Source organism: Chelonia mydas, chromosome 1, assembly GCF_015237465.2.
Source record: "Chelonia mydas isolate rCheMyd1 chromosome 1, rCheMyd1.pri.v2, whole genome shotgun sequence".
In the NCBI taxonomy this organism is placed as follows: Eukaryota; Metazoa; Chordata; order Testudines; family Cheloniidae; genus Chelonia; species Chelonia mydas.
Window position 1 is genome coordinate 254,115,851 of NC_057849.1, and position 142,712 is coordinate 254,258,562.

A 142,712-nucleotide genomic window follows, 5' to 3' on the forward strand; every position below is an offset into this window, starting at 1 on the left:
CCAAGTTCCTGGTGCGTGTGTTAATTCCCGGGATGGATGGGTGCTGCAGGCACGGTGAGGAGGTTTGCAGGATTTACATATTCGAAGGAAGCAGGGAGGGGTGGGCAGATGGCTGCAATGGTGTGGTGGGACGAGTGTGTGTATGAGTGGGAGACTGTAGGCCTGATTCTCCTCTCATGCTCACCAGTGTAAACCAGGACTAACGGAGTTATCTGGGGTCAAACCAGCAGGAGAGGAGAATCAGGCCCAGTGTGTGTATGAGCAGGAAGAGGAGAGCATGTATATAGGAGTTCAAGGGCCTCACTGCCTTGCACCTGTTTTAGTCACTGCCCTGGGGCAGAATGAGTGTAAAACACTACCACAGGGGCAAGCGAATGGGGACCTCTGATCTGGTAGCACTTTGCACCCGCCCTGCTGGGTGTAAACGACTACGCAAGGGCAAGGCAGTGGAGAATCAGGCCTTGTACGTGACGAGGTCTGTCCAAGACTTGGGGCCCAATCCGATGCCCATTGAGGTCAATGGACAGACTCTCGCTGGTTTCAGCGGGAGTGGGGTCAGGCTCTTGGTGATGAGGCAAAACTGACATTTGAAGGTATATACAGCAGTAGGCATCCCATGTCTGCCTACCCCAGGGAGCATCCACTGCATGAATGATGGGAGTGCGCGTGTGAGTGCTCGTCTCCTTATTAGCATATAGTCCTTATGCTGTCTGCCACCCATCCCCCCAGTAGCAGCATCTTCCTCTCTTCAGGGAGAGATGTGTGTCTAGCACAAAGCCCTGTGGCCAGCGGGGAGCCTCTCCCCTCCTGCCAGCTGGGTGAGCTCGGCCTCTCAGTGATTTTCATTTTGTTAAAAGGATTCAATTTCCGTTTTCTCTTTACAAGGCCCCCCACCCCGCTAATTTGCATTTCCCTCCCTCCCTCCCCCCAACTCCCACGTTTTCACAGTTTAAAGCTGGAGAAAACAAAAATGAAAAGAAAAATACTATCTGGTTTTCTTCCAAGTAAATCCACTTACTGTATTTACATTTATTTATAGTTGGTTTTGTTTTATTAAAAAATTGCCACTTATTTTTTAGAAACTTTTTTTTTTTTTGCAATGTTGCTGTTAACCACAGGATCACCAGGGACTAGTGGGTCCAGGTTGGTCACCATTAACTCCCTGGGAGCCCTGGGGACCAGGGAATCAGCATTAACCCCTGGGATTCCCAAGGACAGGAAAGTCAATGTTAACCCTTCAAGGGCCCACAAGAGACACATGAATCACCTTTGATCCCAGGGTCTTGGAAAGTCTGAGCAGGTCACAAGTAACCCCAAGATCTCCAGGGTCATCATGAGCCTCTAGAACTCCCACAGATACACTCATCACTGCTAGTCCACCCCCCTCACCCGCCACCCCCGGAGCCTGTGAGTCCACATCGGGTTAAAACTGAACAGAAAACAAACCAAAAAATGAAAGAATGAAACCTGAAAAAATCCAAAGAGCTGCCTCCTCCTCCCACTTAATTTTTTGTTGTTTTTTTTGTTGTTTCTTGGTTCCCTTTTTTAAATTTGTTTTTATTAAATGTTAAAATAATGGTACATGGGAAATCATGCATTTTCTTTTAAATTTATTTTCTATTTTTTTTAAATCTCTCTTGATTTTTAAAGTTTTTTCTTTTTTTTCCTTTTTCTTATTTTTTTATACTTTTTTTGTCATTGTTGTTTCTTTTCTTTTGTTTCTTTTCTTGTTGATGTTGTTTTGTTTTTTGCTTTTGGAAGGTTTCCCCCATGGTTGCTTTCTCTTCTCCCTCCCCTGCCCTCCCTGTTGCCCCTGCTCCTCCTCTTCCGTTTTCTCCCCACCTCCCGCCTGCTCCTTCCCCATTTTCAGCTCCTGGTGTCGGCTTCATACCGGGGTGGTCCGGCGGTTGGCTGTGTTAGTGTGGATAGAGTCCTTGTTCTCTTTCTGGATACAGTTGTGAACCTGGAGGAAACTGTTATCCCTGTCGGAATTGTAGGTAGCGGTGGGGGTGGTAGCAGCCTTCAGGGGGTCCCTGGTCAGGGTATACATCGAGATCTCCGTTGATGGGAGGGTATTGAACCCTTTGATCCCAACGGGCGAGGCATCCCTGGAGTGTGAAGGCTCAGTGGAACGGGAGCTGGAGCGACTGCGTCTCTGATAGCGGTAGCGGTAGCTGGGGATGCGGGTGATGGCGGAGGACTGGAGGTAGTCCGTGGCACGAGCGTTGGCACGCAGCTGTTTGTGCCGGTCAATAAACATGTGGACGGCCAGCACTCCCACCATCTCAGCTATAATGAAGGACAGGGCCCCAAAGTAGAAGGACCAACCATAGGAATAACTGTTCTTCTTGGAGTCGCTCTTTGAGGGGTCTCCAGCGTTGGCTGATATGTACACAATGATGCCAATTATATTACTCAGACCTGCGGGCGAGAATAAGAGAGAGAGAGGAAAATATTAGAGTATCCTAGAGGGAAAGGACGGCAGGAGGTGCAAGGTTAAAGCCTAGGGTCCCACCTGTCTTCCCAAGAGAAGTCCAGTGCTGGTGAGGGCCCGGCTGCCTGTCTGCTCACAGCTCCCCAGACAAGCCTCCAAACCTGCCCTGCTTGGAGCCCTCTTTAGGGATTCTCAGGTGAGAGAACAATTCATTCTACATGTTCACTGAACCCTAAACTTCACCCCACTACTGGCACCCCAGTCAGTCCTGCCTGTCTCCGTGAGACCCGCTCCCCCAACAGATGTAGAGAGGAGCTCAGTTTCCATGTACATCCAATTCTGAGATCCTGCCTTCCCAGCCCTGCACCCCAACAGCGCTCTAACCCCAGGCTGGAGAAATTTATTTCCTATATTTCTTTCACCCAAGGTGGTTGCACCCTGTTGAGAAGTCATCAGGGACTCCATGGCTTCATCTGTCTGATGTCAGAGTCTGTCCAGTAGTGGAGGTAGCCATGTAACTGAAGGGAGCTGGGGCCATTGTGTTTTGTTTACTGCGTTTGTACATGTAGAGGAATCTCTCTGCAGGGAGCAGCTGCCATTTTGTGTGTCAGTTCAGATGCAGAATGTCAGAGTGAGTCACTGTGTGCTCTCTCTCACACACACAGAGAGACTTTATATTTACTCTTCCTGGTTGAATGTTTTCATTCATCTGAAATAAAGCTCATCTAGACTGAAAAATACATGTTGCCCTTTTTGCCTGTGCAGACATACCACCTCCTTTCCCTTCTGCCCTGGCTGCTCCATCATCTGGACAGCCTGTCACTGAGGTATCTTCCTCGCTATTGCTCTTAGTCTTCCATCCCCCCAGCCCATTTGTCCCTCGTCCCTTTACCTGCAGACACGAAGAAGATGCCGGCACTAAGGATGATGTTGTGTCGGGTTTTGTAGAACTCGCTGGCTGCAATGCAGAGTCCACCCATGAAAAGCAGAATCACACTCAGGATCGGGAAAATACTAGAGGCCCTTACAGCCCCTGTGAAAAAGAGAGGGAGAGGGGGAGAAAGAACAGCACAGGTAGGAGACAGAGGAAAGGGAGAAGAGAAAACAATACAGGAGACAAAGAGAAGGGGCAGGGAGGGAACAGATACAGAGGGAAAACAATAGCATGTATTTTGCGGGGGAGAAGGAGAGGAAACAGAGAAGGGAGAGAAACATGGAGAGGGCAGAGTGATTCAGGAAGGAATACAGAGAAAGAAGGGGAGGGCGAGAGGAGACAGAAGGAGAGAGTGGTCACAAATGGATCACCCATGTGTTGGATTGTCATTGAGACGATCAGAAGCCAGTGGCATACTCAGGGGGCCTGGTGGCAGAAGTTTACCTGGGAGTCAGGACTCTTTCATAACCTGAACGCCCTGAAAGCCTCTTACTCCCGCTTTTGTTCACACCATGTGCCTGAGTAGGGCCCTTCAGCTATTATTCCCACCTATAATGCAATGTGGTGCCAGCGTCCCAAACGTTTCACCCAAAAAGTCAGTCAATTGCACATCATTTGGAAAGTGAACTCGCCTCCTAAGGAGAGGTTTGTAGAGAGTTGGAAAGCAGCTACCGAGGCAGGGTGACAGTCTGTGGCTATAAGCAGAGGCTGCAGCCCTCCCTGGCACTGGGAAATAAAACTCACAACCTAATCCTCCAGAAGCACAGGACTCCCAATGGCAAGCTAAAGGTGCATCTCCACAACCTCATGCATATTCCATCCAGCAGAGAACAGTGCACACACGTGTGCAAACACTCCCCCTCCCCCCCCCCGGGAGGAGCTCTCATTTATTTCAGCCAACAGACGGCGGTGGTGTGCGTTTGTGCACCCCTCGCCCCTCCCCACCATATTCTGTCCAGCAGAGAGCAGTGCGGTGGACTGGCACATGCTGCACGATACATCACAGCAGGTACAGTCAGTATTTTTATGAGAGGTCGCTCCTCTCTTCCCAGCAGAAAGAAGAGGCTACAGTGTGAAACAAACACATGGCTGAGAAAGAACATGCCTCAATGCAAGAACAGCCCAATGCAAATCTTTCAGCGCAAAGGTGGGAGAATCAACCTGAATAAAGCAAACAAAGACAGCAGGGACAGTCAGTTCACAGGCCCTGGGGGAGAATCTACCCCTCGTATCAGGCACAGGCACTGAATTCTTGCTGGTGCCGACTCCAGCACAATCCCTCCATGCTATAAACCCAAAGGGGTGTGAGGAACCTCTTGGCTGTTCTCCAGTCCTACCTAGCTCTACTTCAGGGAATGGGATGGGAATAACCGTGCTAATGGTTTGGGGAAAGTAGGGGAAGATTGAACAGTGGGGAACCAGGCGACAGCAAGCAAATGCCAAGTGGATGCCTACTGTATGGAGGGGCCTTGTGGAGATTCTTAGCATCACATGCTGGGGAGAACACAAGGTCACAATGTGAAATTGGGAGCAGAGGACACGGCAAGAGGTGAAACCAGGATTCTCTGTCCTTAATCTCAGCTCAGTTGCCTTACTCACTTCAGAAGTTCCACAGAGTCAAATGACCATGGAAGAGAGGGGCTGTCACTGAACCCACCATACCAACCGTTCCAGAGTCCAGTGCAGATCCCGCTGTCTGAAGGGGAGGAGAGCTGGTAATGTGTTCGGAATGGCTTCTACCCAGCCTCAGAGTCTTGTGGCAAAGAAACACACTGACATTCCCCCCGTTCCTCCTGACATCGGCTATTTGATTGCAAGGAACCCGAGCCATCTTATCTGAACGGTCAGCAAAACCAAACTGAGTCCTAATCAGGCTCCCTGCCATTCCAATCTCCTGCCCACTCTGACCCAGGCGACAACCTAATCTAAAGATCAGAAACAACATCCTAGACAGTCATGCCAACACTACCAGGCCCAGCTCAGGTGAAGCCTCAACAAGCTCCAATTTGGCAGAAGTCCTGGGAAGAACCTGTCCAAGTCAGGCCATCTCCAGTCAGGCCAAGCTCAGCATGAGGCTCCTTCTACCAGACATGACTCAGCAAGTACCTCATTAAGTCTGACCAAACCCCAATATCCTGCTTCAGGTCACTGAACACTGCTCTGTTCTAAGGGATTCCGCCTTGGGGATTTGATTTGAAGGAGACATTGTCAAGGATTTGACCTACACTTGTCTCCTCTTGGAGGAGACAGTGATCTGGAGCCCTGTGTGGGCTCTTTCCCCAAAACAAATGCTCCAAAGCTCTGTTTGCTAAAAAGAGTCCAATGCCAGCAAACAATTCTTCACTAGCAAACCTGTGCTCAGAGGTAACTCTACAGCAACAAACCAGCGTGCCCATCCCTCTGCTGATGAGTGTCACCCGCATTTGCAGTCCTGGCACTCAAGCTGTTTGGCAAGCAATGCAACAGAAATACATTTTAAGGAAACCTTCTCCATGGGATTATTTAAAACCACAGCAGGTGGGCAAATATTTTAGAATTGATGATTAAGTCCTATCACAGTGTCCCTGTTTCATCCACATAAATGATCTTGAAAGAATCCCAAATCTTCCTAACTCCATTGTGCTGCTGGGCCTCCAGCATGCTCCAAACACACACGAGTCATAGCTGGTGACTCCTGGAGATCCCCAGCCCCAGCAGATCCCTGGTGCTTAGCCCACACAATTAAAAGCCGCTTCTTTTGGACTCCTTTAGAGCAAAGATCTCCTCTCTTGACGTCAACAGGAACTGTGCTCAGGGAGGGACAGCAGGATATAGAGGTGGAGATTAGCTGCGGGGACCTGTGCATCTGTTGTAAAGGAAGACCGAGCCTCTGCTTTTGCACTGAACAAAAGTGGTCTCTTTTCATCAGTGAAGGTTTTACGGACCACACAGAACCGCACAGCTTTCCAGGCCGGCTCCATCTACCCGTACATGGGAGTTGTGAACTCTGCCCTCATGCCCCAAGTTGGGCTCTGATCTCTGCTGTCTCTGCTTTCCACTTGTGTGCTCCTTCCAGAGACACACCATGCTCTAAGTGCAGCAAGTGGCCTTGGTACATGCTCTTCAGTCTTTTCTGTGCTCCAGAGAGAAGTGTTAGCTCCAGCAGGCTCTGTTCTTACCATGCAGTTCCCTGTGCCATCCGCTCTCCAGCTGTTATTCACAGCCCACTGAAGTGAATGTTCTGTCAGCAAAAGGTGTGTCTGATCAACAGCTCTGTTGACAGAAGCAGGAGCTCCTCAGAGCTTGCCCATCTAAGCACTGACCAGCACAAACCTACTCAGGTTTTGAAATCGGATATGATCACAGTATAAGAATTCAATATATGAACCCCTACCAAGAGGGACAGCAGAAGCAGAAGTGGTGTAAGCTTTCGTGCCACTCTCCCCCAAGCGCACACACACACACATGCACACACACGTGCGTGCGCACTATCCCAGCTTCCCCACTAGTGTGTCTTCCACCCCTCATGGAGGGGCTACTACATCTAAAAGAGGTCAGTCTTTATGGCCCATTCAATCCTCTGTTGCTCTGCTGAGACTGCAACCAAGGCTGCTAATTAGGGTCTCTCATGGTGATGGTTTCTGTGAGGTGACTACTTGCTCCAGAAATAGACTAAGACCACTAACTCATTTTATGTGGATTGACAATTATCAGAGGGTAATGACTCCTGGTCACAAATGACCTGGCATGCATTAGATTCAGTGACTCAGAAGTGAAAGGCTTGCGACCCCATACCCAAACCCTCTAATCTCCTTGCCTAGGGACCAGATGGAACAAGTGACTTGCAGTTTATGTACAAGTCTCTAATACCTACCCTCAATCCACAGGGTTACTCAGTCCCTCCCACCTGAGAGATGGTTGCAACTGGTGACACAGTCAGTGCTTCTGTCGTTTCCCCTTCTCCTTAGAGTCATTTTCATTGGAAGCCAATTATCTGTTTTGCTTTCCAAGCTAACGGGACGCTCTCTTTGCATCTTGGAAATGCTTCCTTCTCCTTGTCAATATTTTTCTAATGTATTTAGAATTGGGGGTGAGGCTGAGGGGCTACAGAATTTTATCATAATTAAATACCTTTAATTAAAAAAACCTTTAATTGCCAGTGCAAGTTTGACTCTAGCAGGATCCGGTAGATTTGTTCTTGTGGAGGTGGGAGTGGATTCGTTAGTGGAAGGCAGGGGACCCACTGAGACAGATATTCAGAAGCTCTTAGGGATGCCCCCCAGTCAATTCTTCCAGATTTTGCCTCATCTGGCATGTTAATCCTCAAGGGAACCAGACTTTGAACAGTGTCATCTACAGGAAGCAAAGGGCACCCAGCGCTTGCACCCACAATCAGTTCCAAGGAAAAGAGCCTGCAGACTTACGGAGGAAATATTCTGCTGTGTCAGCTTCATAATCTGTATCCTCAGGGAAGTGATCGATTTGCTTACACAGACCTTTAAAATTCCCTGCAAAACAAGAGAAGAAAGAACAAATGAGAACATCAGAAACCAGCCGCGGCAAACAACTCCCCACGGGGTCATTTTTTCTGCCCTCTCTGCCTCCTTCACAGGCAACACACACACTCACACCTACCCTCACATTAAGCTCTCGAGCATTGTCTCCTGTTCTACACAGAACCCCGCCCCCTTCACATCCCCATAGGAATATGGGAACATAGGAATTGCTGTGTCAGACCTAAGAGCCATCTAGCTCAGTAGCCTGTCTCAGGCAGTGGCCAGCACCAGATGCTTCAGAGGAAAGGGTCAGAACTACAAAGTAGGCAGGTGTGGGATAATTCCCCCCATGTTAGGTCTCATCCTGGTCCCTTACAGAGACTCGCTGAAATCTTGAAGCATGCGGTTTGAGACCCCTTCCATTTTTTTTTATTAGTAGTAACTTTGCTAACTCTGGATATTCTTAGAATCATATAAAACGTCCACACCCTTTCTGAATCTTGCTAAATTCTGGCCTCAACGACTTCCTGTGGCAGTGAGTTCCACAGTCTATGTACACATTGTGTGAAAAAGTATTTCCTGTTATCAGTTTTGAGTTTGCCATTTCATGTCCCCTTGTTCTTGTGTTACAAGACAGGGAGAACAGACGCTCCGGATCCACCTTCTCTAGATCATACATTATTTAATGTATTTCTATCATGTCTGCTCCCATTTGTCCCCTTTCTAAGGTGAACGATCCCAGTCTTTTCAATCTCTTCCTATAGGAGAGTTTTTCCAGGCCTTTAGTCATTCTTGTCAATCTTCTCCGACCCCCCTCTAATTCTTCAATAGCACCTCAATTCCACATAAATGGTAAGGAATCTGGGAGCTACATCCAAATCTAATGGGCACTGGTTAAACTGCACACATGCAGTTTTGGGGTGTACAGCATGTGACCTTCAGCTTCAAAAACCTCAGGGTTTTAGCATTTGAGCTAAAGGAGAACCACCCTTAACTGTCAATAATAGTAGGGCTCTTACCCTTGCTAGGCCAGCCATGAAGCAGCAGTGGTACAAGTAAGCCCTGGCCAATACATTACAACATGCACATGCACACACAGCTATCAACATGTCCCCATACTTCCAACCCCACACTCTACATTTCGGTGGGTGGTGGTGGCAGTCCAGCTCCCTGATCCCTGCTGACACCTTGGAACAGAGTGGAAGCTGGGACAGACTAGAAGAACCGTGGTTACACAGCACTGGGATCACTCAGCCCCTGCCTCCTGGTATCAAGACATTCACCCTATTGCAAAACAAGACCATGCAGAAGACCATCTCATTAATCTCCATGGGTTCCCTGCTCCCCCAGTGCAGTGCCCGCTCCTTTCTCGGGATTTACCCATACAGTGGTATCATCCATGTAAAACTAATGGCCCTTGACTAGCCAAGAAGGGAAGTTGCTGTGTCTGCACAGTGCCTGAGGCAATTGGGCTTGGGGACACCTGTCCCTTGGGCTCCAGAGCAGGAGTTCAGCCAGTGCAGAGGCATTTGTGCAGGAGACCTGGGCCCAGATTCTTTGACTTTATGGATTAGCTGCTCTAGGGGGTTACGCTCCTGGCATTGGCACCCCCAAATTGGGATGGGCTGAAGGGAGGAGAGCTTTCACAGCGATTATGGAGAGTGAAGAATCCTGGGAGAAGCTGGGGAACCACATTGCCTTACAAGGAACCATCCTAACAGTGCCCAGAATACTGACTGGAAGCTTCAGGAATGGAGGATGCGGGGTCCCTACAGCCACCGGCAGTCCTAGCTGTTGCACAGAGCGAATGGTGTTGGTTGTGAGGCGCACCCAGTGTACGCCAGCCCCAGACTTTTCCAGCAGGAGGCCATGCAAGGAACAATGCAGGTGTCCTGGTTAGAAGAATGTCCTGGGAAGATTCTCTCATATTCCTGGACAGGACTTTGGGACATTTGAAGAAGAGACCAAGCACAAAGAATCCAGCCCAGGTTTTACTCTGAGCCCAGACTCTGCAGGCGCAGAACTTCGGGCCTTTAATGCAAGTCCTTACCATGTAACTGTCCATGCGGTACTGATAGTTATACTCCTCACTATCACATCTCCCTGCTTTGACCCTATCTATCCGATCTGCTGATCTTCGGTATTTTTTAAGGCACCATGGTATCTAACAACCAATTCAAGGAGCTCCCATTAAGGAGCTGGGACACAGCAGCGGTTAGTCTAAGACCTGAGTATATTAGGAGGTAGGAACACAATATCTTTGGGTGCCGCCGAAGTTTTCGATCCTCACTAATTCATACTCAGAGCAGTTGATTCCCTTCTGCCCCACCTCTTCCTGTGGCTGCAGGGGGGAGCCACTAAGCCCCTCTCAGCACACTAAGCCCCACATTCAGGAAGTACCTGCTCTGCAGCCATGGTTCTCCTAGAAAGAATGCCTCACAGCCATGCAAATCAGCTGCACCTCCCTCCCCACTGCACACACACCTGCATGGAAGGCAGGTAAAGCTTGAGGCACTTGAGATGCCTTTGCCCAGGTGTATCACAAACCCTTCCCTCTGGTTTTTATGGATGCCTGGACATAGTCCGTGAATGGCCAGGTTCCGCTGACTCACTCTTTACTTCTCTCCATGTGACGTGCTCCCCTTTGCCATGGGAAGGGCGTCCTTTCCTCTCCTTGCTCCTGACTGCTTGTGATGGCCAGCTGTCTGTGAAAGAGGAGCACCTCTGGCCTAGCACCTGTCTGCTGGGTCCCTGGCTGGGGCTGACTGGTCGACAACCCCGATCTTCTGTTTTCCCAGACTCCAGAAAAGCAACTCTCACCCACCACAAGTGGCATAATTTTGCCCACAGAATTGCAGGGGACCAAGACTATGTTGTCCCCACTATAGTTATGTCTCTAGCCCTTTCCCTTTTCCTTGGTCTTAAATTGCCCACCTTCCACCTTTAGAGCTTGCAGCTCTAAACCCTTTAACATGGCCACGCTCAGTGGCACCTCAGCTGGCCGTCCTCTTTCACTTGGCGGCACCAGAAAAGCCTCCAGCCGTAGCTTTCACATTTCCCACCCAGGATGGAACCGCCTCCTCGACAGGGAATGCCCCCTCCCACCACATGCAGAGTCAGTGCCCCAGCAAATGAGGAATAACAGATGGCGAGGAATGAGCCCGAGACACTGTGTGCGTGTGTGTGTGTGTGTGTGTGTGTGGCGCGCAGAGAGAACCCTATGCTTCCTGGCACACTTAGGCAGCTATGATTCCCTGCCCCTCCTTCCCACCCAGTAACTCCTTGCTATCTTTCAGCTTGGTTAATCCCTGTGTGAAAATTAGGCTGCTTATGAATGATGCTGCATCTTGTGCATGACAGTTTTCATACGGCCTCCTTTGGGTACCCTACAGAGATTCTGGGCACTCAGAGTCTGTCTACACACTACAATTAGACACCTGCGGCTGGCCCACGCCAGCTGGCTCGGGCTTGCGGGGCTCAGGCTAAGGGGCTGTTTAATTGTGGTGTAGATGTTCGGGCTCCAGCTGCAGCCTGAGCTCTGGGACCCTCCCACCTTGCAGGGTCCTAGAGGCTGGGCTCCAGCCCGAGCCCGAACATCTACATCTCAATTAAACAGGCCCTTAGCCTGAGCCCCCGAGCCAGAGTCAGCCATAGGTTTTTAATTGCAGTGTAGACATACCCTCAGACAACAAGGGCAAACTTCAGTGCACCCTATGGGGCAGTGCTTATTCTTTGAAAATCCACTTCCAGTAATGGGTGCCCAAGGGGTCTGGGTGCTCAGGGTCAGCAAGTGCCCAGCCACTGGGATTTTCAAACCCTCCCTGCTGGATGACACTATGCCCCCTCCAGGCACTGCTGTTCACGCTGTGTCTGTACCAAGCTTTAGTCTGAAAAATGCCTATGACTGCTGCCATTGGTCTAGCTCCACCAGTGGCAGCAAAGCTGGGTTTGCTCATGCACACAGGGCTCCAGGTGTCTGCTGTCGTTTTAACCACTGTGCTGTCTAAACCTGCTCAGAGCATATCGACATGCTAAGGTGGTAAGGATGCTGCTGGCCGTCAGAGCTTTGTCTCCACCAGCACCCCAGCTGCTAACACATCTGGAGCCCAGCCAGATGAGAGGAAGGATATTGCAGTGGTCAGGGCACAAACCTGGAGTCAAAAGACCGAGGTTCTATTTCCTGCTCTGCTACAGACTTCCTGTGTGACCAAGTCACTCAGAGGTTGTCTACACTGCAATAAAGCCCCTGCGGCTGTCCTGGGTCAGCTGGCTTGGGCTGTGGGGCTATAAAATTTAAGTGTAGACATTCAGGCTTGGGCTGGAGCCTGGGCTGTGGGACCCTCACCCCTTGCGGAGGGCCACACCCCTAGGGTATGTCTATAATGCAATGTAAACCCAGGATTTGAACTCAGGCTCAAGCCTAATCCCCCTTCTATCTACAAACAAACTGTGCTAACCTAGAGCTTGAATTCAGGGTCTCAGAACCCCACAAGGGTGGAGGGGACACACCTGAGTCGAACTGGAATCCAGGGTTCCTGCCATATTGCTTTGCAGTGTAGATGCAACCTCACTGGACTCATGCTCCAGGAGTCCACCAAAAATATTCCAACAATCCCATGGGCCAACTTTCTTAGTTCTCTGGACTGTCAAGTTTGGTGGACAGTCAAGTTTTTCTACAATGCACTACAAAGAGCTAAAGCAGCTACATTTTGGGAGGGTGCTAGGAAGTGTGGGAGATGGGTGGTTGGATTCAGGCCTGCATAATGAAGTGTAGATGCTGGAGCCCCAGGTTGGGACCCGGGGTTCAATAATGCCTAACATGAGGTTGCAAATGAGTGTAGATGCTCAAGCCCTAGGTAACAAACCCAGGGTTTGCTAACTCGAGTTCTACTAACTCTGTGCTTATATTGCAGTTTACACTGCAGTTTACACCGCCCACTAAGCCCAGCTCTGACTCAGGTTTGAGTCCAAGCTCCCCTTCTGTCCACACACAAATCAGTCTGACTTGGGTCAGCAAGCACTCAGGACCCGAGTCCTAGGACCCTGCTAGGGGGTTGATCAGAGCCCAGTCCTGCTGTGACTCGAGTCCAAGCCCTGTCATTTTGCAATGTGGATACACACAGCTCAAGCCACAGACCTGAGTCAGAAGGTCTGCGTAGCGCAGTATGGATGTGTTAGCATGGCTGTGAGATTTGGATTCAGCAATTGTAAGCCCAGGTTTACAATCCAGTGCGGATGCTCAAGCATGGGCTTGGAAACAGCCATGACGCAAGCCAGGTCCCACAGACCTGGCTTTACAATGCAGTACAGACATACCCTTGGGGTGAGATTCACAAAGACACGTAAGTGCCTAACTCCCATTGGTTTCACTAAGAGCGAGGTGCCGACATATCTGCGCAAATCCCACCCTTAGTCCCTCTGTGCCTCAGGTCCCATTGGTAAAATGGGGACCAGAGCTCTGCCCTCTCTGACAGGGGCATTGCAAGGATCAGCACATTACAGACTGTGAGGTGCTCAGGACGATTCGAATGGGGACCAGATCGGTGCCTGAGATGGACTAGCAATGGTGTGAAATCTTTCAGAAAAAGCCTGGTGTCGAGAAGGCCTATATGTCCCCTCCATTGCTCCAAGGTCACTCAGTGATTCTCTAATGGGGCACCTGTAGCCTACTGAGACAGGAGAACGACCTCCCCTGCACCTGCATTGATAGCAAAGCCTCCAGGACACGTGGGGTGGGGGAGGGAATTGGTCACCTGTCTTCCCGAGTGCTGTTCAAACAGCCTTCCCCAGTCTGCACTCAGGAGCTGCAGGACTGGGATGCGAAGCAGTGAAGGGGCCATTTCTATACCCTGTGGCCAACACTTTCAGAAGGTGCTAATAGCCATTTGGGTGCCCATCTATAGGCCCACGACCTGGTTAGAAGGACAAGGGCAACTTCTCCTCTGAGCCTGGCATGCCCTTGCCTACCACCTCCCTTCCCTGAGTTGTTTAATGAGAAGCAACCCTAAAGTGGGCCGGTTCTGTGCTGTCTTCCTGTTCCCCAGCCCCTCAGTGACCTGCCCCTTCTGAAGCCCTGCTGTGTGAGCCACAACACTTTCCACACCTCCCCCACACATTTCCTATTGGTCCTGTCCCAATCCTGCCTCTGCTCTTCCTTTCTAATGTGAATTCTCTACACCGTCAATATATCCTGTCTGTCTCCCTTCTTCCAGCCAAGGTCTTGTCCCTAAGAGGTAAGCGTGGGGATCTTTACTCTGCACTGCCGGCCTTCAGGCACAGCCAATGAGGGGCTCCTTCAACACCTCAACCCGCCCATTCTGGGCTAGTCATACTTCTGATTTGACTTACTCTGAAGCCCCTGGAGCAGGCCTTGGCTGCTCCTGGGCCCTTCTGGAAACGATCCGTGGCCCATACAATGCCCCCATCCCTGTCCCCACTCTGCCCCCTTGCAGGGTTCAAGTCACTGGGCTCTCATACAGCTTGGGCACAATCAAACACCAGCTTGGAATATCCCCTGGGTTCCCACAGCTGCGCAAATGGCTACTTTGCGCCTGCTCAAGGTTCTGAAAATGGTGGCCTGAAGAACTAAGACTAGCACTCCAGGACACCCCCAAAACACATGGACCAAAGGGATAGTATTTTCCAGTTGGGACAGGCAGGGTAGAGATAGTACATTAGGCTGAGATTTGCAATGCTGCCTAAGGGTTTTGGGCGGCCAATTCACATTAAAATTAATGGGAACTGGGCAGCCAACCCCCCCGCCCCGCAAATGGTTTTAAATATTCTACCCTTACTATATGGTTAGCACATAGTTTGGGTGCATATAGGGCTCAGCTGGTGTAAATCAGCATAGCGCCACTGAAATCAATGGAGCTACACTGGTTTACACTAGCTGAGAAGCTGGCTCTATGTTGTTAATAACACAGTTTACTTCCATATCACTTTGTATGGCCATGTATGTTTAAAAGTCCTCCGTGTCTGCGGGAGGAGATCTGTTGAATAACAGTGAGTTCCTGCGAAAGAGACACCCCTTTCCTGCAGGGTAGGAGGAATTTTGAGTGGCCAGGACTGTACATCTGATGAGAGAGAGCCTGAGGTAGAGGGAAAGACATCCGAGAGCAACAAGCAGACAGAGGTGGAGCCAGGGACGAAAAGCCTCCTTTCCCAGAATGCTTTTGGATATTTCTTTCTTAGCACAGGTTTTGGGGAAGAGGGCTTCTGGGGAGATGTACAAAGGGAGCTGGATGAGATTGCTTTCTTCACCAGAGGGGAAGGATGGATGCAGTAGTTAGAGTGCCAGTCATGGTTCATTTCCCTGCTCTGCAACAGATGCTCTGTGTGACGTTGGGCAAGTCATTTACTCTGTGTGCCTCAGTTCCTTATCTGTAAAATGGAGATAATAGTCCTGTCCTACCTCACAGGGGTGTTGTGAAGATAAATACATTGTAAGAATCTCAGATACTATGGTAGCAGAGGACATAAGAAGCTAAATAAATAAAACCAACCAGGTTTAGACTTCCTGTTTTATTAGTAATCCCGATCTCTGATGAAACTGGTATTTAATATTTACCCACGAGAAAGCTGCCAGAAACAAAGTGTGAAAGGGGTAGGTAAATCATGTTGTGAAAGAGAGAGACATACACATTTCTGTCTGTTCCAAGTCCCCATTTCAGAGCTGAGTCTGTTTGGGACCAGCTGGCGAAGCGAGGCTCGGAGCCAAAGTCTGTGCACAGATGAAAAATAGCAGAGAGCACCATGGGAAACTAAGTGTGGAGTTCACATTTATACATATCGGTAGAGACCTTCAAAAATTGGAGACGTCCATTACCCATCACTATCGACAGGGACTCGTGAGTTTGGGTGTCCCCTTTTTGACTGCATAGCCCGAGACCCCTGATTGTCAGGAAGTCCTGAGCACCCTGCTTTCTGAAAATCAGGCCCCTTTAAGGCATCTCAAATTGGGCAGCCCAGAATGAGGCACTGAAAGCTGCTAGTCACTTTTGAAAATCTTGGCTTCAGTTCCTAAATTAATATTCAGTCACCTAAATGCGTGGCTGGATTTTCAAGTGCTGACTGTCCATTAGCTCTCATTGACCTTTATGGGAGCTGTTGGGTGCTCTGCACTTTTGAAAATTAGGCCACTTATTTAGCTGTTTAGCGATATGGATTAAAAAGCCAAACTTTAGGGTCCTATTTTGGAAAGTCTTGGCCATGGTGCTAGAGGGGGCTGGGCTGCAAGAAGTAACGCTGGGGATTCAGCAGCTGCTGCTCGAATGCTGAGTGAGAAACAATGTCCCAGCACGGTGCAAAGGGTTGGTTGCTACACTAGTGGAGGTACCACCGTTTAGGTGAAAGGTAGGTGACGTGCTACCCGTGTTCTCCACAGCTCTGCTCCTCAGGCACAATGGAACTTTCTGTCATAAGGGAAAGCTCGGCTGGACAGGAGACAAAGCTTGGGGGCGGGGGAGGGTGAAGAGGGCGCTGAGCCAAGACTGAGAAACAAGCTCTGACAGGAACCAAGGCCTGCCACAAATTTCACCCCCTTCCACTTCCAGGGCAAGGTGCACTTCTTCAACCTGGCCTTCTCTAACATAAACACATAGCAGTGTGTACATTCAAAAGAAAACTAAACCCTACCAAACCAGGCAATATAACCAGGCACAAAACAATTCTCCCTCCAGGGATAGGATGAAAGAAGGAATGAACCAAACGTGACAGCTGTTAGTCACATCACTAAATGCCATCCTGGAAGGGGCTCACATGCAACAGTGGTTAGTGCGATATAAAAGGCTATATAGGATAGAAATAGAACTTGTGATTATTAAGTGCCCCCCATCCTCGATAGGACCATTAGCCTGATTCTCCTTGCCACATTACAGTTGGACTGATAACATTCTGCCAGCCTAAAATTCAGTCATTCATTGGATATGGTATTCTTCTTTACTTCCTATCCTAAACTGTAGAGTAATGTTGCTGTGAGTTGTTAAATAGGTGATGCATTCTACCTCAGAACTGGCTACAGTTATTTCTGTATGTACGAGTATAATATCCCTGGTAGCAAAACCTATCATTAACATATAGATGGAAATTTTCATATAAAAACACCCTCTTTCATAGGGTCATAACTTTCTAAAACAAAAACGCCTTTGCTTGAAATTTCCCATCATTTGTCTCAGCCAACAGATGGATTTGTCTAGAAAAGTTGAGCAAAATCTGTACACCCATTTCTGAGATTTTAACTATAAAAATAATTTAACTCAGAAATGTTTGAACTTTACAATTGCTAGTCTTCAGTCTGATTTAAAATGTTAACAAGTAGCATGACCATAGAAGCAAGAGAAATATCCATGTTACACATGCACAGGACAAACTTTCGGCTCTGTGTAGGGTTGTGACACTCTTTTCTGAACTACAGCATAATGCATCAAGCCTGGAGATGAATCGCATTTGAAAAAGCAGTGTGGAACCAAAAGGAGGAGTACGTTCACCAAAAGAAATGTGGGACTGTTGCCCTTCATTCTGTACTTGGTGCATTGACACAACGGTGCTGGGCATACTGGAATTAGAGCTAGATTTCAAAGGAGAGAAGAGATATTAGTTAGGTAGGTCTGGTTTTCTGCTGCTATTTCATTATGGAATTCCAAAGTTGTAACTATGCAATTGTGGAGGTACTCAGAAAAAAATCAGCAGAGAGCTTAGTTATTATTTCTACAGCATTATAATGTTCTCGGCTTTTTACAGACATAAAAGGGAAGGCCCTGGAGTGGTTTGTGAGAAGGCGAGAGAAACAGACATCAAGGTGTGTTTTGAAAAGATAGGGTACACAGGAGAAAACACAGGCAACTAGAGAGGAAATATAAGCAAGGGCAAAGCTATGCAAGGCCTTGAAGGTGAGACGAACCAGGTCAAGTATTCAAGAAGTGGGATGGCATAGCTAGATGGCGTGTAAGGAGGATGATTTTAGCAGCAGCATGTTGAATAGACTCCAGGGAAACAACATGAGAGTTGGGGAGGCCAGGGAGCAGCTTGCAGTACTTAAGGCAAAAGATGACCAGGGCCTGGGGAAAAGTTTCAGCAGTATAGATAGAGTAAAAGAAGAATTTCAGAGCTATTACAGAGGAAGTACATGCAAGAGTTAGCAACAGCCTTCGGATGTGTGGGAGGGGAATCAAATGTGACACCAAAACTGTGAGGCTAGTAACTGGAAGGGTGGTGTAATTATCTGTAGTGAGAGAAATGAAGTGGGTAGGGTGTGGGGAGGAGATAAGCAGTGCTATTTCCACCATGTGTAGTTTGAGCTGGTGGCTGGACTTTCCAGGAGCAGATATCTGGGAGGGGCAGAGGGGAGATGCAAACGGCAGACTGGAGCGCAAGAGTTAGTATTGAAATGCTTTTCTTTTTCTTCTTTTTTAATTAAAAATAATAATACAATTAAGGAAACCATATTCATGTAACCATGTTAAGGTTACAATATTCAACCCTCAAAAGTTAGGAAATGCAAAAATTCTTATATGGTTATTATTAAGGCTCTGTGACTGTTGCAGCAGCCGGTGCTGGCTCAGGGGCTGCCCGAGCCAGGCATTCCCTGGGCCAACAGCAGCAGCTGCAGTTTGGGTGTGTGGGAGGGGGCTTAGGGCTAGGGGCAGGGGGTTGGGGTGCAGGGCGGCACTTACCTCAGGATGGGAGGCTTCCTGGCTCCCACCGGCATATCCCTGCAGCTCCTAGGCGGAGGGGCCAGGTGGCTCTGCCCGCTGCCCGTGCCATAGGCCCCACCCCTGCAGCTCCCTTTGGCTGCGGTTCCTGGCCAATGGGAGCTGTGGAGCCGGCGCTTGTGGTGGGAGCAGCACATGGAGAGCCCCATGGCGCCCCTCCCCCAGGAGCTGCAGGGACACGCGGAGCCGGGTAGGGAGCTTGCCAGGTCCACCAACCCTTCCTCCCCAGCAGCAGTGGGGATCCCGGGCCACACACCACCACCCGACCCCACTCCCAGCACCAGCAGGGATCCCGGGCTGCACGCCACCCACCTCTCCTCCAGCAGCAGCAGGGTCTCTGGCCACACCCCAGCACCTGCGGCGCCCCCACACCCCCCCCCTCCAGAGTGCCATGGCCCCCCGCCCAAATTTCAGTTATGGATATATAGTACAAGTCATGGATAGGTCACGGGTGGTGAATTTTTGTTTACTGCCCATGACCTGTCCATGACTTTTACTAAAAATACCTGTGACTAAAACGCAGTCTTAGTTATTATTCATCCATACTGTGATAGTTCTCAAAAGCGCCAATGAACAGAGCTGTGCTAGGCTCTGGAAAAATGCAAGTTAGAGACCCCAAAGAGTTTATACCTTAACTCACCATATTGGACTAAATTTTCTCCTCAGATCTATCTGTGCAATTCATCTGGGGGTGTAGATATATATTTGAGGGCAGAATTGGACCCACTCTATGTAACAGGGAGTATTTGGAGGACTTCATGTCACTATGGGTGACTGAAGGTTGCTGTGAGAACTTTAGCTTTTCTGTTTCCCATCTTTTGAGGGTTTAAATTTCCAACCCTAACATTATGGTCTTGTCACTTTTCATATGAAATCTCCTTGATTGTTTTTTAAATTAGACAAGGAAAAGGAGATTCAAATGCTCATCTCCTCCATCCAGTCCACATCTGCATCTCTCTCTCTCTCTCTCTGACATATCCTTTTGGGTCTAGAGAGAGAGATTCTGGCCTCAGTTATACTGGCATCATTCTGGTGTAACTTCAGTGACGTCTGTGGAGTTTCTTTACATTTACATCCGGGTAACCCAGAGCAGAATTGGGCCCATAGTAATTAGTTTATAAATTATGTAAAGTGCTTTGGGGTCCTTCAGAATGGAAGGTGCTATATTAAAGTTATTTGTTATTAATAATTAAAAAAACCCCTAGAGCCCATGGGAAATAATCCAGAGAGTGTAGCAAGCCAATTATACAAGCATCGTTCAATCCAGTCCTCCCGTCCTCTTCTGAGCCACTTTACTGCTCCTCCCTCTATCCAGCCATCGTAGGAAGAGATCCTGCTCAGTGGTGTCCACTGATCTTGGGTGCACAATCTAGGATTACGCAGGACCGTCAGCATGATGGTGGGGTCGGCACAATTTGGGAACATCAGGCCATTTGAATTCCTAATCCCCCGCCCCACAAGACGACCCTTCTCACATCAGATGCTGGCCCCTTTCATCTCATTGCCCTTGCGTCCTGGGGAAAAGGACAAAGCAGCTAGGGACTGCCTGGCTGCTCTAATGTTTTCTGGGTGGGTGTCATGGGAGTGGATGCAGGTAAGGAGCAGAGTGAGATGAGGTGGCTCTCCTCACAGAGACTCCGAAGCTGGTCTTGCTATTCCATACAGCACGTCTGTGTCTGGATTTTATTTGGGGAAGAATCAGAGTTGGGATTCCTTGAGCACTTTTCATACCCCAGGGAACTCAAAGCCCTTCATGCTACACTAAGAAAGGTCCCCTGGTGCAGCAACTCCACAGATGAACATGGCAGCCATCATGTGTTCAGTGATCATGCACGCACCCTCCCTCTGAGAACAGACCCAGGTTTACAGGGACAGGGAATATTGGTTATCCCTTACTCTGTTCAAAAAGCGCTCTGGGACCTTTGACATCCCCCTTGGCAGTCCACCAGAGATGGTCAGAAGGGAACTTGGTTTAGTATTTCTTTGACAGGATGCTCTGCCAACAGTGCAGCATTGCAGATGAGCACAACTCCTCGGGTGGAATATTAATCCACAGCGCACTGGCCCAGAGACAAGAGTGTGGCTTGCTAAACCGCTCTCTCTTAGTGCCCACTGCATACCTGAGCTGGGCCACATGGAGTGGAATATGCACAATAACATTATTTAAAATGCAGCGGTATGGATTTATTTCTTTAATTTTGCAGTTACATCTAGCAACTCCTGACAAGTCTCATTCCGTGCCATGGCCAGTACTCAGCAAGAACACTACACGAAACCAGCACTCCAGAGCTAGATTATATTAACACACCAAACAAGCTCAGGACTCCTGAAAGTCCCTACACTAATGTCAGCATGCAACACTGGTCCTCAGGAGAGACCCTAGAATAACAAACTGCAGGTACAGACCCACTGTTCAGCACTTCAGGGTGTCCAGCCCCAGCAACTGGACTGCAGTAAGCTTTTGCCAACAGCCCGGGACCAAAGGATAATAACCAGTGTACTCCCTGGATGGAACTGTATTGCTAAGGTAACAGCTGTTCCAGATGGGAGCCTTTGGGTTTGTGGATGGTGCCTACAAGAAAAGCCAGGTCGAGGTCAGTGATGGAAGGCTGGCCAAAAGGAATGAGATTTGGAGGACAGAGTTGAAGGTGAAGTCTGAGGTTTCCTGGTGCACAGGAGGAGGAAGGATATTACTTGGAATAGAGGGGAGGCTGATTACTGCAGTTGGGTAATAATAACCCCTTGGAAGTTTGATTTTAAAATATTTTAACTTTCCAGTATTTTTTCCATCCATTGAGCACATTGGTTTGATACTATAGAGTTGATGTTGCACTGTGTGGAAAAGCTAATCACAACAGCGTTGTTTGCTGCTCTATGCACAGGTTTGTTACTGTAGGGTCACTCATGGGGATGAGGCTGCACATACTGGGGTGAAGTTTACATGAGACACTAGACTAGGGCATAGTTTTCCTCACGTGGCTTGATCCATCGTCTTCTAGGCCTGCCAGCACAGCTGTGGCTGCTAAGCACACAGCTGGCCAGCTGCTCCTCAGGGACTTCTTCGCTCAGCTCTCTCAGCTGTTGTTGCTCCTCTGTCTGTTTTTTCAGAATGGAACTTATAGAATCACTGCACCCGTAAGTCTGGACCTCAGGGGTCTCTTGGTTAACAGCCTTGACCATTGCTGGGTCTGATTCTGGAAAGCCAAAACTAGACACAGTCTCCAACCAAACCTCCAGATTCAATCAGCCCTATCTTTGGGGAGGTTGGAATCCAGCACCAAACTTTACATCTTGGGTCAATCTCTAGTAAAAACCCCATGTGAAGTTTGGCCAAACTAGAACCAAAACCACCCTTGGCTTTGTTCACCTCTCCTCCCACCTGCCATAACAGATACATGGTGCAAATGAGTCTTCAGGGCTGGCTCGTGCCCCTAATGAAGTGCTCCTGTTTCAGTGAAATGCCATAACAGTCTCCAGCAGCACAGAGGCAAACACCTCAGCTGAACAATGAGAGACTTTGCTTAAGCCACAGGGATTCTGTAACAAACCCAGCACTGGAAGATCTCCTGCAGGAGGCAGAGGAGAGAGCGTTGGTTGCTTCGTTGGGAGTGCTGTGTGGGACAGGCAGAGAGAGACAGAGAGCAGAGACTGGATACAGTCCAAAGTGCCAAAGCAAAACTGAGCCGCACTGTGGAGGATGCTAAATTTTAACAATGGGAGAGAGGCAGATACACAAAGGGAGAGTAGGAGGGGAGAGTGGGAGAGACTTTCCCTGCTAATGCTGTATTCTCAGAAAGTTAAGTATTATTATGCATTTCTACAATGACAGGTGTGTGCATGGCACTTTAAAGGCAGTTACAAAGACAGGAGCTTGCCATAGGGCTCTTACAATATTAGGACCCCAAATTGTGAGGTGCTGAGTACTTGAAACTCAGTAGGAATTGAGGGTGTTTTGCATTTCGCATGAGGCACTCAGCCACTTGCAGAATCAGGCCCTTAGTTAGTCACAGAACTGAAAATGATGAGAAACAGAAGTTTGGATCCTGCTGCTATTAAAGTCAGTGGGAAAACACCAATTAACTTTAAGAGGAGCAGGATTGGGACCAAGAGGTTGGGGGCCAGGGTAAGGAACGGATAGAGGTTGTGACGGAAAAGCATCTTGAGATGAGCTATTGTATGTTCACATCTTGTTTGTTCCTGGTTTGAGTTGTGTATATTTTCTGGCATTTTCCTCCTTTGGTATTCTACTGTTAATTTAATTGTCTCATTAGCACTGACCCCCCCACTTGGTAAGGCAACTCCCATCTTTTCATGTGCTATAATATATATTCTGCTTACCATATTTTTCACTCCATGCATCTGATGAAGTGAGTTTTAGCCCACGAAAGCTTATGCACAAATAAATTGGTTAGTCTCTAAGGTGCCACAAGGATTCCTTGTTGTTTTTGCTGATACAGATTACCACTCTGAAACTTTTCTGGCATGGTTTCTCATTCTAAAAATACAAGATATTAAATTCACTGAAGGAGCAAAGTCTGTCAAGAGCAGAGGCGTGGCGGAAGAACATTAGGGTAGGAAAGCCAGCTGAAATATGTGAGTCCTGAAGGGGGTCTGAAAGAAGAGAACGAGGTTGCATGGTGCACCAGGAGGCCATTCCAGAGAGAGGGTGGCAGGGGAGATGGTGCAGAGTCATGGCTGGAGGGAGAAGGAGCTCAGGGAAGTGCTGAGGCACGCTAAGTTAGCACAGTAAAGGAGGAGCTGTAGGGACTAACAGAGCAGTGCAGGGCCTTCAAGATGAAAATGAGGAGTTGGACATTGATGTGGAAAGAGATCGGAAGCCAGTGCAGGGATTCAAGGAGAGATGATGACACAAGTGGAAGAGCAGGCACGGAAGATAATTTAGCTGCAGCGTGTCAGATATATTCATGCGAGCATTAAGCATACTCCAGAGTCCCAATGGGGTTCTCTATTGCTGAGCATTGCTTGTGTGATCTAGTCTATACTGCAATAAATCAATAACACATGAGGAGACCTAATTTTATACAACTGGGCCCTGCCCCAGGGAGCGGCCCACCTTACCAATCAGTGACTGCAGTACAGGTTCCATTGTCACAGGTACAGGAACTCCACACTGAGGGGGTGACGGCTTCTTACTGTCCCCGACACAGGCGCTCTGTCACAGATCCTCCCTATACGAGCGGCAAATGGTGGTGGAGCGTCTGCTGTCCCAGCGCCTCCCCACAAAGGCAGTAAGGAAGGGTTCTCATTGTCACAGACACAGGCTGTCCTCCACACTCTGCAGATTCTTGAGCAGATTATGCTACTATCTGTAGGGTTACTGGGGCTACATCCTTCCAAAGGAACCCTCCGTCAGCCTGGGGCTAGTGCTGGCTGCCAAGCTGAGAAAGAAACCCATCTAGCTCGGTGATCTATTCCCCACAAGGACTCCCTTCATCCTTCCTCACCCTCTGCCACTGGGAGAAAGCTCTAGACCTGCTGCATGGATAAGCAGCACTGAACAACTCACAGCTCTTTTTAGATATGGAAAGAGACGAAATTACAGCTCTAATGCCTGAACCAACAGAGAGCCTCTCCCTGGTGCAGAGAAGGTGACAGCCAGCTGCAGGAGTGGCTCCAGGGAAGGCAGGAATGGAGATTATAGTCACATGAGATCAGTGCAGGGGAAGAGCCTGACTTGGACATATATGTTTGCAATTTAGTTCTATGCGCAATTATCTCATTGTGTAAGGGAGGTCATTTTCTCAAGATGACATTAGAACCCTTAGGATATGAAACAAGATGGACCCAGATACTGGAATTGTGACTGGATCCTTCTTTTAAATTCTCTTCTCTTTCCTTGGAGTACATCTGAATCTCTCCTCCTTCACCTTCCCTATTCTGTTAGTCTTTTGCAGTCTGTGGTATTTTGCTACTTCAAGTATGACTCTCCCCTGATTAATCTCTTCTCCTTTGACTTCACTGTGCACCTTGATGTCCTCCTTAACTTTGTCTCCTTTAACTTCCTTGACTCCTCTAATGCTGTCTAATGTTCCCCCTTTCTCATCCTTACCCACGGCTACACCACTTGATTTTAGAATCCCCCTTTCCTGTTTCCCATTCTTCTCATGATCTCACCTCCACTGACCATTCTTTGGTTGTATTAACATTCTCTCCATTGCCCCATCTATGATACTCGCAATGCTGTCTTACTCTCCACTCGTAGCCAACTTCCTATATTCTCCCACATGAAAATCTACCCTATTTCCATCATTTCAAGATTTTCTTATATACAGACCAGCTATAGATCCTCAGTCACACAGGTCAGCATTTCATCAGCACTTCAGAAAACAGTGGTGCACGTCCCATCTCCATGTCCACTATGAGATCTAGGAAGCTATTCAGATACTCTTACCGAAGTACTCTTATTTCTACTCCTCCCTCATTTCGAAAGGTCCTAGTAATCTTTGCTCCCTCTTTCCATACCATTAATTCTCTTCCAGCTCACCCAGATTGTCTTTGCCTTCTGGTCTTTCTCCAGACAAGCATGAGAAATTTGCTTCCTTTTTTCAATGTAAAATGGACCCAATATGTGATAATAGTTTGTGTAGGCTCAACACCTCCCTCCACTGATCCTTTCTCATATCTCTCTTCCCACTCACTTTAAGACCCTTGAAAGCTTCTGACATAAGTCTCCTCTCAAGACTTCTCTCTCACACACCGGGTGGATTGATTTAAATTGAAGCAATATAAAAAATGATTTTAATCATGATTTAACTAATCAAACACAGAAACCCTTGATTTAAATAATCAATTTTGATCAAGGTTTGCATTTGTACCTTTTAGTTATTTATCTAAAAATAAGTTGATTCTCATTGGTTGGTAATCATTAAAACATATTGATTTGCAACTAAATACAGCCTTTACACTAAATTTAATGCTTCTTTGTGCTAACCAAGAAAATACAGTGTATCTATACACATTTATTTAAGCAATTATATAGCTTAACTTAAATTTGTTCAGATTCTTAATTTTTACATTTTTAAAATGTTTTAGAAAATGGTGATGGATGCATTTATTTACTAAATGATTAATGTTTTACTTGTGATTTCTGTCAAATTCCATTTGGATAGAAATTCAAATTCAATTTAAAATGCACAAACCAAGCATTTTTAAAATTAAGTAAAACTACCTTGAATGTGTTGGAAAGTACAAGGAAAAAAAGTGTATCAAAACAGGTTTTGCACTTGAAACTGATTTATTGAACAAAGGAAGTATTATCTGTAGTTAGTGAAGTGAACTGATTATTTCTGGTGACCATATCCTTCAAGATTAAACTAGTAGATCTCATCCTCTAGTTTTTATTCAGAGATTGGAAGAGGAAAACAAAAGCTATCCTGCTTTTACAGTTTCCAGCTGGTTTTTTAATTTTGAATGAAGTATTGATTGAACTGTACTAGTAGAATAAACTGAATTGAAAAAAAAAAAGTTTCTCTCCACCTGTAGAAGAGGCTACTGCTATCAAAAACTGGTTTAGCACATCAACCAACTTTGGTTCCAGGTGCTTAACCAGTGACTTCCACCAGTTCAGTTGTCTGACTTTCTTTAAAATTTTGGTAGCAAATATGTACTACTTAATATTTTTTTTGTATTTAAGTGAAATGACTTTGATAGCTTATAATAAGTTAAGGCCTTGACATAGGTTGTCAATTTCAAATGGGTTTATTTTTTTAAAATAAACGTGTATTTAATGAACATAAAAAACTACAATTTCAAAAAAACCCAATTTTTAAAGTCATCCATTTTTATCCAGGCTGCTCACAAATGTTATCTTTGCCCCTTTTGAGTCTTCACCGTGACCATAGCACTGAAATCTCATAATCTCCTTCTATGAAGCCCCCCTACATTCTCCTGGGCTTCATGATGGAAGCCTTTGACACAGTGGATGTGGCCCATTCCATCCTTCTGGGGTGTATCAATAGTTATGAAGGTATCTCTGGTTTCTTAACAACCTTTCACCTGTCTAACAGTTCTCATGGTGGAGACTCCTCCTCTGTGCCAAGAGCCCATCTCCATGTAGTAAAGGTCTTTTTGACTTTTTCCAATAAAAATAATAATCACACATAGTACTTATATGGTACTTTTCATCCACAGAGCTCAGAGCATCTTACAGGAGTGGGTAAGTATTATTATCCCCATTGCATGGATGGGAAAACTGAGTCACAGGGAGATTAAGGTCAGCATTTTCAGAATGTTCACTAATTTTGTGTGCCTCCATTTTTGGGTGCCGAACCTGAGGGGCTTGATTTTCAGTGTGCCTTCAGTTGGGTCTTCAGCACCCTTGCAAGTCAGATGCAAGGTGTCTCAAGTTGGACACCTAACAATGAAGCCACACAAAGCTAGTGAGCACTTCTGAAAATTTGGCTGTATGTGACTTGCCCAAGGCTGGTCATAGTGAGTCAGTACCATAACTGGGAACAGAATCAAGTCCTGCTCATGCTTAGTCCACTAAACCACACGTGTCCCCTCATCCACATCTTCTTCCTACCTTAAACCTTAGCTACCACCTTTATGTCGATAATCCTCAAGTGTAAATATTTTTAACACCTTTATTGGCTCTTCCCTGTTCACCTTCTGTCTCTCTTGCCCACGTAAATTTGTGGCTTTGTCTCAACTTTATTCAGTTGGATGCTTCAAAGGCATTCTTAATCAAATATATCTCTATCCCTTCTGTGTCCCTCTCCAACAAAGATCTCTTTTGCCTCCTCTATCGGTAACCTGAACATCATCCTTGACTGTACATTTTCCTTCTCTTCCGTCATCTCCTGTGACTCCAAATCTGCCTATCACCGCTTCTGCACAATTGCCTATGAATGTAACTGTTTTGACGTTCCCCCTGCTGAACTCCTCGTCCCTCCCTTTCTTTCCTCTTACCTTGACCTTTGCCACTTCCTTTTATAGCCTCCCAAATCCCAGATCGCCAGGCTCACATGATGTCCATCTTCTCACACATACAACAAAACATGACAATATCACCCACTCCACCTCCATTCTCAGACACCTCTCCTGGCTTCCCAAGGTCAAGTTTCAAATTCCCCTCTTTCATTTTTTAAACCTTACATGAACTTGTTCCAGCCTGAATTACAGACCTTACTTCAGCTCATAGCTCAGATAGTCCAACTTTCACCAGTCTCCTTACTCCGCCTTCTCATAACATTGCTACAGGTGGCAAGAGATCCTTCTCCACTGCAGCTTCCCAGGCTCAGAATAATTTTCCTGTAATTCTCTGCTTCTTTGATTCCCCATATCTGTTCAAATCTTATCTGAAAACATCCGCTATGCCAATCAATGCCCCTTAATTTATCTCAACTGCTATCTTTTTATTTAAAATTGTGACTTTGTTCCTGCACTGTTTTCTCTGTTGTGTTTTGAGCTACATGTTGCATTAGAACTTCGATACTAAATACAGTTGTATTGTATTTTCTGTCAGTCCAACCTGGGTTCTCCAAATAGAGATGCATCAAATACCCCAGACAAGAGATTACAGGAATTAAAATGACAGGTTTCAGAGTAGCAGCCGTGTTAGTCTGTATTCGCAAAAAGAACAGGAGGACTTGTGGCACCTGAGAGACTAACACGTTGATTTGAGCATAAGCTTTCGTGAGCTACAGAAATATACTTTTGAGTAAGATCAACAGAAAATAAAACTTTCTGGATACTTTCAGCTAGAGATGAGGGAATTGTCCACCATAAGGAATTTATTCGCCATATTTAACCCTGATTCCCTTCTGTTTTCAAACTGTCTACAAAGAAAAATCGCAATCTCCGCACATTGGTTGAAATTGTTCTAAGAATGTTTTATGCAAACACAGTTGAGCATATGAATTGTTTTCAAACCTTCTGCTGCCAGTATTGCTTTAAGTGTTTGAGACTTGACCTTCAGTTCCGATTTGATTGGACACATGGGTCAGACGGTATTGGAACTGGAGCTGGTCAGAAAAATGTTTATCTTTACATAGAAAATGTTGCCATTTTGTTGAAAAAAATTCTGAAAACCATGTTTTTCTATTTTCAGCAGCTGAAAACTGAAAATGTTCAGTTTCCTGGAACAGTTTGATCTTCCGATGAAATTCTGAAAATATTTGAGGAAACCTTTCCACAGACATTTTCAATATTTTAAAAAACTAATTTTTCATCGAGAAAACAAGTTTTGAAAATTTTCAGTCCGCTCTAATCATAACTGTTCATATCAGATTTCCCAAGGAAATATCTTGTAATTATTAATTCACCCTCAGCTCTCTGCAAATATAGACACTGTAAATCTTCTGTTTCAGTGAAAATTCCAGCTAGGAGGTTTGTTTGCTAGAATATTCACAAAAAGCAAACAGAAACATGGTGTGAATACAACTGAAGTAAATTTGTTGAAAAGTTAGACTGAATGCTCATGAGTATTTGATGTCATATTTTCTGGAGTTTTCCCCCTTGCACATTCGATAACAGCTCACTTTTCCCACACAGCCTGATACCGCATCCTGACATCCCATCCATCTCAGTGGAACCCCACTCTTCAAATGGGAAGGATGGGGTTTAACATGTCAAGTGTGCAGGGTGACTGGCCTAGTGGATGGGGGGAAGCAGTAGATGTGATATATCTTGATTTTAATAAGGCTTTTGACCAGAGGTGAAAGTAAGCCGGTATGCCCCGGTACGGCATACGGCAAGAGCCGGTGCGCCGTACCAGGGTGGATCGGCTTCCCCAGGTGCAATTTAAAGGGCCTGCGGCTCCCAGCAGCGGCTGGAGCCCCCGGCCCTTTAAATTGCTGCCAGAGCCCCGCTGCCGGAGCCCTGGGGTAGCAGCGGTGGGGCTGGGGCTGGGGCTCCGGCTGCCGCTACCGCCCAGGGCCCTTTAAACTGCTGCCAGAGCTCCTGGCTGCTGCTGTTACCCCGGGGAGGGGGAAGGAGGCACTTGCTGGTACAGGGTGGGCTGGGGCTGGCTCTGACCTCCCCCAGGCCTGCCCCTTCCGCCCGAGGCCCCCCCCTTCCGGGGGCCAGAGCCGGCCCCAGCCAAGCCCCGTACCAGTAAGTCCCTAGACTTACTTTCACCCTTGCTTTTGACACAGTCCCACATGATTCTCTCATCAGCAAACTGGGTAAATGTGGTCTAAATGAAATTATTACAAAGTGGTGTACAAATGGTTGAAAAACCAAACTCAAAGAGTAGTGATCAATGATTTGCTGTCAAACTGGGAGGATGTTTCTAGTGGGGTCCTGCAGGGGTTATTCCTGGATCTGGTACTATTCTATATTTTCATTAATGACTTGGATAATGAGGTGGAGATTAGACATAAAATTTGCTGATGACACCAAGCTGGGAGGGGTTGCAAATACTTTGGAGGGCAGGATTAGAATTCAAAGGGACCATGATAAATTGGAGAACTGGTCTGAAATCCACAAAATGAAATTAAATTAAGACAAGTGCAAAGTACTTCACTTAGGAAGGAAAAAAAAATCAAATGCACAGATACAAAGTGGAGAATAACTGGCTAGGCGGTATTACTGCTGAAAAGAAGCTGACGTTATAGTGGGACACAAATTGAATATGAGTCAACAATACGATGCAGTTGCTAAAAAGGCAAATGTTCTTCTGGAGTGTATTGACAGGAGTGTTGTATGTAAGACATTGGAGGTAATTGTCCCACTCTACTCCACACTGGTGAGGCCTCAGCTGCGGTACTGTGTCCAGTTTCGTGCACCACACTTTGAGAAAGACGTGGACAAGTTGTAGAGAATCCAGAGGAGAGCAACAAAAGTGATAAAAAGTTTAAAAAACTCAACCTATGAAGAATAAACATCTCTGCATCTAGAACCTGGGGTGGGGTGTGTCCTGGGCTACCAATGCCTCTACATCACCACTGGGGAATGAGCACCCAACAACTACTGAAGTGTTAGGCATCACAGGAAGTATCACTTGAAGAGGCCAGAGTGGCAGAACCATATGCCAACCATTTGTACTGATAGTTGATCATAGAATATCAGGGTTGGAAGGGACCTCAGGAGGTCATCTAGTTCAACCCCCTGCTCAAAGCAGGACCAATCCCCAATTTTTGCCCCAGATCCCTAAATGACCCCCTTGGGGATTGATCTCACAACCCTGGGTTTAGCAGGCCAATGCACAAACCACTGAGCTATCACTCTCCCCCACCAGGAAGCTACCCCAGGAGCCTCTGAGCAACAATGCTGACTCTGGCTTGTGCCCTGCCTTGCTCCAGATTCTTGCCTTTGACCCTGGCCTGGCTTGACCTTGCTCCCCGTTTTCTGACTCAGCTTGCTAACTAGTCTCGACTACTGCCTTTGACCCCCGGCACAGCAGACACTACTGGTTTGGCTGCTTATACCCTGGTCAATACAGGAGGAAAGATTTTACAAAATGGGCATGTTTAGTTTTGAGAAAAAAAGACTAAGGGGGACCTGATAGTCTTCAAATATCATAGAATCATAGGACTGGAAGGGACCTTGAGAGGTCATCTAGTCCAGTACCCTGCTCAGGGCTGTAATAAAGAGGAGGGCAATCAATTGTTCTCCGTAGCCATTAAAGGTAGGACAAGAAATAATCAGCTTAATCTTCAGCAAGGAAGATTTAGGTTAGATATCAGAAAAAAACTTTAACTATAAGGGAGGTTGTGAAATCCTCATCATGGGAGGTTTTTAAGAACAGGCTGGACAAACACTTATTGGGGTGGTCTAGGTTTAGTTGGTCCTGCCACACTGCAGGGGCTGAACAATATGACCTCTTGAGGTCCCTTCCAGCCCTACATTTCTATGATGCTATGATTAAAGAAGTTGTCTTTGGAACTACTCCAAAATTCAACCCTGACACATTTCACTCCAAAAAAGGTGCAGAAATTCTCCCCTAGTTTGATCGCAACCACAGAATGTTCCCCTGATGAAGCAACCCTTTCAAACTAGAAAATAAGTGTCTGGAGAATCATTACGTCAGGATAACGGGGTACAGGGTGTGAATTGCTGCCCTCTCTTGAAGGGAATATATCAGCTCTGGCTCACTTCTCAGTTTGTGTGTCTGACTTTCCTCTCCTGGCTGATCGAGGCATGTTACACTTTTAGGTGTGGGATGGTCCTGTGTGTGTGGTGTATCTGAGCATGTGCACCACTATCCTCTACAGGATAACATGGACCAGATTCAGATGGGCGTTTAAGTGCACCTTTGATGTGAATTGCATGCTGACAGAATAGAGAAAGGTGCAAATGACACTTAGACTCACCTCCTAATTCAGCCTGATATGTAAGACCTATTGGTATTAACATCAAATATAAAGTTCTCTCTTTCCTGTCAGAGCCAGTGAAGCTGCTCTTTTATCTCCTCAGCTAAAGGCCTGGGTTTCAAGAGGAGAAGATGCTGAAGTATGATTCCCTGATGACATGTGTGTGATGAACATGACCACTGTGCAGAGGCATGACCGGGGCTTATTGCAATGGTAACGAAGCCTGTCTTGCAAACTTCCGGGAGAACCCTTTACCAGAAAGAGAAGACACTGTCATCACAACTAGCTACAGATCAATCAAACTACCCTATGCAATGAAATAATTAGTACATAGATCGGAAACCAGCCATGAAACGGGGAAAACCCTGAGAGCCAATAACGGACCCCTAGGATCCTACACACACTTAAAATCATATTTAATCCATAAATGTTATATACTCTGCCACATGTAATAAAGCAACTATGTTCTGCCTGAGGGCATAATAGAGACTATGAGAGTATTGCTTAGCCTGCCCAGTGTGCATTGCATTGGGTATGGTTCAGGCAACTTTGGGGCCATCTGCAAAGCCATTTGATTGGGCTCCCGGCTGCAAAGCTCAAGCTTGGGAGTACAGTATTACCCTCCTTCTGCATGCCAGAAATTCCTATGCCATGCCAGCTGGAACAGGTACTCAGCTGCATCAGAGCAGAACAAGTTAACAGAGAACTGGTGTATGTTTTTGAAGGGAGTATAGGGAACAGTGATGTGCCCAGGCAGGGCTGCAATAAAGGGGGAGAAATCTTGAGCCTACAGGAAGCCCTAGCTACCACCAAAGAGCTCGGTTAGCATGAAGCCATTTGCACTCCACAACACATGGCTCTGGAGCATCAGCTCTGAAGCTCACACCAGAAGTTCAGCCTGTCCCTGGAGAAGGGGGGAACCAATGACCCAGAGGCATCCTGCAGCGGCAGGTTTTGGCAGCACTGTCTGAACTGGCCCTAAGAGGCTGGCCTGAGCCGTTTTTATCTAACACAAGCCTCTGTGGGAGATAGTACTTTATGAAATATTTATTTTATATAATTACACCCTTAGATTACCCAACACAATCCAATTGGTTGATATAGGGTCATGGGACCTCAAATCCTTTAGTACTATTGCTATTGCCCCGCTAGCTGGCCAACAGACTATTGACCTGCTTTGGCTGAGACTGCCACATGTCCCTGTGACTTCCAGCAACAGATCCTCAGCACATGGTAACTCTGATGCCATAGCACAGTTAGGGCAAAAAGACCCTTTTAACTGAGCTATCTAAGCATGTTGCTCTCCAGTGACACAGAGCATTCATTTCTACTTCTGAAGGGACAGATCAGACCTCACTAGCACAGCATTCTGTTGTTCCTCTTGTTTCTTTCCCAACATCAACTTCTCTGTTTCAGTTTGAGCACAACTGGAGCTAGAAGGCAATACTCTGCCCTCAGAAAGCATAGAAAGCTAACTTGAAAAGTATATACCATGATGATGGGCAGACCAGAAATACCACCAGCGATAGTTATAAAACAAGCAACTTTGCAAATTCAGGAGACATCAGCTGCCAAATTTATGTTGCAGCTAAAATGAAAAAAGGAACGATAGTAATCAGAATGAGATAAATCTAAGGGCAAATATCTCGTGACTTTCCACAGCTAGAGATTGGTTGCTGGAGCATTACAAATGCTTTCCTTACCAATAAAGAAAATCATCCAGATTAGCCCAAATGCTCATGTAATAGGGTGGCATAACTTTGGTATTGATCCACCCCAGAGGCAGAGGATAGAACCTTGCATAAAGCTCGGAGCTTTTGCTGCCATGCTATGGCAGCAGTAGCTCATTATCATGGAGGGGAGGTGGTTTTCTGGGGAGAGAGGACTGGAGAGCCAAGACGGAAGCTCTTGGAGGGAAACCCCAGGGACAGCCAATCTTGGCCGGAAGTTTATGAAGAGTTACTGTTTTTGAGTTACCAACAGAGCCATATTACAGGAAGGGGGTGAGTTTGAGCACTAACTCAGGGTCTGTGTGCTTTTTGAAGACGCGGGGTGGGGGGGACTCTGGCTGGTTCCAGAAGCCAGATTTTTCAGTAACCTCTGACAAAGGAGGAAAATGGAATTCCTGACAAGGCTGGTGGAACAATATTTACAGCACAGCAGACTGCCATTCTCCAGCAGCAGCAAGCAGGCAAGGCTTTAACCCACTAGACCTTGCAGCAATTTAGAAAGAAGAAGCAAGCCCTACTTGCAGTTCAACAGGCTTGGCAGCAACAATTCAAAAACCAGCTGATTCAGAAACTTACTAAACTGGTAGCACTTCCTAGGCTGCCAGTAAGTCCCAGCCCTTCCCTGTCCATGCTGTGATCAGAAGCTGCCCCATAAGCAGGTAGCTCCTGCAGATCAGTGGGTCTGGCTTATCGGTTTGGTACCTTTTCTGATAGCAGAGGCACAAACTGCGTTCCAGTCCCTCAGTGAGGATGTTGCTACAGGCCATGAAAGTAGCTATCTTGGACCAGCTGAGGGTGTTGGGGGAAGTATTCCAGTGGTGGTTTGGAGGTCAGCCCTTGGCACCCTGGAATGTGGCTGCACACCTTCACCCTTGATTTGCTAGATAACTTGTCTCAAATGCAAGACTGTCACAGGAGGGGAACTAATGGCCTTCATAATATTGGAGCAGTACACAGAACGTCTCCCTGGGAGGGTGCAAACTGGGGTGCACTGGCACTGTCCTGCCACACTGGTGGAGGCTGTACAGCAAAGGGAGGAATATCTGGTGATGGAGCCACTGACGATGTCATCCTGGCCATAGCTGCATTCTAAATCGGAGGGACACTCCATTAGACAGGCAGAGGAGTGATTAAAAAACAATAATGTACAAGAGAAGAAGCCAAAAATAGACCCTGGTCCCAAATTCATGGAGAACTCACCAGTTAGGTGATTTTGTGTCTTTCTTGTGTGGGGAGACTGAGGTGCAACAAGAAATTTGCTCTAATAATAATTGTGACTAAGGAGAGACATGGGTCTGGTTGAAGACTCAGAGACCAAGAAGTGTACTGTGCCCAGACAGCTAGAAAGTGGAGACTGTGTCCAGCTTAGTAGGCTTGGGACACACCCACATGTTAGTATGGGAATGTTAAGTTAGAGATGAGCTGCTACAGATGCCAAAACTTATTCTGGTAACCTATGTCCGTGAGGCTTCCTGGACTTATCCCCAGGCTGCAATCTTCCAGTGAGCAAGGGGAAATGTATGCCAACTCCAGATGGGGGGTGGGGGGTCCGGCTCATTACCTGTTGAGGGACGAGACTTAGAGCACTTCCCACCATCCTAGATTCCAAAGTTTGGTCATGGACCTAACCCTGTGCTGTAGCCTTGGAAAATCTGTAGGCAGCAAGGAGACCAGGTCTCCTAGGAGCTATATGATACTTTAGGAGCTGAGGCCCAGACCCACTGAATCCCAAATGGGTTGCACAGGGCACAAAACAGGTAGGTGTTGGTTGGTGGGGAGGAAAAGGGATGTACCAGGATCTCCAGCTGACACCTGCCACTGCCAGTAGGTGTTAGAATCCTGCATACAGCTGCGGAAGCACTGCTGACTCGTGGCAGGGGCACCTTGTTAACTTGACCCTGGATATAAGGGAGATGGGAATGCTCCCCCCCGGGTAAGGGAAACTAGAGAAGAGACATACAGAAGGTCTTGGAGGGACACTCTAGGAATAGCCAAGATCAGGGAGGGGGCTTAGGCTGAGATTTACACTGTCATAGTTTTGAGCTGCCAAAAAAGCCAAACCCCAGGAAGGGCCTGGGTTTGAGCATTAGCCAAAAGTCTGTGTGCTCTGGGGAGGATGCAGTAGGGACCCAGCTTATTTATATAACTGAAAAGGTTAAATTAAATAAAATGGATTCACTTGGTTCCCCCCAACCCCGCGTAAGGTCTCTAAATCAACCACCTCTGAAGCCAGCCTCCCTCATCCGTGCGGTCTGTGATGAGGAGACACTGTGCCCTACATAATCATTAGGAAATATCACAAATGGAGCTGGCGGGGAGAGCACAAAGGAGCTGTGGCGGCCTTTCATCCAAACCAGAGCAGCGAAGAAAGCTAATCCCCGTTCAGGACACAGTGACAGCTTCAGAATTAGACAGACAGAAGAAGATGGGATGGACTGAGTGATTGCTCATTTGCTCACTGCAACTGAATGGGACTGATCCTGGGGAATATACCCTCCTGAACCAAAATGACAGTCCCTGCTCTGTGCTTGACAGGAAAGTAAAAAGCCCCAAGGTCCTTGTCCAAATGTCTCAGGGTGAACAGATTCTTTCTCAAACTTAAAGCCGGGGGTCAGTTCCACCCCATGCCTGTGAGCAAGCATCGAAGTGGTGAAGTAAAGCTGTCATCAGAAGGAGTGAGAAAAGGCTCAGGGATTGACCTTCTCATCAGATCTCTCAGGGAGAAGATCTCGGGGAAAACCAACTGTATTAATAAAAACCAGCTGGAGCCTGATAGGAAAGTAACTCTTCTCTCTTCATCATGGTTTGGAACGCAGGGACTTATGGAAATACTCCATCTGTGTAAGCACGTCTAGGGGCATTGGGCTCTCTCCTATGAGCTGTGACATGCACACACCTTTTGAGGGTTCAGGCTTCTCTCAGGGCCCAGAGTGCACTTGCCTTCTCAGATTGCTGAAGGCTGTTACTGGAAGACCTGCAAGCCCTGGAATCTGCTGTGTACTGGACAAGAACAAAAGAACACTGACACAGATCTTGTCCTCAGGCAGCAAGGGAGCCAGAGAAGTGGAAGGGAAATTCAGGTCACTAGCACTAATCACATGCACCTATTCTAACCAAGTCACCAGCGTGCTACAGAGCATGGGGGAGGATGGACATGGAAATTCTCACAATGGGATAAACTGCCTATTCCAGAGGATGGCATCAAGACAATCCTGGGGAAAGTCTTTCCCAAATCATTAACACAGGCCGCACTAAATAAACAGCACCCTAGAGTATAATAATCTCCATTACACAGGGCCTACTCCTCTACCCTGGGGCACAGCAGTCTAACCCTCTTTTTAAATTATACACTGCATGCCCCCTGTTCCCCTGCAGGGCAGAAAAATGGCGCACTGTCAGAGCTGGGTAGGTGCTCTGGAACTGGGAGAGTAGGGAGCTCTATGCCGACCCTACATTTTTTTCAGCTGAAACTTTTTTTCCCTCCAAAAAATGCAGATGTGGGTTGACTGAAACATTTTGTGGATTGGTGATGATTTGGGCAAATGTGTTTCAGTGTTAAAAAAAAAAAAAAAAGAAAGTGGAAAAATGCAAACAACCCTTTTTGATATTTCCAGAATGTCTTCTTTTGCTTTTTTTGGGATAAATTCACACCCGAAAACAGGGAGGAGGTGGCTGTGCCCCCCCTCATAACATTTAACTGCTTGGTTAGTGCACTCACACGGGATGTGGGAAACCACGTTTGAATCCCTGCCCAAGGACTATTCAAGTATTCCACACAAAGCGGAACTGCTTCAATGGAAGGGATTGAGAGGGGCCCATCCTGGAATACCTAATAGCCTTGGGGTTAGGGCATTTGCCTTGAAAGGGGGCGGGGGGAGAGACCTGCACGCCAGTGCCTGCTCTAGAGCAGCGATATGAACTGGTCGGTCTCCCACATCTCAGGGGAGCGCCCAACCACGGGGCCACAGGGCAAACTGGCAGCTTCTCTTTCTCCTCCGTTTTGCCACTCTAGCCCTTCACTCCATTTGCTTTTATTAAAAAATAGCTGAAACAAAATGTTTCCAACTTTTCCAACATAATGAAAATTCTGAACAAGGTGGGTTTCAGTATTTAAAAGCAAAAAGAGGGCAAAGCCCAGCAGTAGGGGAGGATACAGGTATCAGAAACTAAGCAAATGAGGAAAGAGCTGAGGAAAGAGCAGCTATAGCATGTGGGTGTCCATCTGTTCCTCATTAGCCAGATGTCTTCCACCCACCCCAGGAAGTTCCATTGACTGGGCACTGTCCTGACAAGAAAAGGGGGGAGGGAAATGCCACTATGCAGCAGACATCCATCTAGCAACAGAAGTCCTGCCACACTGCTTTCCCTCCATATTCCTTCCAAACTGAACCACGCTCCCTTCTCCTAAGCAGATTTTAAATAGTTACATCTTCACAGAGTTTCTTGCTTTATAATCACCATGTGCTTGACTCAGCTCTGTAAATGACATATCATTACAGCCTTACGGACCACAGTGCAGTGTTTACTTCCTGTTAGTGTGCCATCACTTCCTTCAACAACCCAATGTTTAACCAGGGGAGCTTGAATTTTTGGTTCAGAGTTATTTTTCACTTGCTAAACATCACCATATTAAGAGCCAGAGCGTTCTTGGATTCATACCACCACCCCAAGAGCCGAGGGGAGGACTTTTCAGAGAATTCAACCCATGCAAGGTTATTCAGAAGGGCAGGAAAAGTGACACATTTTTTGCTCGCCATTGAGAGCCAAAGATTGTTTATAATAAAACCACACCCAAACTGTCCACCTGCCAAGAATGTATTTCATGTAGGGTGACCAGATGTCCCGATTTTATAGGGACAGTCCCGATATATGGGCCTTTTTCTTATATAGGCTCCTATTACCCCCCACCCCCTGTCCCGATTTTTCACACTTGCTGTCTGGTCACCCTAATTTCATGTGCATGTTTGTGAGGTGGAGTTTTGTCTAGTAGCTTAAACTTGACACCAGAAACCTCCCCCTGCCTCCTAGGTCTCTGATAGACCCCCAGCCCTCTATTCTCCAGCATATATGTCAAGCTTTCACAGTGCCTCAGAAACTGGAATAAGTGAATGGAACATTAACTAAGCCACAACATCTGCTGACAGTATAGTCTTCATATTTCCTTTCTTTAAATGTGCGTGTTACACGGTCCTCCAGGATCCTATTCCCCCCTTGTTTCTTTGCCTGTTTGCCAGAGTAGAATCCAGTCCATGTCTCCTCCCCACTCCTCACGCCACTCCGAAAGAGTTGGAGCTGGTAGAAGAATTTCAGGCAGACAAGTGCTGGCCTCTAAAAGTAGTATAAGTTCCAGTGGGCAATGCTCGCCAAGTAGCCAACAACTACTAGTGTAGAAACGGGGCTACAGATCACTTCCCTGGGCACTATAGCGTTTAGACCTACACTGTGACTAGAAGTGCTTGGACTGGCATGGTGCCATAGGCTAGTCCTATATGGCTCTTATCCAGGTGTGGAGCTTTTGATCACTTGGTCCTGACCCTGCTCAGTCATATTCTGTTCAGTCATATTCAGTAGGTGCCTTTTTAGCTCTACAGCTGACAATAGAAACGATCTGGGATATGCTTGGGAACTAAAGGCACCCACAGTGCATGAATTAGTAGAAAGAGAAGACATGCAGACGGAGAGAGAAATTACATAGACAAGGGACCTGGTGGGTTGTTGGTTCAGTGTGTGGGAGAGAGAGAGCGGTGATCGGAGATGCCAAATCCCATCTTCACCTAAGCTGTGCAATCCACCTAGAGCCAGACCTTTGTGGCAGGATAATCTTGATGCACTTTTGTGTCTTGCTGGTGCAGCGGAAGATCACACGTGGCAGCCTCTTCATAAAGTTCACCACTCCTGTGGAAAATTGGGCCTAGCATTTCATGCAAAGGAACACCTCTGGTAACTGTTCTTACCAGACACAGCAGAAATGAGTCAAGCTGAGTCACCGAAGAGTGGTGTAGTTTTGTGTTGCCAGTCAAGCCAACCCCCGCAATTCACCCTGGCACTGTCACCCATCTATCCTGGCAATACCTGCAAGCCAAATCCTGCTCACATCACAAAGGCCAAACAAGAGCTACTGGATCAGACCCTCAACTGGTGTAAACAGGAGTAGCTCCAGTAAAGTCCACAGCGTTACACTCATTTATGCTAGCTGAGGATCTGACCCATTCTGTCAATTGCAGACTTAACTTCTCTGCTCGTGCTAGAAACCCCAACTACCCTAGACTTCAAGAGAAAGGATTCTCTCTCTTTCTTTTCTTTTTGGCTTCTTCTAAAGTGAAGTGTTTGGTGTTTTTATTACAAGACATAAAATCTTTTTCCAGCCCCAAATATGTCTGAATTTGCAGGAAGAACAATACCCCAGTGTCCTCTCTTCCCCCTTTGGTTCTAGCAACCTCTGAGTATCAAACAGTCTTTGCTTTGGAGAGTAAAAAGATAATGAATGACTTAAAATAGCTCTGCTGAAGAAAATGTGGGTTTGATTTGAATTGCAGAGGGAATAACTTCTTTCTGGCTGTTTCCTAGAGAAGGCCAGCAGTAACTGCTGCGGCTCCTACAGAGTCCTTCTATGTTCAGACAATCTAGGCACTTGCAAGAAGTACCGTAAAACCCAAATGAGATCTAATATGCAAATGATTGTGATCCATGACATTCCTGTAGCACGTTATAGATTATCTATATACATCTCATATATCATACTGATAGGCAGGCAACACACTGATAAACTGCAGAACCAGGAGACATAATGCAGTATAGGATGTTAGGAAGGCTGGTGCACTGGTCAGGGTGTTAGCTTGAGACTTGGCAACCTGGGGTCAAGTCTTTGTTCTATCACCAGTTTCCTGTGTGGCCCTGTGCAAGCCCCTTATTCTCTCTGCGACACGTCTATAAGATGAGGATGATAAAACTTCCCTACTTCAGAGAAGTAAATAACTAAAAATGGTGAGGTGCGCAGATACCATGGTAAGGAGGGCCATATAAGAAGATTGCTTTATGGGCATGAGTGGCAGACAGCTGCAGTATTCACAGAGATAATTAGCTAAAGCATTTTCAATGAAATTTGTGATGCCAAATGGACCATTTATTTCAGTCTTTGTTTTCCCTTGTTCTGACCAGGTGCATTAGAGGGATCATCCTGATTGGTGCCAGTGAAACCTTTATATCCCTCCTTGTCATTCTCTAGTCTGTAGATGCCACATGCGTTTTGCAGAAAAAAACCCGGTTTTATCAGAGTTTTAAGAATGTTATTGGAACTCTTTTTTATCCCTCCAACAGTAAAACTAGGTAGCTTAGTTCCTCTGAATCCAACCATACAGGCTTCAGAGGAAGCCATAAATACCTCTAAAAGTGACGTAACCTCGCTTTCATATACATACAAATGTCACAGTTTTAAATTCTATCATCTTAAGTGGGTGCTGGGTCCTATGAGGAAGCTGGGAACCTCCAGCCTCTCAATGCTATAAAGCACCTGGTCCTAATTGTCAGGTCTGGCTGAGCTGTACTTGGAACAGGACAGATGGTGTGGTGGTTTAAAGGTAGCTTTATGCTGCCTTTGTGTTTTTCTGATCATTGGGAAAGCAGGGGCTGGTTTGGTCCGTGGTGCAACTTAGAGTGACCATAGGGCTGCTCTAAATTGTGCCAGGCTACTCATGACCCGAACAAGCTGTTGCAGCAGCCAGGGATTGTTGTAGAACCATGACAGTCTGGCAACACTCTTCCCTTGCTCATGTCTCCTAAACTAGGGGAAGCCAGGTGGGTGTGGTTATGCCACCCAGGAATTCTCCTACACCAGGGCAATCTCCAGGTAGCCAGCTGAACCATCAATGTACAGAAGCCTTATCAGGGGACAGATTCTGGGCCTCTGTTTTTAACTCTGTGGAGTTACATGGCAATATAATGAACTTTAAACTCATGCCCTTTTTAGTTATAAGAAAGTCACTGGCCCAGGAATGTATTTTACCCATCCTGGGTCTTGGGCAAGTTTAATTTGCAGGGGTGGGGGAGGGACAAATTTACTCTTTGAAGAGGAAGGAGCAAATATCTCTTTGGCTGGATGATGTTTTTTTAAAAAATGGTGGCTATTTGACGTTGCCCAGGGATTTAGAGTGTTCGAATGAGAGACGTAGTGAGTGAGAGGGCAGAGGCCAGATAAGACAGTCAAAGGTGCATGATAACTTCATTTATCACATTGCTGTTCCGTCAGCGTACAGCTACATAATTTGTCACATGGATATCATCTTCACGTGTGCGATGCACACACAGCGGATGCCCTTAGGACCATGCTGTTTCCTACATTTACCGTTATTTAGAGTACCGATAGGATTCACTATATGTAGAATGGAGAATTACCACAAAAACTGCAGCAGCTATTTAAACAACTAAATGAGGTAAATGCACATTTTTAAGGGTACGCAACATACAGAGATCCACAGGTCCCTGAAAAGCTACCGCATGTGGGGTAGGAAGCAGCAACCGGTTTGCGCTAGACATGCTACACAACATACCATTATCATTATCCCCTTGAGATAGTCCAACAAAATTCCTGACATTTTCAGTTCAGCCCTGAAGAAGTAGTATCTCAGGGGAAAATGCATAGACCATCTAGATAACATAGCATGACCAAATGACCCAGCAAAAACCAAGACATGACACAACAGTACCTGATATAATCAGGGCAAAATTACCAGTAAAACCCAGCATGACCCATTAGAATGACCCTGTGACAACGATTATTGCCTATGATACAGAGTTAATCATTCTCACCAAAGGATGCTGAATGACGCAGCAGAGTGTTGCTCACTATAGCTTTATTGAATTGCCCCTCTGTGATTGGCTTCTAGAAGACACCCATTAAGTGATTCAGCCAATTAGAGAGCAGCTAATCCACCAAAGTGTAATTAAATAATCTCTATTTTATTGTGGCATTTTCTGTCAATCCATTTACATTTTTCCGCTGCACTTATCACCCTGGTGTATGAGCACATCATTCTCGGTAGATTGGCTGCTCTTTGGTGGGCTGCAGCTTTTTCCTAGCTTCCTTGATTTTTTTTATCAGGATATAAATGTTCTATCCTCCAATAACTGGACTGGCTGAGTACAGGTTGGGTGTTCTCAGTTATAATTTAAGTTGACACTTTTAAGAGAGCTGTCTGATAACACAACGATTGTAACAGTATAGTGTGAGGTTATAGGGACCATCTTTGTAATGTTCTGCAGAACATAGGACAGACATGCCCCACACAAAAAATTGTCATGAGACAATTTGGCAACCCCCCTCCCATTAGAATCCCACAGATATTAATACAAACCAGCTGATACTCAAATTTAGTGCCAAATCCTCTGGTTCACTCCAGTTGCTCTGGGCCACTTGGTGGCACAAAGCAGCCATAAAACTGGTTTAACTGGACACCCGAGGATTCCTCCAGTATGAAGGAACCCCTAAATGGCATAAGCCAGCCTAGCAGCTCCCTGTGGCACCCCCTACTGCAGAGGAGGTGGTCAAGGAAAAGGGAAAAACAATGATTCCCTGGTGACCAGAATGGTCCCTTGGTGCCCACAGGCAGCTAGGTTACTCCCCAGCCAACTTCAGGATCAGAGGAATGTAAAGGTAGCTTAAAACTATTTCTGCTCCACCTTTTTGGTCTGGATCAAGTGCAACTCGGCTAGACCAGAGTCCATACGGTGAAGGGAATCAGAAAATGAACGGGATCTGTTGTGAACAAACCTATCTCAACACCACAATTCTAACCCGTACACCTGATCTACATATTCCTCCTCCAGCCACTCCCGACACTCCCTTTCCAAATTCCTCTACCTTCCCTTCCATGCCCCAATACTCTGCTCATCCATCCTCTCACATATAACCTAAATCGCCCTTTATCCCCATGGCCTTGCCCATTTTCTCCCCTTGTGCTTTCTTTAACCCAATCCTAATCCCCCATCATTCCTGCTCCGATGTGCTCTAATCCTAGTTTCTCCATCATCCTCTCCCTGCCACACACCTGAACTAACTCCCACCCTCCTTCTCATACACCCCCCCACAGATCTGAACTAACTCCTCTCTGATCTCGCCCTCTTCTCCTATATACCCAACCCAGTTCTTAAGACCGAGTTTAGTGTGGCCTCAGCCAGTAGCTCATGAAAAGTTGGGGAATGACTCAGTCACTGCAAATCAGTAGTTGGGAAAAGGAGTTATTACAATATTCTTAAATTAGGTCCTGAAAAGTACAGGAGGTCCCATCCTGCTAACAAGTGGAAGATCAAGGGTCGCTCCAGGGAGTGCTGGCAGATAGCAAAAGTCACAACATTGAAAGCAAAGTTCCCTGTTGATCACCTATCAAGTGTTTATCACTATCCCAATGATTACCAACTGCGACATTGTCACTTTATAAAACACAAACCGTAGTTCATAAAACACAAGCAGTGCCTTGCGCTGTTCCTTCCATATGGCTGACCTGATGCTCCATTGTGGCCTATTCTTAGTATTTCTGATGAGTATGTTATTTGGGAAAAGATACTGCCGTGAAGGCCAAGTTCCTCACACCAAGTCCAGCGGAAGAGCAGGGCTGGAACCCACTGCCCATTCTCTGGATGAGTGCAGCACCCTCCCTGATGGAACGATGTGGTGGCAACTCCGTGAGGGGTTCGCCCTGGGGATTTCCTCTCCTTGAGCCCCTTCCCATGGATTTCTCACTGGAGAGGGGCCAGCTGGCTCATGAGTCTAGTTCCACCCTTTCTTCAAGGAAACAATTATGTCAATGCCTGCATCAAGAGCCACAGAAGATCCAGCATGCTCAGTGAGAATGAGCAAGGAGACCCAGAATAACCAACGCCGTGAACAGCTGAATAGGCGGCTATGTCCAGCTCAGCTTTTTGTTTCTTTTCACAGAAAAGCATTGCTTTGCCAGGAACTCCTGCACTGTTTAGTTTTCATAAATGGAGTGAGTTGACACTGGTCAGTCGTGCTGTATGGACAACCCTGGAGACTGCAGCTCTCTGTTTATCCCCAGAGCAGCAACAGCCTGGGCAGCAGCACCTGCCTCTCCAGTGAGCTTCAGCCCTGGCCTGGAGGGACAATGTCTAGAGGCGATATGGGAGCCTGGGCTCTAAGGCTCATTCAGTGCTTGGCCTCTCTCTGCTGAGACGGCAAAGGAGAGATCCAGTTGTGATGGTGGATTCACATCCCATGGGGCCCAATTTTCCAGGTGCTCAGCACTCAGAAGTGGGGACAGATTTTGAAAAGCGCTCGGCTCCCTTTTAGGCTCCTAACTAAGAGACCTGTCCATTAGGCACTAAAGTGAGATCAGTCAATTCATTTCACACAGGGCGCCAACCAGCTGTCAAATGGGAACAACTGTCAACACAATCAATCTTGGGAAAGGGATCAGAGGCTAACTAGTGACCTATTATTATTTGTTCAGATTTAAGGTAGGAAAAGACTCTGCATCCCATTCTCCACTACCCCACAGGAGGAGGAGTAGTCAGTTGTAGTTGAAACACTCTTTTTATTGATGTAGAAAACAATGTATATAAATATGTATATAGTGTCTATCAGAGTTGTACATATGTTGGTTGTATCCTGCTTTGGCACCCGGGGTATGGTGCTTGTCATCTTAGATTGTAACTTCTTTGGGGTAGGGTCCATGTCTCCCTGTATGTTTGTACAACACCTAGTACAAAGGTGTGCCGACCGCGTCTGGGGCATGATGGCACTGCTGCAATAGAGATACAAGTAGCAATAATAATGATACTATATTCATAATAATGAGCCCTCTGGTCCTTAACGAGCAGCACATGAAGGGGAGCATCAAGCTTTGCTTCCCCTGTTTAATTGACACTGCATGATCAAAGTCCTAAGTAGCTGTCACTGAAGTTACATCCTAGTCTCCCAGCATAAAACTCTACTGAATTATACCAGAACGAATCCGGGGAGAGTGCAGGCAAGAGGTGGCTGTGTTCGTATGAAGTTTGCTTACATGGACATGTATGCAAAAGGAATGATTTGGGGGCAGTTCTATGGCCTGCGTTATACAGGAAGTCAGACTAAATGATCTAAGGGGTCCCTTTCGGCCTTGGAATCTCTGAATCCTGCAGATGTCCCTGTCCCCCATTTCCCTGTCTGCTCCACTCTGATCTCCTCTCTTTCCTCTCCCTTCACACTCTCCTGCCCCACTTAGATATTTCTCCTTTACAAAAGGGAAGGAATGAGAAATAAAGAGTTTGCTGCTTTATACTCCAGGTTCTGAGGCTGGGGATGTGTCTGGTAAATGTCCTCTAGGAAAAAAGTAGGACCTAAATATTTTAATTTTAACTCCTGTGATTTACTTTTCCTTCCCCCCTGCCCCCTAGTCCTTCCTGTTCTTGTAATAGGCACCTAGGGGCAATGACAGTCCCACCCACTAGAGCACGGTCTCCAAAATCCCCTTGCCCATGGCAGACTCCAGGAAGGAGGTAGATCCTGCTGCCTTGGGCATGAGGTGCCTCTCCTCTCCCCCACAGTGAACTGGACCTGAGGCACAGCCCCCTTCCCATCGTTTCTCTCTGATCATGGTGTCTTCCAGTCCCATCATGCCACCTGCCTCCTAAAGGGAACATCACTCTGCCAAGGTTTCCCTCCTGTTGTTTCAGCCAATCCAGGTCTAGAAAAGTCTGATCTACTCAGTGTGCGGGGACGGGGGGAAACTCTCTCCACCTCTGGGCTTGCTTCTCCATACACACAGTGTTCTCTGAAGTTTTGGTTCTCTTGTAACTTTCTCCCCTTGCTGTCCTTGTCATGTGCGCCTACTTATAATCACGCTGCACAAAGAAACACACCTGCCCTGTGATCTCACTCCAGCCCCTGAGATTAACTCCTAGAAAACCATTTCTGTCCTTCCACAATCACATATTCCTGTTGCTACAGGAACAAAGTGGCAGTTCATACAGTAGAATGGAGAGGGTGCAATGGTCAGGGCATGAGGCTATGACTTAGAAGCCCTGAGTTTAAGCCCCTGCTCCACCACAGACTTCCCGGGTGACCTTGGACAAGTCATTCAGTCTCCCTGTGCCTCAGTTCCCCATCTGTAAAATGGGGCTAATAGCACGGCCCTACCTCACAGGGCTGTTGTGAGGAGAAATCCATTAAAGACTGTGAGGTGGTCAGATACTACAGAAATGGAGGCCATAACAATGCCCCAGGCAGATAGAACAAATGGTCCTTCTTTCAGCTTCTCTAATCTTCAAATCCCACACAGGTTTATTACATGACCCCGAGCCCTTGCTCTCCCAGACACACACCCTCGCTGTCTTTGCCTTCCCTCAGTTTAATCACAGTCTCTATTCTGAACGCTCACTGGTCCGGCCTGTGAAATTCCTCTTCATTTAAAGGGATAAATGCCTCCCTCTCCGGAAGACACTGGCGGAGCGAGAGGGGGACTTGGGGCACAGGGATGATGTTAAACCCCGTCGTGTCTGGCAGACATGCAGGTGGCTGGCTCTAGTAGGTTCCTGGGGGAAGAGGTACATCTCTCCATCTCTGACAGTCTAGGGGCCAACTTCACAAGTGCCCGAAGCCTGGCCCCCTTGGGCTAATTGTGCGGATACAGCAGGGCCACTGGACAGACACAGCACTGGTGCAGGGGGCTTCTATGCCAAGCTGTGCTATCTCCCCAGAAGCACTAGGGTCTCCTGCGGCTGGCTGGAATAGGCTGGGGTGCGACAAAGACAGGAGGAGACGTGGCTGGACGGTCCTGTGACCAGAGCCCCTTAGTCTCTCCTGAATTTCCCCCTTTCTCAGGCTGTGTTTCCATGGCAGGGTTTTTTTTGGGGGGCTGTGTGTCTTTCCCTCACTCAGCTGCCTCCTGTCCACACCCTGTGGGCTGAGCCTCAGGTACAATCCTTGCCCCACACCCCTCACTTAGCTGTTTCTGCTGAGAGCCAAAGTCACTTCCCAAAGGCAAGGGAACTTTCCAGTCCCACCATTGCGTCTGCCTCTTAAGGGGGCCGTCACCTAATGAGGCTTTGCCAGGCTGTTTTAGCCACTTCCTATTACAATATGTCCTCTCTCTAAACCACTCCTCCCATCCCCAGCTTCTTCCAGTTCTGCCGCCCCTTCTTCTTTCCCCCTTTTCTCTCTCTCTTTGCCCCAGGGGACCATTATTTATGCATTCTTTTTGCCTTGGTCCCCTGACCTCCAGCATCCCCATTCCAACATCTGTCTTCGTGCTGGTGCTGGCGACACCTTAAGGGACAGAGGCAGCTGCTCATAGAAGACGTCTGCCTCTCTTTTCTCTGCCACCTTCCCACGCAGCTCTGGCGATGTACGGAACCCTGCTGGACATTTAAAACCATTCATTCACTCTCCCACTCAGAAATAAGCATGGAGAAAAAATGTTTCCCACCCTCTCTCTGCTATTGACCTTCCAAAAGCCATGACAATACTAATGCCCAAATTGTTTCCCCTTGGGCTAAGGGAAAAGGTAATGCTCAGGATCTAAATGAAGCAGCGGTAATTATTTCTGACGGACTTCTTAGAACCCACCCATGCTGGGTGAAGTTCTAGGGGGGAGTGTGCCCTTGGAAATGAGGGCAACCCTTAGCCCCCAAACCCTCCACCTTAATAGCAGGGCTGTCAACTCATTTGTATTTTGGAAGAGGACACCCCCCAAATTCGTGGCGTCACCCACTCATTCAGCTGCATTTGGAGGGTGAACAGGACCCTAGCTCTGACCCCCCTCAAGATGACCAAAGAAATGTTGGGTCAAGAGAACCAAAGTTGGGGGGGGGGGAAGAGGGAGGAGGGTATCAGAGGAGGTGGAGGCGGGGAGAGTGGCACAGAGAGAACAAACAGTTAAATTTAAATTAGATGTGGATTGGTGGTTGTGGTGGTGGGAGTAGAGAAAAGTTGATTCAGAAAAGAAAAAGTTTTAGGCACTTTCTTCTGTCGGAAATAGTCCTGTTTCAACGACTGGTTCTCAGCAGTTGGTTTAGCTACACCAGGACTAGCCGCAATTTATCTCTGAGTGTAGACAATCCATGATCAACAGTGGCTCAGCTAGCTGTGTTTTACCCCTGGTTTAGCTGAACTGGTGCTGTCCAGGGTGCGTCCTTCTCTACACTCACAGCTAAACTGTGATCAATCCCAGGGCGACTAAAGGCATAGCGTAAATAAAGCCTTAGAAAGAGAGACGGTCTCAGAGAAAGAGCAAGTTTAGGAAGAATGAAAATGTGGAGACAAATTGGTAGGAAGGAAACACAGACATTGAAAAAAGGCACCGGGGTACGGAGAGGAGAAAGTGGGGAATGGGAAGAGAAGAATGAAAGGACAAAACCCACCCAGGGGAGATAGCTGGCAAGTGTTATTTTTTTATTTGACAGAGTGTTTGCTTTACACGACATTTTGAATCTTTGATTTATTGGTGTTTTTGCTGCTTCTAGCCAAAACAAACAAATCCCTAGTTTTGGACAGGAAAGACATGACACTATGGGCCCAAATCTGATCCCTTTTAGATACCACACTCCACAGATCATCCTCATTTTGTGTTTTGAAAAGCTGGTGGAGCGTTCATGGTCAGAGACTCAAAGCCAGACTGTTCCATCTGCCATTTTGCATATTCTAAAAATCAAACTGCTGATCTAGTAAAGGAATCCGCACCTGGAAGAAGCCAGTTTGTTCTAGGCTCTTTCCGAATTCTCTAGACAGGGTGATTGGCATGAAAATAGAAGTAGCTCCCCAAAAGTGGTAGTGGGAGTCCAATTTACTGCTGGTATAAGGGGCTGTGCAACTCCATTGACTTTACTGGTGTTGCAGCCACTTACACCTGCACTGAATTTAGCTCTGGGTCCCTAAGGTGTGCTGGAAAGGGAAGGGCACAGAAAGACAGCAGTGGAGATCCCTGTTTCACTCACTAAACACAAGTACTGCATTGTATGGGCCTGATTCTCCTGTCACTTGCATCTGGTGTAAAAAGCAATACAACTCCACTAAGTTCAGTAGAGTTACTCCAGCGTTACATCAGGGTAAGTGAGAGGAGAATCAAGCCCTTCACTGTTGGGTGTGAAAACAGAACGGCATTATACGGCATTGAACGCCAGTTCAGTGATCATTCCCACAGGGGCAAGAGAAAGGAGACCACCTCATTTCTAGTTCAGTCATGATGGCATCAAAGAGGCCCAAAGCCTATTGCTTTCTCTTGCAGCCAGGAGTCTGATAGGAATAATTCTTTGCACGTATCTAGTATCTTCGTTGCTGACTACTCATTTTATTCAGTAGGGTACAAAGGAAAAGACACTCCTTAATTCCATATACCCTCAATTGCCCTCGATCCCTGGATCCTTCCCAGGGAAATATGATAAAAATGACCTAGTCTCACTGTCAGTTTGTGAAATTAGGGCAACCATTGACACTAGCAGAAACACAGGCTACTTCAAAGCCTATGGGTGCAATTGAGCAGGGCTAGCATTTAGAAACATAGGAATTTCCATACTGGAATAGACCTGTGGCCCACCTAGTCTAGTATCCTGTCTCTGACAGTGAGCAGCACCCATTCTTCAGAGGAAGGTGTAAAAATACCACGGCAGGAAATTGTGGCATAATCTCTCTCCATAAAGGTCTCATTCTAGTTTCTAACAGTGAGAGATTGGCTTAAGACTTGAAGCAAGAGGTTTTAGATCCTGTGCAAAATGGTTATCATAATTAATTATCACAATTCTGGATAGTCCTGTTATCCACATAAACGTCCATTCACTCACTGAATCTTACTAGGTTCTTGGCCTCAACAACTTCCTGTGGCAGCGAATTCCACAGTTTAATTACAAACTGAGTGAAAAAGTATTTCCTGTTATCTGTTTTCATTTTGCTACTTTCAATTTCATTGCATGGCCCCTCTGTGTGTCACAACAGGGATTAAAGACGCTCCCGACCTACCTTATCTAGACAAATCATTATTTCATGTAATTTAATCATGTCCCCTCTCATCCATCTCCCTTCTAAGGTGAACAATCCCAATCTTTTCAATCTCTCTTCACATGGGAGGTTTTTTTCATGCCCCTAGTAATTTTTGTCACCCTTCTCTAAATCCCGTCTAGTTCCGCAATAACCTTAGTGAGATGAGGTGACCAGCACTGCACAGTATTCCAGAGAAGGCCGCACCATTGATTTATTTAAAAGCATTATCATTTCCATATTATTCTCCATCCTGTACTTTATGCATCCTAACATTTTGTTTGCTTTTTTTGTCTGCAACTGTGCACTGAGCAGAGGTTTTCACTGATCTATCTGCCATGACTACCCAGTCCCTTTCCTGAGCGGATGCTGTTAATTTAGAACCCTGTAAAGGTGTACGAGTGGTCCCATTTCTTTCCCTCCAAAAGGTGCATTACTTTGCATTTATCCACACTGAATTTCATTTGTCATCACGTTGTCCTTTTATCGAGCTATTCATTTGGGGCTCAAGCAGCAGCCTGCAGGCATTGCCCCAGCCCCCAAATTCTTTAAATGTCAGTGCTCATCTCAGGTTTCATTTCCTTTCTTGCAAAGAAAAACCTCCCCAATATAAACAAATGGCTGGGAATGAATGTTTGCCCTGGCACGTCACCCTGACAGTCACAGATTAGTCACAGCACAACAGTCGCCCAGGGCTGTGGCCACGGCACCCCTCATTTTTTGGTAGGCCCCTGGACTAACTCTTGTCTGAAGGCTGCCGTGAGCTGAGCCCGATCCTCTGCCGAGCTGCCAAGGAGGCCTCCAGTCACCAAGAGCTGGAGGCAACCAAGTGGAGGAACTGGCTCAACTGCAGGCAACTAGCAGAAGGGAGCGGCAGAAGTGGGGGCCCAGGTCTCAGACTGCCCCGGTGGTGGCAGCATTCCCTCTGCGGGAAGAAGAGGAGGCAATGGGGGAAGGAGGGCAGGGAAGTGTGGACTCTGGCTTCCTCTTCACAACAGCAACAGCTGTCAAATTCCTTGGTGGAGGAAGGGAGGATAGCAACAGCTCATGAGGGTGAAAGGAAGAGGGAGGGGAGAGGGGAAAAAGAGACATTTTATAAAGCTGCGGGGAGCTGGGACAATTCAGAAGTGGAAAAGGAGGAACAGATTTCTAAAGGATTGGGATCCTTCAGTGAGGGGAGATAGAGAAGAGACAGAGATGGGAGAGGACCCGGAATAAATAATGGAATAGAGGAGAGGAGAGAGGACAGAAAAAGGAGACTGCAGGAGCAAAGGGACGAAGAACAGAGCAAGGAAAGCAAGAGGACAAGATCATGTAACCAGAGAGGGGGCCAGGGGGATGGACAACAGAGAACCGGGAGTGAAGATGAGAGAAGCAACAAAGGGAAAGAGAGCTGCTTTTGAAAGAAAGAACAGAAGGGAGAGGAAGATGAAAAAGAAAATAAAAAGGGAAAACAATGGAGAGAAATGAGAACAAAATAAAATGGAGATGGCTAGAATGAATCAAAGATGGAGGGAGAGGAAAAAGCTGGGAACAGAGATGTAGAGGTAAGGTCACATACGCAAGGAAAAACCCCTAACTTTGAGGTGAATTTTCTTTAATGTCAGTTCTACGATCCCCCTGACACACCCTAACTCGCTGAACATTTTGGTGAAGGAAAGGGGTGGGCAGCAGCTGAATTCTCGAGCGAAACACACTTTCTTCTGTGAGCCCTTTGGAATGGCAGGACCTCACGTGTGATGTGCGGGAGCACAGTTCCTGTCAACTAGCGCAATCTGGAGGGCAGAAACGGCACAGAATGGAGGAGTGATGGCTTCCCCTGGGGATGGAAAGGGCATGTTCAGTTGGGAACCTGTTCTTAAAACAGGGGCAGTGATCAGAGATTCTGAAGGGTTCCCTGCTCCCAGGCTTACCATTGCTTTTGGATTCTGTTTTTAAATAGGGTGGTGCTGATGTAAAACCTCACCAACACCCCTGCCTACTGCCCTCCACCCCACTGAAGAACTCTGGATTAGACTATACCAAACTGGAATGGGTAAAGGAGTGCACAGAGAAATGCATGGGTTAAAATGGAAACATCAAACAGGAATAGCTCTCTGTATCCCTGGAAAAGAGAACATTTATCTTATCCCCCATGTAATTTCTTTATGCGTTACTGCTGCCACACTACATCTTTGTGTCCCTCCCACTACATTTCCCACCCACTCTCTTCAACAAGGCAATTCCTGGTGTATTTCAGGACAATATTAACTCACTGCTCCCTCTCTCTCAGTAGGAGGATTCATATTTGCTCTTTTAGAGCTATTTAGAAGTCAGTGCCCAGCCATTCACCATTGCAGATGAGCACTAACCTGTCATAGCTCACAAATGGAATGTGTTTGCTGGTCTCAGCCTGTTGGATATTCACCCACATCATAAAAGCTCTGCACAGCTTTCCATGATTTACAGTCAGCTGTGAATTAAGTCTAGAGGAGGACCAAAACCACCAAAGCTTCAGGGCCCCAGAGGCAAACTTCCTGTCTGCTGTCCCTCACCCTAATGAAATGTGATCATTCCCCCACTTTTGAGTCCTTGATCTTTTTCACAATGAAGATGCAGCCAGCCAGCTCAGACCCTCCCTCCCCGTAGCAGGTGGAAAGCCAGCAGCAATCAACTATGCGCTGGGCCATGGCCTGCTGCTCTGGCTCAGGCTCAGCACTGCATCTAGGCCTCCTGTGATCCTGGACCTTGAAGGTACAAGGACCCTGAGTTAATTTGTTGCTGTTTACAGCATGTGCTCAGAGGAGGTCCAGGAGTAGAACAGCAAGGGGTACTACTAGTCAGGGCTGGGGGGCACTGGCAAAGCTGTGTGAGCCACGGACTAGAGTAACAGGCAGTTCTGCAGGGCTGAACTGAGGTGCATTGGCAGAGCCGTGTGAGGGTACTGGGACCAGGACCAGGACAGGAGATAGAGGAGCAGATCATGATCAAGGTACAATGACAAAGCTGCGAGGTGGCCCAGTACTGAAACAACAGGGAGTCTACACAGGTCGAGGATGAGGTACGTTGCCAGAACTGTGTGGAGAAAGCTTACCCAATGTCTGCCTGCACCCTGCTTTATTTTGCTGTCAACCCTTCCTTTTCACGAACACTGAAATTGCACTACACTCCTATGCACTGTTCAGATATAACAAGCTGGAAAGAGAAACAGATCAGCTCATTAATTTTCCTCAGGAAGGGTCTCTAGGCAGGAATTATTTTCTGCACCAACATCCATTCAATTACTTGTCTTCACACCAGTGAGATCTACAGGGATGTCTAACCCTGCGCACATCACTCATGCCTTCTCTCACTGGACTATTTTCTCCCTCTTCTCCAGTATAAAAAGCCTTCAAGAGCTGTTCCTTTTCTAATAATAATGACATGACAGAGCCAATAACAATACAGAAATACAAAATACAGTTCATTTCTATTTAAGAACATAAGAGCTGTCAGACTGGGTCAGACCAGGGTCCATCTTACCCAGTATCTGTACCAGAGCTTCAGGGGAACTGCATAGAACAGGGCAATTATGATCCATCCATCTTCCACTTCTGGCTTCTGATAGTCAGAGGCTTAGGGTCGGTCCGAGCATGGGATTCCATTGCTGACCATCTTGGCAAATGTATTTATCCAGTTCTTTTGTGAACCCAGTTATACTTTTAGCTGTCACAACATCCCATGGCAATGAGTTCCACAGGTGAGTTGTGCATTGTGTGAAAAAGTACTTCCTCTTGTTTGTATTAAACCTGCTGCCTGTTAATTTCATCAGGTGACCCCTGGTTTTTGTATAGTGGGAAAGGGTAAATAACGCTGCTCAATTCACTTTTTCCACGCGACTCAGGATTTTGTGGGCCTCTATCATATCCCCCCATGCCCCAGTTCTCTCTTTTCTAAGCTGAACAATCCTAATTTTTTTAAATCTCTCCTGATGTGGAAGCCATTCCACAGCCCTTAGCTGAAACTGTTCCAGTGCCACTATATCCCTTTTGAGATGGGGCGACCAGACCTGCGCACAGTATTCAAGGTGTGGTTACAGTCTGGATTTATACAGTGGCAGTGTGATATTTCTGTCTTATTTTCTAGCTCTTTCCTAATAGTTCTTAACATACTGCTAGCCTTGATAAGGCCCCAATAAACCACTGTCTTTCTGGTTTTAAGATTCTATAAGAGGAGGATCAAATTAGTCCCTAGGAATAGAAATCTACAGTTAGACCAGAAGTATCATTCATAATAATAAATATACAAAAGGCTCCATGCAAAGAGGGAAATGGTTTGGAGGATCAGTAACTTTCTTAAAGGCAGAAAAGGTGTAGAGTAGCAGATCTATGGGAGTGCAGTGAGTTTGCAGATCTCAGCTGTTTGATGGGTGGGTGAGCAATTAAAAAAGAGTGCGCTTTTTATATTAAAGGAGCCAGTCACTGCCCTTTTAAGAAAAACAGCACAAAAATTCTTGAGTGACATGAGAAATTGCTTAGACAGTGCAGCTCTATGAGAGAGAGGTACCTGGAGGCAGATCAGAAAACATCGCTAGTTTGGTACTTAACTTGAGCAGAGACTACATTTCTCCTCTTACCCTAGTGTAGGACTGGAGCTCATTGGTGGGCTGGAGAAAGAGGGGAAAGGACCCTCTGCAATGAAAGAACATTGAGATTGGAATCCTTATTCACTCCAGCACAGAAGGTCCTCCAGTATAAGGTTGGAAGTCAAGCTACTGTCTGAAAGAAGTGGAACCCTCACACAGAAGGAACAAGGGGCCCAGATTTCCAAAAGGGACTAGTGACTTTGAGTGCTTGAATATTTTGGTGCCTAACTTGAGACACCTTAAAGGGACCTGATTTTCAGAAAGTGCCCCTGAAAAACACGCTCCCTCTTCCCCCAAATAACTAATCACTTTTGGAAATCTTGGCCGAGATACTAAGTTTCCCTCTTACCGCAGGATGAGGACTGGGGAGGTGGATCACTGCAGGGAGCAGAATGGGTGGAGAGAGCCAAAAGCAGAATGAACATGGAGGCTGACAGGATGGTAACTGGGGCCAGATAAGTACCTGAGAGATAGATGGGGCCAGGGAAGGAGAGAGCTCGAGGTGATAACTGAGACTGATTGGTGAAGCAGAAAGACCCTTGAATAGCGGCGTCCATGAGGATGCCCAGCCACACCGGGCCTAAATAAAGGTAAATAACTACAAGAATATTTCTAAAAGAAAAACCCACTTTCAAATGATTACTACAGTACTTATCCACCACTCTCCAGCACCAGCCCAGATTTCACAGAGTCCTTGGAGGACTAAGGCAACCCCACATGCTAGTGGCATGGACAGTGTCCTTCTGCCAGTAGGCCAAGAACAAACATTGCCTACTTCCTCAGTTCTTTTCCAGCAGTATAGCTTCTCACACACCAATGGCCCCACCTCACCTTACAGGCCTGACCCAAAGCCCACTGAAGTTGATGGGAAAACTCCGACCTAATGGTGAGTGTGTCTCGCTACAGTACACCACCACCCTGTAGATGTGGGGGATTCCAGATGGAGGGTCCTCTTTGCCATTTCCACTCATTGTAGACTTCATAGTATCATGAGGTTAGAAGGGACTGCAAGGGTCATCTAGCTGAACCCCCAGGTGAGATCTCAGCCTTCTGTCCTCCCAGGTGCCAGGCCACTGGTGAATTCTGTGGGGAAGGGAGGAACAGGTCCTGGCCCCCAAGCAGCCAGCTTTCAAATATGGTGACTGAGAGAAGTGTTTCTGATTCTCTCTCCAGAAAGGGCAGGGAAGCCAACTGCACTAATAAAAACCCCAGAGAGATGAGAGGCAAACACAAAGTTGCTTTTCATTTGCAACCCTTAGACAGCAGCTTGACAAGGAGATTTGAAATATGGTCAGCTAGGGACGGGGAATGAGAAGAAATCCAACCCCACAGAAATCCCTGCGGGGAAGACCCCTCCTAGGGAAGCATGAGGCACTGCTGACTTGTCCCAGCAGCAAAGGCCAATTCCGCTTAGAGTTAGTGCCCTAAAATCCCCCCCTTTGCACACACCCTTGGCCAGCAAACGGTGCTGCTTCACCAGCCCCCTGTCAAAGTTTTAGTGCAAACTCTACCTGGCCTTGCCGCTCGGGAAAGGCCGATTTTAGCAGCTGGGCTAGTTAATTAGCAACAGAGCAGGAGCTGTGCGCGCCACCCTCCCCCTTTGCCTCCGCATTCCCCCGGAGTGGGATGGGAAGCCTCATCTCCCGCTGAAGGTTCACACAGCTTGGCGGCAGAGCAATTAAACAAAGCGGGGATGGGGAGGCGGGAGCTGATTATTGCCAGGGAGCGGGGCGCTGAGCCCTCCCAGCGCAGGCTGAGGGGGAGAGGGTCCTGCAGGGCCAAGCCAGCTGTCTGTCTGTCTGCATCTCGCAGGGCTGCAATTCCCAACCCTTGGAGCTCATTCACAGAGCGAGGGAGAGAGCCCCAGAGCGTGCTAGCGAGGGAGTGCGCGGGGCTGATGGCTCCTTGGGGGACCGGATGGCAAGTGTGACAAATCGGGACACTTTTCGGGGGGGGGGGGGGAGATAGTTGCCTATAGGACAAAGCCCCTAGTAGCCGCAGGTCGGGTCACGCTAGAGGGGGGCAATTATGACATTTTAATGTAAATAGTCCAGCTCTTGTAATCTAGGGGTGTCCCAGCTCAGGACATGTCAGTCCCTGTGCCTTTAGGGGCCGGTCCAATGTGGGGGAGAAGAAATGCAACCTCTCCGATTTGTCGTGTGTGTGTCCCCCCCCCCGTTGTAGCCATAGCTACGTGCTTGTGGGTGTACACACAATCGGAATGCACAATATTCCCTACATCAATGCCCTTCCCCCCCCCTTATCTCTCGCCTTCATCTCCCAGCTAGATCTCCAAGCCTAGGGACACAGATCACCGAGAGGCTGTTTGCCCCCGAAGCTCCCCCTCTCATTTCGCTTTTCTTTCCTTTGAAGGGCTCTTATATCAATGTTTAATGAAGTAGCTGTCTCTCTCCCCGCTTCGGATGAAAGCTCCCTGAGCGGCTCTTAAGGATGGGGTGGTGGGGGTTTGGGTTTTTGTTTTTGGGAAGGTGTGTGTGTTTAAAACCTCCCCGCTGAATTTACTGCTATTGATTTTCTGGCTTGGAGCTAGCACCGAGTATTCAGCAGAGAGCTCCTCTGCAGAATGTGTGAAAGGCGGCGGTTTGGATAGAGAAAGGGCACCAAATGCAGTATGCGTCAAACAGACCATCGCTCAATGAAGTCACTTAGCTATTCAAAACATGTCCAGCCATCACTCAACCGTTTGCACCAAGAACTGGGGGGGGGGGGGGGGAAGGGGGGCGACCATTCGCGCTTCTTCCCGGACCACAACCGTTTCCAAACAGCCTGCTTTGGTGAGAGACGTTAGGACACAACACAGGTTATTCCCTCCCCGCCTCCACCCCACCCCCAAAGCTCCAGGGCTGGTTTTAGAAAACCAATTCTGCGGTATCCACTTCCCGCTCCTCATCAGAGCGATCAAGGCTAATTCGGTTAAGGTGGACCCATGGAGACATGGACATACGTGCACATTATCTGTGGATGTCCCCACCCCACCCCCAATCGACCCTCCTGCTTAGAGTCTCGTCTGGAACACCGATTTTACGATGCACCGAAATGCTGTGTGTGTGTGTGTCCATAAACCACACATTTGCATCCGTGCCCCTCTCCTTCCAGGACGTGATTTGAAGACCCCCCCCCCCCCATGCACACATACTCCAATAGCAATACGAAACAACATAGATTTAAAAGCAAAGTGCTGGCCTCCTCTCCCCACTCCCCCCCAACGTCTGAGTCCAGAGGCTGGCTGCATCGCTGGTTCTCCAGTGGCCATCAGACATGTCACTGTATGTGGGAGCTGAGTTGCTGCTCAGTTTCACCACATTATACTTAGGCTGGTTTTCTGTTCAAAGACTTATTTATTTTTAGACTTTGCAGTAACCCTTTAAAGAGAACAAACAAACAGGGGGGGGGGGACCCCCGCAAAAACAAAACCCACCCCAGCAGCGTGTGGCTGCTCAGAGACATTACGAAATGCGCTTGAACTCTGCTTGAGCTGACTGGAATCATTCGGATTTTCCAAATAAGGCTGCTTAGACAGAACAAGATTGGGGGTTAGGTGTGTTTATCCCCCCATACAGGGAACTTGATATTTACATATGAGGTGTTTTGCCGTTTTTTCCCAGTTCCCAGACTTATGATCATCAAAGCAATTTGCAACGGAGAGCAATTATTTCACTCTGTTATTATAGCCAACAGTGCACCAGTTATGTAGCATTTCGCTTGCTTTCCCAGGCAATAATGATCCGGAAAAAGGCAGATCACACAATTGCTTTTAACAGGGTCTCTGGATGTTTACACAGTGCATAGATTACTCCAATTAGGAGGGGGTTTTTTGGAAGGGGGAAGAGGAAAGGATAAAGGAACAGAGTAGAGAGCATATTTTACCCCTCTTATTGCCTTTTCTTTCCTCAGCAACTAACCCAACCACCCGTGTTCCACGGTGGAAGTGAGAAAATGGTGGAATGTGGAGAGATTTATTTGGGGAGGGGGGAGGAGATCCGGAATCAAATACCTTCCAGGCAGCAGGTTCTCCATAATCCAGAATGGGTCATGACTTCCTCGTTCTTTTTGCTGGTTTCGTTCTCACTGACACTTTTAGTCTTGCAAACCCCTCTGGAGTAAAGCCAGTAGTCGGTCCCCACAGCTATGGTCATCAGGCTGAAGGCAGCGAAAGCACCAACGGTGGTTAAAAGCATCTGAACACCTCTGTCAAAGAGCCCCATAATTCTTCATTATACAAATACCCAACCGCCTTCTGATTCTTGGGGTGTGTGTGTTAATAAAATAATAATTCCACTACTAATATAATGGGTATATATATATATATAGAGAGAGAGAGATATCAAAAAGGGAGGTAAGAAAGCCCACGGAAAACAGTGTAAATTATAAAGACCACACGGGAAGAGGCTTGCCTTTTAAATCGGAAACGTTCCGGTTGTAATATAAAAAAGAAAGAAAAAGAAAAGAAAAAGAAAAGAACAAAAAAGACTAAAGCGAGAACCCCCCCAAACTGAGATGCCTTAATCCCTTTTCCTAAAATTCTGGTCTCCAGTTTCCATATGTAATGGCTAATTTGGAGATGGCTTCCACAGTGAACAGGGGAGCAGCAGCAGCAGCATCCTCAACACAATCTCTCATTATCTGGACCTAGACAGTTAGAGATTGTAAGAGCAGAGATGCAACCTTCAGGCGTCTTGCTTAGCTCTGCAGCCTGCGCCATGAAAATCCTTTTTCTTCTCAGTTATCTTCCTGGGATTTTTGTGGTTGGCTTTTTGGGGGGTTCAAATTCTTCCTTCCTTTTCGTCCTTTCTTTTTTCCTACCACCAAACCAGACTTCCCAGTATACTGTGAGCCCTTGATTTCAGCGGTACAGGTGCTGAGCTCTTGCCTTCCATGGCTTTCCCCACAGCAGCAGCGGCAGTTGTTGTTGTTGGTAAAGTGGGCAAGAGAGGGGGGGGTTTCTCCCAGAGAAGCGAGACGGATTTCCCTCCTCCTCTTGGCAAAGCTTCTGAAAAGAAGGGAACCGGTGCCTTGCTGCAGGATTCGCTGCCTCTGTCTCTCTTCCCTTGTTAGCTCCTCTCCCACCTACTGCATTACCGTGGTGGTGCTGAAGTGGACAGCTCCCCTGCACCGATTTCCCCGCGGTGCTGAAGAACAGCTCCTGTGCCTCTTGCCCGGGATGCTGATGGGAAACCGGGGGGCAAGCGCTTCCTCTTCCTATATCCTCTTTTCCCCAGCGTCTGCAAATGCGAGTGACCCTGCTCTGCTCGGAGGAGCAGGGAGGGATGGGGAAGGGGTTGATTCGCCTTCCCACTTGTCCTTTCCTGTTTTTACCCCTCTTCTTCCAAACCCTGAAATGATAACTCCCCTAGGATCCAGGAGCTGAGAGAAAGGCGTAGCTGGATCTCGCTCGCTCGCTCTCAGCCCAGCCTCCTTCGCATTCCAGCGATACGTGCCCAGAGCTCCAAATACAACCCTCACATCACAATTAGACCAGCACAGAACTTCAATCAGCCGTTTCTCTTCCCAGGAGACGGGGGAAATGTAACGTGGAAGGGTAATTCAAAATTAAATAAAATGTTTTTTTTTTAAAAGCACTTTTAAAAGCACTCCATTATTCTAGGGCTGGCTATAAGTTACATAGTGGGGTTTTCCCCCTCTCTCCTCTCGTTTCTTTGTCTCTTCCTAACTAATCGTGCATGAATCTCTGGGTGGCTTTCTCTCTCTTTGTAGCTTTCCTTGAAATCCCAAATGCTGCTCCAACAAGCAGACATTTTGAAAAGATTAGTAATGAAAAGGGCTGCTGCAAATTGAAGTGTCTCCTCTCAAAAAATAATGCTCCTTTCCTGCCTCCATTTGAAACCGAGAGGTGCGTTGATTGAGTCCATTCGAATCAAAGTCGGAATAGTTAATTGTATTTTTAGTTTCCTGTGTCAGACATAACTCGTTAGTACCGAATCCGAAAACATGTCTATAACATTGTACAGTGCTGACATCAAAGCATGTCATAATCCTTTCCCCCTTCATTACACTAAGTTAATTACATTATTCACCTCGCTCCTCATTCTATATGTGTAGCTGTTCTTTACTCTAACACCAGTAAAGAGAAAAATGACTTCATCTAATTCCTGATGCTACAGATTTAATTTCTCTCGGATCAGCTTCATAGTTCAGAGAACAAGAGACCAGAAGGGCTGCTTTAGGTTTACTGTTTTTCTGCCAGAGGGGGGATGCAGGGAAGTTGAATCAGTTGGAGCGTTTGAGACACGTTGCAATTTCATAACTCTCTCTCTCTCCCCCCTCTCCCGCCCCCCTCCGCTGAGCTCATGCTTATAAGACAATCTCTCAGAGGTCTGCTGAACGCTAAAGAGTTTGTTAAAAAAAAAAGTGAATTACAAACCAGTTTGCACCGGGTATAAATTAATCTCTAAGCGTCGCCTTCTGCTATCGAATACTGACTGACCTACAATAAAACACCCGCTTCTCAGCTTTGCAAGTAAATCACCAAACTACCTGGGTTTTAGCCTAATTTTCTAGACGAACCATTTCTGCCCACACAGGCAACGACAGGTTTGCTGTAGTGTGAAGATCATACATTCTCTCTTCCTTTGTCTTCTGCTTTCCCCCCTTTTCCCTTTGCTTTCCCTCTTCACCGTGTGGCTCCGTTGCGACGACTTCTGGTTGTCTTCTTTGGCCCAGTGAACACATTTAAACCCAGGACAGTCTACAAACGACGTTCAGCGCATAAAACAGCCCGGCCAAGCAAGGGAAAACAAAGTTTATTGACGGGGCAGCCACGTGGCTACATTGGGGTATGGGTGGGACAAGGAGACTCCCCCTTTCCCTACCAAAAAGCTAGCGTCTCGCAGCCCCGCAAAACCGGTGCAGGGCAAGCTCCTTCGGGCGGGGCAGGAGATCGCCCAAACCCCAGCTGTGCCCAGCCCTACTCCACGAGCCTTTAGGATCCCACCCCGCCCCAATCCTATTTATTCCTGTAAATTGCTAACCCGGCCACAGCAGAGCAGCCTCGCCCCCGAATTCCCCCCTGGCCCTGCCCCTCCTCAGAGCACAGAACTGTAACCCACGACGGAGTAAAATGGCCAACACCCTCAGGAGGTTTTGTTTGTCAACCAATGACTGCTGATGCTGGGCACCATCCGCAACAGGAGCTCTGCTCCGCAGCCGCGTTCCTCCTGGTGGGGACGAGGGGAAGGATCGGAGGACCGAGCGTGGTTTCATGACGACGTTTAGGCCTGTCTGGGGAGATCTCGCCCCCCAGCCCCAGCCTGCCCGGTTCAGTCCCGTGCCTGACACGCGGCATGCGCTGCAGCGGTTCCACGCACAGCTGGGCGCAGCGGGCATCTGTCGGGCACACACGTGCTTGATGTGGGGATGTGCTGGGTTTGTTTGCTGGAGGTTGGGAATGACCCCGTAAAGCCAGGGAGGCGAGCCAGAGAGTTGTCTCTGCTCAGTCCTTAGTCTCGGCGACGGAGCTGGTGACTCTGCTCTCTCCCTACAGTGGGGAGCGGAATTGCGGGTTTCTTTCTGCACAAAAGGGGGTTCCCCTGAGCAAAGGGCGTGTTTTGCTGGCGGCAGGTGGTACCACCCCCCGGCTGCTTTTTCTGCACTGTCTTCAGCAGGGGATGGATGGGGCTGTTCCCCTCCCCCATTGGTGTTCTCTTGTTCTGGTACTAAATAGATACTGGGAAGGCCAATAGCCTCAGAGATCCCTTCCTCCAACCTCGAGTCCAGGAGAGTGACTAGAATCATACAGGAGAGGGACCCCTCCAGAGAGGCTGCGTCTGCCAGAAAGGGATCTTTGGAGAGGGGCTATAATTGTGAGGAAAGTCTTGGGGGGCTTGAAGGTCGGAGACTAAGACTACTTAGGAGCTAGTGGGATTATCAAAGACGTTTTTCCCCTCCCCCAGGGTTCCATAACTGTGACAGGGGGCGGTTCTAGGAGGGGGGTGTCTCTGTCCCTACATTCATTTTTCATTCCTTGCTCCTCCGGGGATCTCGACCCATCATGGAATGTTCTGTTACACCCAGAATCCACAATCGCTCTGTACAGGAGGTAGGAGAGAACAGAGCAGCCAGCTGTACAAAGGGCTCTGAGGCAGGAGCTCTGGTGAAGAAAGATTACTAAAGTTAAAGGTGTAGCTTAACATATAATCCCTCGGGCACTCAGATACCACAGAACATGCTCAGAGGAGAAAGTCCTACACACTTAACACACTTAAACCTGCCTTCACCAAACAAGGACACCTTCTTTGTCCTATAATTGCAGAGGTGTTAATTATCTACTTCATTTTAAGTGGTTTCTTGCAACCCCTTATGCTTAACAATCTGTCCCACCTTGTACTTAGCTATGACAATCTGGCTACCTTTTTCAGATCTGAAGAAGGGCTCAGTGAAGCTTGAAAGCTTGTCTCTTCCACCAAGAGCAGCTGGTCCAATAAGAGACATTACTTCACCCATCTTTTCTCTCTCATATCCTGGGACCAACTTGGTTACAACACTGAAAATCAATGGGGATATGATTCTGGAATATTAGGGAAATTAGGCAAAATTTCAAAAGCACCTAAAATGACTTTGTATTCTATGTCATATTTTCAAAAATGGTAGTCACTTAGGAGCTTTAAATGCCATTGACTTTCAATGAGACTTAAGTGCTTATGTCACTTGGTGCTTTTGAAAATTTTACTTCTGCTCTTTAGAAATGCTGAGCACTTGTAGCTCCAGATGAAGTCAATGGGAGCGGCAGCTGTCAGCACCTCTGCAAATTAGGCCCTCATTACAGAAAGGGGTGGTTTAATGAAGAGCAGGAAAGATAGTGTGGTGCTATGATTGTTTTCCTAGGGCCCAGTTGTACAACCCTTATTCTTTGAATGACTAGCCCTAGCAGCCCTACTCATGAACTAGGATCCCATCATGCTAGATGCTGTACACACAGAACAAAAAGACAGGCCCACCCCAAGGAGCTTAGGCCCAGCTCCTCAAAGGTATTCAGGTACCTAACTTCTACTGATTTCAATGGGATCTGGACCCTGTTCATACAAGTGAGCATTTGACTCGAATGGAACTACTTGGGTAAGTGCTAACCATTGTAAGTGTTGCACAACTGGGACCGCAGTACATAACTAGAGGACCAGAAAAAACAAAAACAAACAAACAAACAAAAAAAACCAGACACCCCCCCCAACCGAATTCAAAGCATAGATTTAAACTGAAACAGAACAATGCAGTTGAAACAACAGATTTATGTTTCTAATTATATTGATATTAGAAGAATCATAGAAGTCAGAGACAGAAGAGACCTACTGGGTCATCTAGGCGATTCCCTACATCAGCAAAGGATTGTTCCCTTCATTGCATTTTCTAGTGCTTTGACCAATATAGTTTCAAATTACACAAGCAATAGGAGATCCTTCCCTTGGGAGACTATTCCACAATGTACTAGAGTGCAATCCTGCAGGATGACAAGCACCTTAAGTTTCCATGGACTGCAATGGGAATTAAGGGGGCTCGGGATCTAATATAGCTTCTCACCAAGTTTTTCCTTTCCCACTATCCTAGTTATATGCCTTTGGACCATTCTGAATAATTTCTCTACCATCTGCAATGACATGACAGAGAAATGGAACCAATTACAGCAAAGAGGCAAAGGAAACAAAATCACATAATCACTCAAAATCTTCAATGTGCATACAGCTGCTGCTGCTCATACTTTGGCGAGATACAGTGTAGAGTTCATCTGTTATACAGAGAATCATTTTAATACAAAAAATGCATTACAGAATAACAACAGTGGCAGATTTTTATAACAGAGCTACACTAAGATACTACTATATGCTTTAAACAGAACTATGCAATACAACTACAGATCAATGGGAGAGACAGTAATAGGCTATGGGAGAAAAAGGAGATCTGAATGCTATTTGAAATGAAATGGAGTGATAAAACAGAAAGATATAGGAAATCTGTCTAAGGTGGCAAAAGCAGAAGACAAGAAGGTTCTTGCACCAGAAGTGATGTGATTTGGGGAGGAGAGAGAAAGGGACCATACTAGGTCAGTGAAGGATGTGGGGAAGGTGTAAAGAAAGAGACCAAGTGCATGAAGTGGGCTGAAGCAAGTTCACGGGAGAGCATTAAAAGCAGAAAGGGCAACTCTGAATTAGATTATGAAAGGGATGAGGAGGTGTCTGAGGACTGGGTGATCCAGTGGAGCTTTTTGGTAGGTGTGAGAAGGCAGACAGTGATATTCTGCATATGCTGGAATCTAAGGATCCAGGGAAGTCATAGAGGGAGGAGTTGCCACAGCCAAAGTTGAGAGGAGATGTAAACATGGAGTAGCGATGGAGCTGAGGCAGTTGTATTCATAGGCAATGTGGAGATGGTAGTAGGCAGCAGCACAGATATAGGAGATGTGGGAAAAGGAGAATTCAGAGTCGTGCATGATGCCAAGTGGACAGTGGAGACAAGAGGGAGATCTGAGTTGTGGAAGGGGGTGAGTCCTTAAGAGGGCTCCTTTTATCCAAAAGTTGCACTTCAGTCTGAGATATTTAGCTGGAGGTTAGGAAAAAAGCCATAAAAGGATATGGGTGAGACAAGCAGAGAGGGTGAACAGAGCAGTCATTAATGGTATCAAAAGCTATCTACAATCCATAAGTAACAACACTTCATCAACGTCTTTCATCTGAAGATCCCACAGTGTTTTACAACCATCAGTCTCACAACATCTAAATGAGGTTGGGACTGTTATACACATTTTACAAATGAGTGAGCTGAGGAAAGAAAAGTTAAGTGTGCTTTTGCCAAGACCACACTGTGAATCACTGATACAGCTGGGAGAACCCAGGAGTCCTGACTCCCAGCCTCCTTGTCTAACCATAAAAGTGACTGAAGTGATTTAAGATTAAACATACGTATAAAAGGCCAAATTTGTCTGTAGTGTAACTCCATGGGCCAATATGACTTGGAGGAAGAAGATGGGTAGGAAAGAGGTCAAGAATTAAAACTTGTAGGACTCCATAGAGGAGTGATATTGGTGCAGAAGAAGAGCTATCTCCAGAGGCAGAGGAAAAGGTAATTTGTTCGGAAGGAGTGGAACCATGACAGAGGCAACTAGGTATCTGAGCAAAGGAAGGTGGAGTAGATAACACACTCTCTCACTAGGTTTCCATATGGCATCCATCACCATAGTATCTAAGTACCCCACACACGTTAATGCATTTATGCTCGTCCCACTCTCACAAAGTATTATTATCCACATTTTGCAGATAGGGGACTGAGGTACAGAGAGATCAGGGGCCTGATGCAAAGCCCATTGAAGTCCATGGGAGTCTTTCCATTGATTTCAGTGGGATTTGGATGAGGTTCTAAGTGACTAGCTCAAGGTCACACAGGAAGTCTGTGGCAGAGCTGGAATTGAAACTAGGAGCATGTCTACACTAGAAATGCTACAGTGGCACAGCTGCAGTGCTGTAGCTGCTCTGTAGTGTAGACAGTGACAGAAAGGGTTCTTCTGTTGCTGTTGTAAATTCATCGGAATTCTTCTGTCAACCTCACAGTGTCTACCCTGGGGCTTAGGTTGACTTAATTACATTGCAGGGCATGAAATTTTTCACAGCTCTGAGCAATGTAGGTAAGACGTGCTAACTTTGTTGTGCAGACCAGCTGTCAATTTCCTGAATCCCAACTTCCATGCTTTAACTCCAAGACCATCCTTGCTCTCCAAAGTTTAAGTGGGGTCTCACTGATCTGTGATTTTAGGATTCTATTCTCTGTTTGTTCTATCAGATCAAAGAACAAAATAAATCTCCAAGGAAAGGATGAGTACTATGGTGCACAAACAGCACCTAGGGCTTCTGGATGGGATAAGGGCTGTATTGTCTTCCTCCCTTTATCTAATCACCTCCTCCCTCTCATCTTTGCCCTCATTTCACCTCCCTTGTCCTCTCCTAGTCATTGTCCCTCTTCTCCATGACCATTACAGCTTGAATTTTTTGCCTCCACCTGATTCTTTCCAGTCAACCCTGCCCTGTCCTGTCCTGTCTTTTCCCAGAGTAAGAGGGGAATTCAGTCTCCAAGTTAAATTAATACTGGCATCCCCCCCAGCACACACACACAAATACATGCAAACACACACATTCCTTTCTTTGGTGGATTCTCCACTTTTCTTGGGATGAGATTTAAAAAAGAACAGTTGGTCTAAATGGTCCCTCGGTCCTGGAATTTCCCGAAGTGCACACACACTGCTCCCCAAATAGACCTTTCTGTGTTGTATTCATTCTAACCCCTTTTTAATCACACGCTGCTAAATGTCACCTTTTGGGCCTTGTGGGTGGATTTCTTCCACCAGGGAAATACTGTCCCTCCTTTGGGTGAGACAGGCAGCAGAGATGGAGAGGGTTTCCATAGCAAATTCTCCACAGAGCTGGCTTTCTGGGATGTGAACTGTTTTACCTCTGTCCCTCTTTCCATGCTGTGGTGGGTTTTGTATGTTCAGCAACTGCCTGATCAATAGGAATAGGAAAGAAATCAATGCATGTAACCCATTAGCTCTAACAGAGGGCAGGCTGCTGCTAAGTCACTCCAGCCAGAATTACTAAAGTATCCTTACCGAGGCTAACACAGATTTATTGGATGGGACTTGCAAAGAAAATTGGGGAGAACACTTTCCTCACTCCCACCAGCACATTTAACCCTTCCCACACTGTTGCACAAACAGAGCACATGCCATGAACCCCACACATATCTAATCCTCCTTATGCTTCCCCTTACTACCCAGCTTTGCACACCTCCCTGCACAACCCCCATCTGCCTACTCTTTCACACCGATACATGTACCTAATCCCTCCACCCACATACAGACCAATAACCCATAGAAATCCACCTGTCATAGCCACTCCTGGCCCCTACCCTTCTGACCAAATCCTCCATAAACACCTGCCCTTCCCCACACATCCACCCACAAGCACACAGACACATGCAACCCTGGAATCAAATTCCAGAACCAGGTGTCATGCCGAACAGCTCGGGGAGGCCGCACACAAGGATGAGCTAATGTCTGAATTGCAAAGCTAGAAACAGCGAAGAAGGAAAAGCCATTTGCCCATTGTCGGCAGAGGGTTTGTGAATGGGATGTGGAATTATTCTGTGGTCAGGAACTGCTTTGAGTAGAAGGCACAAGGATGGGACCTCACTAGGGGAGCAGTGTATATGCGTGTAAGGCTAGAACTGAACAACATTCAGAGACAGAAGGCTTAACCTCATTCCCACTGAAGCCAATGCCAAAACTCCCATTAATTACAATGAGAACATTCTCTAGCCCTGGATTCTTTTCACACTTCAGGAGGAGGGCTGGTCCCTGGTCCCTTCAGGTCAGATTTAGGGTCCACTGGTGAGCTAATGATTTCACAGGAAAAAATCTGTGAAACTGCAGTAGGGAAATATATTGCAGGAGTGGACTGGCTCTTAAGGAAACACGGTCCCTGTTTTCATGCAAATATACCAGTAATCAAGAGGAAGAGAGAAAAACAGAGAATACGAGCGAGGAGAGAGGGAGAGAAATCTAATTGTACCTAAATGGAAGGATTTTGAAAGGCTTCCTGGCAGCATAAGCAGGAAAATGAATGGCAAGGGAAAGTGAGGCCTACAATGGGGATTATTCACTCTGACATTGATCAATATTTATTGGTAGCAGACCTTCTCCCTGTGTACATGGCAGAGAAGAACAGGTTAAAGAATATTTAGATAAGTTAGAGTTATTTAAGTCAGCAGGGCAAGATGAAATTCATACTAGGGTACTTAAGGAACAAGTCATGTCCATTGAAGGTAGTACAAGGAGTAATGGGTTTAATCTGCAGCAAGAGAGATTTAGGCTAGATATTATGAAAAACTTTCTAACTATAAGGGTTGCTAAGCTCTGGAACAGGCTTCCAAGGGAGGTTGTGGAATCCCCACCATTGGAAACTTTTAAAAACAAGCTGGACAAACACCGGTCAGCAATGGTCTAGGTTTACTTGGCCCTGCCACAGTGCAGGGGGCAGGACCAGATGACTTTTCAAGGTCCTTTCCAGCCCTACACTTCTATGATTATATTATAGTAGTGCAGAAAAAGCCCCTGTGCGGCCTCACCCTTTTCACTTTCATCTGCCAAAGCCATAGTCCACTGTTAACACAAGCACCCTCCATTTGATCCTCTACAGAAGCATCATGGAAACTTCGTCAGCTGAATCTCATAAGGAACAGACTTACTTTCCCAGTGCAGCCACTGGAAATGATGCAGGCCTCTCTGCCACAGGCCACCCACATGTTCCTCTCTCCCCTTTAGGCCATCCTCAGCCCTCTTGCCACAAAAGACTGGCTAGTTTAGGGGATCGGCAATGACATACAGATCCTCTCACTTCTCTAACATCCAGCTGTGCGAGTCAGAACTAATGATGAAGACAGGGAATTTTCTAAGAAATGTTATGTGCAAATCAAAAGTTCTGTCATAGTGCAAGATCCAAAGGGGAAAGCAGCTGACCCTCTGGAATTCATTAGTAAGCGCACATCTGACATTGCAGAGGAACAAATCTAGAGAAATATACGACCTAAAGACTATTTAGGAACTTTGTGAGTACAGGAGCTCAGAGGGTCAAACATATAGAAGCTCAAATCATAATGGGTGAAGCCCTGGCTCCTTTGAAATCAATGGGAGTTTTGCCATCTATAGATACACAGCTGCTGTAGGCAACCCTGAAAATATTTCATATGACACAATCCTATATTACAAATTTTAGGAACCACAAAGTGAACCCATATAGAAGAACTTTGCTAAACATGTCAGACTAAGCATGTCAGACACCACAGAGGCACTCAGACACCATGGTGATGGGCATAGTATAAGAACCTGTCATAGACAGAAGTCATAGATAGGCTAGGACTATTATTCTGTTCTTCAGGAATGAAGACCAAGATATTTTTAAAAAAAAAACCTGCTTAATCTCTTAACTTCATATTTAGGCACCTAATAAGTGGACTGATTTTCAAATGCACTGAGCAGACAGCGGCTCCAACTGTCTTTACAGAAAACTACAGAAACTCAGCACCTCTGGAAATCTGGCTACTTATTTAGGTGCCTAAATATTGATTTATGAGCTTAACTTTAAGATCCTATTTTTAAAAAAATCTTAGTAGAAATTAAGCTAGGATTTCAGAGGCTGTGATTTGGGTGTATAATCAAGGGCTATTATTATCTATCATCTACTGTACACTATGATGATGTGTGTTAATGTGGCCCTGTGTAGTATCTGGGAGCTGTCCGGAGGGAGAGAGGCATCTGTTCACACATATTGTGGCAAATCTGTGGCCAGCTAGGTCACTTCACAGTTGTCACTATGCTACACACCATGGCAGCTCAGGATTTCATGGTATCACCAGGGACAGAATTTGGTCCTTCTGCTCCAAAATTCCAGGCTCTTGCCACTTGACCTAAAGGAGAATCTCCACTAGCCGTTTTGGTCTTTGACACACAGTTGGACAGTTCTGATTCCAGCTAGCAAAAGGCAGCTTGAACACACATCCTAGCCATTTCATTGCAATATCAAATATGGGGGGAGGGGGCGTCTTTCTCCTCTGAGTGTCATTAACTAGTTTACTCTGCTTGTGGATTATTTGCTGCCATTTCTTTTGAGACAACCATCAGGCAGCACGGCTGAGGACATTAGGGAGGGGTCTGCCAGCAATGCCTCTGACCTCCATACTCGGAGCACAGGACAAGGAGCTGAACAGAAGAAGCAGGATTAGAACCAGCTGCCTGGAATTTCAGGAAATTCCCATAAACTCTCTGAGCTGGGGAGATGCCTGGGAGAGGAGTAGCCAATTGTGCAGATTCAGAGTCTCATCCCGCTCACTATTAGTTGCATTCTTGGATGATATGGCACTTGCCTGCTCATGTGCACTTGTGTGTCTGATCCATCTGTCATTTGGGTAAAACTCTTCAGTTGCCATCTTTCCAGTATCTAGCCCAAAGTTACAAGCCACTCCTCTTTTACACAGACTACTGGGACTCTTGTCTGCAACTGACCTATATTAGTCTAAAGCTCCATTTGCTCTGGCCTGAACTCCCCTCTCTTCCCCCACCCAGCACACATGCTGCCCCTCCCCCTCAAACACCTTTATACATCCAAGGACATTGCTAAAATAAAATGATCACAACCTGGCCCTCCGGGAACTTCAGTTTTACAGTTTGCCCTGCTCTGATGCTGATAGAATTCACAACCTAGTTCAAGAGAGACAGCCAGAGAGTGAGAGAAAGGAGGCAGACAGCCAGAGACAGAAAGGGATAAAGGGGCTAAGGAGAGAAAACAAGACTTGAAACAGTGTAACCAGAAGAAGTAAGCTGAAGCAAAAAGAGAAAGACCTATCATATGGGAGAGAGAGAGTCTGGAACACAGAGGAGAAGAAGGGACAGGGAAGATGAGAGGCTGAGAGAAATCTAAAAGGTAAGAAAGTCGTAGAGAAAGAAAGAGACTGAAAAAAGAGAGGAAAAAAGAACAGAAAAGAGGCGATGTAGCCAAAAGAACAAAGGGACAGTTGGAGTCAGATGGAGAAAGAGGGGAAAGATGGTGGTTAAAAGACCAGGAAAAAAAGAAAATGAAGATGGTGGCCATGGGCTCAGACCTGGTTGGGAGAAGAGAGGGTGCATGTCCCGCCTGAGAACCCACACTGGAAGAACAGGGTGAGAAAAAACCAACACAACCAAATCGGTTCTGTCATTTTAAACTCATTCAAACAACCCACCAGTAACAACTAGTCAACAGGTTGCAGTGTAATGCTCTAGGGCATCCTGAACCCTAATAAAGGGAAAGGGTTCTGTGCTAATGCCCAGGGAATGTTTACTTTCTCTGCATCCTCAGGACTGGGAACACCTTTCTCTGTGTTGTCAGTTCACCCTAACCTAGCGTGAGTGCTCCTTGCTAGTACCAGGGGGACATTGCCAGTCTCCGAACTCTGCCCTGCAGTCTCCTCTCCCAGTGTGTGGTAAGGGAACCTCAAACCCCCACACATGGAAGAGCTCACACACTATTAGTCTCCCTTGTTTTTATATACGCCTAGGACCAGTAACCCCTCCCCACCACACATCCCCCCACCCCCACTTTCACCCACACAGCCTGTTGAAGATATCATCTGCCATTCAGATGGATGTCTCCTCCTCTCTTGCCACCTCTCTCTCCTCGCTCACTTGCTCCTTCTCACAGCCCCTCTCCCTTCCACTCACACAATCTCTTTGTCACACTGTGTATCCATCTCCATCCATCCAGTCATCTATGGCCTTTCTAACGCACTCATTACTGTAGTCTCTCTCCCCACATTCTCTCCTTCATGCAGTCCATTTCTCTCCCTGCTCACAACTGCCAAATTTGCCTCTCTCCCTCCTCCAGCCAGTCCTTCTCTCTTTCCCACACATAGTGCATCTGTCTGTCTCTCCCTCCATCAGTTAATTTCTCTTCCTCGCTCCCACACACTGCCCATCTGTCTGTCCCTCCTTCACACGGTTCATCTCTCTCACCCTCACACACTGGCCCATCTCTGTCTCTCTCTCCCACCTCCACACAGTCCATCTCTCTGTGTCTCCTATATACCCAGGCCCATGCTCTCTCTCTCCCCTACTGAGAGGAGGCAGCGGCAAAGAATTTGCTGCTGACCGCTGCATTGCTAGGAGGCAAACACATGGCCGGCCTTGTGCAGGCCAGTTTCCGCCTGAGTGCCCCAAGTCACATATCCCCAGCATCATCTCCAGCACTGAGAAAACAGATGGTATAATAAACGAGTGCAGTCTGATGGGGGGGCAAAGGGGTGCCTGCCTGGAACCCCCCCCAGACAGATACACACCAAGCTCAGGCACTGTCCTGATACCAGCCCAGTTTCCTGCCAGACCATAGAGCCAACCAATGCTTGAGCTCTGTGCTGGGCCCCAGGTGAACAGCGGCAGGCATGCATGCCAAGGGATAGGATGTGAAGTGCTTCTTCCGGGCTGTGGCTTTAGACTCCAGAAAGATGGGTGTTAGGCAGGTGCAGGAGGTGCAGCATGGGGGTGCAGGGCACAGGCAGCATGCCAGAGGTATGTTGGGACAGCCTCAGCGGCGCAAAGGTGAGTGGGAATTGTGGGCAATGCTATGGGAGATGTTGGGAGGCAGCTAGATGCTGAGGCGTATATAACTGCCTGATGTCCAGCAGCTTCCTCTTCAGCCACGTGCTCTGCCCCGTCTCTCCTGCAAGCTCCTGTCACTTCTGCTTAGCAGTGTCTCCTATCTCGGTAAATAGTAAAAGCGACACCACTAGGCAGACTCGGGTGACAGGGTCGTCAGCAGTAGCCGTGACTCAATCCTTGCCCAAGAGAAACATCCTGAGGGTTTCAGTGGGTGGGCAGACCACAATGGATGAAAGGGCTTATTTATTCCTCTGAGTTTAGGACTCTTCTGTGAGTCATAGCACCACTCTTTCATCTCCAGCTTTTTACCCCACTCAGCTCCATGCTTATTGCCAGACACAGTTCTCCATCCCAAGTACCTCCACACAGATCTGAGTCCCACCCATGATGCTGGCCACAGTCCCCTGAATTCCACGGGTACCCAGCCCCAAGATCCCCATGCCGACCCATGGCCAACCTTGTTTCAGTCCACACTCCTTCTGTCCCAACAACCCATATATTTTCCTCAAGCCCAGCATAGTCACGCTGACCTCAGCCTGAGTATCTTCATGCGAACATCAGCTATGAAACCCACCATCCCAACACCTCAAGGCTATCTCCTCCAGACCCCATGTTCTGACATCCCCATCAGCTGGCTTTGAGCGTGATGCCCTCCAAACGGCCCCTGAGCCCCATTACTCCCAGCTACAAAATGCTTAGGTTGAAACCCCCCCACCCCCACAAAAACAAGTCCTAGTAACATTGCACCAAGTCCACATGAAACTGATGAGTCAGTGATGCTTTGCTTAGACTTAAAAGACCAAACAACTGAAGCACACACAATAAAATACGTCTTTCACATGAAGAGCTGGGTGAATTATTTATGGTAAGTAATTTGCTCATTTAATTTAGCCATTTTTTCTGTTTGCAGAATGTCTATGTGGAGATTGCAATTTTCTTGAATTTGTCAATATTTGTTGTTGGGTTCTTTTGCTGTATGACTTGATTGTGAACAGTCTTTGCTGAGTATGCAACACAAAATTCAGGATGCTTGGGTTAGTTGTGATTGGTGACGAGTCACGTGGTTTTGTTTCTGCTCTCTGAATGGGTGAACGTAACTTCTATATTCAGGTTGCTGGGGCAAATAATTCACACATGAATTTACAATTTGCTTTCTGCAAGTGTTTGCACGACTGGATCACTGAAATCTTTGGGGAAAGAAAAATACAGTAGGGCTGCAGATGTGGCCAGAGATAACCGATGTTTTAATTCACACAAATATTTGTGGAAAATATTTTTAGGTATCTGTCCAGCTTTATTCAGGGACCTTGTATACTGCGACAATGATTTCAATCCACCTCTCCAACAAAGCTACACTGACTCTCACCACAGTGTCCTCAGCCCCTACCGGTGTACACTTTCCAGCTCCAGGTCCCCAGCATCCTATCATCTATGCTTTGCTCCCTCGATCCTGATACCACTGCCTGTAGCTCCAACTTCCCCATGTTGACCCTACTCTCGTTATCCCCGACCCACATTATTGTTCTTGATATGACTCAGGCCTACACCCTTGAGACTATACGCATCACCTCAGCCCCACATCGCCACCGTAGTCCCAACACCGCCACGCTTATCCTTCACGGCCACCCCTTGCTCTGACATCTTGAGCCCAACTTGTCACTACCATATCCTTTGCAGCTATGACATCCCCAAACAGACCCTGTTCCAGACATCCCAATCTTGAGCGTACCCTTGTTGAGCCTGACTCCAACATCAAAACCCCAAAACCTCTGTCCTGTTTCCTGAAGCTCTCCCTCTTGCCAGGACGGAGGTTGGTCATTCCTTCTTCCATTCTGTTCTCCACAGTAAACTCCATGAACTGGGCAAATATTGGTCTTTCCCCATATCTCCTTCCACTCAATTCCTCTGGTGCCCTCAATGAGGTGGGACAGAGATTCACTCCTTCTTGCATATTCTCCTTCCCCTTTGCTCTTGCAATTCCCCTGGTTGTCTGAGACACAGAAATTGATCTCTCCTCTGCATATTCTCCTCCGCCCACTACCCCTTGCTCCTTCAGTGCCCCTTGCTGGCTGGGACAGGCATTGGGTATTTTTCCAGTACTCATGCAGAGAGATTACAGGCTCCACATTTCTCCAGTTGATGCATGTCTGGCTGGAGGGAACCTCATCAAATTGACCCCATCCCCGACCCCAGCCTGACACGCAAGGTCTGTCACATTTCCCCTATAAACATTGTCAGATTTGGATTTTATCTCAGAGACCAGGGAAAAGAGCAAATCCAGGCTTCACTGACAAATCGCTCTAGGGGAGGAGTTATGTGAGGCTGAGACAGAACGAGAGAAACTCCCCCAAGGGGAAAAAAAACAACAACTCCAAGTCAGAATGAGAAGAGCCAGTGTCTGTGAACGTTACATTGCAGCAACTCCAGCAGAGCCAGGACTAGGCTGCCAGCACTTAGCCAGGGGCCATCCTGCCATGGGAATACACCTTGGACGGAGCTACACCCTTGGGCTTTCAGGGCAGCCTGGCTGGGAATTAGGACTCGATGACCCCCTGAAGAGCATTTATTGGAAAGGACCGGGAAACCTTAACTGCGACGGAGCAGCTTCCCCCCACCCTCTTGTTGTTCTGGGTCAAGAACCATGAGCCAGTGGCCAAGAGGACAGGACTCTCAAGGCAAGATGGCAACAGTAGGAGGAAACAACATTCTGACTGTGGAGGGAAGATGGGCCCTCAGGGTAAAGGGGAGGATGGGCCTGTGAACACAGCCCTTTAACAGCTCCTCCTCAGCCCTCCACCTCAGTTCTGAAAGTTCTGGCACTCCCTAAGTACAAAACAGCACAGCACCAGGACCCTGAGCCTGGTGAGCCTGGAGCGCAGTCCACCAGATGGAAAAACTACTTGATCAGAATCGGCATAGTTGGCAGCTACCCATTAAGAGAGATGGGCAAGGAATCGGATATCTGCTCAGGTTGTGGGAGAGGCGACTGACAGTGCAGGGGGAGCGAAGTCCCCAGGACTGACAGTGGGAAGAATGGAAATGTCTCTCTGCTATCAGTAGGGGACTCATCACAATGGAGGTCCAAGCACAGAGGGACAGGAAGGCAGAATGGCAACTGGAAGCAATTCTCACCTGAACGTTTTAGGTGTGGTGCCGAAAGCAGAGCCCTCAGCCTTCAGCAAAAGACAGAAAGCCAAAGCTGCACAGAGACTAGAAATGCAGTGTTTCTCCCTGTTGTTAGCATCTGCATCAGGCTCAGGGTTTCTCTTGAGAGACAGTTCCTAATTGGGATGGATTATACATTTCTTGCTGGAGCCTGCCCAGCACCCAGTTTAATTCCTATTTTACAGCTTAGCCCTTTTTGTACTCCCCGAACACAGTAACCTCTCCCTTTCCCTATTCCTTTCAACCTCAACAACATTGTGCCTTCTGCCATTCTTGTCTACAGGGTTGATCCTGCCCAAGGTATGAATTGTACAAAGGAACCTTACCCAAAGGAGTCAATGGACATAAAAGACCAAATCCATCCCTTGATGTCAGTGAAGTTATACTAGGATGAATTTGGGCCAAATAGTATATTAATCTGATATAATTTATCTACAAGATGTCCTTTCTGAATGCTTGAGACTCCCAGATTAATTAATGTCTTGAAGAATCTGCTCTGACCTCCCTGTTTCAGGGTGTTCAACCATTTATTACAGAGCAGCAGGGACTGTTCCATTGTTGAGCTTGAAGGCAAACTTCTCATTGTAAGCTCAGTTTTTACATTCCCACTAGCTTCTGCAAGAGAAGCTGATCTTCCTGAAATTTTACATGCTGCAGCTTATTCCAGGGTAGAATGTTTCTGGGAAGTTTGGTGAAAAATCAGGAGTTTTAACATTTTTCAATTTTACTGGAAGCTCACGTTTGAAAATGTGTGCAACCATTTTCGGCTCATCTCTCCAAAATGGTTTGGTCTAAAAACTCCAGATTTTTCTTTCATTAACCTTGCTGAGAAGCAATGCCACTTGGTTTTCTGGGGAAATGACAAAGACAGATGACAAACAACCTGTGATATTTCATACTAAGGTGAGCAGCGAAAGAGCTAACGAGGGGCTCAGTGAAACAGGGTTATGAAAATGAGCCACTGGGAAGCGGAGAGGGGAGATTGAAGAAAAAGAAGAGCTTGTTCAGCCATGCAAGCAGATAGGAAAAAGGAGACTGAAGGATTATGTACCATTGAAGGGAACTTGGTACATTCAGGACTATTTGATTTTTACCCTGAAGAATTTCTAGCTGTCCTGGTTTGGCTGGGACTGTCCTGGGCTTTCACAATCCACTCTGGGAACTGAGTCCTGCACACTTGGAGGAAGCGGTAGAGTTGCAGGGAGACAGCAAGGTTTCTTGCTCAGCAGCATTTCTCTGTCGCCCTGCTCACTGCTCTCCCCTCTGAACGCAAGCCACGGAACTGTGACAGGAGCACAAAACCCATGGGGAAGAGGTGACGGCAGGTCAATCCTCCAAAGGGAGGAATGTAGGTCTGACCATGATCACAGAAGGCGTGAGGAACCCAATATGGGCCCCAGACTCTTTCCTCACACATCCCATGCACCCAGCTGCTCCAGGCTCCCCCCATAGCTCACCTAGCTACCCCAAGCGCCCTCATGCACAGACATACTGAGCATCCACAGCCTCCCTGCCACAACAAACCCTCAAACCACCTAGCTCTCAGGCACCCCTTCTCCACACCAATACCAACCTCCCCAACTGGGCCATGTTTACACTAGGGAAACAAGCTGACATGTTTTAAAATACTAGAGCAGACAGGATATAATGCCTTTGAAGCGCATTAGCTGAATATAGTCAAACCAAAGTTCCTCCCTTTGGAGGTCCATGACGAGCAAACATTTTAAAAGACATTAAATCATGTCTACATGAGTGCTCAAAATGTGTGTTGAAGCAGGTTAGGCACCATGTTTTAAACACAACCTGTTTTCTTCCTCTAGACAGGGCCTGTGGGAAGAGGAAAAGGGGCACCAGATAAATCCCTACAGCTAGCTAGTTAGACTACACATTTGCACTCTCAGGCAATACATCTTTCCCTGAATGGGATACATTTTTCTTCACTAACCTGTAAGAAGCAGCTACCTTATAAATCACCAATCAGCACCGTAAGCATTCTTCTAATTAGATTCTCCAGCTTTTGCTTTCATTCAGTGAAAAACATTCACCCATCTCCATTTTACAGACTGTTTATTAAGAGCTATTTGCAGTGGTGTTGTAGCTGTGTTGGTCCCAGGATATTAGAGAGACAAGGTAAGTGAGGTAATATCTTTTATTGGACCAACTTGTGTTGGTCAGAGAGACAAACTTGTGAGCTTACACAGAGCTCTTCTTCAGTCATTAAGAGCTATGGCAGGTTTTTCAGGGGCAGACAGAAAGTCGTTCCCAGATAAAAATCACATGGGTTTCCCCTTATCTCCCATCCCCAAGGTATTAATCCTCCATAGATCATGCCACAGGTGACAAAGACACACTTGGCAAAATATTTTAAATATGAAAAGATCCATCATGTAACAGAAGCACGTTACCGGTAAAACTGTAGGAGGAGCCATGAAATCAAAGTGAGCCTTTAGTTCTAAAGTTCTTTGACTAACTCAGCACAGTACTAAAAATAATTATATCTTATTCACAGCAGCTGGAGGTGGCTGGCTCCTGCCTCCACATCTCCTACTTAGATGCATTACATCCAACCCACCAAGAGCAGAGATTCCTGGAAAGCTTGTCTCAGAGAAATGACTCAGTGCACACCCCAGAAAAATCAGCACCCCTTAGCCAAGGGAAGATGTTGTGACCTTGGAAGCAGACAAGAATCTCTGCAATTGATCCTCTTCTGGAAGAAAAGAGCTACATCCTACCTTGAATTGCACAGATTGTTTGCCTAACTGCAGTGCATTTCCTTGCACTGGCGATCTGAAAGGGTTCTCACACATGCTGTATCAGTATTATACCAGAGACAAGAATTCTACCTAGAGATGTTGCGCCTCCCCACACCATTGTTAAGGAAAAGTTAACATATGTGACTCCATTTTGGTTTGGGGCCCACCATTGTCTAAAAGCAAGCACATCATGCACCAAGAGGAGTGTTCCTTAGATACTGCATTCCTGTGAAAACCCTCCCCCTTGTTTCCAGCCTGTCTCGACTCCTGGTTTCTGTTCTTTGTCTGTTCCTAACTCCCTGCCTCCTGGCCTTGATGTGAGCCTCCCATCCTGATAAGAAAGGCTACTGATGCATTGCTTTAGGACTATGTAATGTAGTTGAAGTAATGGTCTAGCACAGGGAACGTACCTAGCAGCGATAGATGGTAGATAAGGCAAGGGTTTGTCTATTGGGTAAGGTTTCTGATGCACAAGGGCATCATGCTTTGCTAAAAGGTATATAATCTTTGTATAACCTGCATGCGGGGTCCCCTCCTGATTAGCGGGGGCACCACGCTAGAGCGTAATAAACTTAGTATCTTTGGGAACTCTGCAGTTGTGGACTTTGTTCGTGTGCCTCAGCCTAGACTCGAACTGTGCATGACCTATTGGGTATAATTCGCAGCAGTTCCTGTGCGTGACCTATCGGGTATAATTCGTAACACCAAACCTCAACCTGGACAAGTCGCTTTGCTGACCCTCAATAGTTTAGAGCCAGGCGGCCTCTTTCTCCTCCTATGTCCTGTTTGCACTAGTGATACCAGAACCAAATGATCAGCTAGGAAATTTGAGAATGGATGGTGAAAACTGAACAACAAAATGAGGTTCTCATTTGACCAAGAGACTGGAAAACTGGACCTAGTAAGGAGGTGACACTACTGAAATTACTTAGCAACACCCTCCACATCCCAAACACACAAAACAAAGGCAAGCTTGGGGGGAGTGGGAGAGAGAGCAGGAGAAATTATCTATTTGAAATCCTGGGTACTCCTCCTCGGGATAAAGGGCCATCCCGAGGGAGGTTCGGGGTCCAGGGCGGAAGTGATGGATTCTTCTCTTCCAGGAGTGACCGTGCCAGCCAATCACACCAAGTGCAGGGCCTGGAGTGGTTGCCCTGATTTGCCCTACACAAGGGATGGCTCTGATCTGGGAGGTTGGAAAGGAAGATAGGAGCACAATTCTTGCTCACTACAACACAGTGGCATCTTCTTTGGCACGTTTGTGACCTGAGACCAGCAGAGGGCACTGCATTACCAAGTTATGAGAGGTACAGAGGAAAAGCTCCTGGCAGCCAGACAGCTTCTAAGAGGGAGAGAAAATGAGCCAAGTCAGAGTAAGAACTAGACTCTGAGAAGTCAGAAACATAGATTAGGGTCACAAACTACATCAGCAGGGCAGTGGGCTCCAAGCTGATGAACCTGGGAACGTAAGCCAAGCCCCAGTCTGTAGGCACATCTCAGAATCATTCCTGAGTCAAGAAGAATCCCTGCAGATGTCATACTTCATGCCACAATTGCTGGACACATCTCAACACACTCTGAGCCCAAAGTCTATTCCAGCCCTGCTAGTGAATGTGCTTTCCAGGTGCAAGGCCCTCCTCAGTCCTACCCACTTCACATATACGTCAGTGCTGGGCTGTCCAATGTGAGACATGTCCCATTAGCCTCCCTACTCCTTCCCCATCTCAAAACCCCACCCAATCATCTGATCCGTGTTTCTAGCAGGAAATAGACGGGGCAATCTCAAAGCAGAAGGATGGCAATTTCCATTCTGTAGCTCCCAACTGTCCAACAGATTTTCATGGAGAAGAAAACCAAGTCAGGAGACATGAAAGAAACACCAGGTCTCAACCTCAGAAAGGCTGCCTTTCCCCATATTTATTTCTGGTTTAATCTGAATGGTCAGGAAATGGTCACAAGGGGAAAAAACAACCACCCATCTCTCACTTTCTCTCCATCTTCCAGTCTGTGGGATTCTAGGCATCAGGGTGTTTCCGGACTAAAAGAAACCCCACAGGGGCTAAGCAAGTTGCTATACCCAAGGCCCTCACACTAGTGAGTGAAAGGTTTCCACCTTCTCTCTGTAGAGACGGTGGAATGAGTTTGCCAGTATGTGGAAAGGGGCTTCGATGTTCTCCATCTCCTTCTGTAAAGAGAGAAGAGAGGTTGTGAAAAACGGACGGAGGAAGCATTGAACTATTTCTACTCTTAACTGCTTGATAAAAAAATCCCACATTGATACTGGGAGTGGATTAAATGATAAAGGATTGTAACAGAGCCCCCAAAAGAGAAGACGCCCACTTCCACAGATGGAGAAGAGAGAAGACACTCACCACTGATGTCTCACAGTATTGCAGGCCATGGATCTCAGCCCACTCCTGTGCCCGTTTCTGCTCCACAACTAGTCGACCAATCAGGTCTGTTTTATTCCCCACTAAGACACCTACAAAAAGTGTGAAACAAAGGAAAAGAAAACAGAAATGCTGAATTGTTAGCAATAAATACCAGAAAACCTGATGGGCGAGTTAGAAAACAGGGGAGGAAAAAAATTGGATTGCTAGACTTAAAGAAGGTGCTAGAGAGGACGGCAAGGGAATCACCTGGAATATGCTCTTCCCTGGTCTGTTTTACTCACAGACCGGGTGAGTTGGAGGAAGCCATGCCTGGCTTGGATTTAAGATAATGCTTTATGCCACATCTCAATGGGGAAAAGACGCTGCTACAAAACATGAGAATGGGTGCAAAGAATCTCACCATCTCCTACCTGGAAGGTGCATTCCAAGTGTCCGTGCCCTCAGCTTCTCCAGCCACTTGGCACAGTTGTTGAAAGACTGTTCATTGGTGACATCATACACAATACACAGGGCATTGGGCTGCTCCCACTGTACATCAAGAGAGAGATATTGTCAGCTCTAATTAAACTGATGTGGCCAATTGCCAATACATCCCCAGAGAAGACGTGTCTGTACGGGAAACACATTCCAGGACAGAAATAAAAGGAGTCTGATATAATGGAACCTCACGCTCAAATTAGCTGACCCTATGCATCAAAATTAGATGATACAATGGAAAGGTCCCTAATGTAGGTGGGGACAGGGACACACTTGCTGGAGTTTGAGAAGTCAAGGGAAGTTCTATGTCCCAACAGAAGGCAGAGTCTCTGTGGAACAGAAAGATCAGGCTGAAGGCAAAAATCTGATATACTAGAATTGGCAAAATGGAAGTTCCTCTAAAAACGCCCATAAAAACCCAAAAACATCCACACAGTTATCTCAGTTTAGTATTCCCATTTCTTTTTAAGAGCCAAAGGAGCGTCCTCTGGGATCCCACCTCCTTTCCTTTGGAACAGATTCCCTACAGTATTGTTCCAAGTTTCAAGATGTAAAGGAACAGGGGTCATAGGTAACTGAGAGGAATTTCTCCCACTTCCACTCAGGCCCAGGCTTGTTACATCTCCCAGACTGGGTAGCTCAGATCCTTTTCACAGCAAAAGCCCCTCTTTAGGAACAAGAGGACTACTACATGATACTTGCCAGTTTCTCTATCATCTCAGAAAACAGTTCTTTGCCCGCTGAGTCAAAAAGGAAGAGTTCCTGAAAGCAGAAAGAAGGTTTTTGCATGGAAGACCATGATTTGGGGGTTATATGGATCAGAAACAAAATATGAGCCAGCAGTGTGATGCAGTTGCAAAAAAGGCTAATATCACTCCAGGGTGTATTAACAGGAGTGCTTGTAAGACATAGGAGGTAGCTGTCCCATTCTACTAGGTACGGTGAGGCCTCAGCTGGAGTACTGTGTTCAGAGAAGAGCAACAAAGATGATAACAGGTTTAGAAAACCTGACTATGAGGAAAGGTTAAAGAAACTGGGCATGTTTAGTCTTCAAAAAAGAAGACTGAGCAGGGACCTGATAACAGGCTTCAAATATATTAAGGATTTTTATAAAGCAGACGGTGATCAATTGTTCTCCATGTCCACTGAAGGTAGGACAAGAAACAATGGGCTTAATCTGCAGCAAGGGAGATTTAGGTTAGATATTAGGAAAAACTTGCTTAACTACCCTTGTAGTAAGAAATAGAACAAGTTTCCAAGGGAGGATGTGGAATCCTCATCATTGGAGGTTTTTAAGAACAGGCTGGACAAACGCCTGTCAGGGATGGTCTAGATTAACATGGTCCTGCCACAGCACAGGGGACTGAACTTGATGACCTCTTGAGGTCCCACCCAGTCCTCCATTTCTATGATTCTATTTGGGGAAGGGTTTGGGAGGTGTACACTAGAAGCAGTCACACTTGCTGCTTGTTCAACCACAGCAAAGTAGCCTGATGCCCCAGTGGCTAAGCTCACAGCCTCCACAGTGCACCTAGCCCAGAGAGCAAGTGCAAAGCAGTAGTTGGATTTCCTGCATAAACAGTAAAAAGGTCTTCCCCGCAGTGCATCAGGCCCGGTCTCCATTTCAACCTCCAACTAGATCTGTGGAACAAGAGACTGGGATGCTAACCTGAATATACCTATATCTTAATGGTAGTGCAGAGCATTAACACACAGCAGTCTGGATAGGGCCCAGTCTCCACTGTTCTGGGGAATTGGAATTATACCTGGGTATCCTACATGGCAGTGCAGGGCCCTAAGTGGATTGGTGAGAGCTTCAATTTAAGAAGTCACGTTGCTGCTGAATATATAAACATGTATGTTTTAAAAATAAGTTATCACTGAAAAAAAATCAGCTAGTGTGCTTAATTATTTTAATGTATTATTTGTATTATCTTAGCGCATGATCAGTGTATCAGGTTTCCAACTTAATATCCAAGTAAAGCTCTGGTGAGTCCATCCAAGAGAATAAGACATGTCAGACATCCACGTAATAGATGGACTTTGTGCTCTGAAGATCTCCTTCTGTCCCTATTTGTGACACAGCAGGGCTCACCACACTATCACTTGTCTCTGGAACAGATACAGTCTTCACCAGCAGTTCCACGCCCGTCGTCTGTCAAGCAGAACCAGGAAAACATTGATCAGCAGGGATTGTAGAGGACTGTCCACTTACACACTATGCTCTAGGGTGCAGCAATCATCTTAGATCATCAGAATCCCATCAAACTGAGACCGTGGAGAACCAACTTCACAATAACACTTCCTAAAGTCCTAATGACAAACTTTCTTACATGTTGCAGGCAGTATTTTTCTAGCTATGTCGGTGCTAGGATATTAGACAGACAGGGTGGGTGAGGTAATATCTTCTATTTTGGTGAGACAAACAAGCTTTTGAGCTTATACAGAGCTCTTCTTCAGGACCTTCTCTCTCTAAACTTTCTTACAATCTTACTGTCAACCCCTAGAGACTTGCTTACATGGGGAAAGGCGATGGAAAAGAACCAGCCTCTGGAGATTTACTCATATATCAGGATATTGGTTGAAAACTTCAGATCTAGAGCTGGGTCAAGACTCACTGGTTCCTCTCTGCTTGGTTGCTCCAAAACATCCCTCTGAATCTTCTGCACTGACCATGTGATCCTTCACAGGTGCTTTGCTGTAGCTGGCACATAGGATTCAGGGGTCCTCTTTTTATGCCTGTTCCACTTTCTCTCCCCCTCCCCCAGCCTCTTTTCCTTTTTGTCTCTTCTATTTCTATTATCCAGTTTTCCTTTTGGTCTTTATTTCAATGTATAATACATAGGACAGGACTTATTTTTCATCCTGCTTCTATACACCTATCACCATTAATGTTTTGTATATAGAAGGGCTGAAAACTGCACCCTCTTCCTCTCGGAATGATTTCTTTAGATTTCAATAGCTTGGGGCCATGGCGCATATTTTCATGTTTGTATAGTGAAGAGCATACATTCCACACTCAGATATTCTACTTGGAGTAAGCAGCTTCCTCCTGCAGCAAACCATTTTCCCTTGGAGCTCCCTGAAAATGGGAAATTGTCTAAGACCACACTAGCTTGTGAAGATTCTGATACAGAAGGAAACTATTGCAATTAGTTTACTGTGTGTTAAACTTTGAAACCAACTCCCTAGGTATATGGAAATCTACTATGATGCTAGTCAGCTTCTCTTTACAGCCTGGTGTCTAAGTATTTTGAAAGAAAATCCTGCTAGACACCCCCTTTAATGCATCAGTGTAAAGGCCTGTCAATAGCTAAAACCAGCCCTCAATAATTCATCCTGCCTGGAGTTTCCCATTCTTCACTCATGGAGCTTTAGAGAAGTCACCCGATGGCAGATTGAGCCCGGTGTCCTCCCTCAATCCCTGTCCTGCGTGTATCATCCCACAAAGCTTACCAGTGTGTAGTTTTTCTGGAAATGAGCTCCATCATTGCAGAACATCTGGGACAAGGCACTCTTCCCTACTGCTGAGTCACCTGCATGGCCAAAGCACTTTGTTTAGTCTTGGATGGACAATCTTATTTCCCCTCCCCTCAATCCCATTCCCACCAAATCCTCAAAAGAGCTTTTTGTTACCTGCATTTGCAATTTTACCCATGCCAGTCACTACAGGCAAGAAAGCCAGAAAAATCAATAGGAAAATTGTCTAAGTTGTGAAATGAGAGTTGCTATTGCATGTGCAGAGCTGGCTTTAGGTGTCTGCAATATCCATGGCTGAGAGGCCCATAAACATAAAGGCAGACTTGCCATTTGTTCTGAAATTCACGGGTCAGCCCTGTATCCTTTCTAGCATGGGACAATTAAAGATTCCCAAACCTACTCAGGCATATCTCAATGTGAAGACAAAAACTGTGGAATAGGAGAGGAGAAGGGTCTGGATAGACCTTCCTCTCTCAACATTACAAATCTCCCAAAATCCAAATGTGTTTGTGGGACGATCAGGTCATTCATGCTACTGGAGAATTGCAAGAGGGTGGTAGTGTTCTCCTATGAACCCTCCCCCACTTAGCAGGAGTTGCCCCTGCTGGGAGATGCTAAGCAACTCCTGCTGCAGATGGCTTGTTAGCTCCATCCTGGACATAAGGGAAGTGAGTGTCACTCTCTCGAGTGAAATCCTGATTCATACCCATAAAAGCCGGGTGCAGGGACAGTAGGGAGATGGCTTGTGCTGCCCCTATTTTGGGAATGCCAGGTGCTGGTTTGGCCCCCGAGTGTAGGTTATCCCCCTGGGCTGCCCTAATTTAGGCTCCTGCTGCAACAGTCCCTATGGGCCATAGCAGTGGCACCGAATTGCTGGATCTTAAGACTGCACAGTATACTCCTTGGAATACACTCTACAACAGGACCTCCTGTGAAGCTGGCATAGAGCTATCCTGGTGTTCCCACAGGATATACTCATACTTTCCACCTCCTTTGTGCTGGCCTACCCAGTGCAAAGGGTCTAGAGGTCTAGGCTGAACAGCTCATAAGGAGGGATTCTAGGAAGCAACCAAGCCTGGAATTAATATTGTGTGTTGAGTTACTTTGTTAATAAAGCTGAACCCAGGAAGGGGGTAAATTTTGACCTTTTACCATAGTGTGTACACACTGTGTTTTGAGGCAGAGTGGGAAAGCTACACATATGTCTGGAGCACGAAGAGTATTCTGGGTAGTGACTCTTGCTCAGACTCATAGGCCAAATTTAGGCCTACAGTAAATATATTTCATACTAGTAGCTGAAAGCCTATGCTATTGCATGGGTATACTTCATAGTCATGTGTGTAAAAAAGCTGAAAATGGAGCTCTTGTTTCATGAGCTGTGTTGCAATGAGCAAGGGTGCTATTTGTACATGTTCCCGAAGTTTGCGCTCACACCTGCTCCACCTCCTTGTTACCCCAAGTTGTTGTTACTCCCACTTTCTCTGATTAGCTGTCACATTCGGACTGCCACAGAACCTTTGGACTCCAACTTTCCACCTGGTTCTCACAGGGAACAGTGCTGACTGAACCTGGTGATATCCTGAACAAGAGCTCTCAGCCATGCTTGTAGCTGTTTCCTTTGCTTCACACTGACTCAGCAGACATTCTAGGCTTCAGAGTCACAATCTTGAAATCCTATTATATAGATAGCTGTATCTGCTTATACTAGGGCTGAATTGGGCCCACAAATTAAGATGGAAATGCCCTGTTAGCTCATGGAGTTCACTTCACAACTTCTTAAGAAGGCAGTACATGAAACAATAAAGTTTGGGAACCGCTGATCTAGCTCAGCCTTGACCAATTCAGGATCGTTCCCTACAGTATGTTCTCTAGTGCTTTGACCAGTCTATTGTTTCCCTGGGGAGGCTAATGCATAGTTTAATAGACCATTACCTCCTTTCAGAGTGATAGCCATGTTAGTCTGTATCAGAAAAAGAAAAGAAAAGAAAAGAAAAGAGGAGTACTTGTGGCACCTCAGAGACTAACAAATGTATTTGGGCATAAACTTTCGTGGGCTGAAACCCACTTCATCGGATGCATGCAGTGGAAAATACAGTAGGAAGATATATATACAGAGAGAACATGAAAAAATGGGTGTTGCCATTTTTACCTCCTTGTTTCATGACATGATGCTTCTTTACACCCTGTCCCAAACTGCAGAAAATTATTTTGTTTCCACCTCTCAGTGCAAATTCTTATCTAATTTGGTGTCTTCTTTCAGTTTGATTGCCCCATTAGTGAGACAAGGTAGGTGAGATAATAGCTTTTATTGTACCAGTTTCTGATGGTGAGAGACAAGTTTTCAAGCTTACACAGAAGTCTTCTTCAGGACCTGAAGAAAAGCTCTGTATATGCTCCAAAGCTTGTCTCTCTCACCCTGGGCTCAGCTGACACAGTTCTTAGGAAAAATTAAGCCTGAATTTAATGTAACTGGAAAAGTAAACTATGTACATTGATTTGTTGCTCTGCCCTTTGAATACTAATTCTATTTCATGTATTGAAACAGGATTATTGGATAGTTTAGCAGCAGGGTTGGGAAAATAAATTGTTTTGAGAGGGTACAAAAGGAAAAGAAGCTGGACCAATAAGATATTACCTCACCCATCTTGTCTCGCTAATATCCTGAGACCAACAACAACACTGCATGCCCCATTAGTGACATTCTTCTCTTCCCTTGCTCCATTCTTTTGCTGCACTCCAATCCATCATTATACTTTATTACAGTAATTTAACATTGCCTGCCTTTTTCCTTTAGTTTGGTCCTACCTTTCCACCATTGCTCCCTGTGCTATTCCTAATGTTACTAATTCCTTTGGCCTCCAGTACCTTCCCCATTCTGCTAAAAAAAAAAAATCAAAATACTGTTTACCACCTTCTTTAAATACACTCCCTTCACCCTGTCTAACTACTGCCCTAGCCTTAACCTTCCCCTTTTCTCTGCAATTAGCTTACACAACAATATTCTTGACCATAAATCTTCCCTGGAAATAACAAATGAATAACTATATGATGTCCATCATATAGTTAACCATCTCTTTCTTTCTGCTAATGAACACTCTCTCTTCTCATTCTCCTTGACCACAGTGCAACTCTCAGCCATGTGAGCCACTCTCTCCTCCAGATGAGTAGGTACATGTGAGTTTTTTGTTCCCTCCTCTGATGTTTATGCTCCTACCTAATCGTGTTCTCTTTCCCCCTTTAATCTGTAGTGGCTCCTCTCCTGTGTTAAGACCCTCCTGCTTTGGAGGTTCCTGAAGCCAGAGGGAAGTGAGAATCTTTCCTTTTACCTAGGCCCTTTCATCATGGGCATAAATTGGGGAAACATGGGGGGTGTTGCCCCTCCTCAACCTGCAAGCCTCAGCAGGCATGGAATTTGCCCCCCATGCACAGCCTTGTTGGCCTGGCTGGAGCTGCCCCCCCTCCCCCAAAATAGAAGTGAAACTACACCTATGCCTTTCTTATCTCTACATAAGATGTCTTGCTTCTATTATGCTTGATAGTATTCAACTGTACATACTTCTCAACACTTCCACAGTCTGTCATGGTCAAACAAGCTTGCAGCTTTACCTCAGCTTCTTTCAGATCAACTTGTGCTTCTCTTGAGCAAGAGCAGCCTCCTTGGACACATCTGCCTTTCTTTTATTTGCAACTAGACTAACACCATAATTTTTTTTCTTGTTTGTAATCATCCTTATTCCTGACATAATTTTTTCCTTCAGCACTAATAGAAATGCTCCAGCTTATTTCATGAAGCTGGTCTTGGCTCCCCGCTCTGCTTCTCTTGACCTTCCTGTCACATCATCTTTCCATTGTTGTGAAGAGAACTTTCTCTTTGAGCCTGCATCTTTCTTTTTCACTGGCTCTCCATCATATTTAATATCTCATCTGAAAACATCCTCTTCCTCATCTGTACCTCTTAGTTTGTTACTTTCTGCTTTTTATGCAATTGTATTTAATAACAGTCTAACTGAAGTACAATTGATATGAAGGCTGCTGTACAAAATGAAGCAGTGTTGTTGAGGCACTCTGATCTAGTGGACAGGGCACTGGACAGGGAGTCAGGAAACCTGGGCTCTGTTCACTGCTCTACTAGTGACCTGCCATGTGACCTTGGGCAAATCACTTCCCCTCTCTGTGCCCCACTCCACCTTATGTCTTGTCTATTGCCTTGTCTATTTAGACAGCAAGTTGTTTGGGGCAGGGACTGTCTCTATTTGCATGCACAACACCTAGTGCAATGCAGTCCTTATCTCGCCTAATGGACATTTGGGCTGCTACCATAACACAATTAACAGCTAACAATAACAACATGGCGAGAGATCGGTGTAGGCTTGGCAAACTGGTCAACTGACTGGTCAAATAACATCAATTCACTGGTCAGCTGATTGCCTAGTATTTGGCCACTGTCAACTATTCCAGCAAGAATGCCCTGCTGCAGGTGGTGGTCTAGCTTTTTCATTTGACTACTGGGGCAATTATTTATTGCATTGTTTGGAGTCAAGATAATTCAGCTGAGTAACTTGTTTTTTTCAAGTAGGTCTAAGTATCTAGGGCTCCTGGAGATCACAGAGTCTTGCTGTCTTTCATTATCATTCTCATAAATCAGTGTTTTAAAACATTAGACTATTTTGGCCATTATTCAACCCCTCAGCTGACGCATTATTTTGGGTCAGGTGGAACAGCAAACCCCAGATGGACTCCAGCAATGCTTAATTTGTAATGAAAGAGGTGCTGGAGGTCAAGCAATTATTTTACATTTACAACTGATGTACAATTGGTATGAAGGCTGAACCCAGAGGTGCCGGGGCACAGTCCTGGCACAAATTAAGCACTGGACTCCAGATGACAAGCTCACCTGTCAGGATGCACTTTGCAGCTAGTTTCACCATGCTCCGTGCTGCCACGAGGGGGACCGGGGACCGTTCCCGGGGGGTTACGGTGATGACGGCTGCCTCAGGGGAGGGTGCTGGAGCCTGTGGGGAAAAGAGCCTTAAACAATCACTGAAGGGCTGAGCAGGGGCGAATCAGCAGGAGGGACCAGGGCAAGGTGGGACTTGAAAGCCCCAGATGGGGGGCGGGGGGGAGAGCGGGTCCCAATGGGGCGGGGGGGGTGCAGAGAGGGAGGGCAGGTCTTGGTGTGTGTGTGCCGAGGGAGGGGGTGGAGTGGGGGAAGGCAGGTCCCTGGGGGGTGCAGAGAAGGAGGGTGGGCTCCGAGGAGAGTGGTGTGCAGAAGGGGAGGCAGGTACCTGGGGGGTGCTGAGAGGGGGAGGGCGGCTCCGAGGCGATGGGGTGGAGAAAGGGAGGCGGGGGGTGGAGAGGCGGGAGGCAGGTCCCTAGGGGGTGCAGGGAAGGGGGGCGGGCTCCCAGGGGAGTGGGGTGCAGAGAAGGAGGCCGGAGGTTGAGATGTGGGAGGCAGGTCCCTGGGGGGGAGGGCGGGCTCCGAGGAGAGTGAGGTGCAGGGGGGAAGCGCGGGCCCCACCAGCTAATCGAACTCGGCCAGCGTCGCAGGCTCCGCAGCCCTGGCCCTCCCCCTCCCCACCAGCGCTTCCCTAGCAACGCTCCGCCCTCGCCCAGCCACCGCCCTCCTGGGGGGGGGGCGGCCCCTTCTGTGACACCCGATTGGCTGGCGGCGCTGTCCATCCACCGGCCTCTCGGGCTGCTATTGACTCCCTTTCATCGGGCTCCAGCTTTTGAGAACGCGGAGACCCCGATACTCTGAGGCCATTGGTTCAGGAATATACTTGTCTTTGGGTACGAGTCTGTCAATCAAAAGAAATGCCCCGCCCATTGCGAGGGAAAAGCGGCCTGAGGCAGGCGATGAAGTCATTACCGCTGCAGTTCTTGGTGTGTGCGCGTGCGCGCAAGCTGTTTCTACCTAGCAACTAATAACATTTACAGGACCCTCTTTTTGATTGGACAGATCACGAGGGCCTGTACTATCTAGGCGGAATTATTCTATAGGGAGGGTTAGGGAAAAAACGCGACGGCCAGAAAGATGCGGACTAGCAGTACTTACCAAAATGAGGCGCAACTTCCTGGCAGAGTCCTGGGGAAAAGAACGGGGAAAAAACTACTTTAACTGCGTACGCCCTTCAATACATAATGGGCTCTTCCACGCAGCTCGTTCACTAAACGCCGAGTTAACCACGCATGCGCACGATTCTCTTCCCTCTAACTCGGCCCTTGCTCTCCGTGCCTGGGGCTGCGCGTGCTCTCCCTGGGCTCTGCAGCCGGCCCTGGGCTTGCGTGTGGTAGTGCAGCCCCCATGGGGGCGGGGACAGCCAGCCACAAGCCAGTGCTGGGGCAGCGGGTGCCCCACGCTGTAGGTAGCCCCCAGTGAGAAAGAGGAGAAGGGTGTGATTATATTGCTCAGTTTGGTCTTAGGCCTGGGTATAGTACAGAGACTGAACTGGTGGTCTTGGTTATTGATCTCTTCTTGGTGATGGAGGAAGATCAAGTATCCCTGTTGTTTCTTTTAGATCTGTAGCTACCTTTGATACCATTGACTATGGAGTATTGACTGATTCACCTGTAGGCATTTGAAGTGGTGTACAGGGACTGACAGGTTTTATTGATGCAGCTACATGCATAAATGGGCTCACTTTAGAGTGGTGCTTTCCCTTTCTTTTTGTTTGATCTCAGAGGTGGTATTACACAGCTGTTCAGCTGCTCCAGGGCTGTCTTGTGGACTTCTGTGAGATTCCATTTTGTCACCCCTTTGTACAAACTGTAGACGGGGCCATTAGTAACGAAGTACATAACGAAGTACGAGTAATGATGCCTCAATATACTGATGATGCCTAGCTCCCTATTTCTCTCTCTTCAAGTTCTAATCCTGCTTGTGCAGTAGGATTGCTTACTCAGTATCTAACAGAGATTGAGGCATGGGTGAAAGCTAGCTGGCTGAGAACCGGTGGAAAGAGAGATGATTATAGGGTGGGAGAAGCAGCCAGAGAAATTAGTGATTGTGATATCCGCACTTTTGATTGTCTTGACATGTATGCCATGTGTTTCTATGGTATAAAAGTCAGATGGGTGGGTGGGATCCACATAGGGAGTTAGGTGCTGAGTGTCGTGGCACCTAATTTTGAGGCGCTTAGAAAGTCCCAGGAACAAAATTGCGATCCACAAAGCCTGAGTTAGGCCCTTGGGCTCCCTCTGCAATGAAGGGGGAGAGGCAGGTGCCTAGAATGTGATCCACAAAAGCCAGCACACTAGGCGGGGAGCAAGCCAATCGGAGATGCTGATGAGAGGGGTGTGTCCTAAGCCCTGCCCCTCTCTGAAGGATAGATGCCTAAATCTGGGCTGCAGGGGTTGTGCCTGTCCCTGCTTAGTGATCCACGAACAAGAAGAACCCGCTGCCTGGAGTCAGGTGTCTTAGGCACCCAAGCTGTTTCTTGCAGAAATGAGTTAGGTGCCTACCTTGCACCCTGCAAAATGGCTGGAGGAGGAGCTGAGCTTATAACTTTTAGCCAACTCAGGCACCTGGGATGTGGGAAAACCAGGTTCAATTCCCTCTTCTGCTAGAGGGAGAGAGGATTTGAACAGGGGTCTCCCATGAGTGTGGTCCAAGCGCTGAGCTATGGCCTAGTCATAGGTGGTGGGTGAAGCTTCCCCTCGGGGAGGCTAACTCCCTGCCCTGCTTCTTCTGGCAGAGGCCCTGCCCCAGCTCGCGGTTCTCACCTCCCCGTGGCCTGGGGCAAGGGGCTGGGACTGCAGTGGTGCTCTTGGCCCTGGCCAGAACTCCAAGTCTGGAGCCCCTCCCCCATTCCTTCCCCTTTTACCTGTGACCCCACCCCCATTCTGCCCCTACTCCGCCTCTTCCCCCCAGGCCCTCCCCATTCACTCCCCCCCCCCCACCTCCCACTTCTGCCCCAAGACCAGAAAAACTGCCATCAGAAGCTCTCTTCTCCACACCATATCTGTTAATCAACAGGTGTTTGAAAATGACAAATCTTTACCACAAGTATATGCAATGATTTATGGCCTAAGCTATTAAAAGTAAATTCAGAAGACCCACTGAAGGCAACCAAACTGCCAGGTTTGTTAACATCCTAATCCATTGAAGGAGCAACAGGCAAGAAAATAGAAACATTAGGAATAGTTCGCTCAAGGAGGCAACTGTGCAGACTGGCAATACTGCCCCTGGAAGGGCTGATTCCACCCCTGATATAAACCAAGAAACCCAGCAGCGAATGGAGTGAAAACCAAGCTTGACAGCCAGGATATGCACTGAGGCCCATGTCAAAGGAGTAAAATCAATTAAATGAACCCGTTTTGTTACACCTGCTGCAATAAGGGAAGAGACAAGACTCCTAGAAACAAGACTAAGAACCCTCATGGCAGGGTTATAAACAAGGGAGCCCGGGGAACTCCAGCTGCCTATCCTGTGACCTCAGCTTAAAAAAAAAAAAAATCTCCAACTGGGTAACATCTCAAAATTGAGGCAGCCACGGGCCATCAAAAAAAGTTCCTGATCAAAACCCAACCCCTATCTGCTGAAGTAAAGCAAAGGCCTTTTGCTTCCAAGGAAAAGGCTCATCTCCAAATAATGGCTGCAGAGACTGTAACCAAAAAGTAGCGACTCTGCTCAAAAGATCAAGGAGACCTTCTACAACAGAAATAAAATACCCTGCTTTAATGATGCCGCCCCAGAAAAAGCCCAAAAGAAACTTCTGAACTTTTTCTAAAAAGAGGCAATTAAATTATTAATGCTCTCTAGCACCTGCTCTCGAAAGGAGAGTCGAGGCAAACACCATTTCCACCTTTGTAACCTCCTCTCTAACTTTTTCATGACTCCTTCCCAATTCCAACCCCAAATATCGGTCCTAGCATAATTCCTAGTGCTTCAAGCCTCAGCTGCACCTCTCTGGCAAAGTCGGAGGGCGGAAGATCACCCAAGCCCCCAGCTGGAGTGTGTAACTCTTCCCCCAGTTTATGCAAGCTGAAGAAGTGTTCTTAAGAGAGTGCTGACATTCAGTCAAAACCTGGACATCACAATCATGAGTAATAAACACAGTCACATAGTCAGCATAAAGACTTTCACTGGAGTACAAGATGAAAAAAGGAGAGAAAGGCCTGAAAGGTGCTTTTGCAATATGCATAACAGAGACTGGATAGCGCATACCCAGTAATATATTATATAATATATATCGCAATAAGAAAAGCTTATAAAGCTTATAAAAAATGGACCTGTTGGGGATGCAGTTGATCTGATCAGGGTGCATGAGTAAACCATTCACAGTTTTCAGTCTTTGCCAAGACCTTTGAAAAAGTTTATAGTCTGAGTAAAGCAGGGACACAAGTCTCCAATTCTTCACCTTCCCAAGGTCCCCCTTCTTAGGCAACAGGGTAAGAACTGCTCGATGACAACTGACTGGCAATATCTTCTCTCTGATGCTCTCCTGGAACAGTTCAGGTCCAAGAAGGGTCTGAAAGCTCTTATAAAACTCCATAGGCAACCCATGAATAGCAGGTGCCTGCTCTGGAGCAAAGCCAAAAGGGCAGAAGTCAATTCTGAGAGCGTCAGGTGCTGTTCAAGTCTGTCCACATCCAACATTGAGATCCTAGGAAGATCCTCAAGGATTCGCCAAGTCTCAGATGGACACACAGACTCTGTGTATCACAGGGTTCACGCACCGCTGGTGGCCATTCTGGGGAATAGCTCCAGCCAGGTGTTGCATCCTCCCCTGGCAGTGTGTCTCCTGTCATCCTCTTTCCCTGTGGATCCCACTCACTGCAGGAACCGCAGTCTTCTCTTCGTGGCTTGGCCCTCTGGCTGGGTCACCATCTGTGTTCCCCCCTTGCGGGGTAACAAAGTCCCTCTTGACAAATAGGTTCAGGCAGTTTTCCTGCTCACCACTCACTTCATCAGTGGCTGGTAGAGGCCCACCCTCTACTCCAGGCCATGACTCAGGGGTCTCTCATCAGCAACCAAGGTCAACAAACTCCACACCTTGCTGCTGTCCCCCTGAGCCTTACCTACCTCTCTGGCTCTCCCCCAAGCCACACTCCCTCCTCACAGGGAGTAACTGTAGGCTACTTGCCTCTAGCCCCAGACACCTCTCCCTTCTTCCAGGAAGTGACTGAAGACTCCTTCCCTCCAGCACCTTCTGTTGCCAGCTTCCTGGCTTATAGAGGCCCCACCTGTTCCTGCCCAGCTGAGCCTGTTCTACTTAAATCCCTGTTTCCTGTCTTCTTCTCCAGGTGCAGCCTGGGCAGTTCATTGGCCCACTTAACCATCTTTGCCCTTCTAGGCCTTGCATGGGGTGAACACCCTATCACACTGAGGCATACAAGTAGGTTTGCCAGGCGTTCGGTTTTTGACTGGAACGCCCAGTCAAAAAGGGACCCTTGCGGCTCCAGTCAGCACTGCTGACTGGGCTGTTAAAAGTCTGGTTGGCAGTGCAGCGCGGCTAAGGCAAGCATGGCTCTGCGCGGCTCCTGGAAGCAGCAGAATGTCCCCCCTACGGCTCCTAGGCATTGGGGTAGCCAGGGGGTCCACACACTGCCCCAGCCCAAGCACCAGCTCTGCAGCTCCCATTGGTCCAGAACCGTGGGCAATAGGAGCTGTGGGGGCGGTGCTTGCAGACGGGACAGTGCTCAGAGCCATTTGGCTGCACCTCCGTGTAGGAGCTGGAGGGAGGACATGCTGCTGCTTCCAGGAGCTGCCTGAGGTAAGCACTGCCCAGAGCCTGCACCCCGACCCCCATCTGTGCCCCAACCCCCTGTCCCACCTTGGTCCCCTTCCCGCCCTCTGAACTCATCGATCCCAGCCCGGGCCACCCTCCTGCACCCGAAATCCTTCATCCCCAGCCCCACCCCAGAGCCTGCACCCCCAGCTGGAGCCCTCACCCCCTCCCGTGCCCCAACCCCCTGCCCCAATCCCCTGCTTGCCCTCCGAACTCCTCGGTCCCAGCCCAGAGCACCCTCCTGCACCCCTAACCCCTCATCCCTGGCCCCACCCCAAAGCCCACACCTCCCCCCTGCACCTAAGCCCCTGCCCCAGACCAGAGCCCCCTCCCATACTCCAAACACCTCAGCTCCATCCCCCAGCCTGGAGCCCCCTCCTGCACTCCAAACCCCTCATCCCCAGCCCCACCCCAGAGCCCTCACCCCCAGCCGGAACCCTCACCCTCTCCTGCATCCCAACCCACTGCCTCAGCCTGGAGGCTCCTCCCGCACCCTGAACTCCTCATTTTTGGCCCCACCCTGTAGCCCGCACCCCCAGCCATAGCCCTCATCTCCTCAATCCCTGAGCCAGCCCAGTGAAAATGAGCGAGTGAGGGTGGGAGAGAGCGAGCGACAGAGGGAGGTGGGGATGGAGTGAGCAGGGGGTGGGGCCTCGGAGAAGGGGGGCAAAGGTGTTCGGTTTTGTGTGAGTAGAAAGTTGGCAACCCTACGTACAGGTCTGAGGAAAAATTCATGGCAAAGTTCCTAATCCCCGCAGGATCTTAATGACATTGGCCTGATGGCATCTTGAAGTGGTCAGTCATCGTCAGCTCTGCATGAAGAAAACCAAGAAAAACTTTCTTTCCAAGCCAAAGAAAATCTTAGAAGGCACATCCATTTGAGAAAGGCCCTCACATTGGGCCCTAGCCAGTGCATTCTAAACTTTGTTATCCAATAGGTCATGCAAAAGTTATTTTTTATATTTCCAGCTCTCATGCAACTCAACATCATTACTAAGTCCTCTATAATCTATACTCTAGTGAAGGTCCAGGCTTATCTGGAATATGTATTGCTGATAAATATATTTAATATTAACTTTACCAACCTACCATCATTGCCTCAAGGAGAGGAAAACACCGGTTCAGGTAACCCAGGCTTCCCAAAAATAATTGAAAGAGCCCCAAAAGTGAACATCTTGTAAAAGACAAATGTTAAAATGCCAGTATGAATGATGGTCTTGAGTAGAAGGAAGAGACAACACAAATAAGAGCAAATCATGATCTGAAATCCCAATAGGAACAATATAACTGGAAAGCAAATGAGACAAATGATGAGTAAAAACATAAAAACAGTCCAAATGGGTCATAGAGAAAGAGCTGGCACATGCACCCAACGAGGTGTACTGCACATAAGGTGAAAATGGTGCCACACATCAGTCAGACCAGAATCCTGTAAAAGTGTTGCAAGTCACTGAGCGGAGAGTGGATGCAGTTCCAAACTATTCCTATCCAATCTCTTATTAAGAGTACAATTAACCCTCCCCCCCCCAAATTAAAATACCATTTGTCAAACAATTTGTCAAAAGAGCATCCAAGGTTTGAAAACACACACACAGTCTTTCCCTATAGTAGGACCATAGACATTAATCAAAAGAAGAGATTGCTCAGAAGAGGTCAAACAGTCAATAGACAGTCTGGAACAACTTCCTGCAAAACCACCGAATCAGGCTTCACCCTATCCGCAAAGAGAATGGCAATGCCTGCAGTTGCAGTGGAACCATGACTCAGGCAAACCTCCCCTCTCCAATCAGCAAGCCAATCAATTTGGTTGCCTGCATCTGTGTGGGTAGGGTGATGTGGAAGTAGAATGAATTATATTGAAATTATAATTCATTAAAGAAATGCTGCTTGAAGGGTTTGTTGAAATATAGTTGTCAGGAAGAGAAACATTAAGGAGTGTGAGACAATGGGTCCTCAGACTAATTAACTTAGAGCTCCTACTGAGCTAGGAGATTGGTACAAATAAGATATGTATGTATATTTGTCAGTTTCTGCTTCCTTTTGTCTCCTATGTTAAATTGGCTTTGGCTTATCTGTATAAATAAGTTAGCTTGAGCTTTTGCAGGGGGCTCACATATATCTGGGTGCATTGGCAAAGCGCTTTGCTAATAAACAGAGTGGTCTGACAAATTCAGTGAGTCTTCAGTGACTTTGACAATTGGAGGTCCCACAGAGATGGCAACAGTCTTCACTGGGGCCGTGTGACTCCTGACCGTTCTTAGGTCCTCCGCCAGAACGGAAGGGTGCATGACCACAGTGAAGTCTACGCCATCGAACCTGTTGGTCCCCACTCTATTCTGGTAGGGATCTCAGGATCTGACATCAGGAATCTGGTCAGGTAATTATTTCTGTGTTTTGTCCGGACTGAGGACTGTCTTGTCTCTGTGTCTATCCGTCCTCCCTGTGGTGTGTTTGAGTCTGGGCCCGTCTCCGTCTGGGGATTGGCTGACCAAAGGGCTCCTGTCCCCACGGTCTGAGTGAGTGAAATCTGCACAATTGCAGCCGCACCGCGCCTTGGGTAAAACCCTTGGTGTGAAAGCAAGGGCGATTGAGGCAGTAGCCTGTGGGCTCCTTTTGTGTGTTGCACCAGGCATCGCTCTGACGAACCCGACTTTCCTTCTTGTGTGATTGGTGTGTAAAGTCCTCCTGTATGGGTAACCAGACGTCTAAGCCAGGACAGTTCCCTAAAGGAACACCGGCTCATTTTATGTATTTTAGGAAGAGTCTGGACTCCTGTAAATTTCTGGAAAAATGGTCTAGGCTAACTCAGGAGAATCCCAAAATTCAGTGGCCACTGTTAGGATCTTGGGACAAAGACCGAGTAGACGTTTTAAAAGACAAACTCGGCCAACCTAAAACTAAATTGGCAAAAGGAGAGGTTGATTGTTTCATGCAGTGGTGGGAAGAGGCAAATCATAGGTGGACAGAATCAAAACTTGCCTCTCTCAAAGGTTCAAATGATAAGTTAAAAGCTTTATTAGAAGCCTCCTCTCCTCCTGCCAGACCGAGTGCTCCCCTTTATCCTGTTCTCTGAGAAAACCAGGATCGATCCCGTCCCCCTTCATACTCCCATCTTATTGTGGGAAAGGACGAAGAAAACCCCTTGTTAAATTCTGGGGATGACGATGAGGAAGATGCATTAATTGGCCTGGCATCCTTGCATCGGATCAATAGGCGGTCACAACAACTCCCAGGGGTCTCCAGTTCAGACCAGTCCGGATCGTCCAATACCGCCCAGGCCCATTCCTCCGGTACCACTCAGACCCATAAAGAAAAACCCCCCGTTCCCCCGAAACCCTCCAGTCTGCCTGACTCCTCTGTTTTTCCCCATACATACGAAGATAGCCTGGACACTGATGGGGCCCAACGCTTACGCTCTGGCTCTAAACCTATCCAGGCTCCCCTCTGAATCCTGCATACTGGGGGCCAGTATTTCTGCATACTGGGGGCCAACAAGAGGGTCCCACTTGGAGCTATAAACCCTGGACTCGTACAGAGCTCCTTTCAATTGTAAAAGGCTTTCCAAAGCCCCTGGAAAATCCTACCACATTTGCAGAGGAATTTTTGTTAGTGTGCGACACCTATGAACCCTCTGAGGCAGACCTCCTGCAGCTGTGCAAGCTACTTGTAGCCCCTAGCGAGCATGGAAAATGGCTCACAGCAGCCAACTGGCCCATCAGTGAGCGCCATTCCACTTTACCAGACACCGGTCCTGACGCTGAACACCGGAAAAAGTGTAAAGACCGAGCTAAAAACCTACATGAGGCCATCCCTCGAGTATGGACTCCAAAAACAAACTGGACAGCCACACATTGCTGTAAACAGCGACAGGGAGAAAGTCCGGGTGACGATCGCACCCGACTGACTGATGTTTTTCTGCAACATTCTGGTATACAGCAACCGGGTGAAAATGGGAAGGGCCCCTTGGCTCACGCGTTTGTTAATGGCTTCCTACCTGCTATCGGCAGTGTGCTAAAGCGAATAAGTGTTGGGTGGGAAACGGAAACCATGGATAAATTGCAATCAGTGGCAGAACACTGCCATTGCATTCTAAAGGGAAAGGAGGAACCATCTTCCCAAAAGTTAATGGCCCTGCAAATACAGCATTATTCAGGGCAAGGTAAACAGTACCGGGGAGGGGGACGTGGCCACGGGAGGGGCCATGGAACTGGATTTTTGGGTTTTGGGGGTGTTTGTAATTACTGTAAACAACCCGGACATTGGAAAAACGAGTGTCCGCGCTGGCCTAATAGCTCTGTAAACAACCAGCCAGACCCCCTGTCGGCACAGCCCAACAGTCCCCATACTTACTTTGTCCCACAGCAATGACAGAACACCAGGGAACCTCAGGAAATTTTAGCTCCTTTACTACCTCTCCCACGGGTGAATGTGTTTTGACTATTAATGATCTTTCTCTCCCTTTCCTTGTTGGTACGGGAGCTTCGCTCTCTGCAGTTCGTACTGCCAACCTGCCTGAGGTTCCCCGCTCCGAAAAAACCATATCCACTGTGGGCATTATGGGACTCCCAACCCCTTATCCCCTTTCAAAACCTCTACCAGTCCAGGTTGATCCCCTTTCCGCGGACCATGCATTCCTCCTCTCGGATTCCACTCCTGTGAACCTTTTGGGTCGGGACCTGTTATGTAAGGTTGGCTGTACCATCTACTGTTCCCCGGATGGTGTCTACTTACAAATCCCCCAGTCCTCTCTGAGTGATTCTGTAGCCTCCCTGCTGTCTGAAACTCCCCTTTCCACTCCGGTCCCCTGCTGCCCATTGGTCCCGTCCCTTGAACATCTAATTTCACAGGTCCCATCCTCTCTGTGGCCAACCCACCCGTCTGAAGTGGGCCGTTTACATACTGACCCCGTCTGCATTATTGTTGATTCCTCCAAACCTCTGTCTCGCCTGTTTCAATACCCTTTAAACCCTGAAGCAGAGGCTAGAATTGCTCCAGTCATGACCGCCCTGCGGGAACAAGGCATTATTATCCCCTGCTCCAGCCCCTGTAACACCCCTATCCTCCCACTTCAAAAAGCTAATGGTAAATCGTGGCGGTTTGTTCAGGATCTTCGGGCCATTAACCGCATTGTCATACCTGCCTTTCTCGTTGTCCCTAACCCAGCGACGATTCTGGCTTCTATCCCACCAGATGCAACTCATTTTACTGTTGTTGATTTGTGCTCTGCTTTCTTTTCTCTCCCGGTTCACCCCGACTCCCAGTTCCTGATTGCTTTTTCTTACAAGGGGCAACAGTATACATGGACCACACTGCCCCAGAGGTATACTGAAAGCCCGTCATATTTTTCCCAAGCATTAGCCCGAGACCTTGCTGACCTTGTTTTCCCGTCCAGGTCCACACTAGTCCAATATGTAGATGATCTACTCCTCTGTTCCCCTTCATTGTCTGCCTCTGAAACTGACTCTTTCAGTGCTCCTTACTGCCCTAGCAAATAAGGGTCACAAAGCTTCTCGCTCTAAACTACAACTCTGTCAAGCTTCTGTCACGTACCTTGGCTTTCTCCTCTCCCAGGGTTCCCGTGCACTTTCTCCCACCCGCTTTCAAGCTATCCTTAGCTTTCCCCGACCCCGCTCCCCACGCCAGGTCCAGAAGTTTTTAGGCATGGCTGGATTTTGCAGACAGTGGATTCCCCAATATGCCTCCCTTGCAAAACCTCTCCAGGAACTCACTCGATTCTCTGTGCCTGACCCCATGCCGTGGCCCCCCGAGGCCAATTTTGCCTTTGTTTCCCTCAAACAGGGTTTGGCTTCTGCCCCTGCCTGCCTTAGGGCTGCCTGACTATTCTAAGCCTTTTACCCTTTTCTGCCACGAACAATCTGGGTGTGCACTGGAGTTCTCACTCAGATGCACGGAGAAAAGAACCGCCCAGTGGCTTATTTCTCTGCTACTTTAGACCCTGTTGCCCAAGGCTTACCCCCCTGCCTGCGTGCTGTGGCTGCTGCAGTGCGCCTAGTCGAAATGTCTGATGCCCTTGTTCTCCGCTCTCCTCTTACCCTCCTGGTCCCTCACTCTGTAGAAACTCTCCTGCTACAACGTAACACAGGCCACCTCTCCTCTGTCTGCCTTACCAGATACGAATTTTTAGTACTATCAGCTTCATATATCACCATAAAGCGTTGTTCTCAGTTAAACCCTGCCACTCTCCTTCCTTTGTCTAATGACGGTGATCCCCACAACTGCCTTGCAACTGTCTCTGCTGTCATCGTCCCGCGCTCTGACCTTTCTGATGTCCGTTTCCTTAACTCTGACCTTGTTTTATTTACTGATGGTTCCTGTTTTCGAGATGACCAAGGTCGTCTCCTTGCAGGATACACTGTAGTTTCACTCTCTGAAACCCTGGAAGCTGCGCCTTTACCTTCTGTAACCTCAGCACAAGTCGTTGAATTAGTTGCCCTCACCCGTGCCTGCTTTTTGGTGGAGGGATGCTCCGCCACCATTTACACTGACTCCCGCTACGCTTTTGGGGTTTTTCATGACTTTGGTACCCTCTGGCAAACTCAGGGTTTCCTTACCTCTGCCGGTACCCCTATTAAAAATGGGCCCTACATCGCCACCCTCCTGTATGCAGTTATACATCCATCTGCCCTAGCTATTGTTAAGTGCCCTGGCCACTCAGTGGCGGATACTGATGTTGCTAAGGGTAATGCATTTGCTGATGCCTCTGCTAACCATGCTGCTGCCATAGAACCTTCCCCAGATGCATTTCTAGGTTCCCTTTCTGTTTCTATACCGCTGCCGTCCCTCACTGACCTCACCCTGCTCCAAGACTCTGCCCCAGAAACCGAGAAAGAATCCTGGGTTGCCCAAGGTTGCTCTCTACATCCCGATCCTCTACTGGCACCTTTGTAGACCCCTTTTCACTCTACCCGTCTCTGGCTGCCCTGCTACACGGTGTTTTGCATGTCGGAAAGAAGGGGATGGTCTCTGCTGTAAATAAGACAGGATGGTGGGCCCCCCATTTTAGCTCTTTTGTAGCCTGCCACTGTGCAGCCTGTACCATTTGCCCAAGCCATAATATTGGTAAACCTGTAAAAGTGGCCCAGAGGTTCCGGGGCCTGCCTCAAGCACCGTTCTTGCATTGGCAACTTGATTTTGTACAGATGCCTAAGTGTCGACAATATGAATTTATATTGGTTATGGTATGTTTATTCTCTGATTGGATTGAAGCCTTTCCTTGTTGCAAGGCTGACTCACTGTCTGTTGCCAAATGTTTGTTAAATCATATTATGCCTGCCAAGGGAATTCCTGCTACTCTGTCAGTGATCGGGGTACACATTTTACTGGACAACTTGTTCAACACCTGGACCGTATATTGCATATCAAACACCTGTTGCACTGTCCCTTCCACCCACAGAGTGCAGGTGCAGTTGAAAGATGAAATGGTGTACTTAAGAATAAGCTTGCTAAAATTTGAGACTCTACAGGATTAAGCTGGCCAGTAGCCTTACCATTAGCCCGTATGGACATGAGATCCACTCCATCCCAAAGGCATAAATTAAGTCCCTTTGAAATTGTTATAGGACGCCCTATGCGAGCTATGACTACCATTACTCCCGTTCCAGATTTGAAGTTGACTCACAGTGCGCTCCTTCAGCATTGCAAGGGACTAATGCAAGCTGTAAGTCACTTCCATTCACAGGTTCAAGCTGCCTGGCCCACGGAACCCACCTCTGACGCTTGCCACAACCTCGAGCCAGGTGATTGGGTCTACGTACAGCGCCATCATCGAAAGTACGCCTTGGAGCCCCAGTGGAAAAGTCCTCATCAGGTACTGCTTACTACACAGACGGCTGTTAAACTATCTGGCATCGCAGCGTGCATACATGCTTCACAGTGTAAGAAGGCACCATCCCCAGAAAACCAATCATCACCTCAGGACAACGCAGAGTCAATTTTGACTCCAGAAGAAGACGTAGAGGAACAGTCTGCAATACCTTACAACCTACGCTCTCATAAGGGTTGCCAGAAGCGGATGATGAACAAAAAAAAGCAGTAGCGAGCCTAGCGTCTACTGCCTGGTGGGCGTAAAACCGTGACTGCGGTTCCCTCAGTTGAGGTTGTCAGAACCAGAAGAGCCCTGCTTCCAACATGCGCCTCTGTCTGTTCCTCGGCTGCTCGTATCTTACGGTCTGGGGAGCCCACGATGACAATTCTTTTATCCAGCAGCAGGTGTGGATAGCTCAGACCCTTAATATTTCAGCATATTGTGGCCAATGGTGTATGGGATTATTCAAACAAAACTAAAAAGTGGCGGGCCGGGTATGGAGATATGAATTTTTTCTCAACCTGGGATCAAACAGAGAAATCAGTCTCATGTTCCCCCTACAGTAACATTAGTGAAAACAATACAATCTTTCAATGTCATGCAAATAACACCACTCCTCGTAAGGAGAATTACCCTGTACCTGTTGGGGGATACTACTCCTCCTTTGCAAACACCTATACGACAAATGGGTGCAACTGACCCTTCCTGGCCTTAATAGGCCATCACTGGGTGTGTGGGACCAGAGCTTATCCTGCACTACCAGCTAATTGGTCAGGAATCTGTTATCCTGCCCAACTCTTCCCACAATTCCGAGTGCTAGGAACCTTCCCTCAAGAACGCCTCCGCAATTTCAGGCGAAAAAGAAGGGACTTAACAGATGCCCAATGATATGTAAATAACATAAGCCCTTAACCTGGGAAGAGGCCATTGGCGGTTCCTTCATACCGTTAGGGGGAGTAATACACCATGCAAAAAGGCTCCTAAGGTTACAAGCAGTAGTTGAAATAATGGCAAATGAAACTGGAGAAAGTTTAAGAGCCCTGGCCAAAGAAACAGGGGCAATCCGACAGATGGCCCTCCAAAACCGTCAGACATTGGACATAGTGCTGGCGGCAAAAGGAGGGACTTGTGCTCTCCTTGGAAAAGACTGCTGTGTGTATATACCAGACAACACCAATGAGGTAATAGATCGTGCTAGCCACTTAGAACAAATCACATATCTTCCCCACGAAGAGCCAAGTTCTTTATGGAAGTGGCTAAGTAACCTTTTCAATTTCTCTGGCATAGGAAACTGGTTGTTTCAGGGAGCCCTAACTCTCCTGTTTGGAATCCTAATAATTTTTGTATGTTTTCAGTTACTTTCCTGTTGTATCCAAAATTGTGTCAGGCATGCTACACAGATAGCTGCCCCAAACCAGAGTGCTAATTTGCTGATTTTAAATATCATTGATGAACAAAGAGATAAAGAACACTTGGTATGTGGAACCCAGTAATTGTTGGTCATTGCGTAGCTTGACCAAAAGGAGGGATTGTGAAAGTAGATTGAATTATATTGAAATTATAATTCATTAAAGAAATGCTACTTGAAGGGTTTGTTGAAATATAGTTGTCAGGAAGAGAAACATTAAGGAGTGTGAGACAATGGGTCCTCAGACTAATTAACTTAGAGCTCCTACTGATCTAGGAGATTGGTACAAATAAGATATGTATGTATATTTGTCAGTTTCTGCTTCCTTTTGTCTCCTATGTTAAATTGGCTTTGGCTTATCTGTATAAATAAGTTAGCTTGAGCTTTTGCAGGGGGCTCGCATATATCTGGGTGCATTGGCAAAGCGCTTTGCTAATAAACAGAGTGGTCCGACAAATTCAGTGAGTCTTGAATCTGACTTTGACAGTGACCAGACAGCAAGTGTGAAAAATCGGGATGGGGGTGGGGGTGGGGGTGGCAGTAGGCTTCTATATAAGAAAAAGGCTCAAATATTGGGACTGTCTCTATAAAATCGGGACATCTGGTTACCCTATGTGTGGGTCTCTTGCAAAAATGAAATGTCCACCGTTTCCTGGGACAGGTAAAAGTATTATAATGTCCCTGCACCCACTTATATTCAGAGAGCCACATACAAAATTATTAATAAAAAAAATAAGAAAAAAGACGCAGAAAAAACTCCCAGAACTTCAGACAGCAACAGTGAATTCTCCCATATCCATTATTCCCCAATGTTTCCATTGGTCAAAGGGACACGCACTTTGGTCATCAGTTTTTTCAGTCTATACTATTTCTGTTTGTCAAACTCACACACAGAGACATATCTCATAGTATGCTGAGCGGACAACAAAGACTGGTTTCCTGACCTTAATCTATCTGCCTCCCTCTACTCCATGTTTCCCCTTCGTCTCATCCAGAAAACTCCCCTCAGGGAGTTCATCATCCAAAGAATCTGTGAGTTCATCATCCCCCACTCTCTCAGACTGAGTGTCACTACTGACCTCGACTGAGGGAACCTCAGAGAGACGAGGGTGAGGGCTGCTGGGACCTAGGGGGCAAAACTACTAGCTGAGAATTCTCCATGCTCCCAACCAAAGAACTACTCTCAGCAGTACAGTCAACGGCGTGCTCCCCGACTGTGCTGACCAAACCAGCCCGCTTCGCAGCACCCTCAGAAACTTGGAACTTCCTCCACCTTCAACAACCGTTTTTTATTTTGGGGCTTCGTCAGCAAACCTGATCCTCAGCCATGGCCGCGGATTCCATAGCAACAGGCTCAGCCTCCATTTTGCAGTCAGGCTCAGGCCGAGAGCCCACTAAGTCAGGAGCCACAGAACCAGTAATGCCATCTTCCCCAGCTGGTAAAGGGGGCACGAACCCCACCGCCCCAAACCAACTGGAGCCTGTTAGGAAACCCCTACATTCCCAGGGGCAGCCTGCCTCTTCTTAGCGCACTGATTGATCAAATGTAGGAGACTCAAACAACAAAAACAGGCCATGTCCTCAGTGACAACAAACACAATGTACTCACACTCCCCAACCCTATACTTCAGAGAAACTTCTAACACGTTGGAAGCATGGTTTAATATCACATAAACCTGGCTATGAAAGGACAAGACATGCTGAACCTCTGGGGTTTACAGCCCAAAGGAATTATCCTAATAGGGCTAGTGACTCTTACTATAACTTGCCAGGTGTTTAGGTAGCTGCTCATTTCCTAATAAAAGAGGCGCATTAGAGACAGTGACTTTAATAGCAGGTGTGGTGAGGGGCACAACAGGGACAAAAACACCCTGCAGAACAATCCCCTCCACGACCACCTGTTCCACAAGGCTAAATGCAGCAACAAACACCACAGCCTTGCTCGTGCGGGAGCCATACCTCACATTTTTAAATCTAGTCACCTTCCCCACAGCTGCAACCCACCTCTCCACAAAGGCAGAATCAGAGAGTCTGGAGGCAAAATCTGCAACCCACGTGGCCATGGGTTAAACCCTCAAAATCCACAACAAACAGAGGTCTCTGTCCCCGGGGCCTGGCCATGGCAGCCCAAAGGGCAGACAAAAGCCTGTTAAAACAAAAGAAACCCTGAAATATAACATTCAGCGACCACAAAGCTATACACACACACACAAAATACCCAAAGCCCCACTTCCCCAAGAGAAAGAAATAGAGAGAACAGCAAAGGACACCCACTTGCAACCATCCTCCAAAACAGCAGTTCTCAACCAGAGGTCTGGGAAGCCACGAGCAGGTTTCAGGGGGTCCACCAAGCAGGGCCAGCATTAGACTCATTGGAGCCCAGGGCAGAAAGCCGAAGCCCCGCTGTGCAGAGCTGAAGCCCAGGTCCCTGAGCTCAGCCTCCTGGGGCTGAAGTTGAAGCCTGAGCAACTTAGCTTTGTGGGGCTCATTGTGGCGTGGAGGCCCAGGCAATTGCCCTGCTTGCTACCCCCTAACACCAGCCCTGGTTTTTATCCACAGAAAAGGAGTTTTTATAGCATATTGAGGGGCTGGGGGGACTCAGAAAGAAAAAGGTTGAGAACCCCTGCTCCAAAACACACGCACAATCCTCTGGGATAGAGAAAGAGAATATAGCCTGGTGGTTAGGGCACCCATCTGGAAGGTGGGAGACTCTGTGCCCCTGCTCCAATGACTTACCACCACCTTTTCCCCTGGTTGGATTTTGAATGGGACCTAATCTGGTAGGTGTGGTCAGAGCATGCCTATTGGATCGAGGCCTTCAGGTAAGATAAGCAGAGGAGTGGCTATCTTCCCCTGGTTTGTGGATCATGCCGAGGGTCAGGTGGCAAGGTGCCTAGTGTGAGGCAGCACTGGACATGCCCAGAAGTAGAAACTTAGACCCCTAGGGAACTTTTACCCCGACAATGTAGGCACCGAGTGAGTTTAGGTACCTATAGGGTGAGGTGATAGCTAAGCGGAGGTTTTGTGGATCACAGTGACTCTTAAATTTGGGATCTAGACACCTAATCTGGGCTTTGGGCACCTGTAGTGGGGCAGCTACCCCACTCCTGCAGAACAGGGGTTAAAAGCAGCCCTGGAGAGGGCTGCAGCTGGGATATGCAGTGAGAGCAGTGGAGGGAGTAGCTGACCACACGTGTGGTAAGCTCAATTAGGGCTCAGCTGGCCCTGATAAGAGGGCTCGGGGCCAGGAGCTGATGAAGTCTCACTCCAGCCTTAGAGAGAGAAGGACTTAGCTGCCTGGGAGCTCGGGGTACCAAACATAGAGCAGTGCTGGGGAAGGGCAAGAGGAGCTGCGGAGATCCAGCCTGGTAAACCCCTAGGCTGCAGGCCTTGGTGAAGGCCTACAAAGGTACTGGGGCTGCAGAGGGAGGTGGTCCAACTTGGTGGTCCATCACTTGCCAGTGATGAGTGGCCATTACAGATGGCAGTCTGCCCCAGTGAATAGGGGCTAGATGATGACCTTCAGTAGCTACTGAGGCAAGGTTGGGATAGAGGGTTGGGGGTTCCCCTGGGAGGGGAGACCCAGAGTGTGGGGATTGCTGGGGGGCAGAACCCCTGGATAAGGGACACAGGGCTTAAGGCAGGTGAGACACTGGCCAGAAGGAGGAGCTCTGGAGCTGGACAAGAGCTAATTCTGGGGATGACCAGTGGGAGGCGCCGCACTGGTGAGTCTGTATGCTGCTACAGCACCTAAGTACATTTGTAGGTCTGGAGCTAAGTGAGTCTGATTAACTTGTTTCTATTAGATCAGTAACTTAATAACACTGCTTGATAGTTCAAAACTTTATGTATTTCACTATCTCTTCAGTGGTGCCTATCCTGAACTTTAGGTGCATTACAACCTACTGAAAAATAAAACCAGTTAACAATGAAACAATCAGAACTTCAAAAAACCCTCCCAGCCAGCAGGCCCAAACACTGATAAAACTGCTATTTCATTCATTCCCTCCAAACAGCCAGTCAGCTCTCCCCACAACCGGTCCATTTTTAGGCATCTGACCTTTGTCCCTCCCCTGGACAGTTTCTTTTCTTCTCGGGGTTCCTACCATGACAGCACTTCCGTTGGAGAGGATCCAGATTAACATATTCTTAACACCCAGGGAATTGATTCTTCCCTCTGTAGCACCAGTTTTACACCCCTGTAACTCTGCTGAAATCAACTGAATTCCAGCAGTGCAAAATTGGTAACAGAGTGGAGAATCAGGCCCAGGTCTTCCACATTCTTTTGTTGTAAGGGTTGAGCATTCTGATTTGGATGCTGTCCAGGTTCCTGTTCCCTTTAGCTTGCATCTGCTTGGGTTTTAGTGCACTCTTTTGGTCTTCCAGCTCCCATTTTAGCTGGCCAGTCTTACCTACTTCTTGAAGCACCACCTTCTTTTCATTTCTAGGTTTCCTGATTCCATTGTTGCAAGCAGCTACCTGCATTTCCATTTTAGCTGCCTGGACAATGGCGAATTGGCCTTCTAGGCTACTTGGCTTTATATCACTTCTACGTTTATGAAATGGGCTCAGATTAGATAGCTAGTAGCCCATGGCTAAAGACACCAGGTAACTCCCTTCTCTCCCTCTGTTCCCTACTTTGGAGAAAAGTTTCTAAAACCATTTGGGGGGGGGGCAGGAGGTTCATGACAGTTTAGTGCCTGTTGGAGGGCGTTCTTAAAGTGAGTTCTACTCTGAAAAGGTAATCTGTGTGGTTTTAAAAAAAAAAATCCATATCAGTTGTGGATGGTTTACAAATAAAACAATGCATTCTCTAATTGTTGGCCCTATAAACTCCACGGGGGTCTGGGAGTTAAACTGGGTTCTTTTCTTTTTGTACATTATCGCCAGGTTCTGCATGTTGGCTTGTGTCCTTAGTGACCCTAGTGCAAGCTCACTGCCTTCAGTGTTCAGTTAGTTTCCCATGTCCTCGTCCTCATGAAGCAGAACCAGTAGCAAGTTGCACCCAGGACAGCAGAGGCAGATGAAGACATCACAGACTGCTGCTGTTCAGTATCCGTTACAATCCTGGCCTCAGTGGAATCCTGTCAGGGCTTAGATTCCATAGTACAAAGGCCTTTATGGATACTTAAGATAGATATAATCTACACATGGGGTAGCGAGAGGAGAGTAAAACCTGCTCTCCGATCCTTTAAAATATCTTGTAGCCTGGGGAAAATTGGGAGAAGCACCCCCATCCCAGGCAAATTTCTTCCTGGCAGCAGGACAAACGAGCACAAACAGGTGGAGTCTTTCATCGTGTGGCTGAACATAATTTACCTATCTTAACCCTCCTTAAATCTAGGGACCAAAGCCTATTCAGATTCCTCCCATAGTGTCAATTCCATGTCTTTTTGCAAACATGCCAAGCCACTGTCAAGATGTATAATGGCTGTAGTGCTTATTTAAGGTTTATCCTCCAGCATCATGACTTTCGTTGGTGTTTGATCAGGGGAAAAAGATTATAGAGGACTTAACATTCAGGACAGAGAGGGAGGTTTTATCTGCAAATCATGAAGCTAAGAGTGAATTTAACTCTGCTGCCTTGCATAGGCACATGACAGTTGTAGGGGCTTTCAGTATGTGATCTTACACCACAGGGCTATGTAGATATTTTATGTATGTAACAGGCATGGTATAATGTATACTCTGTTGCAAGGCTGACCTAAAATCTGCCTATGGTCTCCAATCTACACCATAAATTCTATGTCAGCATTAGATGCATTAAACAATTGAGGGTTTTATTGAATTAAATATGAAAATGGTTAATTCAGTCAGTACTGTAGCCCCTGTAATTGAATTTGATTGTTTATTTTATAATGCCCCAAATGTTTATTTACAGCATGCTGCAGACTTTTGTATCAAAACTGTGTAACTGAATAATAGAAAGAAAAGGAGGACTTGTGGCACCTTAGACTAACCAATTTATTTGATACATCCAATGAAGTGAGCTGTAGCTCACAAAAGCTTATGCTCAGATAAGTTTGTTAGTCTCTAAGGTGCCACAAGTCCTCCTTTTCTTTTTGCGAATAGAGACTAACACGGCTGCTACTCTGAAACCTGAATAATAGAAGTAGCCAAGGGGGTGCTGGGAGTTCTTGTACTTGACTAGCAAACAATTGGGGCTTTTGGCCCTTACAAAAATGTGGACACAGTTTGGGTTTATAGAGCAAGGTCATTAGCTAAATGTTAAAAGATCAGCAGTGCAATAGTCAACAATACTTTGATAGTGAAATTTGTAGATGATCACACTTTATTGTGTCAGGCTGTTCAGACAGAAGTGGATATTGACTTATACTTGATTCACATTTGGAACATTTTTCGTCACAACCAGACAGGCTAGAAACTTTGTTCTAAATGAAACTTTGGATTTTAGAGCCCAAGTGAGCAACCGAAGGTTTATTCTGCAACAATTTTTTTTTTAAAAGTAAGTTTCTAACCCTCATGGTTACAGAGAAAAGCTGGAAAATGAGCCTTTAGGATTCATAAAAACCAGAAGGCAAATATAAAGGATCCCAAATTCATTTTTACTTATTAAAAATCGCATGGTTTTTAAGCTAATGTCATGATTTTTTTGGGGGGGGGGGAGGCAGCACTGACCCATGGTTTTTGAATGCTTGGGGTTGGAAATATTGCTGCCTTCCTGCTCTCTCACAGCTCATGCAGTAGAGATACCTGACACTTCACAGGTGTCCCAGGTTTGATCCTGACCAAGGATGAGTCTGTGTTACACTTGCCTAGTGAGCCCCGTGACTACTCTCAGTGTAATTACCACTTATTGCCACTTGAGGTCAGCAGCTGCTGAGAAAAAGCCATCAAGTTAGCAAACACTATCTTGCTTTATTACTCCATTTTCATTTACTTAGACTTCATGAAGATGAATGTGTTCTTCACACCCATCCATCCATTAGCATTGTAGTTCTGCAAAAGCAGAGGACTCCTTTTGTAAGAACACAAACTTCAATAAGCATGCTTCCTTCTGAGTCCACACGGAGCAATGTCCTGGGGAATGGTGCTATGGAGTGCTGGCTGGCTTCACAGAGCGGTGTTGGTGCCCACAGCACTAGAGGGTGGTGTTCTGTATGATGTGATGGTGGTGACTCAGTACCTAGTACTAGTCGTAACACTTACATGATACTCTTCATCACAAGTAGGTGTTTTAGCACCGGCATCATGGCCAAATCTCTGCTGTGTATTTACTCTTTTTCTCCTTTTCCTCCTGTGCCTTCATCTGGTGAATCGTTTTTCATTTCCAGGCCTAAGTAGTTGTGTAGCATTGCTAGTCAATACACACTGCGCTCCATCCCAGAAAGGTTTGTATTTTCAGTGGTGTGAAATTATCCCCCTGCATGACTGATGCCAACCGATATTTCTGGAGAAACTTTCCTCCAAAGATCTCTAAGCACTGGACACATTTAACAAACAGTACATTTGGGGAGCAATGTCTTGATCGCTGAAATGAATCAGGGAAAATATAGGCTAAATATTAGGAAATTCTTTATAGCTAGAAGAACAGGTAAGTCAGAGGAACAAACTGCCAAATGAGCTTATGTGATTGCCAGTGCTAGATATTTGTCAAGGCTTTGTATACGCACCCATCTATCAGAGATGGTTTAAGGAGAGTGAAATCAGTCTTACCCCAATGCAGGGATGTTGACTGAATGAGTCACTCTAGGTATATTTCACCCCCAAATAATTATTTTAATGCTTTCCCACCTTACCCTAACCAGAGATACAATAGCAGACATGGTTTCAGCACAAAATCATAAGAAAATATCCCCTTCTTTCATTTAGGTTTGGGGTATGTTTGAGAGGAAGGAACATGTGATAGTCAGAAAGCAGAGCCAAAATCAGTGACCTTTATTTTAACAGCATCTTTCAGCACAATTACAGAGTTACAGGGCTGCAGAGAACAGAGTGGGAGTATAAAATAACAAAAATAAATAGAACAGGAGCCAAGGAGGTCAGCAGGAGTTGGCTGGAATCAGGTGGTGAAGGGCAGATAGAAGGTTCAGATTGGTCAAAGGCTTTATGATTCAGCCACCAAAGTTATGAATTCTGGAGAAGAGAAAATTTGTTTAAATTAAGAAGCATGTTATAGAGGTTCACAGCATCACCGAGACAGCAGGGGCAACTTCATCAACAACCTTTTACAATAATTGAATGGCTTATAAACCAAAATGAATCAGAGGGTCAGATTGTGGGTCAGAAAACCTCACAGTGAAGCTAAACCATGTTTGAGAAGCCAAAGAGGGAATTCAGGATGTGTCAATCCACCCAGACTGCCCGTTGGTGCCCGCTTGGCCAGTCTCTTTAGCTGTGCCGTACTCCTTAGTCACAAAGTCAGTTTCCTTTGTGAACCCAACAGACATCACCTAAAAGGAAGAAGGCAAGCACTGGATATAAATTTTGTAGTGAGGTGGATTCCGCTCTGTCAGTGGCTGGCAGCACATCTGCAAATACATTAATCATGGCTATAGCCAGATATTTTCTAAAGTAATAGTTATATTGATGCTATTATTGTATATTGTCAACATAGTTCAAAGCTATTTATTTAATAAAATACATTATGTATATGAATAACCTCTATATTTTACATGTCTGGGAATGATTCCTATATTCCCAGTATATCACATTTAAGTATTCTAAACAAATTCCAGAGTTCTAATTATGTAAAACTTATTTTCACTTTATTTTGAAATGCTCTTTGGACCATCAGCAGACTTTCCCTCAACATTGCAGAGGACCCAGCACAAACCCTGTGGTATTTCATTGAACTAACAAAGGTAATCTCTGAATTTATTATAGACTAATCATTTCTCTCTCCAAACTGGTAATACATTATTTTGGGACACACAAGAGTGCAAAAGAGAAACTCATCAGAGCATTTTTTACCCCCTCCTGATTTTTCTTTTAGTTGTTTTTTTTAAACTTGAGCCAACAAATAGTGGATTTGAAGTCTGAACATATTTCATGACAGAGTTCTGAGAAAATGACTGGTAGAATTAGAAGTATTCCCAGAACCTCAGCTGGAGTGGAGCTTGAATGCATGTACTAGATAAAGGCTGTGATCTACCTGAATAAAAGTTTGGCTCTTTTTTCCGATCTTTTCCCTGGAGAACATGGCTTCTGACATCACAGGCCTAGCAGCGTCAGGCAGCTGGAGGAACTGAAGGGTATGATTTATTTGTCCAATAGCACATAAGAGGTCAAAAAATGACCTCAAGTACAAACCTTCCTTTTTTTGGTTTTCTCTTGTGCCCTTGGAATCTGAGCATGTGGTGGTGGTGGTGATGATGATGATGATGTCTTCCAGCTGAGGGACTGTGGAAGGCTCCACTCACCTCCCCTGAAACTGACTGTAGCCTCAGTAGCATTCCCCTTCAGTCTGGGAGATGAGGTCTGGAGGATGGTCACCCTCCTGGGTAACATGGACCTGGGCTTGGAGGTTGTTCTGGTCCCTCAATTTTGACTGAATCCAATGAAAGATGAAAGGATTCAGTACCTCTCAAGAGACAGGTCAGCACCTTGCAGGAGTAGGCCCCGTGTTTTCGACACTTCTAGATTGGCAGGCCAGCCCCAAAATATAAATCTTGATCCATTTAGACAGAAGTATAGATAGATTATTGGAATAATTCCTGAATTGTGTGTGGAAGCAGAGATGAGCTCTGAACAGCAGGTCTGAGAGATCATTCCTAATCTGACACATGATTCTGAAGGAGGCTCCATAGGACAGCTAAGATGGAAGCCTACAATGAAAGAACTGAGGAACAGGTGGACCTGGCATGCTCAAATCAATCTTTAGAAGGCAGGAATGCCAATCCTTCATCTCTCAGAACTGTTATGGGCTGCTGGGAACTAGACTGAGGGGATATCCAATTCATTACCATCATCTGCAAAAGGCTGGATCTCCATAGTCAGCTAATGGGTCAAGTTTTCAAACACCACCCTGATCAAGGGATGGACCCAGGGTGAAGGAGGACAATTCATGTATTAGAAAAAAAATCCAGTGTTTCTGTAGCAGAAAATATAGCATCAAAATTGAAAAATACCAAAGCTAAGAAATAGCTGTGGGAGTTCCAGCTGCTGAGGCTTTCATGGTTGGTGAATCAGGCATATTGTGAGACAGGGCAAAGTGTCTCAAACATGTCGCTTATCACCATTTCTCCTTGCTCTTTTGCTCTGTCCCTCACAACAGGTAAATTGCCACACACTCCACGCCTCACTGGTGCAGCAGTTTGCTAGTAGAACGAGGCTTGGGAGGGAGGAGAGCTCTGCAATGTTGCTCGGTGGGGGTGTTGGCCAGAAGTATGCAAGGAAAAAGAATCAGGATCTTGATTCCCTTCGCACTTACACTAGGGTAAATCCACAGTAACTCCACAGAATTCGGTGGACTTTCACAGGTGCGAAACTGATGGGAGAGGAGACTTGGCTGAGGAGATACTCCAGATTGCTCTCATAGAATAGGTCTGCTCACAGGCATTGCTTCCCTTTTTTTTTTTTTTTTTTTAAATGTTGGCCACACCATTAATTTAAGAGATGCCAACACCGTTCTCTTTCATATAAGCCAAGATGAGTCTGAAACATTTCATAAGTAGAGGTTTCTTTTAACTCAACTGAGATAGCTCCGTGGCTGCAAAACAGGAGCAATCACATTGGCCAACCAACTATGAGCATCCTTACAAGGATCTTCAGATGACTTGATTCCTGCAAATTGCACTCCTGTCTAGATCTCTGGGAACCGAGCCACTGATTTTGAGTGGGACTGGAAAGGCTCGGTCAGTAATAAAGCATGTGAAAGTATCTGAGATTTATGACCTAGAACCCTGAGTTCAAGACGGCTGCTAGTAGTCAGCAACAGCTCGCTTTGCTCCTATGTCACTGTGACGTATCAGGGCCTGAGAACTTAAGAGGATTTAGCCTGGAAATAGGCCCATAGACACTGTTCTACTGGTGTGCCATGGTCAGGCAGCTGAGCGTATCTTATTTGTCACCTCTCTCATTGGGTAATTTTTGTATGCTATCCCTTCTGTTTCTACCCTATAAACTGTTAGATCATGTTAGGTAACCTCCCTTTCCCTTGTATTTTGCACACCATTTGAAGACCACACCTTTATAAATCCAAGAGAATGGATAATACTAAGAGACAGGACTATCTGAAGGAAAAATTGAGATGTTTCCAATTTTCACCCTGTCAAAGGGGCTGTCAGGATGATGAGAGGTTACAAAGTGATTTTCTACTGCTGAGCTGGCATAATGATCCAGCTAGAACCCCCCCCCCCCTTCCACCTCCTTTCTTATAATGGAGGGAAAGGATTCATTCAGACCTGCACAACTTCATATCTGTTCCAATGAGCCTCGGTAATGTGGAGGAGAGGAAAAGAAGAGGGAAAGGGAGAAATGCAGTCTGTGGACTATTTTGACAAGAAGTTGCCAGCGAGAGCAAAATATCGGTTTCCAAATTTCTAGCCATGCTGTGGACAAAAATGTGCCCCTTTCTTGTAAGCCTGATGCTATAATCTTGATGGTTAATGAAGTTAAATGACAGGTTTCCCCATCTTCCCTGTGAAGATTGTCAGTGTCATGCATATGGTGGGAACTTGGATAGACAGTGAGGCTGCACAATGGACTTACTCAACACTGAATGTTAAGAATTTGCTTTCCTAAGCCGTCAGAAGTCTTGCATCACGTTCTCATTTACGTGAAACAGGATTTTTTTAATCAAGGAGAAATGCTGCTCTTCAGCTCCTGTGCGCTCGCTCTCTCTCTCTCCCTGCCTCCAAATTCAGCTCCTGTAAACTCTGAGGGCCTGATCCTGAGCCCTTTGCAACCAATAGAAATACTCCCACTGACTTCAGTGAGGGTTGGATGGGGCCCTTCATCTCTCCCCCCTGTGAGTGCCTTTGCTGTCTCCCATCCTGTGCTAAATCTGGGTTTCTATGAAGTCCTGCTCCCTCTAGTGTTGGGACTCAGCTTCTGCACCAAGGAAGGTACCACAAATTTAGCAAGCCCTGAAATGTAACTAAAGTCCTAATCTGCCCTCCACAAGGTCACAACTGGCAATGAAGCCTATGGTGCTTATACCTCTGTACTAGGGGCAGAATTTGACCCTCCTGAAGCCACCTACCTTCAATGCCGATTTTGCCATCGCCATCCTTATCTCCAGCAGCCAGGAGCATCTTCGTTTCTTTATCAGATAGGTCTCTGCCATCAGGGGTGAAGCCCTTCAGTACAAATCTAAAGAAAAGGCATGGGACAAAGAGGAGGCTGGGTCAGTAGGGTTTAACATTCCTGGTTTTTAGAGATGACGAGCAGTGGTGTTGAGAGATGCAATTGAATCCAAAGGCCTGGCCCCTGTTGGCAACCTTCTTTATCACACAGAAAGAATGAGTGCTCTCACCTGGAACTGTTTGAGATGGAGGAGTTGTAGTTAGATTACAGATCACTCACATAAAAGTTAGATACCTTTCTCTCGACACACATTTGATCCTACTTTTAACTGTTTACTCCCCCTGCTGAACCATGCAAACAACTAGACACTGCCCAAGACGGCAATTAGGAGTCTGAATGGGACTGCATACTAGGGTGTGTTTCACTCAGATGAAAATATGAACACATCCTCTTAATGTAAGGACAGAGGGAGGACTTGACCTGCTTACTTCAACTCATCTTCCTCAATGAAGCCACTCTGATCTTTATCAAGAATGTGGAAAACCTTCTTTACATCTTCCTGGCTCTTCTTTTTCAGCCCCACGATTTCAAAGAACTTCTTGTGGCAGAAGGATTCGGCAACTGCGGGAGAAGAAGAGTGAGGCTAGGTTAGTTGTAGGCTGGTTACTGAGGCACATTGGTATAGATATTCCTGATTTTCTCTCCCTCTGCCACAAAGAGCCCGCCTTCTTAGTCCTACCCCTAGAGGCCACAAGGTCAGGGCCCCTTTATGCTAGGCCTTGTATATAGACAGAGCAATATGCAGTCACTGCCCCAAAGAGCTTAAACTCTGAATAGACAAAGGGCCAGAGACAGTGCCCCCACTGTACAGAAGGGGGGAAGTGACTTACCCAAGGTCACCCCGAGAGGCAGTGAGGGAGTTGGGGAATTAAACCCAGGCCTCCTCCCTTCCTCTCCAGTGCCTACACTGCCAGATGTCCCAAAGAGGAGTAAGAGCGTTCACCTGAAACCTGAACTGGAGTCAGACTGTACCGAACATATTTTTAAAACTTCCCCTTTTGGAAATCAGAGTTCTGCCGGGCTCAGCCGTGCAGGCTGAGGTGGAGAAGACCTGCCTCTAGTTTATGGTGACATCTCCCATTTTCCTCATTCCCCACACCTGGCTTCAGAATGTCAAGTGGAGCATTTTAGGAGCCAAAGGGGCAGGCAGAAGTAGTTTGTATTCTGGGGCACAGTGGGCGGGACTGCTGTGCTGCATGGCCTCTGCAAGATCGTGTGCTGCATAAGTAGGGGGGAAAGATGAGGTTATCTGGCCCACTTCTCCCCTCCCTCACCAGCACCTCCACCCCTATGGAGCCCTATAACAGTGGGGGCTGGAGAGATGTCAGGGGAAATCAAAGTGCAGTGGGCTGCCGTGTTTGCAAAGCATCCTTACCCAGTAGCATCTCTGGGTTTACAGCAACATAAGGGGGTTCGGGCTCGTGGGAGCTGCTTGAGTCCTGAGCCCTAGCTAATTCCACCCGGGGCAACGTGCCCGGGGACTTTGTGGCGGTCCTAGAACCATGGAGGCAGCTGCCCGAGCGAAGAGAGCGGGGCCCGATGTCCGGTCAGCTCCGGGCTGTCGAGTTTCCCGGCTGTGCGCTCTGTGTGTGGGGGGGAAGGAAGAAGAAAGAGGCTTCCCCCTTTGCAGGCTGGAAAAGGGAGTTTTAGTTGGCGGGGGTCGTGGATCGTGTTCATCCGAGAACACAGATCCCGACGCTTGCTCGGCAGAAGCCCGAGCCGCAGATGCAGCGGCGTGCGGTTTATTTGGGGGGTCACCTGTCGAACGCTGGCGGAGAGAAACGGGGGGAGTTTGAAACGGGAGGCATCGATCTGTGCCTGAAGTAAGGCGCACTGCAGCCATCTGTCCTGCGGGAAGCTTCTGCAACCCAGCAGGCTGAGCCCACTCTCTCGACTCCTCTTCAGCCTGAAAAGCAAAAACCCCTAACAGGACAGACCGCAGCAGTTGCGTCTGCCACTGAAACAAGAACCGAGAGCGCTGCAACGCTGGGGACAGGATTTGGAGGACGGGGGGCCCCCAGGCTCTGTTCCCCACCCCCCAGGCATATCCTTCCCTAGTGTGGCTACAGCTTTGTTCCGTTTGGAAATATCTCGTGCCTAGGAACCGAGTCTGTCTGCTTTCGCTACCTACTTCTCCTTCGAATGAATGGAGCGTTTCACGTCTCCAGTGTCCCGGGGAAGTTTGCAGGGGACGCAGCCCTGGGTTTAATAAGCCCGACATGCTCACGTTGCACGTTTCTCCCCATCCCCGTCGGATGTTTTATCCAGCCGGCTCCTCTGACTTTCCCCGAGCGGAGCACAATTGCACCGCAGCCCCGCACGGGGAGAGAGGAAAAGCCACTCACCTGAAAAGGCTCCCACAGCCGCCTTGATCTCCTCCGCGCTGAGCAGGTCCGCCATCGCCATCCTGCCGCTGGGTGAAGGGAGAGGCAAGTGCGAAAAGATTAAACAGTGCCTCTCTCATCATTCCTGCGCATATGACCCAAGCTGCAGCGCCGGCTGGGGACTGCACACCGGGAAGGGCTGGAGCCGTGCCAGCGACCGCTCTCGAGGGGGAAGGGCCGCTAGCCGAAGTGGGCCGCGGAAACAAGCACTCTGGGGCACGTGCGTGTCGGTGTGTGGATGGGGGCGGCGGGGGTGGGGGGGTTCCTCTGGAAGGCTGCAGACTAAGCCCCGTTGGAGCAGCGCCAGGGGCCGATCTAGGCTGGCAGAGGAGTTGTGTCAAGGGCAGACTCCCGGGTGCAGCGGGACAGAGCGAGTGGTGCAGCGCGGGGAAATCAGACGTGCGCTGTCCCGGTTCCACACGGCGGCGCGGAGCACGGCACTGCAGCAGGCGCCCCGCGTCAAGCCGCGCGCCAGCTGGGGTGGGGGAGCGGATGGAACTTAGCCTTAGCTGGAGACGCTTCTCCCTTCCCCCCCCCCACCCCCCCCGGCACCTTTCAGCCCTCGGCTCTTTGGGAGCCCCCCGTCTTAACCCGCCCCCGGGCTGAATTCTTCACCCCAGCCCCGTAGCTGACACACAGCCCCGGTCTGACGCCCAACACGCCAGGCACGAGGACAGCAGGGTGAAGCTGGAGGTGCCATAGTAACTATGCTGATGTGCGGTCCTGCGGGCGCCGGCTGCTCAGGCTCTGTGCCGCGCTGCTCAGTCACCGCTGGGAGCAGCCGGCACAGCCGCCCGGGAAGTTTGTCTGGATTGCCTGGTAAGCCACTTGCCCATTGCTCTTCACAGAAATGGTCCACCCCACCTCCCTCCTCTGCCGCGCAAGGTGCCGGGGGCACGAGGGCAGGCACTGGGGCAGCTCCGTGCGGGAGGTGCCGCGGGCGCTGAAGCGTGGGGACACTAGGGCAGATCCCTGCGGGAGGTGCCGGGGGCGCTGAAGCGTGGGGACACTGGGGCAGATCCGTGCGGGAGGAGCCGGGGGCCCTGAAGCTTGGGGACACTAGGGCAGATCCGTGCGGGGGGCGCTGAAGGGTGGGGACACAAGGGCAGATCCGTGCGGGAGGTGCCGGGGGCGCTGAAGCGTGGGGACACTGGGGCAGCTCCGTGCGGGAGGTGCCGGGGGCCCTGAAGCGTGGGGACACTAGGGCAGATCTGTGCGGAAGGTGCCGGGGGCGCTGAAGCGTGGGGACACTGGGGCAGTTCCGTGCGGGAGGTGCCGGGGGCGCTGAAGCGTGGGGACACTGGGGCAGTTCCGTGCGGGAGGTGCCGGGGGCGCTGAAGCGTGGGGACACTGGGGCAGATCCGTGCGGGAGTTGCCGGGGGCGCTGAAGCGTGGGGACACTGGGGCAGCTCCGTGCGGGAGTTGCCGGGGGCGCTGAAGCGTGGGGACACTGGGCCAGTTCCGTGCGGGAGGTGCCGGGGGCGCTGAAGCGTGGGGACACGAGGGCAGATCCGTGCGGGAGGTGCCGGGGGCGCTGAAGCGTGGGGACACGAGGGCAGATCCGTGCGGGAGGTGCCGGGGGCCCTGAAGCGTGGGGACACTAGGGCAGATCTGTGCGGGAGGTGCCGGGGGCGCTGAAGCGTGGGGACACTGGGGCAGTTCCGTGCGGGAGGTGCCGGGGGCCCTGAAGCGTGGGGACACTAGGGCAGATCCGTGCGGGAGGTGCCGGGGGCGCTGAAGCGTGGGGACACTGGGGCAGATCCGTGCGGGAGGTGCCGGGGGCGCTGAAGCGTGGGGACACTAGGGCAGATCCCTGCGGGAGGTGCCGGGGGCGCTGAAGCGTGGGGACACTGGGGCAGATCCGTGCGGGAGGAGCCGGGGGCCCTGAAGCTTGGGGACACTAGGGCAGATCCGTGCGGGGGGCGCTGAAGGGTGGGGACACAAGGGCAGATCCGTGCGGGAGGTGCCGGGGGCGCTGAAGCGTGGGGACACTAGGGCAGTTCTGTGCGGGAGGTGCCGGGGGCGCTGAAGCGTGGGGACACTGGGGCAGCTCCGTGCGGGAGGTGCCGGGGGCCCTGAAGCGTGGGGACACTAGGGCAGATCTGTGCGGAAGGTGCCGGGGGCGCTGAAGCGTGGGGACACTGGGGCAGTTCCGTGCGGGAGGTGCCGGGGGCGCTGAAGCGTGGGGACACTGGGGCAGATCCGTGCGGGAGTTGCCGGGGGCGCTGAAGCGTGGGGACACTGGGGCAGCTCCGTGCGGGAGTTGCCGGGGGCGCTGAAGCGTGGGGACACTGGGGCAGATCCGTGCGGGAGGTGCCGGGGGCGCTGAAGCGTGGGGACTCTAGGGCAGATCCGTGCGGGAGGTGCCGGGGGCGCTGAAGCGTGGGGACACGAGGGCAGATCCGTGCGGGAGGTGCCGGGGGCGCTGAAGCGTGGGGACACGAGGGCAGATCCGTGCGGGAGGTGCCGGGGGCCCTGAAGCGTGGGGACACTAGGGCAGATCTGTGCGGGAGGTGCCGGGGGCGCTGAAGCGTGGGGACACTGGGGCAGTTCCGTGCGGGAGGTGCCGGGGGCCCTGAAGCGTGGGGACACTAGGGCAGATCCGTGCGGGAGGTGCCGGGGGCGCTGAAGCGTGGGGACACTGGGGCAGATCCGTGCGGGAGGTGCCGGGGGCGCTGAAGCGTGGGGACACTGGGGCAGATCCGTGCGGGAGGTGCCGGGGGCGCTGAAGCGTGGGGACACTAGGGCAGATCCCTGCGGGAGGTGCCGGGGGCGCTGAAGCTTGGGGACACTGGGGCAGATCCGTGCGGGAGGTGCCGGGGGCGCTGAAGCGTGGGGACACGAGGGCAGATCCGTGCGGGAGGTGCCGGGGGCACTGAAGCGTGGGGACACTGGGGCAGATCCGTGCGGGAGGTGCCGGGGGCACTGAAGCTTGGGGACACTGGGGCAGTTCCGTGCGGGAGGTGCCGGCACATTGGCTGCACATCGAGTAACTAAACCAAGGGCCGGGCTGTGTCGGGCCTTCCAGCACAGCTGCGGGCCCCACCCCCGCCACTCCTTCCCGTTGAAGGCAATGGGGTGGCTGCGCTGCCTAAGATTTTGAAGGATCATCGGGCCCAGAGACGAAAGAGGCTTCGGGAGAAACTTTGTTCATCCTCTCAATGACTCCTCCTCAGCTGCTTCGTAAGGGAACACGCCCCTCCCCGCCCCAAGTCCAGGTATAGTTCTGGTATAACGCCACTGAGCGCACCTGTGTGTGTGTGTGTGTTAAGATATTGGGGTCCTTTTGTTTAACAACGGTGTCACCTCACTGGAGGCCGGAGGGTGGGTGAATCTTTGGCCCCCTCCTTTCCCCATTTGCTCTATTTGCTCTTGGCAGGAGCCAGTCACTCTTTTCTCTGCAGGTGAACCACTGCCCCACACCCAGAGGGCGCCTGGGTGTCTGGGTCAAGCCCTGAGCAGCTCTCCCCTAAGCAGCGGCTAAAGCGGACCCAAACAGAGCAGGGCTTGTGCCAAGCCTAAAGTGCAGCAGCGCAGGTCAGACTCAGTTCAGTTTTCCTGTCCTCTGAGCCAACCCGAGCGAATTCTCTCGCCTCCCCCCTCGCCACGAAGACATTTGCCAGGTCGATCGCAGCCGCATTTGGCCCCGAGTAAATATCAAGAGGGTGACAAAGTCTTCCCCGAAGCTGGCTTGCGGAGCTCCGTGCCCATCCCCATCAACCGCGCCAACCCTTAGCCCAGGCACGCCTCCCTCAGGTTTCATCCCAGCGACCCCCAGCCATTGAGGAGGAACAGCAAAACGCCCCTGACACGATCTTCGGAATTCAGCAGGTGCTCACATCCTCTCCCCTCACTTGCATAACAGAGAGAAGCCCCTGCTTGTGTCCTGTGGGAGCGGGCCCTGGTGGACAGGCCCTGGAGGCTCTCTCCCGTCAGCTGCAACCCACAAAGCAGCCGGGTGCTAAAGAGTGGTTTCTTTCCCCGCCTTGCAACTCGGGCTTTCTCCCCCACCGTGGCTGCGGCTCACTGGTCCCTGGAGTCATAGAACCTGCTTTGGGGCCAGGGTGCACCCAGGGCTAGTGGCAGGCAGGCAGGCAACACCCCCCATGATGTAAATATAAAGTAACAATAAAGCCACCACCGCCAAGCAACACAGACAGTACCTTGGCAGCAACAGCCAGCTGGCCCCCCCTCTGCCCCAGGTACAGCAGCTGCTGGGCAGAAACCTGGGACTCCCTTGCCAGAAAGGATGGAGCACTCTGCACAGCATCCAAACGGCAGCCCAAGGGGAGCTGAGGTCGAAAGAGCCAATTTCCTTTCTGCAACAGGGGGCTTTGGTGTGTAAGGTTTGCTAGCAGGTCTTGCGGGGGATGCCGTTGTTTGCACCACCCTTCCCTTTTCCCTCTCCCATTTCCCCCTCGCTTTCCCTCCATTTCTCCTGACTATGTAGTTATTTCCCCCTCCACACGGTCCTGTCTCTCCTCCTCTGGAGTCTTCCACCTGCAGGCAGTTGGCTCCAAAGAGGGGCTCTCTGCTATCTCCCTTTACTGTTATTTATGGGGGGAGGGGGTGAATTTCCCCTTTTTTCCCCTCAGGCTGGAGTCCTGCTCTCCCGCTCTGCCAGGACGAATTGATCCTTGCTATGGAAGTGGGCCAGTTGTTCGCTACTTACCTTCTGAACACTCCCAAGTGCTGTGGGAAGGGCTGTTAGATTTGGAGGTGGCCAAAGGAGGTGACAGCCAGGCTGGGAACCCCACTTATATAGGCTCCTGGCCTTTTCTATTTTCGGCGGGTGATACCCCCTCCTCACCGGTGTCAGCTACCCAGGGACACACTCAGTATCACATTCACCTACCCCCTAGCTAATCAAGGGGCGCTATTAATAATCCTTGGCACCCATCTTCCCCTAGCTCCCGAAACCTGTTCCCTTGGCAGACTGGCAAGCGATGCTTTTATTGTGGAGTTTGTAGTGCTAAGGGTTCAGTTTGACATCTGGGGCAAATGGCTGCCTTACTGATCGCCGAGAGCCCTGCTCAGATACGGACCCCCAGGTGAAAGGAGGCCCGCTGTATCTGGGAAGGAAGGGGTGGGAAGATGCACCCTGCTCAAGGAGGCATCAGAGACTAAGGGGGAGCAGGTTTAGGGATTGGGGATCCTGTAACTTTCTTGTCTGCTGCCTTGGCAAATCCCCTCTCCGTACAAGAGGCAATAAGGTCTTCCCCTCCCCAAAGCCGGCCTGCACTGAAAGTGTTAGCGTTTAACCCTGATTTCTTTGCTAAGGTGGAATCCTGCTCTCAGACAAGACTGAGCCACAGGGAATAATCTTCTTTAGAGAGACAAGGTGGATGAAGTAATATCTTTTATTAGACCCACTTCTGTGGGGAGACAAGCTCTTCTTCAGGCCCCCTTGAACACAGAAGGGCCAGGAAATGGAGCTGTCTCATCTCAATCCACTGCCATCTTCTGGCAGGTGCTCAGTACTATTGATTTATTGATTGCTTTGTATAATTAGTAAAATAAGAATAATAATTAAGTGCCACTGAGCCCCATGTGCCCTTCAGTATTTTGGGGAGGGCACTTCCCTTTGCTACTTTCATTTCCCCTGGCGTTTTTACAGGGGCTCGCTAATCACACTGATATACCTGCTGGATGTTTGTTGCTGAAAAAAAGGCATCTCTTTTTTTTTTTATTTCAGGGCTTGTTAGCCAACTGCTCTCAAGTGCAGAACCAACACAGATTGCTCGGAAATGGTCAGACACATCAGTAACACATCTGAAGCTCTCCTCTGGGGTGGCGTGAGTGCTGGATTCCAGAGGGGAGGGAACATAACAGGGGTATAGGCAAGGTGACTGGACCTAAATACTGCATCAAAGCCCTCTAGTTTCTGCATCACTCTGGTGCTGGATGGGGTGGCACACTGGAAGTTCTCCAGCAGCTTGAGGCAATTTCAAAAGCGGGCATTGTATGGAATCAGCTCTGAAGCTCAGTCAAGTGTCCCTTGGGTTATTTATCACATATTTACTTTCTTGTACATGCCCTTGAATTTCCAGTCCACCATAGAGTTTAGTTCAGACAATGGTAGGATGGAGATGCTGTTATATTTTGGGAGTGATCCTGAACTCCTTGTTCCTCCCTCCAACACCCAGCTGCCCCACTGCCCTGGCTTTGGGTGGATGAGACGGTGTATCTAATCATGTTATGAGCTAGCTGAGGTTTATGTTCTCGAATGTTTCCCTCAGGTAGGATGGCTACTAAAGCAGCTTGGACCCACAATGTGCCCTTTGCTTAAACCTGCAATATGGAGTTTGTTGCTCATGTCACCACTTCCTACCCGACTGATGTGGTAACAAGAGTAAATGCTGGTTTGGGGATGGCAGCATCCTCTTGGGTGTTTGTAGGGGGCTCTATTCCCCCTCCTCTTGGCAGCTAGCAGGGCAGCCTTTCCCTCTTATTTTCTTCTTTTAACTGGTTTGAGGAGATGAGGGCTGTATGCGTTTCCTCCTGGCCTGTGGCCCTGCCTTTATCCTCCCTTCCATCTGGCCTGATGTGTGGAAATGTGTGTATTTGTCCACCAGTGGGGACCGAGAACCCAGCAGCTAATGCAGAGCAAGTGGAGTGCTAGTCAATGTGATTGCCTTGTTTAGTCCAGCAGTGGGAAAGCCACATGGATTAGAGGAAGAGACTGAAATCCTTTCTTATCCATGGAGGTGGTTCCTGCTGAAGCCTATTCACAAAAAGGGAAGAAAATCCACACCCGTCTGTCAGAAGACAGAGAGCGAGGACTCTGTCAGATGCTAATTTACCTGACAATAGTTCATTAGCTAATATTTTTTCCACTTGGTGAGCTTGAGATGCAGACCCAGACTCTTCTGGGTCACTGCTATGAATCCAGCCCAGGTCCGGAGTCACTGAATCTTGTTAGAACCTGACATCTGATCAGTGAAAGTTTGCCTATATGAAATTAGTTGGGTAGGGATGGTGTCTCATCACACTAATCAATAGACATGCAGCTGCCACCTCAGCCAGCTGTTTCAGGAGAGATCAAGAACTGAGTAGGCCTTGGAAACTGAATTCACTTTTCTCTTTTAGAGTATGGCTTCCTTGAAGAGTTAACTTGGGCTCTTACTTGGTTGCTTCCCCTGGGCTCCCTACTGTCCACACACACCAACATCTGAGCTATGTTTAGAGGTGCTTTAAACGGAAGTTAACTGACCCAGCTGAGAGAAACCCTCAGGGTCAGGACTGGTGCACATTGGTAGCTCATTAGAAAGGAAGCTTGCAGTGCTCCATGCTGTATCCGTTATGTGGATAAAAAGAGACTTCAGTCTGCAGGGCTGCCAATCTGACACCTTTCCCTAACACCAAATTCCCTTTGTGATTGTTTGCTAAGTGACTCACACGATCACTTTCTTTGGGAGAATATTGCCCAGTTTTGTAGCTCTCACTGATGGGAAATGTTTCCTGCTATTCAGCTTAAATTTTCCTTTCTCATCTTTATCCCATTATTCCCACTTCTATCTCCTTGGACTACCCTGAACAATTCCTCTCTCTCTGGGCATGTGTACCCTTCAGATATTTTTACAGACAGTTATATTATCCCCCAGTCATCAGTCAGCCAAGCTATGCATAATTAGTTCTTTCTAATCGTTCCTCATAAATCAGTCCCTCTGGCCCTTTAATCATTTTTGTTGCTCATCTCTGAACTCCCTCCAGTTTTGTCGGCATCTTTCCAGTACTGAGGTGCCTAGGATAATGTAGGATTGCTTTACTCTCGGAGCTCGTGGGCTATCCTAACTATCTGTGGCAGTTTCCATCCTGCCCCCAGGAAGTAATCCAAGAATAATAAATCAGGTTGAAGTTGCTGGGGGTAGGGGCACGCATAGGACATAGTGACTGAGCACAATGCCAATTAGATTTGAAAACAATCCCCACAGGGATTGTAATACTTAAAAGAATATCTTGGATGTCTGTAGCACGTTTCAATTAAAAGGGTCTCAAAGCACTTTATAGGGCATATGCTGTCTGTAGGGATCACTTCACCCATTATTGAAATGCAGCTCGGTGCTGATCTGACCTATTGTTAGAGGAAGGGTAAGACTCTCCTAGATGGCACCATTTTCTTCTGTGTCCTCATTATGAGTCTTGAGCTGTATCCGTCCACTTCCCCCTACTCCTCATGAGGCTGCAGTCAGACTCACCCTCTCTTCTCTTGAGGCTCCAGCTGATTCTCTTCCATCTTCTTCCTATTTAAAAAAGGGAAAAATACAGTATTGCCACTCTTCCCAGCCCTCGTGAGCTGTCTGCCAAAAGGGTGCCCCATGCAGCTACACTGCTTGCATGTCCCTGGGACCAGCTCTGATGCAGCCACATCTGGGGTGCAATGTAACATCTCTTCTGTGCCAGAAGCTGTCTACCAATACCCTTTTTTTGGGAGGAGAAGTGAAGAATAATTTTAACTAATTCAAGTGCAGTAGGAATTATTAAGTAGGTGGAAAGTAATTGCCTGACAGGGGCTTTAGGGCAAACACCCTTGCTATTACAAAAAGTACCCTGGAATCTTTAATGACAACAAATGGGGTTTTGTATCTCATTCAAAATACACATTGGAGTGCTAAAGGATATTAAGCTTTAGCCTAAAAAGGAGTAAGCAAAATGCCCCACGGGTATTGGGTGGAGTAGGTGCGGGAAAGCCCACTCTGGTACGTGTGCATGAAATAGGGAAGGATCCGTTTAACAGACTGTGCATGAAATGTATCCCAATTAAAAGAAATCACCCATTTTTCAGAGCCTGCTGTTTGAAAATACATAGAGTGCAAAGCTCTTTTTCTCACCAGGAATAAACTTTCAAACTTGTTTCTGTATACCAGTGTTCTTTGCTGATGTGTGATGATATATCTTCTCCTGTGTGTGGGCACACGCATATTTTTGCACCACTACTTTCTGACTGAAATATGTCAATCTTTTCGTGTATACCAATTATCTCTATGATTTGTTTGTATGCCTTGTTACCCGGTACTGGATGTCAGACCTGCTCAAATATTTATTAGTTTCTGTTACATCTTGTCAGTCCATGGAACAGCTCCTTTATTTTACCTGCTAGAACTCTATAATCCTTGAATCAAAGTTTGTGAGTTCTAGTCTCTGAACCCGCTTCTGTGAAAATTGACTCAGAATCTAGCAACTGTAAATGGATACTTGATGCTGGAAGTAGGTCACCAGCAGGCCACTCCAGTGACGAGATCTGGGACCTTTGCTGCTCTTAACATACTGTAAAGGATGTGGAAAAGCAAGGGAAAGGTCTTGAGAGGTAACAGCAGAAGGAGAGAATACAAACCAAAACCAGTGATAACCATTTCTATATAAGCCCCTGGTGAGAGCTGGGTTCAGCTCACTAATCAAGAAAAAAAAAATAGAGCCGAAGAAATAGATCTGTGTGTCATAAAACCTCCCAGCAACTCTCAAATGGATATCTACAAAAGCAAAAATGGCTGTTAGCCCCAGTGGGAAGCCCAGAGCCCCAGGTTAGGGGAATGGAAAGAATCAGTTTTTTCTACAATAGGTAGTTGCATCTATCAGGCAGTTGTCGTAATTGCCACTGTGGTGTTATTCACACTGGGGTGGACAAACCCATATAATTATTTCCACAGGGGTTTATATACCGGTATAAACTAGCTCAGCAGAAAGGTGGCTACATTACTTATCCACATTTACACTAGGCTGGGGAGATGGGAGAACTGAATGGATTTAGATCACGGTAAATGGCCTTCAATGAGACTTACCTTCAGTTTTAGCAGTCAGGGGTCTCGTGGTTATCTGGATCCCCAGACTATGTCCCCCAAATTTGGATTATGAGCATGCTTCCAAGTGGAAGGAATCTGGTGTTTGTAAAGATTTTCAGCTAATCAGATGGTTTTTGTCCGCTAACTCAAAGTGCAAAATGAAATGTCTTTTAATTTAGTCAGAAGTTTGTACAGGACTCATGTAGCTCCAGCTGTCCTGGGGCCGGGGTGGAACGGGGGGAGGCAACATGGTGATGATCCCAGAACTTCATTCTGGGTTTTTTCCTGCCAACATACCAGGGAAAAGTGCTGGCTAAGAAAGTCTATAACTAGCCTCAGACAGGGAGTGAGATTCTGTCAGCTGGTAATTTACGTGGCAATATTTCATTATCTAATGGTTCCCCGCCCCCCGAGGCTACAGGATACAGACCCTGCTATCTTTTAGGTCAGTGGTTTGAATCCAGCCCAAGACTATAGTAGTAACTAAAAGTCATTACTCTGTTCAGTTCAATGGGCTATGTGAAATGAGCTGGAGGGCCTCATCCCAGTTGCTTGTGGACAAATGTCCACATCACAAAAACAGCCACCTGGTTTGACCCTAATTGGGTATCTCAGTGGAGAGTTCAAGGACTGAACAGGCCATGTACTGTGAACTCCCTTCACTCCTCGCTTTTGTTTCACCAGCTCAGATGGCAGGGGGCAACGAGTGAGGGAGGCTTACACTGCTCCTGCCCATGCTGGACTGGTTGTAATGCCAGAGGACCTCAATCTCCATTCAAGGCTGCCTGTCCAGCACCATTCTTCCCTTCTTCATCTGGGAGGCCTCCAGGTGAATCTCAGACTGGAGATTTGAAATCTTCAGCAGCATCCCTCTGATGCCCTTTCTTCTGATGAGATGTTTTGTCCAAGAGCGACTCCTTGTTGTCTCAGTATATGCACTCCTAGTCACCCAGTATACCACAATTCCCCCTTACAAAACTTTGTTAAGCAACCCTCCACATAATCCCTCCCTACTCCACTCACACCTCGACAGTGGGAAAATCCATTCTTCCCAGGCACAGGAGTCTATGACTTAGTAGCTACATTTTTACGCCCCCCCCAAGACTCACAATATTATTTTCAAAAGATGACACCGCTTTATCAGCTGCCCTATAGAGCTCTACACGGCCTTGCCTGGAGCCTGCACCTTGAAACTGCCTCGCCCTGTAGACCCACATTTGCTTCTGCCCAGTAGCATCATCTCTCCTTTTTAAGTGGCAAAGAGGACTCTTTGCCATTTTTACAGATCCAGACTAACACGGCTACCCCTCTGATACTTGTCTCCTTTTTAAGGGAGTTTAGTGTCGAGTATCTCCCAACAGAAGTTAACGCATTGCCATGCCCACCAGAGACATCCCCCCTTTTAGTTCTCCTGCCAGAACCACCGTTTGTGAACCTCCCTGGTCTAGATAAGGTCCTTGTACAGCCACCCCGTTAGTAGGGCCTTAGTACCTTACAATCTTTAATGTATTATCTTTCCAACACCACTATTATCCCCAATACAGAGAAAGCCTGTGACTTGTGTAAGATCACTCAGGGAGCCTTTAGCAGAGCAAGGAATTGAACGGAGCCTCCTGAGTCCCAGACCCCCTACCCAATGGATCATCTTTCTCTCTTCTGGTGAGCTGAGTCATGGCGGTCACAATACATGAACCATAGAAAGATAGCACCTCTTATGGGGTCGCCCCCACTGCTTTCACTCTGAGTGCGATGGAGGACCTCGTCTTATTGGTTAACCACTTCAGTAGCTGGTACATCACATGTGAAGTGTCCACCTTCTCTCTCTTGAGGTGGGCCTCTTTTGCCTTGCTCAGGTGGAGTGGGGATTTGATTCTCTCTAATATTCATATTAGTCATTGTCATAAATATAAAGGGAAGGGTAACCACCTTTCTGTATACAATGCTATAAAATCCCTCCTGGCCAGAGGCAACATCCTATTACCTGTAAAGGGTTAAGAAGCTCAGCTAACCTGGCTGGCACCTGACCCAAAGGACCAATAAGGGAACAAGATACTTTCAAATCTTGGGGTGGGGGGGGAAGGCTTTTGTTTGGGCTCTTTGTTTACATGGTTGTTCTCTCTTGGGACTGAGAGAGACCAGACAGAAATCCATCTTCTCCAACCCATCCTAATCCAAGTCTCCAATATTGCAACCAGTATAGGTAAACCAGGCAAGGTGGATTAGTTTATCTTTTGTTTTATGTGACTTTTCCCTGTGTTAAAAGGGAGGTTTATTCCTGTTTTCTGTAACTTTAAGGTTTTGCCCAGAGGGGGATCCTCTGTGTTTTGAATCTGAATACCCTGTAAAGTATTTTCCATCCTGATTTTACAGAGGTGATTCTTTTACCTTTTCTTTAATTAAAATTCTTCTTTTAAGAACCTGATTGATTTTTCATTGTTCTTAAGATCCAAGGGTGTTCACCTGTACAAATTGGTGAGGATTATTATCAAGCCTTCCCCAGGAAAGGGGGTGTAGGGCTTGGGGGGATATTTTGGGGAAAGATGTCTCCAAGTGGGCTCTTTCCCTGTTCTTTGTTTAAAACGCTTGGTGGTGGCAGCATACTGTTCAAGGACAAGGCAAAGTTTGTACCTTGGGGAAGTTTTTAACCTAAGCTGGTAAGAATAAGCTTAGGGGGTCTTTCATGCGGGTCCCCACATCTGTACCCTAGAGTTCAGAGTGGGGAAGGAACCCTGACAGTCATAAACCTGTATGTCATGGCAGTACCCAAAAGCCACAGTCAGGATTGGAGGATGTCTTTTTTCTCCTGAAAAGGAGAGGGTTTGCTTCTGTCTCAGGACGGGCTGGGCAGAGGGTTCTCTTTCAGGTTACATGCTGTTAATGCTACACAGACACGAGACACACAGAGACACACACACACGATATAGGGAGATAGGTCATTGCCTGACTGCATTCTTTACATTGTGGGCATCCTTTATACTTCTATGGGTACAATCAGGTGACTTGCTCGCTGTTTGTCCTATTTCTTGAGTGACATACATTCCTGAGAGTGATACTTGACCCGATCACATGGCTTTGGCTAGACCCCTGCTGTTGATTTTTCTACTCAGCATGGTTGGTGGGTGATGGGGGGAGGAGGGCAGTGAACTAGCATCTGTTTCTCTGAGCTGTTGTATCTGGGTCTGTTCACCTGCCTGTTTCTATGCTGTGTAGACTGTGTTTTGTCCCAGTTCCCTTCCCAGTTCTGTGTCTGGTAGCTGTGGGGATATGGGATGGCAGAATTTCAAATTCCGCATGCCTTCTCTTTTCCTTTCCTAGGAAAAAGTTAATACTATGCTGGGAAAAAAGACTGATAGCCTCAGAGAGAGAAATCTTCCATTGTCTGCAGAGCAGGAACTGTGTGGCCTCTGGCAGCACAAGCTTCCCCATACTGCTTCACCAATGTACCTTACCTTTGTCTTGCAGGGACCACTTCTAGGTCATGAGATGGGATTTCAGTCTCCCTTGCCCTGAGACTAATCCATCTCCCACTAAAGCCAATGGAAGTCTATCCATAGTCTTTAATAGGAGTTGGATCAGGCCCTCAGTTATTGAGACTACCAACAAAGGGACTGATTAGCACCAACAGGTGTTTATTTTGTGATCAGAAGACCTGTCTGCTAGGAAGTTGGCCATTTTACATGGCCACTGAGCAACTGTTAGATAGCCATGACTTTTGACCTGGCTTGAATTTGAACAGGTGACCTAGAGCTGAAAGGCCTGTATCCTATTCCTCTTCCTCTTAAATGTCTGTATTTTTTTCTAGGTATTTTTAACTGGAGAAGTCCTCTGTTGTACCTTGCCTGTTTTTGTGGCCTATGCGGGTCAGTGGCTGTGCCTCTTCGGACATTGGGATAGCACAGAACTGCACAGTTCTGGAAGGTGGGGGAACATGACGGTGTCACAAAACCCAACCAATTCTTTATGTGGATTGTGTATGTAATGTTTGTGTGAGACTCTTTATGTCTCACTGTCTGGGCTGAGAGCAGCCGTGGAGGTTGCAGAGGTGACAACTGTGACAGATGCTGAGTGAGAGAAAGAGAATACCTGAAGGTAAGTAATGGAGAGCAGACACACACACACAAAGATGTATACCACGCGGACGTATTGGCACAGACACCTCAAACGTGCACGCAGCCATTGCACGCATCCCCTCCATACATGCACACAACTGCACACGCCTGCACGCACACTCACCCTTGCTGTGTAGTATGGGTTCAAGTGGCAGATTGCTTCCTTGGATCAGTTTTCAGTGGTGAATGCTGTGTCGGTCTGGAATAGGTGAAAGCGCCCTGAGAAACCTCATTAGAAGGATGGGTCTCCTGGCATTTGGTAACTGGGACATTCGGTGGCTCGCAGCTCCACCGAACTTAAGTGCATCTGATACACTGTACATGGGATTCCAAAGTTTAATTTAGCTTAACTCTTGGCTGCAATCAACAGCTGATAAATTTAGTTGGGGGATTAAGAAACCTTAAAGACTAATAGCTCCTTACAAGGAGCCTAAAGATGGGAGAACAAAACCCAGACATATTCTCAAAACCTGCCTTGAAAAGTGATGCACAATGCAGTCTTATCTTTGCAAAGTAAAAGGATCATTTTGTGGGACTTTGCAGGAGACCAGCATGCTAACAGAAGGGCAGGGAAAGGGAGGTTTAGCAGTATGGACCTTTAAGCCAATTGTTTCCTTTGCAAATCTGGGCCAAGGACATTCTGAGTGGAACAAGCTGGATATAATAAACATTCTCCTCCCAAAGTTGCTCCAGATAGTAGTGTGCTAGTCAGCTCTTTCCTTCAATGTCAGACTAACCATGACCGTGTTATGTCAGGGACGATCTTACCTTTCTTGCCTATTGTAACACCTAAGCCGTCTGTCCTGTCTGGGGAATGTCTTTCTCCCCACTCCTTCTGGGGCAGCATGCAGATAGGTGTACGTGTGTTTGTTCTCAGCAGAGCAGCTGTGTTCTCTGAACACTGCCTGGGTGTAGCAGTGTAGAGAGGGCGGGGGTGAGGCGGTGACTAGTACTGTGTGTATGCAATCAAATGTAAAGATACTCACTACATCAGCGCTAGGGAGGTTCAGCCAGACATTTCATTGGGAAAGGGACTTTAACTGATCAGCAAAAATAACGAGGAGTCCTTGTGGCACCTTAGAGATTAACAAATTTATTTGGCCATAAGCTGTCATGGTTAGAACCCACTTCATCAGATGCATGGAGTGAAAATACAGAAGCAGGTATAAATACGTGAAAGGATGGGGGTTGCTTTACCAAGTGTGAGGTCAGTCTAACAAGATAAATCAATTAACAGCAGGATACCAAGGGAGGAAAAATAACTTTTGAAGTGGTAAGAGAGTGGCTTATTACAGACAGTTGACAAGAAGGTGTGAGTAATAGAGTGACCAGACAGCAAATGTGAAAAATCAGGACAGAGGGTGGGGGGTAATAGGAGCCTACATAAGAAAAAGACCCCAAAATCGGGACTGTCCCTATAAAATTAGGACATCTGGTCACCCTAGTGAGTAACAGTAGGGAGAAATTAGTATTGGGGAAATTTAGTTTAGGTTTTGTAATGATCCAATCACGCCCAGTCTCTATTCAGGCCTAATCTGATGGTATCCAGTTTGCAAATTAATTCCAGTTCTGCAGCTTCACGTTGGAGTCTGTTTTTGATGTTTTTTTTTTGTTGAAGAATTGCCACTTTTAGGTCTGTTATTGAGTGACTAGAGAAGTTGAAGTGTTCTCCTACTGGTTTTTGAATGTGATGATTCCTGATGTCAGATTTGTGTCCATTTATTCTTTTGCATAGTGACTGTCCGGTTTGGCCAATGTACATGGCAGAGGGGCATTGCTGGCATATGATGGCATATCTCACATTGGTAGATGTGCAGGGGAATGAGCTCCTGATGGTGTGGCTGATGTGGTTAGGTCCTATGATGGTGTCCCTTGAATAGATATGTGGACAGAGTTGGCACCGGGGTTTGTAGCAGGGTTTGGCTCCTGGGTTGTTTTTTTGTTGTGTGGTGTGTAGTTGCTGGTGAGTATTTGCTTCAGGTGGGGGAGCTGTATTTTCACTCCATGCATCTGATGAAGTGGGTCCTAACCCATGAAAGCTTATGCCCGAATAAATTTGTTAGTTTCTAAGGTGCCACAAGGACTCCTTGTTATTTTTGCTGATACAGACTAACATGGTTACCACTCTGAAACCTTTAACTGATCAGAAGATTGTCTCTTGGAGGCCTCTGTGTTGCTGTTGTTTGCTATTTTTATTGTTTTACAGTGGTGCCTGGCGATTGCAAGCAAGAACGGGGCCCTGTTATACTAATCATTGGAGGCCCCAATCCTGCACAGACTTACACCCCTGCTTAACTTTAAACACTGTGAATGGTCCCATTGAAGTAGGAGCTGGGGCCTAAACTATAAATGAGTGATTGTTCCATGGTTTGATTTTGTTTGTTTGTTTGCTTGTGTTAACTCCCAGTTAAACTTTATCTTTCTGTATCACCCAAAAGAGCAAGGAAAAAGGAGCTTGGTGAGAGGAGAGATGCTAAAAATTTATGAAATACTTAATGGGAGGGAGAAGACCAGCCAAACTCTTCCTATTTATCCTTAGCCAAAATAAAGGAGGGACACTTGATAAAAAACATTTCAATGTGCATAAAAGGAAATGCTTTTTCACACAGTACCTAATTAGCTTGTGGAACTCACTGCTGCATGATACTGTTGCAGCATATAACATAGTGAGACCTGAAAAAGCACTATACATTTATATAGTATATATAATATTATATAGTATACTATTCTGCCATGACACTAGCTAAAGGTATCAAGCCTGTAGGGCATAAGCTGATCACCAGCAAGGGTAAGAAATTGCTGTATTGCAGAAATGTGCAGATGCATTTTGTTCTTAACCGTGCTCTGAAACATCTGGCATAAACCACTGTGGCAAATGGGGTACCAGAGAAAGACAATCGGTGTGCTTTGATGTGTCAAGAAGAGGGATACTGGAGTGCTTGCACCAAAAGCCTGTTCTGATGTAAGAATTCCTGTGTAATTAAACTAGCTGGGTGATTACATGGGTAACAAAGCTGCACTGGTCAGCCCTAGCAATGCTTTTTAACTGTGTGCAACAGTGACTTTTCCATAAGTGACCACAAAATGTCAAGAAACTTTCAGACAGTATCTCTGAAGTAGAAGTCCTACTCAACTGGACAGCTGGCTGATGCATGTATTGATGTCCTTATGCTTCTTGTTGTCAGATCAAAGTATGTTTGTGACCCTCTGCTGCTCTCCTGAGCCTCACTGGGCATGAGAGTTCAAGTCTCAAATCACATGGAATTTTCTCCACCTCTTTTTTGCTTTACTGTCAGAACAGGCACATAATTTGACACAGCCAGTCTCTATAGGAACGACTGGGGAGCAGTGTCTTCAAATGTGTCAGTTTCTTTCAGCGAGACCCTTTGAGGTCTGGGTGCGAGGGGGGTACGGTGGGTCTGTGAGTGGCTGAGGTGGTGGCTAAGGTCCTGAGACAAAAGAGAACACAAAGAGAGCCACATTCACTGCTGGTAAAAATGGAGCACTTCTATTGAGTTCTCTGCTTGCGCTAGCAGAAGTTTGGTCCAAGTCTTCATGTTGGTGGTGTCTGTTCCCACTACTCTCTCCCACATTTACCAGCACTGAACATGTGCAATGTTGGACATTATTTCGGGGGTGGGGGGCAAGATGCTTCAGACACTAAACTCTGCTGCTTATTTTACAAGAATAATTAATGCAGACCTGGCTTTCCCTAGGACTACCAGGTCAGCCTGTGTATTTCCTGGCTCTCATTCCAAAAACTTCCTCCCATGCTCGGCATGCCAGTTCACAAGAGAGAGCCATCAGGGCAGGACCTGGCCAAAAGCCAAGTCATTAGCTGCTATTTGGGAAGGCGCCTTGAGGAATTCCATTCTCTCTTTCAAGGTCAGAGATGTGGTACGGGGCGGAGAGACGGGTGGGATGGGGAGCAAAGGAGAGGATAGAAAGGAAGAAGGAGAGTGGGGAGGAAAGTAGGTTGGGAAAATGATGTGGGAGGGGAGTAGGATGAGGGGAAAGGGAAGATAGGAGGCAGAAGATTAGGTTGGAGGAAAAAGGAGAGACTTTCCGGAGGAAGAGAGGGGAGTGAGAGAAGAAGGATGGAGAGACAGTTTCTGACTTTCTGACTGGCATCCTACTCGTAGAATCTCCATCATTACTTCCTGCTGGGTGTTAGTAAAGGTAACTTTCCTGGAAGCTTCATTTTTTTAGGAGAATTCCCCCGATGTCTCCTCCCCTTCCCTTGAAGCCCTCCCCAGATATAGGAGACTAGATTCTCTACCCCCGTACCTGGCCGTGACCTCTACATTTTCCAAAGGAATGTGGGACTTTTTACAGGTTTCAGAGTAACAGCCGTGTTAGTCTGTGTTCGCAAAAAGAAAAGGAGTACTTGTGGCACCTTAGAGACTAACCAATTTATTTGAGCATGAGCTTTCATGAGCTACAGCTCACTTCATCGGATGCATACTGTGGAAATTGCAGAAGACATTATTATATACACAGACACCATGAAACAATACCTCCTCCCACCCCACTCTCCTGCTGGTAATAGCTTATCTAAAGTGATGATCAAGATGGGCCATTTCCAGCACAAATCCAGGTTTTCTCACCCTCCGCCCCCCCACAGACAAACTCACTCTCTTGCTGGTAATAGCCCATCCAAAGTGACCACTCTCTTCACAATGTGTATGATAATCAAGGTGGGCCATTTCCTGCAGGAATCCAGGTTCTCTCACCCCCTCACCCCCCTCCAAAAACCACACACACAAACTCACTCTCCTGCTGGTAATAGCCTATCCAAAGTGACCACTCTCCTTACAACGTGCATGAAAATCAAGGTGGGCCATTTCCAGCACAAATACAGGTTTTCTCACACACACCCCCCCCCAAAAACACACACACAAACTCACTCTCCTGCTGGTAATAGCCTATCCTATCCAAAGTGACCACTCTCCTTACAACGTGCATGAAAATCAAGGTGGGCCATTTCCTGCAGGAATCCAGGTTCTCTCACCCCCTCACCCCCCTCCAAAAACCACACATACAAACTCACTCTCCTGCTGGTAATAGCCTATCCAAAGTGACCACTCTCCTTACAACGTGCATGAAAACCAAGGTGGGCCATTTCCAGCACAAATCCAGGTTTTTTAACCCCCCCCCCCCACACACAAACTCACTCTCCTGCTGGCAATAGCTCATCCAGACTGACCACTCTCCCCACAATGTGCATGACAATCAAGGTGGGCCACTTCCAGCATAAATCCAAGTTTAACCAGAAGGCCGGGGGGGGGGGTGGGGGTTAGGAAAAAACAAGCCTATTTCCCCTTGTTTTTTCCTACCCGCCCCCCCCCCCCCGCCTTCTGGTTAAACTTGGATTTATGCTGGAAGTGGCCCACCTTGATTGGCATGCACATTGTGGGGAGAGTGGTCAGTTTGGATGAGCTATTGCCAGCAGGAGAGTGAGTTTGTGTGTGTGTGGGGGGGGGTTAAAAAACCTGGATTTGTGCTGGAAATGGCCCACCTTGGTTTTCATGCACGTTGTAAGGAGAGTGGTCACTTTGGATAAGCTATTACCAGCAGGAGAGTGAGTTTGTGTGTGTGTTTTTTTGGGGGGGGTGTGTGTGAGAAAACCTGTATTTGTGCTGGAAATGGCCCACCTTGATTTTCATGCACGTTGTAAGGAGAGTGGTCACTTTGGATAGGCTATTACCAGCAGGAGAGTGAGTTTGTGTGTGTGGTTTTTGGAGGGGGGTGAGGGGGTGAGAGAACCTGGATTCCTGCAGGAAATGGCCCACCTTGATTATCATACACATTGTGAAGAGAGTGGTCACTTTGGATGGGCTATTACCAGCAAGAGAGTGAGTTTGTCTGTGGGGGGGGCGGAGGGTGAGAAAACCTGGATTTGTGCTGGAAATGGCCCATCTTGATCATCACTTTAGATAAGCTATTACCAGCAGGAGAGTGGGGTGGGAGGAGGTATTGTTTCATGGTGTCTGTGTATATAATAATGTCTTCTGCAATTTCCACAGTATGCATCCGATGAAGTGAGCTGTAGCTCATGAAAGCTCATGCTCAAATAAATTGGTTAGTCTCTAAGGTGCCACAAGGACTCCTTTTCTTTTTGGGACTTTTTAATTATAGGTCAGTGGACCATCCTGGACATTTCAGGATGGATGGTGTCTACTAGCCATATACTCTAAGGGGACTTCAGCCAGTTAGGAAAGACATCCAGTCAGTGTCTGAACATACTGTCAGAGGTCTTGTCTGGACTAGAAAGATCAATCGACTGTCAAGTCCATTGTGACGGTGCCCCCCATAAGGCTTAATGGAAATATGCTTATGAATGTATATATGACATAACTAGAATGTGTTTTATGCTACATATGCCATGTAACATATCTCTGTAAAGGTTATGATCTACTGAATCTATTAATCCTATGTGTATGCATGTATCATTTTTGTATTCAAAGTTATGAATATTGGCTGCATACTGGTTTGATTCTGAGTAAGTTTTAGTGAAGCAGTTGGTCAGCTTCCTGAGAAAAGGCTAGTCTCAGTAAGTGCCCAATCAAGAAGCCCTTAAGCCAACAATGAACTTGGAGACGCCAATCCACATCTGGGCTTTCCCAGGAATGTGGCTTGGCTGGTAAGGAACTCAGTCATGCATGGACATGTGACTTGCCCAGGTGACTCCAAAACTCCATTTTGTAGCGGACTTTGCATAGGAGAGAGGAGGGGGTCTCCACCCACAAGAGAAAGTCTATTTAAGCCCGTGGGAGACCCCTCCATTTTTTCTTCAGTTGGCTAAAGAGAGAGCCTCTCCACCCCCAAAGATACCTGAAAGAAACTGGAACAAGAGTCAGTAACTACAGGGGGTGTGAGTGATTGCTGGACCCAGACTAGAAGGAGATTAGTCTGTAAAAGGAAGCTTACTGGAACTGGTGAGGTTTTTAATCTATATTCAGTTTGATTAGACATAGACTTGCGTGTTTTATTTTATTTTGCTTGGTAATTCACTTTGTTCTGTCTGTTCCTACTTGGAACCACTTAAATCCTACTTTCTGTATTTAATAAAATCACTTTTTACTTATTAATTAACCCAGAGTATGTATTAATACCTGGGGGGGGGGCGGCAAACAGCTGTGCATATCTTTCTGTCAGTGTTTTAGAGGGCGAACAATTTATGAGTTTACCCTGTATAAGCTTTATACAGGGTAAAACAGATTTATTTAGGGTTTGGACCCCATTGGGAGTTGGGCATCTGAGTGTTAAAGACAGGAACACTTCTGTAAGCTGCTTTCAGGTAAGCCTACAGCAGTTAGGGGATGTGGTTCAGACCTGGGTCTGGGTTTGCAGCAGGCTAGAGGGTCTGGCTCAAACCAGGCAGGGTACTGAAGTCCTAAGCTGACAGGGCAGGAAAGCAGGAGCAGAAGTAGTTTTGGCACATCAGGTGGCAGCCCCCAGGGGGTTTCTGTGATCCAACCCATCACACCATGCACAAAGGCACGTTCATCGATGGTTAAGGAGGTAACAAGCCATTGAAGTTGCCCTGCTAACTTGTTGTGGTAAAGCCTCAATCAATTGCAGCTCAATCAACTAAGTGCCAGCATGGCCACATCCCACTGATACAAGCAGCATAGTCATCTCTGACAGCTTCCTCAGCTGGCGAGCCTCATTCGTCGCTGGCTGAGAGGTCCCTCTCTACCCACCCTTCTGGCCAGCGCTTAATTTGTAATGAAAGAGGTGCCAGGGCTCAAGCAATTATGTGCTGGGGCTCAAGCAATTTTTTTTATATTTGTAACTGATGCAGCAAGCCCAGAGGTGCCAGGGGCTATGAACTGTCAAGCCTAGAGGTGCCATTGCTCAGCTCTGGCAAGCCCTGGCAATATTTTAGCACTGCTTATGGCTGCCCCCCCCAATAACCCTCCTCCCCCCAGAAACGCTTTCCCTCCCTCTTCCAAATGCCCTCTCCCCAGCTAGGAAGGCAAAGAAAGACAGGAAGAAAAGAGAGATGAAGAAAAGAAAGAAGGATGGTGACAAAGATGAAGAAAGGGAAGGAGAGGGAGCAGGTCATTTAGGATTGTTGTTAGACTGTGAGCTCTTTGGGGTAGGGCCTGTCTTGCATGATACATTTGTATAGTGCATGGGATTGTGAGGCCGTGATCCCTGACGGGGTCCTCTGGGCCCTACTGTCAGATATATGAAAAATAATAACAAGAGAGAGGTAGAGAAGTGGAAAGAGAGAAATGAAACAAGGGAGGAAAAAGGACAGAGAGGGAGAGGAGGAGGAAGGTAGACAATTGAAAGGAGTGAAAGAAATGGAAAAACAGGCATTGGAGAGAGCGTCTGGAACAGCAGGATTGTTAGTACCATGGAGATAAAAGCGTGTTGAGGAGGGTGAGAGGGTGCAGCAGGGGGTCAGGCAGTGGAAAGATGCAAGGCTCCATTACTCCTGTATCAGAAAGAACTAGGGAAGGATGAGTGTCATCTCACGATACCTGTAGATCTTGGAAGCCTAGAGGACATATCCCAAGCAATGACTCAAAGAAGGGGAGGCTCTGGGTTCTGACTCACTCAGCCCTCTCCCCCTCTGCACATCTAGCTCAGCATGG

The 142,712-nt window shown here is 47.5% G+C and overlaps 3 protein-coding genes across 14 annotated transcripts; all 3 read right to left on the reverse strand.

Moving 5' to 3' along the window:
• Positions 1 to 937: 937 nt before the first annotated feature.
• Positions 938 to 61,179, reverse strand: CACNG2 (calcium voltage-gated channel auxiliary subunit gamma 2). 2 transcript variants are annotated; one of them, XM_027825101.3, is made up of 5 exons: positions 59,815 to 61,177; positions 59,144 to 59,289; positions 7,772 to 7,855; positions 3,327 to 3,467; positions 1,630 to 2,421 (listed from the first exon to the last, which is right to left on the reverse strand). In XM_027825101.3, exons 2-5 carry the CDS (start codon positions 59,283 to 59,285, stop codon positions 1,886 to 1,888), a joined length of 903 nt encoding a protein of 300 aa, XP_027680902.1. In that variant the 5' UTR covers positions 59,286 to 59,289; positions 59,815 to 61,177; the 3' UTR covers positions 1,630 to 1,885. The 2 variants fall into 2 exon arrangements, with proteins under 2 accessions (XP_007062706.1, XP_027680902.1); XM_007062644.3 differs by having other exon boundaries at positions 938 to 2,421; positions 59,144 to 61,179.
• A 17,451-nt stretch (positions 61,180 to 78,630) lies between these two features.
• On the reverse strand, positions 78,631 to 95,782 carry IFT27 (intraflagellar transport 27). 7 transcript variants are annotated; one of them, XM_043542766.1, is made up of 8 exons: positions 95,684 to 95,782; positions 90,493 to 90,610; positions 85,575 to 85,654; positions 84,214 to 84,273; positions 82,821 to 82,880; positions 82,052 to 82,169; positions 81,621 to 81,730; positions 78,631 to 80,590 (listed from the first exon to the last, which is right to left on the reverse strand). In XM_043542766.1, the coding sequence occupies exons 2-8, from the start codon at positions 90,524 to 90,526 to the stop codon at positions 80,477 to 80,479; spliced, it is 576 nt and encodes a 191-aa protein (XP_043398701.1). In that variant the 5' UTR covers positions 90,527 to 90,610; positions 95,684 to 95,782; the 3' UTR covers positions 78,631 to 80,476. The 7 variants fall into 7 exon arrangements, with proteins under 7 accessions (XP_043398701.1, XP_027680890.2, XP_037736737.1 ...); XM_027825089.3 differs by lacking the exon at positions 95,684 to 95,782 and adding an exon at positions 91,654 to 91,811; XM_037880809.2 differs by lacking the exon at positions 95,684 to 95,782 and adding an exon at positions 91,117 to 91,296.
• A 17,658-nt stretch (positions 95,783 to 113,440) lies between these two features.
• On the reverse strand, positions 113,441 to 120,461 carry PVALB (parvalbumin). 5 transcript variants are annotated; one of them, XM_037889756.2, is made up of 5 exons: positions 120,177 to 120,458; positions 119,590 to 119,737; positions 118,260 to 118,392; positions 117,728 to 117,837; positions 113,441 to 113,975 (listed from the first exon to the last, which is right to left on the reverse strand). In XM_037889756.2, exons 2-5 carry the CDS (start codon positions 119,672 to 119,674, stop codon positions 113,944 to 113,946), a joined length of 360 nt encoding a protein of 119 aa, XP_037745684.1. In that variant the 5' UTR covers positions 119,675 to 119,737; positions 120,177 to 120,458; the 3' UTR covers positions 113,441 to 113,943. The 5 variants fall into 5 exon arrangements, with proteins under 5 accessions (XP_037745684.1, XP_037745685.1, XP_007062704.2 ...); XM_037889757.2 differs by having other exon boundaries at positions 113,441 to 113,658; positions 120,177 to 120,457; XM_043542793.1 differs by lacking the exon at positions 113,441 to 113,975 and adding an exon at positions 114,057 to 115,072 and having other exon boundaries at positions 120,177 to 120,461.
• Between the last annotated feature and the right edge of the window lie 22,251 nt (positions 120,462 to 142,712).

What these genes read in the sequence shown, in the direction of transcription:
- CACNG2 (XM_007062644.3), bottom strand. Translation starts at nt 59,354, where the DNA reads ATGGGGCTCTTTGACAGAGGTGTTCAGATGCTTTTAACCACCGTTGGT. An exon ending in CACAGCAGAATATTTCCTCC is followed by an intron (nt 3,468 to 7,771) that starts GTAAGTCTGCAG and finishes TCTTTTTCACAG; the next exon opens with GGGCTGTAAGGGCCTCTAGT. An exon ending in CATCTTCTTCGTGTCTGCAG is followed by an intron (nt 2,422 to 3,326) that starts GTAAAGGGACGA and finishes TCTCGCCCGCAG; the next exon opens with GTCTGAGTAATATAATTGGC.
- IFT27 (XM_043542766.1), bottom strand. Translation starts at nt 90,526, where the DNA reads ATGGTGAAACTAGCTGCAAAGTGCATCCTGACAG. An exon ending in TGCAAAGTGCATCCTGACAG is followed by an intron (nt 85,655 to 90,492) that starts GTGAGCTTGTCA and finishes TTGGCCATGCAG; the next exon opens with GTGACTCAGCAGTAGGGAAG. An exon ending in ACTTGGAATGCACCTTCCAG is followed by an intron (nt 81,731 to 82,051) that starts GTAGGAGATGGT and finishes CACTTTTTGTAG; the next exon opens with GTGTCTTAGTGGGGAATAAA.
- PVALB (XM_043542793.1), bottom strand. Translation starts at nt 119,674, where the DNA reads ATGGCTGCAGTGCGCCTTACTTCAGGCACAGATCGATGCCTCCCGTTT. An exon ending in TCTCCGCCAGCGTTCGACAG is followed by an intron (nt 118,393 to 119,589) that starts GTGACCCCCCAA and finishes CTTCTCCCGCAG; the next exon opens with TTGCCGAATCCTTCTGCCAC. An exon ending in ATTGAGGAAGATGAGTTGAA is followed by an intron (nt 117,838 to 118,259) that starts GTAAGCAGGTCA and finishes CCTTTTCTTTAG; the next exon opens with ATTTGTACTGAAGGGCTTCA.